This window comes from Moschus berezovskii, chromosome 4, assembly GCF_049115385.1.
Source record: "Moschus berezovskii isolate FMDL1 chromosome 4, NW_MosBer_1.0, whole genome shotgun sequence".
NCBI classification, from domain to species: Eukaryota; Metazoa; Chordata; class Mammalia; order Artiodactyla; family Moschidae; genus Moschus; species Moschus berezovskii.
The window spans coordinates 105,206,384-105,328,279 of NC_142463.1; the positions used below are offsets into that span (position 1 = coordinate 105,206,384).

The 121,896-nt window shown below is 44.9% G+C and overlaps 2 protein-coding genes and 1 non-coding gene across 5 annotated transcripts; all 3 read left to right on the forward strand.

The window, feature by feature from the left end:
- The first annotated feature begins 37,477 nt into the window (after nucleotides 1–37,477).
- CGN (cingulin) lies at nucleotides 37,478–62,467 on the forward strand. Its single transcript, XM_055402876.2, has 21 exons — nucleotides 37,478–37,507; nucleotides 44,121–44,995; nucleotides 45,730–45,830; nucleotides 45,977–46,046; nucleotides 46,149–46,238; nucleotides 47,865–47,992; nucleotides 48,627–48,759; nucleotides 49,319–49,531; nucleotides 49,966–50,114; nucleotides 50,360–50,492; nucleotides 53,285–53,485; nucleotides 53,817–54,023; nucleotides 55,029–55,286; nucleotides 56,289–56,459; nucleotides 57,323–57,484; nucleotides 58,843–58,932; nucleotides 59,406–59,489; nucleotides 59,603–59,721; nucleotides 60,032–60,140; nucleotides 60,524–60,687; nucleotides 60,966–62,467. Exons 2-21 carry the CDS (start codon nucleotides 44,135–44,137, stop codon nucleotides 61,105–61,107), a joined length of 3,585 nt encoding a protein of 1,194 aa, XP_055258851.2. The 5' UTR covers nucleotides 37,478–37,507; nucleotides 44,121–44,134; the 3' UTR covers nucleotides 61,108–62,467.
- A 3,436-nt stretch (nucleotides 62,468–65,903) lies between these two features.
- On the forward strand, nucleotides 65,904–113,362 carry TUFT1 (tuftelin 1). 3 transcript variants are annotated; one of them, XM_055402600.2, is made up of 13 exons: nucleotides 65,904–66,053; nucleotides 90,838–90,912; nucleotides 91,322–91,423; nucleotides 95,324–95,410; nucleotides 95,963–96,052; nucleotides 98,665–98,730; nucleotides 101,815–101,928; nucleotides 105,921–106,049; nucleotides 106,810–106,904; nucleotides 108,973–109,078; nucleotides 109,920–110,003; nucleotides 110,918–111,018; nucleotides 111,832–113,362. In XM_055402600.2, the coding sequence occupies exons 1-13, from the start codon at nucleotides 65,994–65,996 to the stop codon at nucleotides 111,893–111,895; spliced, it is 1,173 nt and encodes a 390-aa protein (XP_055258575.1). In that variant the 5' UTR covers nucleotides 65,904–65,993; the 3' UTR covers nucleotides 111,896–113,362. The 3 variants fall into 3 exon arrangements, with proteins under 3 accessions (XP_055258575.1, XP_055258577.1, XP_055258576.1); XM_055402602.2 differs by lacking the exon at nucleotides 95,963–96,052; XM_055402601.2 differs by lacking the exon at nucleotides 90,838–90,912.
- LOC129541901 (small nucleolar RNA SNORA11) lies at nucleotides 68,248–68,377 on the forward strand. Its single transcript, XR_008682954.2, has one exon. It is a non-coding gene; the product is annotated as a small nucleolar RNA SNORA11 (small nucleolar RNA).
- Nucleotides 113,363–121,896: the final 8,534 nt, after the last annotated feature.

Genomic DNA, 121,896 nt, shown 5'->3' on the forward strand with positions numbered 1-121,896 from the left:
AACGGCAGCCCACTCCAATATTCTTGCCTGGAGAATTCCATGGACAGAGGAGTCTGGCAGGCTACAGTCCATGGGGTCTCAAAGAGTTGGATAGGACTAAGCAACTAACACACACACACACACACACACACACACACACTCTTTAAATGAAACACTGTCTAAGTACAGAGGAATGAAGTAGATGACTTTTCAAACCTTTCTAGGCCTCTTAAAATAATTCCATTGTCTATTGCAGTGGTTTTTCAGACATTTTTTTGACCACAACATACAGAAATATATTCTACTTCTTGGCCCATACATTCAAACATGGTACTGGTTTCATGAAAGAATACTGACTCTTAGTATGTAATATTTTTCTATTCTTTTATTCCAGCTCCTTCCTTTCTTTCCCTTTCTTTCTCCCTCCCTTCCTCTCTAAAACTCCTTGCCAAACTGATTTTTGCCACTTATAATCTGAAAAATTACAGGCCTAGTGGGTTTTTCTAATCACTATATATTTCTGCAGGTGAGTTTACCCATCCAGAATATGGAATGGAATTCAGCCAACTTCCCAGGACAGCAGTTTCTAGGTTTGACTTTTGTCTCTAGGATTTAAGAAGTCATTCGGAGATCTTGTTTTCTCTATAGCTGAAGGTAAAGATTTAGGAGCCTGGGGGGAGAAGGGGTTCAGATGAGAATCAGCAGAAAGAACTGCAAGGTCTGAAGACAAGAACCATTTATCTGGTGTAATACATTTTATGTTAATTTAAGAAAAACTCTATCTTAAATATTTAGCATCATCAAGCACCTTTTACAGTTGACCCAGCAAACAAAGCTCTGCCTTGGAGGTCCAATGATGTATTTTCACAGAAAAGAGACCTCTTTTTTAAAAGTCAGCTCCCATCTCCCGCCCCCAGAGCCCCGACCCCTCCCAGGCCTCGGGTAACTTTTCCCTCCAGTTTGGTGGAAGGTTACATTAGAAGAAAATAGTCCCTACCGTCTAGAAACTTTTCAGGGGAAAAGAGGGCGTTTGACGTGTGGGTGGGTGTGCGGAAAGCGTCGGCAGGAGCAGCAGGAGCGGCGAACGCCCGGGGCTGGGCTGCAGACGGGTGCGGAGGCGCCAGCGGCGGGGGCGGGACGGGGCGGGGGTAGTGAGGCGGGGCGCAGGGGAGAAGCTAGCCCCCAAGTCTCCCAAAGGGCAGTGGCTGCCGGCTCTCCTCTGTTGAGCAGCCGCTGCCCGCGAGGGGGCGCTAACGGCCGGGGAGTTGAGGATGGGGCCTTGGTCTCCCGAACCCCGTGAGTGGCTTGGGTTGTCAAGACTCGTCTGTTTTTTGATCATTTCTTTTTGTCATGATGCTTTTTTGGCCTCCGACTCTGTGAAGGGAGCCATATTAAGAGTGCAGAAGAGGTGACCTGGAGGAAAAATTAAAAGGCGACTTTTAAACATAGAGTTTTTCTTTCTTTTCTCTCAAATTAATTTAGATATAAATTACATTTGGAAAGATCAGGCTCCAAGGCTCTCATTTGCCCTCACCAGATACTTAGAATAAGATTTCGGTGTGACAGTAATTTTGCCACTGGAGGCCGACTCCCCAAAACATCACCCTGGTAAGTAATGAACATTTCCATGGGTTATGACTTTGAGGTTTTGTTTTACTTCATTTTAATACATGGCCCTTCTATAAGTGGTAAGATCATAACTCAGCCCAGGTTTAATAAAGATTATTTTTGAAAAATCTCGATTGGTAGGTAATTTACCTAGGAAATTTTGCTTTATTGCTGCATGCATTTCTAATTATCTTTTGCCATGCTGTAATTAGTGTGGATGGAACACAACCTCTCTCTTTCCTGGTTGGTATAAACAAACATTTGAGGAGTGTTTAGTTCAGAATACTGTTGGGTATTATGGATTAAATAATCTGACATACCTGTCAATTTCATCAGAAACAGCATTTATGTATACATATAGTCTATATCGGGCTTTCCAGGTGCCATAGTGGTAAAGAATCCGCCTGCCAGTCCAGGAGATGCAAGAGATGCAGGTTTGATACCTGGGTCGGGAAGATCCCTGGAGGAGGAAATGGTAACTCACTCCAGTATTCTTGCCTGGAAAATTATGTGCACAAAGGAGCCTGGAAGACTACAGTCCATGAGGTCAAAAGGAGTCAGATGCAACTGAGTACACACACACGCACACTCACACATCTGTACCACACTATACACCAGAACACACACACACACACACGTCTATACCACGCTATACACCAGAAATCTTTGTGAAATATAAACTCAAATTAGAGACCTTGTTTTATTTTGCAGCAAAACGGAGTTAATCTCCTTGCAATGTTGTGTATTTTAAGATACCTAGGATATAATAGGGACTTATTAACTGATAACTATTTATTATTTATCTAGATATGCTCCAAAGTGCTTTGCTCATGGCAAACAGTACATACTGGTTGAATGAATGAACATGTCATGTTCCTTACTATATAGGTGGGGAAAACACCAGGATGGGGAGCCAGTAGCTCCTTGACGTCATCAATGAAGCTTAGCGTGAAGGTGTCTGCCCTAAAGCCCTTTCACCAGATGCAGGCTCTCTTGACCTTGGAATGTGAATTACTTAAAATTTTAGGGGGAAAAAAATGTGTACCTACTTGACTAGTAGGTCCTCGCCTCTTATTAGTATGGAGCTTGAGAAGTTTACTTAATGTGGAAAAGCTAAGCTCACTTGACACAAATCAGGGGGAAAAAAAGGTTTCTACAAGTTATTCATGTCAAAAGTGATTAGTGGGCCCCAGCTTCCATTACATCATTCACTGGGAGAGTGTAGGCTGGGAGCTCTGCAAGTCACATGATTCCATGGAGGAATTAAGGCTGAATTTTCTTTTGTGTTTCTGCCCTTAGCTATATTCAGTAGTAAGCATGTTTGGAAAAGGTTAAAACAGAACATGGAGCTCTAGTTTATTTTAATGCTGTCAGACTGTTAAGCAGTGGAAACTTGCTGAAGAGATTTACCAAGCTGTTTCCTTAAAGACTTTAGTGAATTAATTAAAAGGGTTCTGAGAGATACAACATGCCAGACCCCTACTGGCTCCTAAAATTGTTCTTTTGATTGATGTGACTTGACAGCTAAGCACAGCGCATGTAAAGCTGCAGGGGAATAAAACAAGAGTAGTGCTGATGTGTTCAAAGGACATGTAAGTGTTCCACTTGAATTGGCTGTGACCACAGAGTCAGCTGGACACTGTGCTCATTTCCTCTGGCTCAAGTACTCGAGCTCCACAGAAGCACAGATTTGGCAAGGTGCTGAACTACTGAGTGAAAATGAAGTCACCGCTTCAGAAAAGATCCACGGATTGCGATGTGTAGGTATTCTGTCTCACGCTTTAGTCATTGCTTTTAGAATGCCTGCTTTAAGATGGTCCTCAATTATGGAACCATGCCTGTGCCACACGGTTTCCAGAGAGACTGAGCCAAAAGTGAACTATGTTCTTTAGTAGACAGATATCTAAGACAAGTAGATGGATTGCAGAAGTATTCTAAAATTTTTAGCCAAATCCTGGGCAGTGTTGGGTCTAACTGATTTAGAAAACACATTCTTTTTCAGCCAACAGTGAAGCCAACATTGTTAACAATATGAACCAACACTGAGCACCTTCATCATTAATACATACCTGCAGTCAGAATTTGAATGTGACCTGGCCAAATATATTTACTCATTCGATGCTTATTTAAATAAGTGGTAGGCCTTGGAGATACCTCAGTGCTTCTATTCTCTCATAGTGCTATTCAGTAGGAACATAATGTGAGCCACATACGTAATTTAAAATTTTCTGGTAGCCACATAAAGACATTTAAAAGAAACCAATAACATTAATTTTAATAACATATTTTATGTCCACCAAATATATATATATCATTTTAATATGTAGCAATATAGAAATTATTAATATTTGCATTCTTTATTTTGAATTGTTGTTCTGATTCAGTGTGTATTTTACACTTCCAGTGCACATCTCACATTGCACTACTCAGATTCCACGTGTGACTAGTGATGTTGGGCAGCCCAGGTCTAGAGGGAAACACAGATGAGTAAAAAGGTAGTTTCAGTAAGACGTAATAAAGGCAACGATAAGACAAGTGTAAGGTACAATGAGAACATATAGAAGGGGCTTAGTGCCTTTAGTCTTCCACCTAAAATTTCCCTACTTCTCTCTGCTCCTCTGTATTCTTCCTGCCACCACGCTAATCCAAGCTGGCATCATCTCTTTCCTTGATTTCCACAACAGCCTCCAAAATTGTCTGCCTGCATTCACCCATGGCCCTCTCTGCAGCTACAGTGGTCTTTTAAAAATGACCATGTGGGACTTTCCTGGTGGTCCAGGGGCTAAGAATCTGACTGCCAATGCAGGAGACATGGGTTCGATCCCTGGTCCAGGAAGATACCCCATGCTGCAGAGCAACTAAGCCCACACACTGCAACTGTTGAAGCCTGCTCGCCTAGAGCCTGTGCTCTGCAATGAAGAGTAGCTCCTGCTCATAACTAGAGAAAGCCTATGCACAGCAGGAAAGACCCAGCGTAGCCAAAAATAAATAAGTAAAAACTTTACAAAAATGTCCATCTGATAATATCATTCCCCTGCTTCAAACCTTAACTGTGTGATGAATGCACATTGAACAAATGTGAAATGATGGATATGAAACACCTGGCAAAGGCTTCTGCTCACTGTTTGGTTCTCCGCACGTCTCCCTTTTGCTCTCTTCCCTCTCTGGCTCTGGAAGACCCATCTGCCTCTCACTTCCTTCTTCCTCTCATCACTTCTTAGTCTCTTATCATCTGAATTTTTTTTTTCTTTCTTGCTTTCCTCTTTGCTTTTCTCTCTCTCTCATGCTTTAGTTTATTACAATATAGAATTTAAACAGGCTTAAATTTTAGTGCTGTAGTGAGTTCCCTGGTGACCTAGTGGTTAGCATTCGGGTCGCAATTCTGGACTTTCATTACGGTGGCCTGGGATCAGTCCCTGGTCAGAGAACTGAGATCCCTTCCCACAAGCCTCACAGCACAACTCACAAAAACAAACAAAAAAATGTGTGCTGTAGTTATGTACTTCAAGTTCTTCATTTTATTTATTTGCCACGCGGCATGTGAGATCTTGGGCTTCCCGGGTGGCACTAGTGGTAAAGAACCCGCCTGCCAGTGCAGGAGACATAAGAGACACAGGTTCAATCCCTGGGTCGGGAAGATCCCTTGGAGGAGGGCATGGCCACCTACTCCTATATTCTTACCTGAAGAATCCCATGGACAGAGGAGCCTTGCAGGGTACAGTCCATAGGGTTGCAAAAAGCTGGACATGACTGAAGTGACTTAGCACAAACTCACTCATTTGAGGTCTTAGTTCCCTGACCAGGGAATGAACCTATGCCCCTGCACTGGAAGCAAAGTTTAACCACCAGACCATCAAGGAAGTCCCAAGTTCTTCATTTTAAAAGAAGAGATTGACCTTGTATCAGGATTAAATTAATATGCTTTTTATTTCAGCATGGCCTTCAGTTAACTCTTCTTATAGAGAACTTCTATAGAAGTTGGGAGGGAAGCAGTCCCCTTTCACGTTTTGTCAAGGAGAAAATGAGGCAGCTATATACACAGTACCCTCCTCCAGTGATGTGAGACAGGTCAGAGGGAGGACCCAGGTTCCTTCCCTAGCCGTGCCTTTCTTAGGTGGATCGCTGCTGCCTACTGGCCGTAGGGCAGTGAGGCAAGTTAATTATTCAGTGTCAGTGGAGGTAAATAAATAAATGAATTGCCTAATTAAATAAACCTTCAGGGTGCTAAAAGCTGGCAATTTCCTTAACCACACACTTTTTTTTTGAGGACGAGTTCTCTTGTATGAAGCAACAGCCAACCCAGGCATATGGGCTCTTCCCTTTCACCTCTGAGAAAGTGGATTTATGACCGTCTGTGTACCCATCTCTCTGTTTATGTCTCTGACATAGACCACTCTGCCAGTTGCCAGCACTCTTTCTACCTCCACTGAGAACATGGAGAGATTCTGCAACTGCAGAAGGGAGAAAGAAAATTAAAATTCAAGAAGGACTTCCTGGGCTTCCCTGGTGGTCCAATGGTTAAGAATTCGCCTAGCAATGCAGGGGACAAGGGCTCAATCGCTGGTCCGGGAGGACCTCACATGGCGCAGCAGCTGAAGCCCAGATGCCCTAGAGCCTGTGCTCCGCAAGAGAAGCCACAGCAACGAGAAGTTCACGCACCGCAACCGGAGAGTAGCCCTCACTTGCTACAACTAGTGAAAGCCCACATGGAGCAACAGAAACTCAGTTCAGTTCAGTTCAGTTCAGTCGCTCAGTCGTGTCCGACTCTCCGCGACCCCATGACTCACAGCACGCCAGGCCTCCCTGTCCATCACCAACTCCCGGAGTTCACTCAAACTCATGTCCACAGAGTCGGTGATGCCATCCAGCCATCTCATTCTCCGTCGTCCCCTTCTCCTCCCGCCCCCAACCTTTCCCAGCATCAGAGTCTTTTCCAGTGAGTCAACTTGTCGCATGAGGTGGCCAGAGTATTGCAGTTTCAGCTTTAGCATCAGTCCCTCCAATGAACACCCAGGATTGATCTCCTTTAGAATGGACTGGTTGGATCTCCTTGCAGTCCAAGGGACTCTCAAGAGTCTTCTCCAGCACCACAGTTCAAAAGCATCGATTCTTCGGCGATCAGCCTTCTTCACAGTCCAACTCTCACATCCATACATGACCACGGGAAAAACCATTGCCTTGACTAGACGGACCTTGGTTGGCAAAGTAATGTCTCTGCTTTTTAATATACTATCAAGGTTGGTCATAACTTTCCTTCCAAGGAGCAAGCGTCTTTTAATTTCATGGCTGCAATCAGCATCTGCAGTGATTTTGGAGCCCCAAAAAATAAAGTCTGACACTGTTTCCACTGTTTTTCCATCTATTTCCCATGAAGTGATGGGACCAGATGCCATGATCTTTGTTTTCTGAATGTTGAGCTTCAAGCCAAGCCTTTGACTGTGTCGATCACAATAAACTGTGGAACATTCTGAAAGAGATGGGAATCCCAGACCACCTGATCTGCCTCTTGAGAAACCTGTATGCAGGTCAGGAAGCAACAGTTAGAACTGGACATGGAACAACAGACTGGTTCCAAATAGGAAAAGGTGTACGTCAAGGTTGTATATTGTCACCCTGCTTATTTAACTTCTATGCAGAGTACATCATGAGGGACGCTGGGCTGGAAGAAGCACAAGCTGGAATCAAGATTGCTGGGAGAAATATCAATAACCTCAGATATGCAGATGATACTACCCTTATGGCAGAAAGTGAAGAGGAACTCAAGAGCCTCTTGATGAAAGTGAAACAGAAACTCAGAGCAGGCATAAATAAATAAATAGATAATAAAATTTTAAAAAAAGGACTTCCTGCTGTCAAGGCATAACAAACACCAACACAAAACAAATGAGGGAGAATCTTAGCTGAGAAAAGATGTTTATGTTACAGAAAATACCCCACCTCACCCCCCCCACCGCCATCCCAAGCCTAGCTTGAGGGAGGCCCTACTCCCGGAAAGGCTTGGGCGTTCAGAGTCAGAATCAGCAAGCTTTTGTTGAATAGATATTTACTGCATACAAGGCAGCTCCATGTACTTCTTTCTACTACACCCTTTTAATATTTGAACTTAAGAGAAACCCTCCAACTTTTTCCTAAATGGAATTTTATTTTGAAAATGAGATCCTGCAGCATGAGGACCAACTGCAGAAATACTGTAGTGTTAAGGGACCTCCACAGCCTGAAACATTTTTCCTAACTTGGACCACTGTTCTATGCGCATCCAGAGGCTATACCACATCCTACACTAACAGCTTGTTCTTAACCTCCCACTCCAAAGATTTACTGAGAATTTCTTTGTGAGCAGAACTACTCTCGTGAAAGAAATAGTAGAAGCATGTTGTGTTAGTGAGGATAATTGCTATAATAGAAAGATCCAAGTAAAGAACATAGCTCACATACAGTAGTTTATTTCTTGCTTCTAGGGTTGTATAACTTTTGAACTGTGGTGTTGGAGAGAACTCTTGAGAGTCCCTTGGACTACAAGGAGATCAAATCAGTACATCCTTAAGGAAATCAGTCCTGAATATTCATTGGAAGGACTGATGCTGAAGCTGAAACTCTAATACTTCGGCCACCTGATGCGAAGAACTGGCTCATTGGAAAAGACCCTGATGCTGGGAGAGATTGAAGGCAGGAGAAGGGGATAACAGAGGATGAGATGGTTGGATGGCATCACTGACTTGATGGACATGAGTCTGAGCAAGCTCTGGGAGTTGGTGATGGAAAGGGAAGCCTGGCATGCTGCAGTCCATGGGGTCTCAGTCAGACACGACTGAGCGACTGAACTGAGGGTTGCAGAGCAGCACTCCTCCAAGTAGCCATTTAGGAATCCAGGTTAATGAAAGCTTGCAAAAGGCATGGAGGAAACACCTAGGAGGTTTTTATGAATCTAGAAGTGGGTCTGTTGTCGTTTTTTTTTTTGCTAAGTCATGTCCGACTTGGCGACCCCATGGACTGTAGCCCACCAGGCTTTTCTTGTCCACAGGATTTCCGAGGCAAGGATACTTGAGTGGGTTGCCAAAGAAAATTTTCATAGAAAGGACTGAGCCCCCAGGATGAGGGTGAGTGATGTGGAGCACATCCATCCTACTTTCATCAGCCTGGAGACCACTGACGGCCATTGGCATTAGTTACCATCCAGAAGGATTTGACGGCTAAGACCTGAAGGAAAAATGTTGTGTTTATTGACTGTGTTCATATCTCACACTCAAACTTTTCTTCCCATTCTCCCAACTATGCCTTAATTCATCATTTCCTTTTTTTAAAAAAATATTTATGATTTGGGGGCACTTGGTCCCAACCACCGCTCACAGGATCTCTGATCTTTGTTGCAGGATTTTGGGATCTTCAGCTGCAGTATGCTCAATCTTTTAGTTGTGGCATGCAAACTCTTAGTTGCGACTTGTGGAATTTAGTTCCTTGACCAGGAATAGAACCCAGGCTCCCTGCATTAAGAGCTTGGAGTCTTAGCCACTGGACCACCAGAGAAGTCCCCAGTTCATCATTTCTTAAACTATGTAAATAGGCTCCTAACAGAGGCCCCTACCTCTGTCCTCACACACCCTCAACACCATCTAATATGTGATTCTCACCGTGTTATGCTTCAGTAGTTCCTCGTCACTCACAGGCTTGAGTCAACTTTTGTGATAAAAATCCCATCGGGACATTCACATTCCAGTCCCTTCCTACCTCTTAGACCTCATCTCCTGGCGTTGCACCCTGGCATTCTGTGTCCAGCTTTGTCTTCCTGGCATACTCTATGTACTGACGTGCCTCCTTGCCTGGGATGTGCCATCCTTCCTGGGATGTGCATCCTTCCTGAGCCCACTCCCACCTGTCCATCAGTTCTCTCTTTAATGTCGCTCCATTGGTGAAACCTTTCTGATTTTCCTCAGCTTGGTGATGCACCCCTTCTTCAGGAGAATCATAATTGATTGCTAAAGAATAGTTATCTCTCTAAAAAATGTGTTTTTCTCCCTGAGACTATAAGCTAAATGAGGCCCTAGAACATGTGTTTTCATTGTGTATCTCAAGTGCTTCATATGGTTTCTGACAAAGAGTTGGTATCCAGTGAAGTTTTGTCAAGTGAATGAATGAATGGTTTTTAACCTTTGGATCATTTAAGGATGAAGATGCTCTTTCTTGTCTGTCACCCACCTAAGAATAAAGGGTTTGGAACTTCCCTGATGATTCAGTAACTAAGACTTCTTGCTCTCAATGCAGGGGACTCTGGTTCAATCCCTGGTCAGGGACATCCCATATGCCACAACTGAAAATCACACATGCCACAACAAAGACCTGGCACAGCCAAAAAAAAGAAGAAAAAAAAAAAAAAGAATAAAGGGTTTGAGGAAGATAGGACGGGAAGTTGACAGAAAAACGGAAGAAATGAAAGTTGGATCTCAGAAGACTGTCGATTGAAGGATTCTGACATGTCAGTGTGTCAGGTTGGATGGGACATCTCAGTGCTGTGAGAGAGGAGACTGCTCATCAGTACCCAATCTTTCATGCCTCCTTACTGACCAAGAGCCCTTATATTATTCAAAGTGTCAATAAGCCTAGCTTATTGGAGGGGGTTTCTTGGAACAACCTTTAAAGATGGCTGACTTCGCTGGGAGGCCTCCCCTTTGCCTCAGCCTCATCTCTGCTGCTTAGAATGGATGTGGTATCTGCAGCTGCAAATCTTGTTACCAGGAGACAACCCTGAGGATGGAAGCCATGGGCCAAGGAGAGCAGAATAGAGATGTAGAAGGAGCCTGAGTCCATAATGGGATGGAGTCACCCTACAGGGCCTGCCATGCCTATTTTGAACTTCTTCCCCATAAGAGAGAACTAAAGTTTCAGTTTGTTTAAATCACTCTTACTCACATTTTCTGTTTTATGTGAAAGTGAAGTGAAAGTGTTACTTGCTCAGTTGTGGCTGACTCTTTGTGACCCTATGGATTGTAGCCTGCCAGGCTCCTCTGTCCACAGATTTTCCAGGCAAGAATACTGGAGTGGGTTGCCATTCCCTTCTCCAGGGGATTTTCCCAACCCAGGGGTCAAACCTGAGTCTCCTGCATTGCAGGCAGATTCTTTACCATCTGAGCCACCAGGGAAGCCCAAACTAATCCCAGCTGATACAGAGGAGATATTTACAGAGTCCTCATACATCAGATATTTCATGCATGTTACCTCTTCATAGCTTCACAATAGTGCTATAGAGGTTGGCCATCTTGCTCCTTGTCCAGCTATGTGTTATTGGGAAAGTTACTTCACCTCTCTGCGCCTCAGTTTCCTCATCTGTAAGATGAAGACAATACAATAATAGCGCCTCCTCATAGAGTTATGAAGACTGGATGGTTCCTGTATGTAAAATACTTAGAACCGTGCGTGGCGTGTAGTCAGTGCCTACTCTTGCATGCATGCTCAATCGCATCCGACTCTGTGGCCCTATGGACTGTAGCCCACCAGGCTTCTCTGTCCCTGGGATTTTCCAGGTAAGAATACTGAATTGGGTTGCCATTTCCTTCTCCAGGGGATCTTCCTGACCTGCGTCTCCTGTGTTGGTAGGCGGATTCTTTACCACTGAGCCACCAGGGAAGCTGGTGCCTACTCTTAGCAATTGCCATATTAGCAATAACATAATTGCATTCAGATGCCTGACTGTAGCTTAGAAAACTTCAGTAACTTGTCTAAGGTGACACAGTAAGTGGTAGAGGCAAGCTGCAAACACAGGCCTACATGAATCTTAAAACTATGCATTTCTCCATGCACTTTGAAAGGACCCAATGTGGGTAGGCTGCAAGGTGGAGGGCAGGAGACTGGATGGATGAATGAAATCCTGCCTTTTGCTCTGTGTGACCTTGAGTCTTTCCCGTGGAGCCAACATCCATCTCACCATCTTGTGGCCACAGGTTTCACTGAGGTCTTGACAAGAAGTGATGAGGAGTCCAGTGGGGAGAGCTAAAGCCAGCCAAGGGCTTAGCTCAGCCCACCGTGGGAGGAAGATGGGGAATTTAAGGAGAAGGAAGGCAGCAAGCAAGTTCAAGGGAAGCATGCCTAGCCCGACTTCCCAGTCCCAAGTTCCCATCCTTAGATCTAAGAGTGTCAGCCTCCCATAAAAGTGAGGCTCAGGAAACTCTAGGCAGTTGATAAGACCTTCTTAAGCATGATATGGGGCTCTCAAGAGAAGAAATGGAAGATATAATCCCTTCCCTCAAGGAACTCGTCATACAATTATCCATTTGAGCAATTAATCAGCAGACAAAACTGTATATGGTTAAGGGCATCACTCTTTAACAGAAAACAGAATTGTATGTGGTTAAGAGTATTAGTCTGAAAGTGAAAGTCACTCAGTCATGTCTGACTCTTTGTGACCCCATGGACTATACAGTCCATGGAATTCTCCAGGCCAGAATACTGGAGTGAGTCACTGTTCTCTTCTCCATGGGATCTTCCCAACCTAGGGATTGAACCCAGGTCTCCTGCATTGCAAGTGGATTCTTTACCAGCTAAGCCACCAGGGAAATCTGACTGTCTGGGTGTGAATTCTGTCTCTACAATTTGCTGTGTGACCTTGAGCAACTTATTAACTTCTTCGTGCTCCAGGTTCCACGTTTAAAAGAAGGGTGATAATACCATCTGCTCACTGAGTTCTCATGGCAAGAATACTGGAGTGGTCATGATCATGGCATCCAGTCCCATCACTTCATGGCAAACAGATGGGGAAAAAGTGGAAGCAGTGACAGATTTTATTTTCTTGGGCTCCAAAATCACTGCAAACAGTGACTGCAACCATGAAATTAAAAGACGCTTTCTCCTTGGAACGAAAACTATGACAAACCTAGACAGTGTATTAAAAAGCAGAGATACCACTTTGCCAACAAAAATCCATATAGTCATGGCTTTTCCAGTGGTCATGTATGGATGTAAAAGTTGGACTATAAAGAAGGGCTGAGCACTGAACTGATGCCTTCGAATTGTGGTGTTGGAGAAGACTCTCGAGAGTCCCTTTGACAGCAAGGAGATCAAGCCAGTCAATCCTAAAGGAAATCAACCCTGAATATTTATTGGAAAGACTATGCTGAAGCTGAAGCTCCAATACTTAGGCCGCATGATGCAAAGAGCCAACTCAGTGGAAAAGACTGTGATGTTGGGAAAGATTGAAGGCAAAAGGAGAAGAGGGCAGCAGAGGATGAGATGGTTAGTACCGCCACCTCAGTGGACATAAATCTGAGCAAACTCCAGGAGATAGAGAAGGACAGGGAAGCTTGGTGTGCTGCAGTACATGGCGTTGCAGAATCAGACACAACTTAGCAACTGAACAATGATACTGCCAGGGCTTCCTAGGTGGCGCTAGTGGTAAAGAATCCTGCAATGCAGTTGGCCAGGTTGGATCCCTAGGTCGGGAAGATCCCCGGAGGAGGAAATGCAACCCACTCCAGTATTCTTGCCTGAAAAATTCTAGAAACAGAGGAGCCTGGTGGGCTACAGTCCAGGTGGCCACAGGGAACACACATGCATAATACCACCTACTTTATAAGATCATCATGAAGATTAAATGATGTAATATATGTAAAAGAATAGTGTCTGACATATAGTATTAATGCATAGTGTGAAAGTCACTCAGTTATGTCCGACTCTTTATAACCCCATGGACTACACAGTCCATGGAATTCTCCAGGCCAGCATACTGAAGTGGGAAGCCGTTCCGTTCTCCAGGAGATCTTCCCAACCCAGGGATCAAACCCAGGTCTCTCACATTGCGGGAGGATTCTTTACCAGCTGAGCCACCAGAGAAGTCCATAAACACATGTGTTGTTTAAATAAATATATACAATTCAAGAGTTATAGATGACATATAAATGAAACACTCCTTTTGTAGTTTAGCGCCATAAAAATTCAAAAACAGGAAAAATCATAGGAGAAAAGAAATGTCACTCTTTTAGTGGAACAAAATAATGGACAGAGATGTGGCCTGGATCCAGGCAAAAGTATGGGGGCAGAAACTGGCATGTCAATACTACAGGTGAGGTGGGGGTGAGAAGGGATGGTTAGACAGTAGAACTGGGGCGTAGGGAGAGATAAGGTTGAGGTCTGATTACCTAAGACTCTGAAAGCTAGATTTGCTTAATGGGCAATGACGAATGGTTGGAACATTTCATGATGAATGTGGCGTATTTGGAAGATTCATCTGGCAGATGAAGATTGGAGAAGAGAAAATTAGAAGGAAGGACAATTAGGAGGCAGTTACAAAAATTCTGGCTTGAGGCCGTGAGAACCTAATTTAATATTGCATTAGACATGGAGGAGATGAGGGGAAATTTTGAGATCTATGATTTTATTTATTCTTTTTATTTTATATTGAAGCATAGTTGATTAACAATGTTGTGTTAGTTTCAGGTGTATGTCAAAGTGATTCAGTTATACATATACATGTATCTATTCCTTTTCAATTTTTTTCTCATTTAGGTTATTATAGAATATTCAGTGGAGTTCCTGTGCTATACAGTCAGTCCTTGTTGGTTGAGATATATGGTTTTTAATTTATTTTCAAAAAAATAAAGGTAAGATATACTTAAAGTTGAGCTTCCCTGGTAGCTCAGCTGGTAAAGAATCTGCCTGCAATGCAGGAGACCCCGGTTCAATTCCTGGGTAGGCAGGTTCCCTTGGAGAAGGGATAGGCTACCCATTCCAGTATTCTTGGGCTTCCCTGGTTGCTCAGATGGTAAAGAATCTGCCTGCAATGCAGGAGACCTGGGTTTGATCCCTGGATTGGGAAGGTTTCCTGGAAGGAGGCATGGCAACCCGCTCCAGTATTCTTGCCTGGGTGAATCCCCATGGGGAGAGGAGCCTGGCAGGCTACAGTCCGTGGGTCACAAAGATTCACACATGACTGAGCGACTAAGCACAGCACAGGACAGCATACTTAGAGTTTAAAAAAATCGAATAGTACATAAAGGCATAAAATGAAAAACAAAATCTCCCTTCTCTTCCTCACCTCCAGTCTAGCTTCACAAAGGCAACCACTCTTAACAGTTTCTTGTATATCTCAGATGAATGTTAAGCACATAGCTATCAATAAAGAGTTGACTCTGTTTTTTCAAGGAGGTTATGTTCTATAATGTTGCCTCCAACATTGAATTAGCAAATACCATTGCTCCTGGGAGGAAATACAGGGTAGGTTCTTGCAAGCCTCTGATCAGAAAATTTTCAACTAATAAATTCATAACCTTGTTTTGTGTGTGTTTCTGTTGAAAGACACCTTATTTAATAACTATTGTTTCCTTAACATTGAACTTGTGACTAACAGCCTTCTAAATCCTGCCTGAAGGAAGCTTATTTAACACCTGTTTTCTCTGTAGGGCGCAGCTCAGCCTTCTTGCACCTGGAAGCACTTAAGCACTTCCATTGGGGGCCACTGAAAACAGTGAAATCACCAAAAACAAACCTGAAAAACACAGCACTAAATAGACCGTGAATAGACACTTGGCAGGATGAGAGCTGCGGAGAAGGCAATGACAAGTCACTCCAGTACTCTTGCCTAGAAAATCCCATGGATGGAGGAGCCTGGTAGGCTGCAGTCCGTGGGGTCGCTAAGGGTCGGACACGACTGAGCGACTTCACTTTCACTTTTCACTTTCACACATTGGAGAAGGAAATGGCAACCCACTCCAGTGTTCTTGCCTGGAGAATCCCGGGGACGGGGGACCCTGGTGGGCTTCTGTCTATGGGGTCACGCAGAGTCGGACACGACTGAAGTGACGCAGCAGCAGCAGCAGGATGAGAGCTGAAACGAGAGGCAGAGTGTTGCCCTGTTGGACCTCAGCTGGGAACGTCACTGTCCCATGGCTCAGATTTGTTGTTGCTCTGGACTTGTCTGGGAATGACCATGAAAACCTTATGACTACTGATTGGGGAATTACAGATAAATTTTAGTAAGCAGACAAACTGACAAATACAGAACTTGCAAGTCATGAGTATGAACCAAATGTGGAGAGAGGACCGGTTTCTCAACCGTGTGGCTTATCCAGTCACATAGAGTGCATTTGGAAGGGCCTTGAGCTTGGTTTAATGCTCTGCTGTTGTTACTGTCCTGAAATTCCTAACTTAAAAAAAAAATTATAGTTGATTTACAATATTGCGTTAGTTTAAAATGTACAGCAAATTGATTTGGTTTTATATATATACTATACATAATTTTATATAAAAATTAATAAAATATTTATTTTATATAAAAATACAGATTATTTTCCATTATAGTTTATTCTAAGATATAAAATATAGTTCCCTGTGCTATACAGCAAACCCTTGTTGCTTGTTTTTATCTATTTTATATATAGTAATGTGTATCTGTTAAGCCCATACTCCTAATTTATCCCTTCCCCCCACCTTGAAATTCTTAACTTTTGAACAAGAGGCCTCATGTCATTTTCACTTTGCACTAGGTTACAAATTATGTGGGCTTCCCTGGTGGCTCAGAGGTTAAAGCGTCTGCCTCCAATGTGGGAGACCCGGGTTCGATCCCTGGGTCGGGAAGATCCCCTGGAGAAGGAAATGGTAACCCACTCCAGTATTCTTGCCTGGAGAATCCCATGGATGGAGAAGCCTGGTAGGCTACAGTCCACGGGGCCACAAAGAGTTGGACACGACTGAGCGGCTGAACGGAACGGAACAAATTATGTAGCTGGTCTTGTCTTTATGTTTGTGTATGTATATTTAATTGCATAAATGAGATCATATTATAAATACCCTTCCTTTTTTCCTTCTTATAGTTTCCTTTTTAAAAAACTCAATCTTTGGTGGTATTTTTATATAGACATATATAAATCTACTTTCATCCTTTCAACATCTGTGGTATAATGTATCGTGATTTATTTTTCAAGTCTCCAATTACTTTGGACAATACTTTGTTTATGAATTTTTGCTTTTAGGAATTATGCCAAAAGAACTACCCATGTTAAACACACACACACACTTTGGCTTATCATCCAGTTATATTCATACACTAAACTAGCAATAGAATTGCTGCTACACTGAAGTATATTTGTATTTCAAATAATGATCATTATTGCCTTGTTGCTCTCTAAAAAGTTTTTACCTGTTCTCACTCATACCAAGAAAATTTGAGAATTTATGTTCTTAAATACAGCTTGCCAACTTCACAAATTTCCAAACTTAAAAAAATTTGTCAATCTGGGCTTTCCTGGTGGCTCAGTGGTAAAGAACGGAAGATCCCCTGGAGAAGGAAATGGCAACCCACTCCAGTATTCTTGCCTGGGAAATCCCATGGACAGAGAAGCCTAGTGGGTTACAGTCCATGGAGTCGCGAAAGAGTTGGATACAACTTATTGACCAAACAACAACAATACCATTCTAAAAAAGAAAAATAGTGGAAAAAAAACTTGCCAGTCTGATCAGATGAAGAGGTATTTTGAGCTTCCCTGGTGGTTCTGTGGTAAAGAATTTGCCTGCAATGCAGGAGACCTGGGTTCAATCCCTGGGTTGAGAAGATCCCCTGGAGAAGGAAATGGCAACCCACTCCAGTATTCTTGCCTGGAGAATTCCATGAACAGAGGAGCCTGGTGGGCTACAGTCCATGGGGTTGCAAAGAGACATGACCGAGCAGCTAACATACAAAAGAGGTGTTTTGTAGTTATTTTAATTTGCATGTATTTAATCATGTTGGGCTGGAAGAAGCACAAGCTAGAATCAAGATTGCCGGGAGAAATATCAATAACCTCAGATATGCGGATGACACTGCCCTATGGCAGAAAGTGAAGAGGAACTAAAAAGCCTTTTGATGAAAGTGAAAGAGGAGAGCGAAAAAGTTGGCTTAAAGCTCAACATTCAGAAAACTAAGATCATGGAATCCGGTCCCATCAATTCATGGGACATAGATGGGGAAACAGTGGAAACAGTGTCAGACTTTATTTTTTTGGGCTCCGAAATCACTGCAGATGGTGATTGCAGCCATGAAATTAAAAGACGCTTACTCCTTGGAAGAAAAGCTATGACCAACTTAGATAGCGTATTAAAAAGCAGAGTCATTACTTTGCCAACTAAGGTCCGTCTAGTCAAGGCTATGGTTTTTCCTGTGGTCATGTATGGATGTGAGAGTTGGACTGTGAAGAAAGCTGAGCCCTGAAGAATTGGTGCTTTTGAACTGTGGTGCTGGAGAAGACTCTTGAGAGTCCCTTGGACTGCAAGGAGAGCCAACCAGTCCATTCTAGAGGAGAGCAGTCCTGGGTGTTCATTGGAAGGCCTGATGCTAAAGCTGAAGCTCCAATACTTTGGCCACCTCATGCGAAGAGTTGACTCATTGGAAAAGACCCTGATGCTGGGAGGCATTGAGGGCAGGAGGAGACGGGGACGACAGAGAATGAGATGGCTGGATGGCATCACCGACTCGATGGACATGAGTTTGAGTAAACTCCGGGAGTTGGAGATGGACAGGGAGGCCTGGTGTACTGTGATTCATGGGGTTGCAGTCAGACACGACTGAGCGACTGAACTGAACTGAATCGTGTGAAGCTGAACATTTTTTCTGCATGTTTATTTATTAATCATTTTTTCTCTGTTTTTGCATTTCCTGTTGCTATTCTTTGTTCATTTTCCTATTAGGTTGTCTTTGTACTTTATATAAAGAAATTAACCCTTTGCTTGTTATATGAATTATAAATAATCCTGACTTATGAGTCTTTTATTTGCAGCACTATTTTTTCCAAAACAGAAATGAAGATTTTTGTGTTATACACTGAAACTTCTAGATGAGAGATATTTTAAATTTCAAACAGGGATTTCCCTGGTGGTCCACTGATTAGGACTCTTTGCTTTCACTGCTGGGGTCTGGGGGCAGCTAAGATCCTGCAAGCTGAGTGGTATAACAAAAAAAAACCTTTCTTAATCAATATTAGTTGATGATAGCTCAGATGTAAAGGGCCTGGGAGAGGAAGACATCAAAGACAAAATCAGTGTCTAAATTTGGGGAATAATAATAGTCTTTACCAGGCTTCTCCAACAGGGATTCTCTCAGTAATAGGTCCTTCCCCATGAGCTTAGGGAGCTGAAGTTTCAAAATCAAGAGTTCATTAGAGTTTACTGCTTTTATTTTTTAATAAATGATTTAGGAATAGTTTTGAGATTTACAGAAAAGTTGCAAAGATAGTAAGTAAGAGATGGTTCTCATACCCTATGCCCAGTTTTCCCTATTATTAACAGTCCATTCTGGAGGAGATCAATCCTGGGTGTTCATTGGAAGGACTGATGCTAAAGCTGAAACTCCAATACTTTGGCCACCTCATGCGTCGAGTTGACTCACTGGAAAAGACTCTGATGCTGGGAGGGATTAGGGGCAGGAGGAGAAGGGGACGGCAGAGAATGAGATGGCTGGATGGCATCACTGACTCGATGGACATGAGTTTAAGTGAACTCTGGGAGTTGGAGATGGACAGGGAGGCCTGGCGTGCTGTGATTCATGGGGTCGCAAAGAGTCGGACACGACTGAGCGACTGAACTGAACTGAACTGAACATATTACATTAACGTGTATTTATAGCAATTAATGAGCTAATATTGACACATTGCTATTGACTGAAGTTCGTACTTTCTTCAGATTTCCTTGGTTTTTAGTCTCATATCCTTTTTCTATTCCAGGATACCATTGGTAATGTCTTTTTTAGCTTCTTGTTGGCTGTGACAATTGAGTTTCCTGATTTTTGTCACTGTCGTTCCACATCAGTTCACTAATGGGAGCAAAATCCTATCTGAACTAGCCATCCCAGGATAGAGGATCAGCAAATAACTGACTCTAGATTCCTATCTTCCCTCTCTTCCTGCTTCAAATCCCCCTTTGCTGAGGCTCTCAGCCACCCTCCACTTCCTCTACATTCACTCCAGTACCCTGCACATTCCTTCTTTGTCCTCTGACTTCAACCTAGTTAAGTCTTCCTTTGAAATCAAAGACTGAAAAAAAAAAAAAAAATGAAATCAAAGACTGTTTTCTAGACTCCTTTGCCTAAGATTAGGATTAACCCCCACATCTTCCCATAAATTTGCTTTATTTATTTATATAATTGTTTGTTTGCTTATCCCCTGAATCAGAGTAGTTGGCTAGTTTTCTTAGCAGCTAGTCTCTAGTACAATTCTAAGCCTGGAGTTGCTCCTGATACTGGAGAGGAGGACGACTGTAATTAGCAGAGGCAGGGAAGTTGGGAAGGAGAACCGGTTACTGGGGAATTTAGCGCACCTGATTTGTGTGTGTCCTAAGTAAAGGTGAGAGGCACAAGTGCAGAAATCCTGGAGCGAGTTAGAAATACAGATTCCGAACACGGATGAGAGGTCAGTGTTTAAAACAGAGCTTGGAGAGATGTCTACTTTTGGAGGTCAGCAGGAAGCATGAGAGTGAGAGAGAAGAGTAGGGGGCAGAGGAAAAAACCTTGTCCACAGTCAGGGGACGGGGAAGACACTCCCATGTAGGAGGCAGGGGAGGAGCTGGAGTAGTAGAGCATGGACAGAGCATTGGTGTAGGAACCAAAGGAGAAAGGAATATGGAACACGAGGAAGCCATTCAGTATAGGGAGGACTAAGAAAAGCCTTCAGTTTCTGAACTCACCTGCAGAGGAGGGACGAGAGGACTTGGAACCCTCACATAAAATAAAGTGCTTGACTCAGACATAGTAAACAGAAAGGAGAGAAATAAGACAGCAGCTTCAATCTGCAAAAGAATGGGGTTAAATTTCTCCTATATGTCTTCAGGTCATAAGGAAGTCATTGCAGGGAAGAATTATTGAAGATGATAGAGAAGAAAGGGAGATTAGTGGAAATAAGATTCTAGCTTTTAGTTGTCTTACTTCACTTAGGATGTCAACGCATGAAGGCAGGGGTTTCTGTCTGTTTTGACTTCTTTAGTATTCCAGGAGCCTAAAACAGTGTCTGGTACCTGGTGGGTTTTCAATAAATATTGCTGAGTGGTGGAAAGGAACAGAAATTATTAAGTCTAGACACTAAGAGGAGAGGCTGGTTTTAGAATGAACGATAAATAAATATCTCTTCCTCTGAGACCATGAGGAAAACTGAGGAGCCAGAGGGAAAGAAGGAACTTATACCTGAGGCCCTAAACTGAATAATAAGGTACCTGATGATGATGGACTGCAGGAAAGCAGATCTGGCAGGGAACTGAGGGCAAAAATCCCTTCCTGCTTCCATGCAGGGAAGCCAAGAACTGGCCTGGGACACCAGCTGGGCACTCTTCCCAGCCCTTGCATTCCAGCCGAATACCCTACACAATGAAGAAAGGGGACTGACAGTGCAGTGACATGATTTAGGTTAATGAACTACTGATCATCTGCCAAGTGGGTGGGAAGTTGTTTTTGTCTGGCTGCTTCTATGGAAAAAAATTTTTATGAATGATTCATCTTGTCTCATTACTCAAGAGCATGAATTGATAACAAGAGTTTAAAACATAGGGAGAACATAGCTATCCCCACCCTATCCCACAGCCCAGTTTTTGGTGGATGGGTACATTCACCCTCTCACCTTCTTCTTGATTATAAGGATTTCACAGACGTGTGTGTGTGTATGTATGTGTATATATAATATATATATATATAGTCAAATTGTATATTTATATGTGCGCAGTTCACTGTGTGTCAATTATACCTCAATCACACTGTTTAGAAAAAGGAAAACAGAATCTTACATGTAAAATTATTTCAATCACAGAATTTGGATTATATATAATATATATACACACATACATACACAGGGCTTCCCTGGTGGCTCAGATGGTAAAGAATCTGCCTGCAGTGTAGGAGACCCAGGTTTGATCCCTGGGTCAGGAAGATCCCCTGGAGAAGGGAATGGCGACCCACTCCCATATTCTTGCCTGGAAAATCTGTGGACTGAGGAGCCTGGCAGGCTACAATTCATGGGGTCTCAAATGGTCGGACAGGACTGAGCAACTAACACACACACACATATACATATATATACATACATATATATATATATATATATATTTACTTGCATATATAAATTCATCTAATTTATCTTTACAATCCAAGAGAAAGTCATTTTGAAATAAATTATTTGAGGGGAATATAAAGGTCAATCTAGGGAGACAAGATACAAAAAGAATCACTGTAAGATTTCCAGCCACATCCCAGGATAAACTAAGGAATTACTTCTCTCAGGGGGAAAACTGAAGAGAAAGTTTTTGGTTAGCTGGGGGTGAGAGTGTTGTGTTCTTTTTGTAAACTTTTTGTAATTCTTCTTGAGGTCATGCTCTCCTTGTAATCTTCAATCTATGGAAGACCCTCTCTTTCACAGCCTGGAGAGAAAGATGGCTTTTTCCTAGGAAGGCCAGTTGCTCTGCCATTCTGTTGCTGCCAAGGGTCACATTTCTTCATCCTCCTGATACACTACAGAACCCAAGAGACACCGGTACAACTCACCACGTAGATGGATCTGGGGCCTCAGTGGTGAACCAAATCCTGGCTGAGGCCAGTTTACTTTAAACTTTTCTGAAGAGGTTTTGTAAATCATTTCCAAAGGAATTAAATTTAATCGAGTAAGGACTGCAACTACTCCCACCGTGGTCTCTGCCATCACCTGGTAGTCTTAGGGTTTTTATGCCAGACAACATGCATGAAACAGTGCTGGGTGCTGTTCTTTACTCTAAAGAGGCAGGGTTAGTTCTTGATCTCGACTTGAAATTCAGAAAGCCTAGAGAATAAAAACCCCTGGGGTGGGGGTAACAAATCAATATTTACTTTGTGAGTTGGAATTGGTCTGCTTAATAAAGCTCATTCATAAGTGACGAGGGTAAATATCAGCTCACTTCCTGAACTAACAGGCCCCCCAATTCATCAAAAATCTCCGGAGTACTCTAGAGGGAAAAGAGCCAAGTGTGCTAGTATTTGCTTTCTAATCCTTCAGGCTGCGGCTCCAAAGCCAGTTCCTACTTTTGGTCAGATTACTCCCCAAAACTTGTCACCATCATGATGCCCTTTTAAAATTGTCTTCATGGCACTTATCAGTGTTTCATCAATTAATTTATCTGTTTATTTTCTGTCTCTCCTACACTGGAAGAGAATCTCCATGGGAGCAGGGATCTTACCTCCTGTTTTCAACACTGTATTGCCACAGTAATGTAGTATAATGGCTTCCCCAAAGCAGGCTTCCCTTGTGGCTCAGTGGTGAAGAACTTGCCTGCCAATGCAGGAGACGCAGGTTTGATCCCTGGTTGTGAATGTTAAGTAGTTAGAATAGGAAAAAAGGAGTCCAAAATGCTGGTGGCTAAACCATAAAAAGAGGAAAAAGTCCTTGAAAAGGGAGCAAAGGAAAAATTTGTGGACCCAGAATGGGAACCTCAGATGAAACAAACACTCGCCCTTCCTGATCATTGATAGGTGTTACGCTAGTCTTAATTTGCAAAGGGCAGGCTCAGGGGGAGGAGACAAAAGGTATAAAAAGAGGAAGCCAAGACAGGCTGGGGCCTCTCCTTCCAGGGTTGGCCTGCCCTCATGCCTGCGGGTTGTATTATCCTTTGTTTACCAAATAAAACTCTGAGCTGTAACTCTGGTCCTTGTTTCAAATCTTTGTTGTGGCAAGACTGAACAAAGGAAATTATGCACTCTCCTGACAGGAAGAATCCTAGAAAAGGAAATGGCAACCCACTCCAGTATTCTTACCTGGAAAATCCCATGGACAGAGGAACCTGGTGGGCTACAGTCCATGGGGTTGAAAAGTGTCAAACATGACTGAGCGCACACGTGCGCACACACACGTAAATCTCAGGGGGAGTGGTGGGCAGGGTTCTTTCCTTGCCTGTCTTTTTCAATACTGTATATCTGCAGTCCGAGGGTCGCAAAAGAGTTTGATGCAAACTTAGTGACTAAACAACAAACAAAAGATGGCCACGTCCTAATTCTCCGAAGTCCTGAGTATGCTACCTCAGGTCATTAAAGGGACTTTGCAGATTTAAATTAAGGATGGGGATTTAAAAGTAGGGAGAATATCCTGCATTTTCCAAGTGGGTCCAATGTAATCACGAGGGTCTTTTTAAGAGGGAAAGAGGATCAGTGTCAGAGGAGATATGATAACAGAAGGAGCTATCAGAAAGTGGGAGAGGAACCGGCAGGTGCTGTGCTGCTGGCTTTGAAGATGGAGGGAGGGGCCGTGAGCCAAAGAGTGTAGGCAGCTCCTACAAGCTGGAAAAGACAGGGAAATAGATTCTCCACTAGCCTTTAGAAGGAATACAGCCCTGTGACAACATGATTTTAGGATTTCTAATCTCTAGAACTGTAAGATGATAAATCTGTGTTGTTTCAAGCTGTTAAATTTGTGCTAATCTGTTACAGCACCCACGGAAAATGAACAGAAATGACACCTGATGCATAACAGACTCTTAACAAACATTTGTCCGTTGACCAACTTCCTCCTATATGAGGCCCCAGACAACAATACAAACAACACTTTGCAAACTTCATGGTGGTGTATAATAGCCAAGTGTCTTCATAATCCTACATTCATTTTATTTTCACAGGTATTATTCTTATATTACAGACAGGGAAATTAAAACTCAGTTGTCCAAATTCCCATAGGTTTTAAGAGGCAGAAAATAGATTCAGAACCAATATTCTTATTTTCTCCTTATTTTTGTGTAATCTATAAACAATATTAACAGTAAAGGATAGGTTTTAAAAATTCATTTGCAATCCTATTACTCTAATAGATCAACCAGTTTTATTTTTTTATGTTTTCTTCCAGGTTTCATCTATGTAAATGTAAAAAATCTTTGTAATTATAGTATGTGATATATACATATGTAGTTTTAATTTTTCTTGTTAATATATTTTACTGCCTGGGTGTATTGGTTTGGGTCTTTTTGGGAAACAGATGCTAAGACAAAGTTAACCATAGAAGAAGTTTATTGGGGGTAATACCTGTGAAAGACCAGAGCGAGGAAGCAGGAATGGGCGAGGAGAATCCCAAATCATGGTGCAGCTCTGACAATCTCAGCAGGCGCAGCAGGGAGATCTGGGACAAAGATGGCCAGTGAGAGGAGTCTCATGGAGCAGAAGCTCCATGAAGCTGAAGCTCTCACACTTTGGCCAACTGATGTGAAGAGCCGACTCATTGGAAAAGACCCTGATGCTGGGAAAGATTGAAGGCAGGAGAAGAAGGGGACGACAGAGGATGAGATGGTTGGATGGCATCACTGACTCAATGGACACGAGTTTGAGCAAGCTCCAGGAGATGGTGAAGGACAGGGGAGCCTGGCGTGCTGGAGTCCATGGGGTCGCAAAGATGCGGACACACTGAGCAACTGAACAACATGGTGCAGAAATGGCCAGTCCTAGTACCCACATCAGGCTCAGTCATTCCTGGGGGCTGTCTGGGAAGAATCTGGTCTCAACTTGAATATAATAATGAATCCTGAAGGTGCTGCAACTGGAAGCTGTGAGGTCATCGCATTCTGGCAGGTGAACACAAGTACTTTCCTGAAGGGAATCCAAGTGGGGCACCTCCAGGGCTACTATAGTCCACCCCTTATGTCATGAGGATTCACTTCTCCCTATGTATTGAGTAAGTGTTCCCTGGACCTCTCTTCCTCAGGAGAAACTTAGACAAGGGAGGTTAGTGCCATAACGTGCAGTCCCATTGCTGCAGCTGGTCTCAGGGCTGTAGCTTGTGCTCACTGTTTTCTTCCTGCACTCCAGACCCGCTTTGCTCTCAGCCATTACCTCTACTGGCCTCAGTGGCTTACCCAGTGGCGCAGCCCAAACCCTAGCCCCTGTGGGGTGTGAGGTACCTTCTCAGGTCAAAATTGCTACATTTGTCTATTCAAGGTCAAAACTAGGCAAGGGAGAACCAAGATGTGCCCAGGTGGGTCAATGCACATATTCTTCCCTGCCCAAACTGGGCAGCAGCAGTCTTCAGTTCAGTTCAGTCGCTCAGTCGTGTCTGACTCTTTGCGACCCTATGAATCACAGCATGCCAGGCCTCCCTGTCCATCACCAACTCCCGGAGTTCACTCAAACTCATGTCCACAGAGTCGGTGATGCCATCCAGACATCTCATTCTCTGTCGTCCCCGTCTCCTCCTGCCCTCAATCCCTCCCAGCATCATAGTCTTTTTCAGTGAGTCAACTCTTTGCATAAGGTGGCCAAAATATTGGAGTTTCAGCTTTAGCATCAGTCCTTCCAATGAACACCCAGGACTGATCTCCTTTAGAATGGACTAGTTGGATCTCCTTTCAGTCCAAGGGACTCTCAAGAGTCTTCTCCAGCACCACAGTTCAAAAGCATCAATTCTTTGGCAATCAGCTTTCGTCACAGTCCAACTCTCACATCCATGCATGACCATGGGAAAAACCATAGCCTTGACTACCTCTTCCCTAATCAGGGCCAGTGACCCCCGACAACATGGTCATTTCTCTTCTTGCCTGCTGTTCCCCGTGTATAAGGAATCCAAAGTGACCAGGTGGCAGCCATAGCATGAAATTCAATGTTACCCTTCTGGGACGAATATAACCCTCTGGGGATTGGAACTTCAAACTCTGCAGAGCCCAGAGTTGCAGAAACAGTCGGTGCAAAGTCCCCAGTGAGTCACTGAGAGTGGCAGTGAGTGGGTGCTATTGTCTGGATGTTTTCGTCTCTCCAAAATTCATGCGTTGAAATCCTCATACCCAGTGTGATGGTATTAGGAGGTGGGGTCTTTGGGAGGGATTAGGTCAAGAGGGTAGAGCCCTCATGAATGGTATTAAGTGTGATTACTAAAGAAGTCCAAGAAAGACACCTCCCTGCTTCTGCCATGTGAGGACACAGTGAAAAGACAGACATCTAAGAATCAGGAAGCCCTTACCAAATACTGAGATCCTGGATTTCCCAGACCTCTGAACCATGAGAAATAAATGTTTGTTGTTTATTAGCTACCTGATATGTGGCATTTTGTTATAACAGTGTGAGCTGACTAAGATTTTGGGGCTACTCCCTTCCTGTTCTGGGCCCCATTCAGAGCTGGCAGTTTTTTGTCACCTACTATGTGGGCCAGAGCACTATTCCTAGTGTGGAAAGTATTGTCTTCACAAGCTGAAGAGGCCTCCCAGGTCTGTGATCCCTTCTTTGCGATAAGGCATGGAAGATGAAGTAGTATGTATTTTCCTTTGGAAGGGATGTCCTGGCATGTCTCTTTAACACTGGACTCTTAAGAACTTGACTGATGTGGTAGGCCTCTGAATTTCTGCAGGGATTATCTTCCATGCTCTGGAGTGCATGTGTCTTCCCAAGGCTTTCAGTGTGCCAGCTCTTCTTGCTTATCCTGACTGATCAGCATGATGTCATCAATGCAGTAGACCAAAGGGTGCTCTGCAGGATGTCCACACAGTCCACACTGCTTCTGACTAGACAGAGTGGATCCACAGGACCCTGGACTTTGACTGGGACTCTACTTACCACCTGACTCACACAGGGTCCCACCCCACAGTGGGGTAAGGATGATGCTTTGGGTCTCCAGGTGTCAATGTCAACTGAGATTCTGTGTCCCACAGTCCTCAATATACCTGGGGGTTCTTTCCTATATTTACAGTCACCTGAGTAAATAGTCATAAGTTCCTTTCTGGAAAGACTGGGGAATCACTGCAATATATACTTACTGTGGTGTTGTCAGTCTTGGAGACATGGACATCTCTTTAATCAGTGAATTCTGGGTCTGGAAACTGATTGAAGCTAGGGAACTAGATGAGAGATCATGATTTCCTTTTTTTTACTGGGACCTCCATCTTGAGTTTCTGCTCATCTATGTTTGCTTTCTTTTGATTACACATATTCAGTAATACCCTTGTTTTGACTGCCCCTAGGGATGCCATCGGAGAAGGCAATGGCAAGCCACTCCAGTACTCTTGCCTAGAAAATCGCATGGATGGAGGAGCCTGGCAGGCTGCAGTCCGTGGGGTCGCTAAGGGTCGGACACGACTGAGCGACTTCACTTTCACACATTGGAGAAGGAAATGGCAGCCCACTCCGGTGTTCTTGCCTGGAGAATCCCAGGGATGGGGGAGCCTGGTGGGCTTCCATCTATGGGGTCACACAGAGTCTGACATGACTGAAGTGACTTAGCAGCAGCAGCAGCAGGGATGCCATGTTCTATTACCCATCTATACAACCCCTTGTGTCAAGCTCCTGGGCTGTCACTATGACCTTGCTGGTCATTAGGATCATTATAAGCCCCATCCTACTGGCAGTTAAATGTTGCCACTTGGCCTCTACTGCTTTGGGACCCCATTATCCCTGTTGCTGTTGGAAAGCCAGGCTGGGACAGCATCTTCTCTTGCTAGCTCTGGTTTGCAGAAAACCAACAGTGAGCTTCTTAGTAACGAGTTACTCCTCTCCCCAGCACATTCCTGATGGCGCTGGTAAATGGACTGTTCTAGCCCACTCCAGTATTCCTGCCTGGAGAATCCCATGGACAGAGGAACCTGGTGGGCTCTAGTCCACGGGGTCACAAAGAGTCTGACAGGACTGAAGTGAATTAGCATCCATGTAGACCTTCCATGGAACATCCTTTGGTAGGGTTTCTGGCCGCTTATCATTGACTCTGGCATGATCATTTCACTGAGGCATTTAATCCTTTCTTCCCCCAAGTGCTGTGGCAATCCAGGCAACTGAACTTCACTCAGCAAAGGTTATCACATCCTCCATGTTCATAGAAGCCACTGAGGCAGGTCCTTAAGAGGAAGTTAAATTCTATCCCAGGAGACGGGGGTCCCAGTCAATAAACTCTTCCCTACCCAGTCTTGTATTTCAGCCCCTTGATTAAGCACCATCAAAAATCCAATTCTACAGATATTCCCCAGCTCTTACAGTTCATATTGGTCAGTTGTCAAAGCTATTTTGGGGTATGTCCTTTTCTTCCCTCACCAGGACCAGTATGTTCTCACTGGACTATGCTGTTACTTAACCATAATAAGATCCTGGCAGTCAGGAGAGGAGGTGGAGACAAATTCTGAGGGGGTAGGGGTAGGGGTGGCCGGAGGCCTCTGCAGTATCTTTCCACATGGAGGGAATGCTAGGTCCTAATAGGAAAGGGTGGGCCCCCTCTTAAGGCGCTGAGGAGTTCAGAAGATTGTAGGTAGTCAAAAATCTTTGAGGGAACCCCCTAGATACCTCCATTCAGTGTGTCAGTGTCCTGGGTTTTCCTAACTAGGATCCTGACCTTGAGTACAGATCTGCCTCCCAGAATTCTCAAGTCCAGAGTTTGGTCTTCAGCATTTTTTCTTCTTTCTTTCCTCCCCCACTGCAATAGATAAGGGCCTCTTTGTAACTCATCAAAGAGGCTCTCTGGCCTTCACAGTCAATTTTCAATGTTTGGTAACTGCTCTCAGCTTTTCATTATCTCTTGGCAGGGATCAACGCTACTTAATAACAGTCAGCCCATTCCATTGTCCCTGGACTCACTGCTATTCCTCCGCCTACCACATCTGTCTGAATTGTTGCACCATAGGAATATTTTCCTGTTTCACCATCAGTGAAAGTTTTAGCAATTCGATAGCCCTCTTGTCTCAGAGACTATCAATCTGTACCCCCACAAACTATGCAGGAGGGGTTCTTTTTTTAAGGTTCAGTGAGGCAAAAATGGCAATATGGTTGTCTGAGGAGGCCTTAAAAATAGCTGAGAAAAGAAGAGAAGCAAAAGGCAAAGGAGAAATATACCCATCTGAATGGAGAGTTCCAAAGAACAGCAAGGAGAGATAAGAAAGTCTTCCTCAGTGATTAGGGCAAAGAAATAGAGGGAAACAATAGACCTGGAAAGACTAGAGATCTCTTCAAGAAAATTAGACATATCAAGGGAACATTTCATGCAACGATGGGCACAATAAAGGAAAGAAATTCTATGAACCTAACAGAAGCAGAAGATATTAAGAAGAGGTGGCAAGAATACACAGAAGAACTATATAAAAAAGATCTCCACAACCCATATAATCACGATGGTATGATCACTCACCTAGAGCCAGACATCCTGGAATGTGAAGTCAAGTGGGCCTTAGGAAGCATCACTACAAGCAAAGCTAGTGGAGGTGATGGAATTCCAGTTGAGCTATTTCAAATCCTGAAAGATGATACTGTGAAAGTGCTGCACTCAATATGCCAGGAAATTTGGAAAACTCAGCAGTGGCCATAGGACTGGAAAAAAGTCAGTTTTCATTCCAATCCCAAAGAATGCTCAAACTACCACACAACTGCACTCATCTCACATGCTAGTAAAGTAATGCTCAAAATTCTCCAAGCCAGGCTTCAACAGTACGTGAACCGTGAACTTCCAGATATTCAAGCTGGATTGAGAAAAGTCAGAGGAACCAGAGATCAAATTTCCAACATCCATTGGATCATCAAAAAAGCAACAGACTTCCAGAAAAACATCTATTTCTGCCTTATTGTCTATGCTAGAGCCTTTGACTGTGTGGATCTCAACAAACTGTGGAAATTTATTCAAGAGACAGGAATACCAGACCACCTGACCTGCCTGTTGAGAAATCTGTACGCAGGTCAGGAGGCAACAGTTAGAACTGGACTTGGAACAACAGACTGGTTCAAAATAGGGAAAGGAGTATGTCAAGGCTGTCTATTGTTACCCTGTTTATTTATCTTATGTGCAGAGTACATCATGAGGAACGCTGGACTGGATGAAGCACAAGCTGGAATCAAGATTGCCAGGAGAAATATCAATAACCTCAGATATGCAAATGACACCACCCTTATGGCAGAAAACAAAGAACTAAAGAGCCTCTTGATGAAAGTGAAAGGGGAGAGTGAAAAAGATGGCTTGAAGCTCAACATTCAGAAAACTAAGATCATGGCATCTGGTCCCATCACTTCATGGGAAATAGATGGGGAAACAGTGGAAACAGTGACAGACTTTATTTTTGGGGGCTCCAAAATCAATGGATGGTGAAGACGCTTACTCCTTGGAAGAAAAGTTATGACCAGCCTAGACAGCATATTAAAAAGCGGAGACATTACTTTGCCAACAAAGATCCATTTAGTCAAAGCTGTTTTTCCAATAGCCATGTATGGATGTGAGAGTTGGATTATAAAGAAAGCTGTGTGCCAAACAATTGATGCTTTTGAACTGTGGTGTTGGAGAAGACTCTTGAAAGTCCCTTGGACTGCAAGGAGATCCAACCAGTCCATCCTAAAGGAAATCAGTCCTGAATACTCATTGGAAGGATTGATGCTGAAGCTGAAATTACAGTACTTTGGCCACCTGATGAGAAGAAATGACTCACTTGAAAAGACCCTGATGCTGGGAAAGACTGAGGGCAGGAGGAGAAGGGGATGACAGAGGATGAGATGGTTGGATAGGCTCACCGACTTGATGGACATGAGTTTGAGTAAGCTCCGGGAGTTGGTGATGGACAGGGAGGCCTGGCGTGCAGCAGTCCATGGGGTCTCAAAGAGTTGGACATGACTGAGCGACTGAACAGAACTGAACTGGGAAGTCATTTCATCGTGTCCAACTGTTTGCAAGCCTCTGGACTGTAGTCCGCCAGGCTCCTCTGTCCATGGGATTCTCCAGGCAGGAACACTGGAGTGGGTTGCTGTGCCCTCCTCCAGGCGATCTTCCCGACCCAGGGATTGAACCCATGACTCTTACATCTCCTGCATTAGCAGGAGGGTTCTTTACCACTAGTGCCACCTGGGATACTACCCAATAAATCTTGTGCACTCCTAAATTTGTCTCAGCATCTGCTTACCAGACCTCCTGAACTGACTCACTTGGTTCCAGGACAGGTCTGAAAAAGCAGACAATAAGATGGAGTTTGGGAACTGCATTATTCACCACCTGGCTGGCAAAAAGAACCCCTCCTGGGCACTTCCTTGCTAGTCCAAGGGTTAAGACTCTTCATTTCTAATGCAAGGGGTACAAGTTTGATCCCTGGTCAGGGAACTAGATTCCACATGCTGTGGGTGGCCAAATAAATAAATAAGTCCTTGCCTCACAGTTCAGTCGCTCAGTGGTGTCTGACTCTTTGCGACCTCATGGGCTGTAGCCCACCACTCTCCTCTGTCCATGTAATTTTCCAGGCAAGAATACTGGAGTGGGTTGCCATTTCATTCTCCAGGGGTTCTTTCCGACCCAGGGATTGAACCCAGGTCTCCTGCATTGCAGGCGGATTCTTTACTGTCTAAGCCACCTGGAAAGGTGATAGATCCTAAGATTATGTCACTGAAGGCTGAGAGCTAACAGCACTCTGGCAGTTGAATGGCACGTTTTCTCTTAAAGGGAGATCTGAGTTACAGTTCTCTGTGGCTGCTGTATCAGGTGCTTTGTTTTCGAGTCCCGTACTCTGTCTGTGTACCATCTCACCTCTGTATTTGAGACATATACTTTGAAAATCATTCAGATAAAGAGCCTAAGTAAATCAATGTGAGACTCTGCTGAAACCCTTTGCCACAACGGACTGTGAGAGCAAGTGGGGCTTCAGGAAAGCGTGTATAGGTTTAAGCTGTCTAGCTTCTGCCTCCTTCACTGATGAGGAAAGGAAAGTAGGGTGGGAGGTGGAATCAGCTGTTGTTTGGGTGTGTGGAGGAAAGCTGGTTCTCTCCTCAGAATGGCGATTTACCAGCTCAGGAAAAAAAAAGTATGCAGAAGGAATCTGTTCCACTTAATTTCCATTGGAATGGAAAGTATGTAGCCTTCTTGCGCTTTTAAATGATACTCATATTTTGAATGTATGCTGGAGACTGAACATACTGGAATTTCGTTGCTCAGAGCATTGGAAGCTGGGACTGATGAAAGGGTTTGAGGTTAAGGGTTCACCTCAGGAGCTGGGAGAGAAATGTTTCCCTTATCAGGAAGTGACTCTGCTTAGACCCAAAATGTTGCTTGGAATTCTTTATCCCAAACAGTTACCTTGTTATATATCGGATATTGTTACACATATTCATGTTTCCAGCTTATAATAAAAGGAGGAGCTGCAAGACCAACATGACTTTTTCCTCCCAAGGAGCGCAAAGGAAACAATATAATTAAGGAATCTGGAATTATCTTAATTTCTCAGAAGAAACTGAGCTCCAGATTTAGGAAACTTGGCTAGGATTATAGCTTTAAATTAAGACTTAAAATTAGAATACAGGTCTCTTGACTCCTGACTCATGCTCTACTCATAAAATCTCTGGACAGAGTGGAAGATGTGGGTCAGAAGTGAAATATCTTTGGGGGACTCTTGGCAATCCTGAACCCCAAGATTGGAAGAGTGTATCAAGTGAGTATATAAAGTGACCATTTCTTATCTTCCCGAATAACACCCATAATCGAAATTTTACTCAACCAGGAAAAGCCCTAAGCATGAGTGCCATTACATGTTGTTACTGCTGTTGAAGAGCAAAATATTTGTAATGAAATTTGTAAAGAAATGATGAGCAATGTGCTAAAAGGACACTCCTCCCTTGGTCATTACTCTAGCACAGGGCTTACCACCTCAATCAAGACTTGCCACTGCATTCATCATCCCAACCTAGGTTCACCTTCTGAAGTACACCTTCACTTTCTTGTTCAAAAATCTACAGTAGCTCTCTGTGATCTATCAATAAAGCCCAAATTCCTTACCTTGATATTCATAAAGGAAGTGTAAGTCAAAGTTGCTCAGCTGTGTCCGGCTCTTTGCGACCCCCATGGACTAATTCTCCAGGCCAGAATACTGGAGTGGGTAACCTTTCCCTTCTCCAGGGGATCTTCCCAACCCAGGGATCAAACCCAGGTCTCCCGCATTGCAGGTGGATTCTTTACCAGCTGAGCCACCAGGGAAACCCAAGAACACTGGAGTGGGTAGCCTTTCCCTTCTCCAGCAGATCTTCCTGACCCAGGAATCAAACTGGGGTCTCCTGCATTGCAGGCAGATTCTTTACCAGCTGAGCTATGAGGGAAGCAAGGCCTTGAATAATTTACCCTACAATTTACCTTTCCAGTCTGTTTCTCAATACTTGCCTGTCGCTCTGCTCAGCCTGGAGGATCTCCTTCCAGTGTCCACAATAAACATTGTGCCTTCCTGCTCCAGGGGCCTCCCCCTACCCTTTCACCTACCTTTTTTTTTTTTAAGGTCCACATTAGATACCTTCCCATTCTAGTTGAAAGGAAGATTTTTCAGTAGTATTTCACTTGTGCCGTTCATTTGGCACTTTTCATACTCTTCCTTAGGCTTATGGGTAATTCCAACAGCTTCAAAACTTATTTACAAAGTCTCCAGCCCTCAGAATCACTCTCCTTGGGACTTCCCTGGTGGTCCAGTGGTTAGGACTCTGTGCTCCCAGTGTAGAAGAGCAGGTTCGGTCCCTGATGGGGGAACTATATCCCACATGCCACAACTGGCAGTTCATGTTCCTCAGCTAATAGATCCTGCGTGCCTCAACTAAGACTCAGCACAGCGAATAAATAAACAAATAAATACAAAAATAATAGTAATAATAAATAATTTAATTTCTCCATCAATCTGCTGAGCTAAAGTTATCTGACTCAACTTTTGCAGCTCCTCACTCCTTCCTATCTGGCCTTCCAATTTAAGTTCCAGAACACAAAATTTACCTTTTCTTCTATGTCCAGGCTTTCACTGCTCTCTATTTCTTAAATCTTGCTCATTCTTCTGGCTTATTCTTAAAATACAACCAAGTCTCTCTTTCCTGAAAACAAAATCAACATAAAACTTCTCCTTTCTTTCACCCTGTTTTTCTTTAAGTCAAGGTACATTTTCCTCTTTTCTTGATATACTTCTGCTATTGCAGTTTGCCCTAAGGGTCTGCCTCTCTGCTGAAACCAACATCTAGAAGATCAACCATAATTTCTAAATGCCAAATTTCAGTCTCTTCTACTTAAACCCTCTCCTATGGACTTTTTCATCTACCTCTCTGCCTACTCCATCACTGGTTTTTATTTTTGCTTTTATCCACCTACTCCATACTTCTCAAGGTTTGCTATTTGGTCCTGTTTAGAAACTTTCACATCTATGAGGATGATTCTTAGATCCGGTCTCTACGGCTCACTTTAACTTCATTTCTAGTTGTTTGCTAGACTGTGTTTGTGTGAAGGAGTCTTTGGGCCTAGAAAAGAAAACAACAGTCTCAAAGGCCCTTGTTGAACCAAACTTCAGGTCCCCCTCTGATGCTCCACGCCAGTTGTATCTACCTGGGACTTATCACTCCCTGTCCAGAAACCTTCTACCCACTACATCTGCCAGGGACTTATCACCCCCTGCCCAACTACAAATGCCATCTCAACTAAAGAATACCCAAAACATCCTGCCTGACTAATGTTTCCCTTATTGCTTCCACAAAGCTCCCTTTAAATATGAAGCCTCCCTGATCCCTCTTGCGCTCAGTCTGGTCCTTAGGCCAACTGTCGCCCCTCCTTGCTAAATAAAGGTAACCTACCTCCGTTGAGGTTGTCTCCCCTTCTTTTCTGTCTCGGCCCGAACTATACCTTACAGTGTGTGTGTCCCAACTCCCAAGATGGAATTTCCAAAGCTAATTTATTTTATTCTTCCTCTTTTAGGTTATCCCCAAATCCCTTCTGTCTCCTGTCCTTTCAAGCTCAGCCAGTGGCATCACTCCTTTTCAGTTATTTACTTATCTTTAATTACTCTTCCTGTGTAGCCTTTCTGCTGCTCCATTCAGGAACTGGGCACAGAATAACAGGTGACCCCTGAGACAACGATTTCAGTAGAGTTGTTAGTGGTAGTGGTGACAGTCTTGGATAACTCAAGAAGAACTGAGGAAAGAATTATAGGATAAGAATTTGGCTCCAAATTCACTTTTCTTTCAAGAAGCCTTCTCCAGTTTACCTATATCATTCTCTTCTATTCCATTTCACAAAAGTAAAATAACCCTCTTGAATACATACCGATGTAATTCATTTCTTCTTCCTGGATTCTATGTTTTGCTCTAATTTTCTGCCTTTGCTGTATTTATAAACTGGTCAGTTCTGCCAAAGTGTAACATTTCTTGAAGAGAGAGAACATAAACTTTGAAAAAGGCCTTAATGTCACCTTTGCCCTGTGTGTCTGGTAAGTGTCTCTCTGAGATTGTGTGCTTCCTTGAGGAACAGGTGACTATCACTGTGACTCAGAGGCCTCCCGGTTTTTCCTTGTAATCTGTATTCATAGGATGGGGTGGGTGTCTCCTTTGTCACTCCAACTTTACAAGCATACTAAGTAGCCTAACGACCAAGGCGTTACCTTAGGAAAGTTTAAGCATTTCCATTTTCCAATATTTACGTCAGTTAAACAATCTTATATTAAAAAAAGAATCTCTTAAAAAACCACCCCAGGGGTTTGGAGGTACTTGGTCCCGAAGAGGCACTTCAACCCCCTTGCTTTTCTTTTCTGTCCCACCCTGGGGCATGGGCCAGTTTGATGACTCTAATCCCTACCTAACGCTTCCCTTGGAATGCAGATTTGCTTCCCATTTTAGGAACCGGGAGATGGACTTTACTCTCCAGGACCTACACCTAGCCTTCGAAGCTTGTGGGGAGGGGAGGGAAATGAGCTCCTTCGAAAGCACTAGACTGTCAGCAGCATAGAGGATTCCTCTTCAACGCCAAATAGGTACACCATCAATATTTGTTGAATAAATGCGAATATCGGAACCTAGCAACGCAAACTAAATCTATTTCTTTTTCACATACCTTAACCATTAAAATCTCGGAAGTCAGCTTTCCCGCTGTTTAACTACAGCTAGTTGATTAGCCGGAGTGTCTGCAGTTTGCGGAGCACCCCGACTTTATTCTTCAGGGTTCTGGGATCAATGTCCCCACTTCTTGAAACGCTAAAGTCTAAAGTGGATTTACAATCTGGTGTTGAGATCCCCTTTAGAATGAGAGTCATTCGTATTCCATGTAAATTCACCCCGCCCCTTCCCATTCATTCACTCGACAAATATTTACTAAGCGCCTAAGAGATGCCTGTCCCTGTTGTAGGCATTTGGGATAAACCAGAGAACAAAACAAGAGATTTTTGCTCTGGTGGAACTTAGAGTAGGGCGAGAGACAAACTACGAATACGAATTTTAGATCAAATTATATAATCTGGAAGGTGACACATACTATGAAGAAAAAGGTGCCAGGCTGAATGGTTTGTGGAGGCCAGGAGATAAGGGAGGAGAATCCAAGATTGGGATCCGGCTCAGGTTGGGAAAAAGGGAGACGGAGCTGAAGTGGAGGGGCTGCTGATTCTGGGGACCGGGAAGGTATCTTCCGCAGGATGCGACGGAAGAGTATTCTGGTTTATGCGGAGGAATCCCAGGGACGGGGGAGCCTGGTGGGCTGCCGTCTGTGGGGTCGCACAGAGTCGGACACGACTGAAGTGACTTAGCAGCAGCAGCAGCAGGGGAAGGGCAGAAAGGAGTCTGGACAGAGGTTCCGGCCAAAAGCCAGGCAGGCGGGGCACTGCTCCGCAGCTGAGGCGAGAAGATGCTCTGGCTGGCTGCTCCCAGTCCAGGGCCCGGGCGGGGGCCGGTCAAGGGCGGCCAGCCACTACGCCCCCAAAATGGCCTCCCGATGCCCCTCGCCGCCCCACCCCGCCCCCGCGCTCCCCCGCCCGCCGGCCCACGTGACCGCCGGCCCCTCCCGCGCACCCCGGCTGGCGACCCCGGGTCCCGGTCCCTGCGGCGGCGGCCCCGCCCCTCGCGGGAAACGGACCAACCGGAGGACGGGTAGGGCGGGGCGGGCAGTGACGGCCAATGAAGGTGGAGCTCCGGAGGGGAGTAACAGGTTGGTGGGAGGGGGAGAAAGAAGGAGGGAGCGCCGAGGGACAGAGGGGGAGGGCCCGGGAGCCGAGCGTGCTGCTCTCCCCGAGCCCGAGCCCGAGTCCGAGCCCGGGAGCGCCGAGCCCGGGAGCGCCGAGCCCGGCTAGGGTGAGTGAACCGGGCGGTAGCGAGGGCACCCGAGAGGCAGGCGAGCCCTCAGGTGTACCCTTGAGGGGCGGGAGTCAAGGCGATCAGAGATACCCAGGGCACAGGTGCTGTGTTGGCGAGAGGAGGAGGGGAGGTCAAGGTAGGGTCGGAGTACTACTGATAAAGAGCTGGCTTCTGCTCTAAGATGCTAGACGCAGGTGCTTGGGAAGGTGCCAGGTGAGGGGCACCTGAGGCTAAGGCTATTCCCAGGGCATGAAAGCGTTTCAGGGTCAAGGTATCTCTGGAGGTCAGGCGCCAGTCCCTGGGGCAGAATTTCTCCTGGAGACCGAAATGGTAGGGGGAAGGAGTCAGCCTCGGTAGGGCAAAGGGGTCTTGCTGTCTATGGTTCAGAGACGGAAGGGAGAGGGCGTGGAAAGGTGCTGTTTCTCTGAGGTTCTTTCCCCGACTGCCAGTCTGAGCCGGCCCTGATACCTCTCTTCTGGCTTTGAGATGGCTCTGAGGTGTGGAGTCTTTAACCTTTCACCTATGAAAGGAGACAGGTGCAATTAATAGACACTGAGAGGTAAAAGGAGAGGATACTCCCCTCTCTTTGCTAAGTGTGAAACTAAGGCTTTGGACACTTATCCTCCTTTGCTTTCTTGCCAGAGAGGATTTTTCCTTCTTCCTCTTGAGAGAGTGCTCTATGAGAGAGGGATTTGAGTAAGCACTGATCCCTAGGCCTACAAAATATGTAGAAATACTTCTTTCTAATGAGACCTCTTTCTGGGGGCTAGTGTCAAACCCTCCCTCCAAGCACACATACTTCCGGGGTTCTAGATGGAGCCGTTGGGTGAGCTTTGGGAGCCTAACCAATTTTCTTGATGCCTCTTGGAAATTCTCCATTATTCCCTGAGACCCCACCAGGCATCCCTGACAGCTGGACCGTGGTGGCTGTCAGACTGGCGGGAGACACTGGTGCAGGAAATAAGCAGGGCTCCTCAGGAGACCCCAGGACTAGGAGATTCAGCACCTCTAAGTCTTCAGGCTGGATGAGAGGTGCACATGAGGGCCTAGACTAAACTTCTGAGGCAGATTTCCTTGCCTTAGGCGGGTGAGGGAACCAGAGCCAGTCGTAACTTGGCCCCTTTGATGCCCTGCCTGAGGAGAGTTGTTGTAATTGGGAAATAATTAGCAACCGCTATGTAGTCGACAGGCTGCCTACACATGCCTCCATACCTCTTTTTTCATCCTGGGTATTTGGGAATGGGGGGCTGGCTCTAGGGGACTGCTAATCCAGAGATTTGCCTGACCCTAAGAGGATTCTGGCTTCCTAGAACCCTTCCTGCTTTCCCCAGGCTGACCTGCTTGCTACCACCCCTGTGGGGAGTGAGGAGAAGGGTAGGGCCGCTGCTTTTCTTCAGGCTAGGTAAGGGGAGAACTAAGGGCCAGGGAGGCGGCCCAGGTTATGTGGGATCTGGAATGCAACCTTGGGAACTCTCAAGAGGGAAGGGTAGAGAGAGACAGTCTTCCTGTCACACACTGGGCTGTCTCTCACTCACCAGGCTCATTGTGTATCTGTTCGTGTCTCTGTTCCTCCTGCCTGTTCCCTTCCCACCTTCTGCCTTAGCATCTGAGCTGGACAGAGTTCCTGCCCCTGGTTTTGCCCCTCTGCCTCCTCTGTGGTGTGGAATTTCTCTGATCTGCTTCGCAAACTGCCAGTGGAGTCTCCCTGGCCCTCCCCTTCCTCTTGCCTCTCAAACCTGTCCAGCCAGTTTGCAGGGGCCCAGTTCCTCATTGTGTTTTTTACCCCCACTGGCCCAGCAGCTCTAGCCTGGCGCTCAGGTTTGTCTGTTTCAGTGGACTGAGCCAGGAGTACACTTGGGGGGTTCTTTTTGGATCCTCAGTCAACCTTATCTCATTACCTGTATGAGAAAATAGGAGCCAAAAGATCAAGGTCACTGAGTGGTCCTTTTCTATTTTGTTTTCCTTGTCACCTCCAAGGGGAGTCTAATCAGTGTACCTCCAGTTTACCCATTTTCTGCATCTGCCAGTTATATAGCATCTAGTGTATTGCCAGGCCCTCTGTATACCAGTTCTTCCTGGGCACACCCGAAACCACCCCACCCCCACTTCTACCAGGAGTCCAGAGACCCTGTCACTCCTAGTTGGAAGTCAGACGCTTATGGCTGGGCCAGAGATGATGGAATTGGGGCAGGGCAGGCTAATGAGTAACTCAGGGAGAAGTGGCTGCCTGATACAGGTGCTGTGTCCGCCCCCTCCTCGCAGGCAGGAATGACAGGCAGACAGATGAAGCTGAATTAACTTGTGGTCTAGTCTTCTTTCCGAGTCGAAAAGCGCCATGGGCACATGCCAGCGGTGGGAAAAGCAGGGTCAGGCATCTGGTGAGAGCAGAGGCTCTGGGCTCCCTGTTGCCTGGCACTCGATCACTGTTTACCTGCCTCTGGCGCTTACGCAAGACCTTGGAGCTGCCCTGCTCCCTGGACCCCGCCCCGCTGTCCTCTGTAACTGAAGGCGGATAGGTTTCGGGTTTTCCATGTTGAATCATTTAGAGCCCTGCTTTGTGACCCACCTCAAAGATCCCTTCAGCCTTCCTGGCCCTGGATTCACATGTTCTGGGGCTGAAGAAGATTGAGATTTGGGAGTCCCTGATACCTAGGGGTAGGCTTGGTTCCACCTCTGAGCAACTTGATGCTCTTGGGTGGGCAAGGGGCTATGTATTCTCTGGGACTAGGCTGAGAACTCCTTGACCTGAATCTGGAAGATCAGTTGATACACTATCATGGTAGAGCCACATCATGACTTCTGAGAGCTGTCAGTCTAGGTACATTTGGTTCTGAAATTATGACTGAAGAGGGCATGGAGTCCGGGTGAGAAAGAGGCTGTGTTACTAGGGCAAACAAGAAATGCTGTGTGGGATCCTTGGGAAATCTCCCCACTGCTGTGAGTTCTCCTTGGTTCAGGATACAATTTTTAATAGATATATGTTGATGTCTACTATCTGCTAGGCCCTGGGGACACAGGAGTCAGCTGAGAGCAACGTTTTTTCCCCTCCAGGAACTTATAATCGAGTAGAGAAAACAGGAAACAAATTGTCACTCTGATAAATATGTAACTGTGGTACATGTATACAATGGAATATTACTCAGCCATGAAAAGGAATGAATTTGAATCAGTTCTAGTGAAGTGGATAAACGTAGAGCCAGTTATACACAGTGAAGTAAGTCAGAAAGGGAAAAATAGATATTGTATATTAATGCACACATATGGAATCTAGAAAAATGGTACTGAGGGACCTATTTGTAGGGCAGGAACAGACATGTGGATGTAGAGAACAGACTTGGGGACATAGCTGGGGAAGAAGAGAGTGGGATGAATTGAGAGAGTAGCATTGAAACATACGTGTTACCATATGTAAAACATCACTAACGGGAAGTTGCTGTATAACACAGGGAGCTCAACCTGGTCCTCTGACAACCTAGTGGGGTGGGATGGGGTAGGGCATGGGAGGTAGGTTCAAGAGGGAGGGGACATATATATACTTATGACTGGTTCATGTTGTTGTATGGCAGAAAGCAACACAGCGTTGTAAAGCAATTATTCTCCAATTAAAAATAAATTTAAAAAATAAACTGAGGCAAACTCATGAGGCCATCTGTGGAGCATATAATGTGCATCTGATCTAGTTTGTGGGAGGGAAGGGTCAGGAAAGGCTTCTCTGAGGAAGTGACACCCTTCTGTAAACCAAGTGAAGCCAGGAAGTTCCCCTTGGAAGGAGCAGCATGTTTGCAGGATAACACTTGTTGACAACTTTGTGACAGGCTTTTGCTGCTAGGTGTGTTCATGTTTCCTAGCTCATCATTTTCCCTCTTTTTATTAAAGTAGAATCTGAGTAAATAAAGGGCAAAAATCTTAAGTGTATAACTTAGTAGATTTTTATTGTTGTGTACACCCATATAATTGTTATTGTCTGATTCTCATGGGCAGTTACCTTGTGAGGCAGTATCATTATGTCCATCTGACGTATGAGGAAACAGGCTTAGAAAAGTTGTGATTTGTCCACCGACTCTGTGGACATGAGTTTGAGTGAACTCCGGGAGTTGGTGATGGACAAGGGGGCCTGGCGTGCTGTGATTCATGGGGTCGCAGAGAGTCGGACACGACTGAGCGACTGAACTGAACTGAACTGAATATACATTAAGTGAAGAGCAGAAACAAGGATTCCAGGTCAGATCTGGAGTCTAGTCCAGAGCCTTTTCTATAATGAGTGGCTTGGAGAACTTATACTTTTGTCTTGTAGCTTCTTTTCTGGTCCCATTTCTTTTCTTTTTAAAAAAGAATTATTTATTTATTTTTGGGCGTGCTGTGTCTTCATTGCTTCTTGAGCTTTTCTCTAGTTATGGTGCATGGGCTTCTCATTGTGGTGACTTCCCTTGTTTTGGAGGATGGGCTCCAGGGCGCCTGGGCTTTAGTAATTGTGGCTCCCAGGCTCGAAGGCTAAGTAGTTGTAGCACATGGGCTTAGTTGCTCCATAGCATGTGGGATCTTCCCAGATCCCCGAATCTGTGTCTCTTGCCTTGGCAGGTGGATTGTTTATCATTGAGTCACCAGGGAATCCCTCTGGTCCTATTTCTTACTTGAATTCCAGCATAGGGTTCTACAACTACGTTTCTTGCTTTCCGGGGTATCTGAGTGAGAGGTTGGTTGGTCCAGAGAGGTTGGTCTTCCCCATTGTCTGCATAGTGGAAGGATGGGGTCCTTGGGTTCATGGGTGGGCTTTGAGGACCTTTTGAGATTCTGTGCTAAAAGTTTGGGTGAGCTGTCACCTGGGGGAAGGGTGCATTGCTTTCATGTTTTCTCAAATACCAAAAAGGTGAAGAACATTGCTGATAAGGGGTTCCTCCCCGCTGTATCTTCCTCTGGAGGGGAGGGACTGGGAATGTTAGGAATGCCCTTCCTCCAAGCCCCGTCTCACCTAGAGCTCTGCCCCTCCTTTCCGTGCTCCCTCTGGTTCCTGGGCTTCTTAGCCCTTCTACAGTCCCTGCCTGAAAGGGACCTTGCCAAGTTTCCTTGGCCCAGAGCTCTTCTTGGGGGTTGAGTTGGGTATATTTGTGTCTCTGGCACTTCAGAGGCTCCTCCTCCAGTTTGGTGCTAGGCCCTGGTGGAAGTTAGCAGAAGGGGCGGGGGAAGCTGGATTTTTATTTGCTTAGAGGAGAAACTCTTCTCCCCAAGTTCCTGGAGCCAGCGCATACCTGGACTACATTCCATCTGCTGACTCTGGGCTTAGGCAGTGTGGACCCAGGGAGGCAACCTGCGGGTGGTGGGTGGTCTTGGCTCTGGCCCTCAGATGGACAAGTCTGCCTGCATACCCTGGGGCCTCTTGGACTCATCCCACATGGCCTGTAGGATCTCAGTTCCCCAACCAGGGACTGAACCCTGGCCCCGACAGTGAAAGCACGAACTTCTAGCTACTGGACCGCCAGGGAACTCCCTGGACTGGTACTCTTAAATGTTATTTAAATCTTTTCTTGAGTGGGCTTCCCTGGTGCCTCAGATGGTAAAGAATCCTCCTGCAGTGTGGGAGACCTGAGTTCCATCCCTGGGTCAGGAAGATCCCCTTGAGAAGGAAATGACAACCCACTCCAGTATTCTTGCCTGGAGAATCCCATGGACAGAGGAGCCTGGTGGTCTACAGTCCATGGGGTTGCAAAGAGTTGGACTTGACTGGGTGACTAACACTTTTACTTTTTTCTTGAGTAGGCAGTACTCAAAAGGGACCAGATTCAAAAGGGACCAAAAGGTACTTCCTGGTGGTCCAGTGGCTAAGACTATGCTCCCAATGTAGGGGGCCTGGGTTTGATTTCTGGTCAGGGAACTAGATCTCATGTGCCACAGTTAAGATCCTGCATGCCACAACTAGACCTGGCACAGCCCAATAAATGAATAAATAATATAAAAAAACCCCGAAGGGACATAAAGATATCTAGAAGAGAGCCAGTCATTCTCCCAGCCCTGTATCCTATCCTCAGTTCCCCCAACCCTGATGCCATCACTGCTATCGGTTTCTTTGAGTATCCTCCCAGAAGTGGGATGACATACCTCGGGGTCTGCTGTATTTGAAATGAGCTTTGGGAATGGAAGCCCCCTGTTCTCCACTGGGCTGGAGGCCTCTGCATGTGGGGCTTGTGCCTTCCTTGGGGTTGGGGAAGCATATGGTAGTGCTATATTTGTCTGTGTGAAGATGAAGAAAAATCTTTAAACTCTTGGCAAAGCCAAGATCTTCAGGACTGTATTAGAGGAAAGGAGTTCTTCTGGGTCAGTGGGTCTAAAAGTGTGGAATCTGGATGTGGCATCAGCATCACCTGGGAACTTGTTAGAAATATAAATCCGTGCTTGGGGACTACCTCCTGAGGCTGATACTCTGTAGGGGCGGGCAGGGGGTGGAGTCTGTGTTTTAACAGGTCCTTCAGATGATGCTGCTCTGATGAAGTATGAGAACCACTGTTTTGTATAGAGAGACTTGTCGGGCAGTCAGCCTCGTAGAAACTGGGCAAGTGGGGTTTTCTGGGTTTCTGTTTCTAATCTCTCAGCTTAAGCTCTTTCCTTCATCTTCCAGGACCCCTCCAATCCATGGAGCAGGCGTCCACCATGGCTGAGCTCCGGGGCCCCGTTGACCATGGAGTCCAGATTCGCTTCATCACAGAGCCAGTGGGTGAGGCAGAGATAGGCACCCTACGTCGTGGTGGGCGACGGCCAGCTAAGGATGCAAGAGCCAATACTTACGGGGTTGCTGTGCGCGTGCAGGGCATTGCCGGGCAGCCCTTTGTGGTGCTTAATAGTGGAGAGAAAGGCGGTGACTCCTTTGGGGTCCAGATCAAGGGGGCCAACAACCGAGGGGCGCCAGGAGCTCTGAGCTCTGACTCGGAACTCGCTGAGAGCCCCTACTCTCAGGCCAGGGAGTTGCCTGCTCCATCTCAGGGCAGCACCTCGGATGAGGAGCCCGGGGCCCACTGGAATGGAAGGCTACTCCGCTCCCAGTCCCAGGCCTCCCTGGCAGGCCCTTCTCTGATGGATCCGGGCAATAGGAGCACCAGCCTGCTGGAGCTGGCCCCCCAGGGGACTTCCCCAGGCATCACCATTGACACTGCCCCCCTGTCTTCGGTGGACTCACTCATCAACAAGTTTGACAGTCACCATGGGGGCCAGACCCGGGGCCGGACTGGCCGCCGCATGCGGACGCTGCCCCCTGAACAGCGCAAGCGGAGCCAGAGCCTGGACAACCGGCTGCCACGGGCCACCCTCCAGGAACAGGAGCGCCGGTCCCCCGATCACTGGATCCCTGGCACAAAGCATGACCAGCGCACGGGCAGCTCAAAACCGTCAGCCCAGAGCTCTCTAGGCGGCTTTAGCCGTGCCCGTCAGACCCAGGACTGGGTCCTTCAGAGTTTTGAGGAGCCACGGGGCAGGGTACAGGACCCTGCAGTGCTGCAGGTCAGACCCCACCCTTCTGTGGCTTCCAACCCCTGGCCCCTTCTCGTCAGTCCTGACCCACCAGCCCTGGGCCCCCAAGTGGATTCAGATGATCTATGGCAGAGTCTACATTTGTCTTCCAGTTTGTCCATCTGCTTAACAGATGATATTCACGTGTACAAGATACTTCCACGGGCAGAATTCTAAAGGAAGTAGAAGTAACTGTGAAATCACCATTCACAAGCCTGGAGAGTTAACTCGTCCTTGCCAGACCACTGTGTGTGCCTCAGCCACTAGCATTTGCTAGGGCTGCCAGACGTGAGGCGGGCTTGGAGGATATGAGTGGCTCTCTGCTGCTCTGGCCAAAACGCCCACCTTTGTCTCCCACTCAGGAATGTGAGTGAGGAGGGGAGTGACGTTGCTCTGAGACAGAGTTAAGTCTATTCTAAAAGTAAATTATTTACACATTCTAGTACATTAACATTAGTGACAAATAGCCTGTGACACAGCTCACAACTGGTTGAGAGCTGCCCGTCGAGCAAAATCTGGTTTGCAGCAATAGTGAGAGTTGGATCCCTCCTGACCTGTTGCTCTGGCCTCAGAAGTATTGCCCCTGTACCCCCTTTTCAGGCTTGTTCTTCATGCTTGAAGGGCCTCATCTCCCAACTACCACTTCTCTTCTACCTGAACCCCATACACGCTTCTGGCTTAATCTTCTCAACCTCCCAATTTCTTTGGGTTTACTTTTTTTGTAGTTCAAATCAACTCCAGACCTTCTCCGAGACCAGCAGGAGGCCGCCCCACCAGGCAGTGTGGATCACGTGAAGGCCACCATCTATGGCATCCTGAGAGAGGGGTGAGTGGGGACCCCTCCCAGCAGCAGAGTCACTTTCTTGTTCTTCTAGCTTTGTTCCCCATCTTCCCTGCTCATAACCCTCCGTTCCCTCATCTCTTCTATCCCTTGCCTCCCCTTACTTTTGTATCTGTCCTTTCATCCTCCAGAAGCTCAGAAAGTGAAACCTCTGTGAGGAGGAAGGTCAGTTTGGTGCTGGAGCAGATGCAGCCTCTGGTGGTGAGCGGCCTTCTCATGGTGGAGTGAGGGGGCAGGCTTTGGCCTCGTGCGCCTCAGGGTCTGGATGTGGACTCACTTCTCTCCCCACTGTGTCTCTGGCAGATGGCTTCTCCTGGTTCTGCTAAGGCAGGGCAGGCTGAACTCACCCAAAAAGTGGAGGAGCTACAGAAAAAGCTGGATGAAGAGGTGAAGGTGAGGAGAGGATCAGAGGAGCAGGAGGGATGAAGGACCACATGGGAGAAGAAACCTGGCCTGGATGGGCCCTTCCAAGCAGTGGAAAGAGCGCTTGAGTGTCCTGTGAGATGAGACGAGAGTGTGTGCTAGTCCCAGGAAGGACTTCGGGGGTTCTCCAGAGCTTGGAGTGGAAGAACACATTCATCAGGGGTCCAACTGCTTTTCATTCTGTTCCTCTGGAAGGTCCTGTCCTAGATCTGCCCCTTGTGCTGTGCTTAGTCGCTCAGTTGTGTCCGATTCTTCGCAACCCCATGGACTGTAGCCTGCCAGGCTCCTCTGTCCATGGGATTCTCCGGACAAGAATACTGGAGTGGGTTGCCGTGCCCTCCTCCAGGGGATCTTCCCAACCCAAGGACTGAACCCAGGTCTCCCGAATTGCAGGTAGATTCTTTACCATCTGAGGCACCAGGCAAGCCCAGCTCTACCACTTACTGACTGTGTAAATCTTGAGCAAATTGTTTACCTCAGTTCTTTTCATCATTATCATAATGATGGCAGTAAAAGTAGTTGTCATTTATTGAGTTGAATTATTGTAGTAGGTACTATCCCGAGTAATATGTAATGATTATAGTGACCCTGTAAAGTAGGTATCATGGACCCTTGTATGATAAGAAAGTTGAAGTTCAGAAAGATGAAGTGAACTGCCTAAGGTGGTAAGTTGTAGAGGAATTTAAAAATTCAGGTTGGTCTTATGCTCAAGACTTTCTTCTCCTCTTTTGTTTTCTTTAATACTGCTTCTACCTTGGCGCAGTGGTAAAGAATCCGCCTGCCAACACAGGTGATGCAGGAGATGTGGGTTTGATCCCTGGGTTGGGAAGATCCCTTGGAGTAGGAAATGGCAACCCACTCGAGTATTCTTGTCTGGAAAATTCCATAGACAGAGGAGCCTGGTAGTCTACAGTCCATGGGTCACAAAGAGTCGGACACAACTGAGCACACACACACAGTTATTACTGTGTAAAAAATTACCTCAAAACAAACATCACCCAGTATCAGAGTGTCCAAGATCTGGGAGCCACTTAACTGGGTAGTTGTGGCTCAGGCAGGGCCTGTAATGAGCTTCCAGCCAAGATATTAGCTGGGGGTCTAGTCATTAGGATACTTGACCGGAGTTGGAGGATTTACTTTTAGCATGGCTTACTCAATGGTGGTTAGCTGGAGGCCTCAGTTCCCACAGTATGGTAACTACCTTCCCTCAGAGTGATTCAAGAGAGAAGGTAAGAAGGAAGCTGCAGTGCCTTTTTATGACCTAGTCTTAGAAGTGACACATCACTTCCTCTTTTTTCTGTTCGTTAGAAGAAACAAACTGTACTCAAGTACAGTCTATACTGAGTCCAGCCTCTGCTCAAGGGGAGAGGTTTCACCTTTTGAAAGGAATGACAAAGAATCTGTGGACATATTTTAAACCATTAGAGGTACCAAGGTTTCATATGAGGATTAAATGCAGATAATACACGTAAGGTTCCTAGTTCAGCGCCTGTCACATAGTGAATATCAATAGGTATTAGACATTTCCATTATTCCTGGTCTTTCTGAGAGGCTTGACCTACCCTTCACCTGTTTTATTCTCCTTTCCTTTTCCAGAAACGGCAGAAGCTAGAGCCATCCCAGTTGGGGCTGGAACGGCAGCTGGAGGAGAAGGCAGAAGAGTGCAGCCGATTGCAGGAGCTGCTGGAAAGGAGGAAGGGGGAGGCCCAGCAGAGCACCAAGGAGTGAGTGCAGTTGCTGATGCACCCAGGGCTATGTGGGGACCTCAGCCAGATTCAGAGACTCCCCCAGGGCTGGGGGAGACAGGGAAATCTCTAGAAGCTGAAAGGAGAAGACAGAGATGGTTAAAGATGGGACATTTCTCTTTACCTTTTCTATCGGATAAGCTAGTAATACTTGAGTTAGGCTGCCTGGGTTTGGCTCTGTGCATCAAGTTCTTAGTCTGTAAAATGGGGTTAATAATACCTGCCTCACCGGATTGTTGTGAGGATTCAATCATTCATGTAGGAGAAGTTTTGCGATGAGTATTATATAGTAGGTACCGACTGAGGTTCCTGTGGTTCATCAGTGAACCATAAAGATGAAGCAAAGTTTCTAGTGAGGAAAAACAGTAAACAATAAGCATATTATATAAGTAAATGTGTAACATGTGAGAAGGTGGTGAGTAGAGTAGGTTAAAGAACCTTAGGCGGGCTGGGTTGTAGGGGAGCAGGTTACAGTATTAAATCAAACAGGGGAGACATCGTTAAGATTTGAACAAATGCTTGAAGGAAGTTTAAAGGAACTACTTTAAGTAAAGTGTTTAGAAAATGGACTGACACTTAATGCTCAATAATGTTGTCTGTGATTGATTATTAGGCTCCAGAACATGAAGCTTCTCCTGGACCAGGGTGAAAGGGTACGACATGGGCTGGAGACCCAGGTGATGGAGCTGCAGGACAAGCTGAAACAGGCCCAGGGTCCTGAAGCTGCTAAGGAGGTGCTAATGAAGGTAGGGAGGAGGGTGTGTGTATTAATTGCTTCAGTCATGTCCGACTCTGCGGCCCCATGGACTGTAGCCTGCCAGGCTCCTCTGTCCATGGAATTCTCCAGTCAATACTGGAGTGGGTTGCCATGCCCTTCTCCAGGGGAATCTTCCCAACCCAGGGATCAAACCCAGGTCCCCTGCTTTGTAGATTCTTTATTGTCTGACACCAGGGAAAGCCCAGGGAGTAGGATGCGGTACCCTCATCTCTGCTCCCTTTCAGCAAGAGCATCCTTAAGTCTACTCATCTATAGTTTCCCCAAAGTATGGGGAGGAGGTAGTTGACTGTCTCTTTAGGGTGCTTTCAGGCAGTCTCAGTGGTGAGGTGATACCAGAGACCAGAATGGTGGATTTCCTTTAGCCTAACTAGGCATTGTAGAGGGCAGAGAGCATCTGTTCACATGCCTAGCAGATCAGAGGTGCTCAATACATATTTTTTGATTGACTGGATTAATGAATGAATGAGTTAACAGACAGGTGGATTCTAATATGGTCACCTCTGTACTTCCACTTTCACTTTCCCCAGGACCTGGTAGAGACCCGGGAGCTTCTGGAGGAGGTCTTGGAGGGGAAACAGCGGGTGGAGGAGCAGCTGAGGCTGCGGGAGCGGGAGCTGACAGCCCTGAAGGGCGCCCTGAAGGAGGAGGTGGCCTCCCGGGACCAGGAGGTGGAGCACGTAAGGCAGCAGTACCAGCGGGACACCGAGCAGCTTCGCCGGAGCATGCAGGACGCGACCCAGGCATGTGACAAGAGCAGGGCTGGAGAAAGAGGGCATCCCGGGAAGGGGGCTGCCTTGAGGTCTTGGTATCTGGGGATTTTTTTTCCTGGTCACCACTGGAACTCCTGCTAAAAGACACATGTGAGATGTAATGAAAACCTTCATCAGGAAATCTGTAAGGGTGGAGAAAAGGAGTGCAGGCCAGAAGTCCCATGAGGGTGTGCGATTGAAGTCCCATGGGGAATTAATGGAGGAGACTCCCTCTAGATGACAGAGACACACTGTGTCTTGGGAAGAGAGCCTTGTCTAGTCCTGCGCCAGGTTCCCTGGGCGTCAGGGTGTGCAGCTGGCACAGTGCCTCTGGATCTGAGCCTTACCATCTGCACTCTCACACTTTGCTCTGGAGTTTGCTCTTGCCTCTGAACCTCCTGGCCCCTGACGCTCCTCTTCCCTAGGACCACGCAGCGTTAGAAGCCGAGAAGCAGAAGATGTCTGCCCTGGTGCGGGGGCTGCAGAAGGAGCTGGAGGAGACCTCAGAGGAGACAGGGCATTGGCAGAACCTGTTTCAGAAGAACAAGGAGGAGCTTAGAGCCACCAAGCAGCAGTAAGGATAGTCCCCCCCAGGAAGCTCGTCCGGTGTTCTATCCCTGCCCTTCTCAGTCAGTGCTGTGCTCTTTCCTCTCCCGCTTCTCAAACTGCCCTTCTCCGTATCCACCTTCCTCCCTCGTGAGGGTGGGTGCCCAGTGTATTAACCTCCAGGGCGGTGGTTTTCATTGTTCTGCTAGCCTCTCCCCAGCAGGTGGCCTCACTCTCTTCCCTTTCCCTTTTATCTCACCTTGCTGGGCTCAGACTCCTGCAGCTGCGTATGGAGAAGGAGGAGATGGAGGAGGAACTTGGGGAGAAGATAGAGGCCTTGCAGAGGGAACTAGCGCAGGCCCGAACTGGTGCTGGAGATGCTCGCCAGGTGGAGGAGCTCAAGAAGGTACTTGGAGGCTAGGGGGCAGAAGGGCAGGTCGGGGTGATGGACACGTGCCTCACCCATCCACGAGGGCCTTCATACTGTCTCCCATTGCTTTGTTTTCAGACTTCCTCCTGCCTGCTCAGCCTTATCTCTTCGCAGCACACACTGCGGCAGGACTGGTCTCCTCATTCATTGTAGACATTTCTAATGGAAAAAACTCTTCGTGGCCAGCTTGGGTTATAGCCAGAGGCTGCTGGCTGCCTCCCAAGAGACCTCATGGGTAGCAACATTGAGGTGAATTTGTGAAACTCCAGGCTCATTTTTGCAAGCTTGGAAACCTCATTTGGTCAGCATAGCAAGGGTTACTTCATCTTTTAGAGGGGACTCAATTAACTACACTTATGAAACCAACATTTACAGTTAGAACACTGGTTTATTAACTTACAGTGAGCAGTGTTGTCACCTGGATTGGAACATTTGCACTGCGTGGCCAGCTGACCTACATGGGAAGCCAAATTGTAATTTGAAGGCTACTGCAGAATCTAAACCCAGGGAACTAAATGTTTTTATTATGTGTGGGTATTTTATAAACAATCTCATAAAATTGAAATGAGCACAGAAATAATTTCTTCATATTCCTGGTATTAGTTTATGAAGGACAAGAAAGCAGTGCATTATTTCAAATGATTTGAAAGTTAGAAAATATTTTCATTAATTATAAATATGGAGCATTGGCATTTATGGCCTCTTGAGAATCCTTCTGGGCCTACATTTCTTTGATTGTCTATGCTTGGCATGTAGTAGCTGCTCAGTTAACAAGTATTAATTAATCAATGCTTGTTTATCATGCATTTACTATAAGACTACCTAATTATAATCAGTAAGCATTATATTTTTAGATAAGTAAAGAAATATAGCTCTGAATGATGATTTCCCAGATAAATAAAAGCTTGAGCTTGCAAAAAATTTTTGGTGGAGAAAAAGATAATAAATGTTAACCAAATATACTTTGGTGGTTGTCAAATCAGAAGTACTCCTAGTTTTTACTGTATTGTTATTAAGTTAACAAATACAGATAGTCTGAAGTCTCTGTTCATTATGTTAGCTGACATAGTGAACTTGGACCTTCCTCTGGACAATCTCAATTGATTTATTATGCTAGGTAAAGCTAAAAAGCTAAAAAGTAATAACTACTGTTTCGTTTATCTCATGTTAAGTATGTTTTATTAAATATTTAATCAGCCTATGACATATACATTAGGAAAGTAGACTAACCCAGTCCACTGTAAACCATACACGGTGGTAGTTTCTTTTTCTTTGTAGTTAGTATGTTAGTGTCTTATATAGAAGACTCACTATATACATATAACCTTTCAGCCTAATTATGATACTTTCTGAATTTCAGAAGTAGCTACTAAATAATTAGAAACCGAAATCATATTTTAATATTTTAAAAAGGAAATCAGATCAGCAAATCACACTAATATTTATTGTGTCACATACTTTGGTTTTCAGCATTTGAAAAAAAAATAGCTATTTTTATTTTATCCATACAGTCATCTGTTCTTATTCCAAATAGTTTTTTTAAAGTAGAGATTTAGTTCATGTACCATAAAAGTCACCCTTTTAAAGAATACAGTTTAGTGGGGCTTTGTACACTCACAGAGTTTTACAATCATCACCACTATCTAATTATAGGATATTCTAATTACTCCAAAAAAGAACCCTGTATCCATTAGCAGTCACTCTTCTCATTCCCAGGAGCCACTAATCTACTTTCTGTCTCTATGGATTTGCCTATTCTGGACATTTCATATAATTTGACTCATATAATATCTAGCCTTTTGTGTCTGGCTTCTTTAATCTAGTATGTTTCTCAAGGTTTATCTGTGTTGTACCAAGTAACAGTATTTCATTACTTTGTATCGCTGAATAATATTCCACTGTATGGATATACCACATTTGTTTATCTTCATCGGTTTTTAAACATTTTTTAATTTATTTATGGCTGTGCTGGATCTTCATTGCTTTCCTTGGTCTTTCTCTAGCTATGGCAAGTGTGGGCTACTCTTTCTTGTGGTGCATAGGTATCTCATTGTGGTGGCTTCTCTTATTGTGGAACATAGGCTCTAGGCAAGTGGGCTTCAGTAGTTTCAGCACACGAGCTTAGCACTTGTGGTTCATGGGCTTAATTACTCTGTGGCATGTGGAATCTTCCTGGTCTAGGAGTCTAACCTGTGTCCCCTGCATTGGCAGGTGCATTCTCATCCACTGTGCCACCAGGGAAGTCTTATCTGTTCATCAGCTGATGGACACTTGGGTCACTTCTATATTTAGCTATAATGAATAATGCCACTATGATCTTTTACGTACAGGTGTTTTGTGAACATATGTTTATATATTTCTCTTGGGTATATACCTAGGAGTGGAATTGCTGGGTCATATGGTCACTTTATGGTTAACTCTTTGAAAGTGGAAGTCGTTCATTTGTGTCTGACTCTTTGTGACTCCATGGACTATACAGTCCATGGAATTCTCCAGGCCAGAATACTGGAGTGGGTAGCCATTCCCTTCTCCAGGGAATCTGCCAAACCCAGGGATCGAACCCAGGTCTCCCACATTGCAGGCAGATTCTTTACCTGCTGAGTCACAAGGGAAGCCCAAGAACTCTTTGAGACATTGCCAAATTATTTTCCAAAGTGGCCATACCATTTCACATTGTCACCAGCAACGTATGAGAGTTTCAGTTTCTCCACTCTCTGGTATCCCAAGCTGGCTCTCTCTGCTCTGTCACCATTTCCCTTCCCTTCTAGGAGCTGCGCCGGACACAGGAGGAACTTAAGGAGCTGCAGGAAGAGCAGCAGAGCCAGGAGGTGGCAGGGCGACACCGGGAGCGGGAGCTGGAGAAGCAGCTGAGGGTCGAGGCTGAACGAAGCCAGGGGCTGGAAGAGCAGAACCTCCAGCTACAAAAGACCCTCCAGCAACTGAGACAAGACTGTGAAGAGGCTTCCAAGGCAAGGGGAGTGGGCATAGGGCTTAGGAGGTGGAGGCTGAGGGGTCTGGAGGGCTGAGGAGCCAGAGGGCATGGAAAATTACCTATCATGGGTATGTATAGACCAAATACCACGGTCCTAGGTGTGTGCTTAAACGTAGCCAGGATGTGGCTGGGGAGGTCGGGCTGTACCTTGTGACACCCACTGCTTCTCTGTAGGGTGGGGTTCTCAGGGAAGCCTCTGGCTGGCGGTACCACCCCTCTTTCAGTCACTCTCTGTGGGGTGGTTTTCCTGGGAGTCGTCGATGACCTTGAGCCCCGGGGTCTGAGCCACCTCTCTGAACCGGCCTCAGGCTCAGATGGCAGCAGAGACAGAAGCGGCAGTGCTGGGGCAGCGTAGAACAGCAGTGGAGACGACGCTTCGGGAGACCCAGGACGAAAACGACGAATTCCGACGGCGCATCCTGGGTCTGGAGCAGCAACTGAAGGAGGCACGAGGCTTGGCGGAGGGTGGGGAAGTGGCGGAGGCTCGGCTTCGGGACAAGGTGCAGCGGCTAGAGGTTAGTGCTTTCGCTAACATCTTTGGCTTCCTCCCTGTCCTCTGTCCTCTCATCCCTGGCTAAATACTGGTGGCTTAGATGGTAAAGAAACTTCCTGCAATGCAGGAGACCTGAGTTCAATCCCTGTGTCAGGAAGGTCCCCTGAAGAAGGAAATGCACCCACTCCAGTATTCTTGCCTGGAAAATCCCATGGACAGAGGAGCCTGGTGGGCTACAGTCCATGGGGTCGCTAAGAGTTGGACACGACTGAGCGACTTCACTTTCATGCATTGGAGAAGGAAATGGCACCCCACTCCAGTGTTCTTGCCTGGAGAATCCCAGGGACGGCGGAGCCTGGTGGGCTGCCATCTTTGGGGTCGCACAGAGTCAGACACGACTGAAGCGACTTAGCAGCAGCAGCCAGTATTCTTGCCTGGAAAATTCCAGGGATAGAGGTACAGTCCGTGGGTCGCTACGAGTCAGACACGACTGAGAGACTTAATACTTTCACTCTCATGGCTCAGATGGTTAAGAATCTGCCTGTAATGCAGGAGACCTGGTTTTGATCCCTGGGTCAGGAAGGTCCTCTGGAGAAGGGAATGGCAGCCCACTCCAGTAGTCTTGCCTGGAGAATCCCATGGACAGAGGAGCCTGGTGGGCTCCAGTCCATGGGGTCACAGAGAGTCAGGCATGACTGAGTGACTAACATGAATGTGGAAATCCTCAGCCATCGCTTTTATTTTGCCTGTAATGAGTTTTGGTTTGCCTCCCTAGCCCTCTGTTAACCTTGGGTTTGTTTCTGGAGTGTGCTTTGGTGTGAATGCTTCAGCCTTTGCACTAGTGTTTCTGTCCATCTCCCACTCTGCATGGTCTCTGATCTTGGTTGGTTCCTTTGAGCCTGTTTTCATTGTCCACCTTTTTCAGAAATATCTCTTCCTCCTCTCTCCCATCTGCTCACCTCCAAATGACTTGAGCCTGGGCTTTGCATCCTCTTGATCCAACATCCCTCACCTTCCCCTCTCCCAGGCAGAGAAACAGCGGCTAGAGGAGGCCTTGAATGCAGCTCAGGAAGAGGAGGGGAGCCTGGCAGCAGCCAAGCGGGCACTGGAGGCACGGCTGGAGGAGGCCCAGCGGGGGCTGACCCGCCTGGGGCAGGAGCAGCAGGCACTGAACCGGGCACTGGAGGAGGAGGGGAAGCAGCGGGAGGTGCTGAGGCGCAGCAAGGCCGAGCTGGAGGAGCAGAAGCGCTTGCTGGACAGGACTGTGGACCGGCTGAACAAGGAGGTGGGTCATGGGCTGGCTCAGCCTCAGGAAGAGGTCAGCTCATACAGAAGCTTGCCTGGAGCAATGGACATGGGAGGGAATGGGGTCACAGTGTGTGGTATTTGCTTTCCTCAAGTTCATCGTTGGGGAAGCCAAGGCCAAAGAGGCAGAGTGGCATCCTTCTTGCGTCTCCTGAGTGTTCGTGCCCTCCCCCACCATCCCATTCCTTCACGGTCTAATCCTTCAAGACTGTCTGTCTCCTGGAGTTCCTTTTAGAAGTCTGTAAGACCTAAACATAAGAATCTTCATTGGTAGAGTTTTATATTTAGGGGAAGGGGAAAAAAAGGCCTATGGTCCCTCCTTAGACATCTGTAAGACCTAAAAATAGGAGTTTTCATTGGTAGAATTTTATATTCGGGGCAGGGAAGGAGAAAGGAAGACAAGGAAATAAATTGCTTTTTTTTCGGGTAAGGTCATCCACCTAGTCTCTTATGTATAAAACTGGAGCAAACACCTATTTCATCAGTTCTAAAATGTACATTGTATCATCTCTGGAATTGATTTGTCTTGTAATTGATGGTATGTTATAGTTCAGTTGGCAACTTTTTCTTTCAGTGGTGTATCATAATAATCATTGGTATCATGGATTACTAAAATATGGTCATTTCAGGCTTACTTTGTTATCAGGCACTGCTGTAAGTACGTATATAATTAACATAAATCTCACAACAACCTTGTGATGTTCTATTATTATCCCATTTTACAGATAGGGAACTGAGACTGAGAGAGCATAAGTAACTTGCCTGTGGTCGCACGGGTAAGCGGTAGAGCAGGATTTGAACCCAGGAGATCTATATATTACTCCCAGCCATACTAGGGACCTAGGTCCAGGAGAGAGCAAGAGAGGGCTGCTTGGGCAGGAAGGAGGCTCTGGGAGAACCTTGGGAGCCTGGGCCCAGAGAAGAGACAGAGGATCTGTCAAAGAGTTGCAGGGTTGAAAAAGCTCTTCTCTCTGTGTCTCAGCTGGAACAGATTGGGGACGACTCAAAGCAAGCCCTGCAGCAGCTCCAGGCCCAGCTGGAGGATTATAAGGAAAAGGCTCGGCGGGAGGTGGCAGATGCCCAGCGCCAGGCCAAGGAGTGGGCCAGTGAAGCTGAGAAGACCTCCGGGGGGCTAAGCCGGCTTCAGGATGAGGTAGGAGCCTAAATGGCAGGATACTGGGAATCCTCCCAGTGTTCTTATATTGAAGGTCATTCATTGCCTCTTAATTAAGTGTGTCTTTGTGACCCCACGGACTACACAGTCCATGGAATTCTCCAGGCTAGAATACTGGAGTGGGTAGCCATTCCCTTCTCCAGGGGATCTTCCCAATCCAGAGATCGAACCCAGGTCTCCCACGTTGTAGGTGGATTCTTTACCAGCTGAGCCATAAGAGAAGCCTGCCTCTTAATTAAAGCTGTTGCCAAATCCTAGGATCTGGGTTTAGGTCTAATCACTTAGGCGGGGGAGGGTGAAGGGAGTTGTCCACCCTAGATGCAGACAGAGGATGCGTTCCCCAGTGGCTCAGCAGTAAAGAATCCGCCTACAATGCTGGAGACATAGGAGATGCAGGTTCAATCCCTGGATTGGGACGATCCCCTGGAGGAGGAAATGGCCACTCACTCCAGTGTTCTTGCCTGGAGAATCGGATGGACTGAGGAGCCTGGCAGGCTGTGGTCCATAGGGTCATAAAGAGTCAGACATGAATGAATCAACTGAGCGTGCATGCACTTAGGTATGGCTGTACACTGTAGTGATGCACTTACATCACTCCTCTACTGATGCGTTTGCAAACCCTGCTGCACATTAGGGGCACCTGGGGAGATTTTTAAAAATCCCAATACCTAGGATGCATCCTGTCCACTTAAATCATAAACCCTGAGGCTTGGTTTCAGGATCAGTTGTCTGAAAACTCAGGTGATTGAAAGTGTTGAAGAATTTTCCCCGCAGGATGGACTGCTCCCACCCCACCTCCACCTCAATTTATCTGAGCTGTTGCATTTTTCTCTTCTGACCAGACTCAGAGGCTGCGGCAGGCCCTGCAGGCATCCCAGGCTGATCGGGACACAGCCCGGTTGGACAAAGAGCTACTGGTCCAGCGACTGCAGGGGCTGGAACAAGAGGCAGAGAACAAAAAACGCTCTCAGGATGACAAGAGTCGGCAACTCAAGAGCCTTGAGGTGAGGGGTTGACGTGTGCAGGCAGGCTGGGGGAAGAAGGGGGGCAGTCTGGATCCTGGTGTGGGTGGGACTTCTGCGGGGAAAAAAAGCCAGGACGCTCCCAGCCTCTTTCTGTATTAGGGATGGAAAACTGGCAGCCCATAGCTGATGGGTTTTGTTTGATTGCAGTGCTTTAAGCAACTTTGAATTAATTGCCACTGTTTAGAAATTTAAAGATGTCAAATAAAATTTTGGATTTCAGGCCTCTTGTTTACATTTGAAAAATATAACAGCGAGGGGCTTTGAGTCCCGAGTTGCTTCATGGTAATAGTTGGCTGGAGCAGAGCCACGGCCTCTCCCCTTTAGAGTCAACAGTGGTCTTCAGTTTGCTCTATTTGGCAATAACAACAACAGTAATAAGAGCAGCAGCAGCAAACACTTGTGCTGTGTGCCAAGTACTTAAGAATCGTTTAATCCTGAGCAATGCAGGAGACCCGGGTTTGATCCCTGGGCCTGGAAGATCCACTGGAGAAGTGAATGGCAACCCACTCCAGTATTCTTGCCTGGAGAATCCCATGGACAGAGGAACCTGGTGGGCTATGGTCCGTGGGGTTCCCAAAGAATCAGACATGATTGAGCAGCTATCATTCATTCACTCACTCAGTTCTGAGAATAGCCCTTTGGAACGGGCAGTTTTGTTTTATCCATTTCACAGATGTGGAATACAGACACAGAGAGGCTAAGCCACTTGTCCATGGCGCCTCTGCTAGGAAGTGGTGAAGTGAAATGAAGCGAAAGTCGCTCACTCATGTCTGACTCTTTGCAACCCTGTGGACTATACAGTTCATGGAATTCTCCAGGCCAGAATACTGGAGTGGGTAGTCTTTCCCTTCTCCAAGGGATCTTCTCACCTGAAGGATCAAACCGGGCTCTCCTGAATTGCAGGTGGATTCTTTACCCGCTGAACTACCAGGGAAGGAAGTGGCAGATCTGATTTTTAAACCCAGGCAGTCTGGCTCTGGTGCCCACGCTCTTAGTCTGTATATGGTACTGCCTGGCTTGAGTTTAGAAGCTTGGGTTTCTATTTTCCCATTAGGGAAATAGGGCTTCCCCAGTGAGAAACAGATCCTGGGGTTTGTTCTCCTGCCAGGGGGCCAGGATCAAAGTCGGCCCACTCCTTTCTCTTGATGCCTCACTTGGGCAGCAGAGGGCGCTAGCTCCATGGTGGCTCTGGGCAGGGGGAGGGACCAATGGACTGTGGGATGGGGAGAGACAAGAATCTTTGGAGGCTGGGGTCTGAGAGGGTCCAGGTCAGAGCGGCATTGTGGTGTCCAGCCTTTGGGGCAGAATTAACCCAAATTGTTGTCCCTCTGCCACAGGAAAAAGTCTCACGGCTTGAGGCAGAGTTAGATGAGGAGAAGAGCACGGTAGAGCTGCTGACCGACCGGATGAATCGAGGCCGAGATCAGGTAACCCCTTCCTGATTCCTCATCTATGTTTATGCCTGACGACAGAGCCTCTCAGCCCTTTCAAAAACAACCCAACCTTCCCATCTTTCATGTCTGGAGAGCTCTGGCTGCAGAATTGGTGCGTGACTACTTCTACTGCAGAGTCTCATCTGCTTTCGGGAGGGATTGGCAGGTTTCCTCAAGTGGAAAGAAGCCAGGAATTTGAATGGAGGAAGGAATCCTGGTGGCCTGGGCTACTGACCTGAGTCTGGACCATTTCCATTCAGAAGGGATTCTGGTTCCTGGTGAGACTGAGGAGGCCTTGTTTCAATCCTTATGGCTCCTCCCATTTGAGTAGGCTGTGATGTCTTAGTTGCCTGGGAATTAGGGGGATTCAGAGAGCACCCCCCATTTACTCTGCCCAGCTTGGTTTCAGCTTGCTGGTTCATCATCAGTCCTCCCCAAGTCTAGTTCCTCTGGCCTGTCCTTGCTAGGTGGACCAGCTGAGGACAGAGCTCATGCAGGAGAGGTCAGCCCGGCAGGACCTGGAGTGTGACAAAATCTCTTTGGAGAGACAGGTGAGGGGATGGGGTGGGCAGTCTCAGGGAGAGACCTTGGGAGGTGGGTAGAATGACCATGGAAGCAACTGGAAGTAGAGTGCAAACTGAGGAGGCTTCCTGTCCCCTCTCAGAACAAGGACTTGAAGAGCCGGTTGGCCAGCTCAGAAGGCTTCCAGAAGCCCAGCGCCAGCCTCTCGCAGCTTGAGTCCCAGAATCGGGAGTTGCAGGAGCGGCTGCAGGCAGAAGAAAGGTGACATGAGCCATCCTTTCTCTCTCCCCAGGGGCTGTTCTCCTCTGGGGCCCCCTTCGTCTTCTGCCTCAGTCATGGCAATCTGGCTTGATCTTTCGGGAGCCCTCTTCTCTTGATAGGGAGAAGAGAGATTTATGGAAATTCTGAAATGTGAATAGCCTCTGTCTACCCAGTTCTTTAGATCTGCCCTGGATCCTCCCCAGCCTAATGGTGGGGCTTGTGGCCGAGTCCTTGGAGGCAGTACGGGGCCAAGTAGCAGCTTCTTTAGAAATGACAACAGCCTAGACATCCCCCTAACCCGCCCTTTTAGGGAGAAGACAGTTCTGCAGTCTACCAACCGAAAACTGGAGCGGAGAGTTAAAGAACTGTCCATCCAGATTGATGATGAAAGGCAGCATGTGAATGACCAGAAAGACCAGGTAAAGATGGCAGCCAGGGCCAGGCAACCATAGGGCAAGTATATACTATGCATTTTCTTGAAGGCCAGGGGAGGGCCTACCTCATATGTGTTCTGTCTTAGACTTTTTCTCTATCTTTATAGAGAAAAAGTCTAAGATAGAACTTAGACTATATAGTAAGCATATGTGCTGAGTACTTACGATGCACTGGGTCCCTTTTCTAAGTGATGTATTAACTCATTTAATCCCCAAGACAAACCTATGAGGTTAGGGAACTTGCCTATGGTCACAACATTTTTCTAGGGGCACCTACATATACCTTGTCAAGATTGCTACAGGGGAGGGTTTCAGGCCATAGTAGCAGCAGCTGCTTTTCTAATGGGAGGACTTGGTATCCTGCCTAGCTAAGCCTGAGGGTGAAGGCTTTGAAGCGGCAGGTGGATGAAGCCGAAGAGGAAATTGAGCGACTGGACAGCCTGAGGAAGAAAGCCCAGCGTGAGCTGGAGGAACAGCATGAGGTCAATGAACAGCTCCAGGCCCGGATCAAAGCCCTGGAGAAGGACTCCTGGTATGGGCTGCTCTTCTGCCCCCTGGTCCATTGGGAATGAGCTCTCCTGAGCTGGGTGGGGAAGAAGGGACTTCGCAGGCACTCATTTGTGGATGAAAGCCAGGATGGTTGTCTTTTAGTACCTCAGTATCCATCCTGTACCCCATCTCCCTACTTCTTAGGGGAATCGTATGGGTAGTTTTAGGCTTTAGGAGAACTGAGTTTCCTTCGCATGAGAAGGGAGGCTGTTTAAATCTTTCTGTCATCTTCCCTGATTGGTATTCCTCTCTTTGACTCAGGCGCAAAGCTTCCCGCTCAGCTGCTGAGTCAACCCTCCAGCATGAAGGACTGAGCTCAGACGAGGAATTTGACAGTGTCTACGATCCTTCCTCCATCGCCTCACTGCTTACAGAGAGCAACCTGCAGACCAGCTCTTGTTAGCTTGTGGTTCACAAGGGCCCATAAACCACACTGGAGGCCTGGCCAGTTCTGCTCTGCTCTGCCCAGCTTCAGATTCCTCATCTCTGGCAGGGATCCAGTTATTAAAGACCTAAGATGGGGAGGGGTTTGAGTGATGGTGATAAAAAATACATCTGCGCTAAACCAGTAGAGGGACATTCCCCTTCCTCTGGGTGGAGTGGGCTCTTTAGGCCAACTGAGCCCCCTCCTTAAGTGCCGATAACCCCCTCCTCTGCTCGCTCATAACAGCAGGCTGGTCAGGGGGATTGAGTGGGATAGGAAGGGTAGAAATTGCCATGTATATAAAGCTTTCTTTCTTTAGCCCTTAACCCTAGGCTCAGGGAAATAACCTATGTGATTCTGCCCCCCTGACTCCTGCAATTCATTTCCTTCCTATTCTGGAGTGGGGTCAGGGGAGCATTATGGGTAATGGACATGCTGGCGTGACTCTGCCCACTTCTCACATGCTCTTCTTTGCACAGTCATGGGGCCCATGCAGTAGTCCCCACCTGTCTCCATTACTATATTTTTTGTCTTCCCTAGGCTAGGATCCAAGGGACCCTTTCTCCTTCCCTTCCCATCTTTACCATTTCTACGTTCCTTCTTCTCAGTGCCTTAGCCAGGGTGAGGAGATATGGATGCTCTTCTTGCCTTTTATTACCTGCACACTCATACCTCTCCAAAGATCACCTTTTCCCCATCTGGGGCCCTCTGCCTTCCCTGCTGCCCCAATGACTGGTCGAGAGATCTACTGGTTTCTCTGCCTATGAGCCCCTGTGAGAGGGGCTCTGGTAGGGCTGTAATGAAGTGGTGGAGCCTGCTTCTGCTCAGGGTTTCCATCCTTCCTCCTCTCCCTCTGGACTATGATGTGTTTATAAGATGGTTGGACCTGGGAACCCTGACGACTGTCTACACAAGTTTGAAAAGCAAACGTTTTGGTCTCTATGGCCATACTTGTGGTTTCTCTTATCAGAGGTGACCAAGCCCAGTAGGGAACTGAGGGACCCTCATTATCTCAGGAGCCTGGACCTGATACAGAGGGGCTAGAAGCTGACTCTTGGTAGAAATGGGAAGAGGCAATGGAGGATTTGTTCCTCTTTTGGGATTTGGGGAGAGCCAAGTTCTGGTGGGGAGGAGGTGAGGAAGATGATTCACCTCTCTTATTTCCTAAGCAGGCTCTGTAATGAGCCTAGAGGAGGGAGAAGCCTGTTCTCATCAATGACTTGTAATTTCATAATTTAGAAAAATTCCTCTATTCTGCAAATCATATATTCTCTCCCGATCCAATCAAGCATTGAATTTTTATTTTAAATTAAATAAAAATTATATATCTATACTGAAATCCTTGTCTTCTCAGTCATTTTCCTGATTTATTTGGAGGTCTGAATTATGTGAAGAAGCCATCTTACTGTGCAACTTAGAGGCTGAAACTGGAGTTTTCTTACCTCACTTTTAGAGGCCTTTTACAACAGATCAGAAGGGATCGAGGGAGACTAGAAGTTAATAGCAGCTCCATTCTTTCCTGAGAATAGCAAAACCAGTAAATGCCATCTTTGAGAATTAAAGAAGACAGGTTAGAACTGAGTTTTATTCCTAGGGGGCATAGTTCAGTTCAGTTCAGTCGCTCAGTCCAACTCTCCGCGACCCCATGGACCACAGCACGCCAGGCCTCCCTGTCCATCACCAACTCCCGGAGTTCACTCAAACTCATGTCCATCGAGTCGGTGATGCCATCCAGCCATCTCATTCTCTGCTGTCCCCGTCTCCTCCTACCCCCAATCCCACCTAGCATCAGACTCTTTTCCAGTGAGTCAATTGTCGCATGAGGTGGCCAAAGTATTGCAGTTTCAGCTTTAGCATAAGTCCTTCCAATGAACACCCAGGATTGATCTCTTTTAGAATGGACTGGTTGGATCTCCTTGCAGTCCAAGGGACTCTCAAGAGTCTTCTCCAGCACCTCAGTTCAAAAGCATCAATTCTTCGGTGATCAGCTTTCTTCACAGTCCAACTCTCACATCCATACATGACCACGGGAAAAACCATAGCCTTGACTAGACGGACCTTTGTTGGCAAAGTAATGTCTCTGCTTTTTAATATGCTATCTAGGCTGGTCATAACTTTCCTTCCAAGGAGCAAGCGTCTTTTAATTTCATGGCTGCAATCAGCATCCGGAGTGATTTTGGAGCCAAAAAAAATAAAGCCTGACACTGTTTCCACTGTTTCCCCATCTATTTCCCATGAAGTGATGGGACCAGATGCCATGATCTTTGTTTTCTGAATGTTGAGCTTCAAGCCAACCTTTTCACTCTCCTCTTTCACTTTCATCAAGAGGCTTTTTAGTTCCTCTTCACTTTCTGCCATAAGGGTGGTGCCATCTGCATATCTGAGGTTATTGATATTTCTCCCAGCAATCTTGATTCCAGCTTGTGCTTCTTCCAGCCCAGCGTTCCTCATGATGTACTCTGCATATAAGTTAAATAAGCAGGGTGACAATATACAATCTTGACGTACTCCTTTTCCTATTTGGAACCAGTCTGTTGTTCCATGTCCAGTTCTAACTGTTGCTTCCTGACCTGCATATAGGTTTCTCAAGAGGCAGGTCAGGTGGTCTGGTATTCCCATCTCTTTCAGAATGTTCCACAGTTTATTGTGATCCACACAGTCAAAGGCTTTGGCATAGTCAATGAAGCAGACATAGATGTTTTTCTGGAACTCTCTTGCTTTCTCCATGATCCAGTGGATGTTGGCAATTTGATCTCTGGTGCCTCTGCCTTTTCTAAAACCTGCTTGAACATCTGGGAGTTCACGGTTTACATATTGCTGAAGCCTGGCTTGGAGAATTTTGAGCATGACTTTACTAGCGTGCGAGATGAGTGCAATTGTGCGGTAGTTTGAGCATTCTTTGGCATGGCCTTTCTTTGGGATTGGAATGAAGACTGACCTTTTCCAGTCCTGTGGCCATTGCTGAATTTTCCAAATTTGCTGGCATATTGAGTGCAGCTCTTTCACAGCATCATCTTTCATGATTTGAAATAGCTCAACTGGAATTCCATCACCTCCACTAGCTTTGTTCGTAGTGATGCTCTCTAAGGCCCACTTGAATTCACATTCCAAGATGTCTGGCTCCAGGTGAGTGATCACACTATCGTGATTATCTTCGTCTTGAACATCTTTTTTGTACAGTTCTTCTGTGTATTCTTGCCACCTCTTCTTAATAGCTTCTGCTTCTGTTAGGTCCATACCATTTCTGTCCTTTATCGAGCCCATCTTTGCATGAAATGTTCCCTTGATATCTTTAATTTTCTTGAAAAGATCTCTTGTTTTTCCCATTCTGTTGTTTTCCTCTATTTCTTTGCATTGATCACTGAGGAAGACTTTCTTATCTCTCCTTGCTATTCTTTGGAACTCTGCATTCAGATGCTTATATCTTTCCTTTTCTCCTTTGCTTTTCGCTTCTCTTCTTTTCACAGCTATTTGTAAGGCCTCCTCAGAGAGCCATTTTGCTTTTTTGCATTTCTTTTCCGTGGGGATGGTCTTGGTCCCTGTCTCCTGTACAATGTCACGAACCTCCGTCCAGAGTTCATCAGGCACTCTATCTATCAGATCTAGACCCTTAAATCTATTTCTTACTTCCACTGTATAATCATAAGCGATTTGATTTAGGTCGTATCTGAATGGTCTAATGGTTTTCCCTCCTTTCTTCAATAAGATACCCTAAATATTTGGCTTCCAGTGCAAAGATACCATCCATTCCTACATTGCATGTGACCCAGTTCCTACCTGGGAAGTTTCTGTAATCCCTGCCCCTGTGTTCCCTTGAAGAGGGGGTGAGGTGTTCACCAAAGTCTATTGCCAGATTCAGAAGTTCTGCCCACTCAAGAATGGGTCAGACCTCCTCCTTTCTGATGTCCATGAAGATATTAGCCCCATTGAGAAGCCACCTGCCAAGAGTGATTGGGCTGGAAGAGGCTCCAACGTTCTGCTTGACCAACCTCTCTTATGGGCTCCTAAGATGCTAACCTGGGCTTAGGGAGCATATGCCACTGGAGAAGTTGAGATTTATCTCTTCTCAAGAATACAAATTCCTTTTAAGGCAATGTGTCCCGCCTCTTCCTTCTACATAAGGGCAACGTCGACATAATAGCTTCTGCCAAACAAGCCCCACCCATAGCCAAGCTGGCATTGACTTTGGCCTGGGCTTCCTGCCAGGGAAGGGCACTTGCCAGACTGGCTTAGGCCAGTCTGAGTGAGCTGGTCCTGGAAGTCTGTAAGGTTTGCTCAGCTCCACAAACCCTACAGGCTGGCCCATATGTAGGAACAGGAGAATGGAAGATTTTTCCAACTCCTCATCTGCTAGGGGCTGGCAGGGTGATTCTATCTTACAAACACCGGTCTCGGAATTGAAAGGTGAAGGCAAGACTAATGTTTGGGGTACAGCCATACACGCATATGTGCTTAGTCGCTCAGTCGTGTCTTAGTCTTTGTGACGCTCTGTACTGCAATCCGTCAGGCTCCTCTGTCCATGGGATTTTTCAGGCAAGAATACTCAGTGGGTTGCCATTTCTTCATATAGGCATAAAACGCTATACAAAACTTCAGTTAAGCAAATAAGTTGCTCCCAAGCCATAAGCCCCACCTCTAGGTAAATCAGAGCGAGCTCAGATGGGCGTGTCCTGATACATCTAGACCACGCCTATTGCACCCTTTCGCCCACTCGTTGGCCAATGGCGCCTTAGGGGCGTGTCCTGTCTTGCCCCCGCCCCTGACGCGACTCTACAAGGTGGGGCGGTTTGGCGCGCGCCCGCCTAGAAAGAGCCGGACTGCAGGGCGTAGGGTTGGGCTTTGTGCTGCGACCCCCGCAGGAGAAGATGAACGGGACGCGTAACTGGTGTACACTGGTGGACGTGCACCCGGAGGGGCAGACCTCGGTAAGAAAAAGCGTTCGCGCCCCCTACCTATCTTGGTATTCTCATTTTAGAATTCTTCTTTTCCAGTGCCCCGCGAGGAGTTCGCTGGCATCACCTGATGCCGCGCTTGGTGTGGTCAGCTCCTCGCGGCGCTTCTCTTTTTCTACCACTTTGCAGCGGATCGTGGGGTCAGTAGGATAAAGACTCTTCTGAGGCTCGAGGACACGGGGCTTCCCTGCCCTTTGGGAGGACACTGCGGCTCTTGCCCGGGACTCGGCGCGGGTCGCCGGTGCGCGCTGCTCAGGCTGTTAGGTTGTGTCGTAGGAGAATGAGCTCCAGGGATGGGGTTCCTGTGCTCTTTTGGACTTTGGTTCCCATCGAGGGGGATTAGGCTTTTCTGTGGGTTCTGGTGACTTCAGGGGCTCTTCAAAGAACTTCGTAGTGCTTTGGGCGAGCAGCAGCAAGACAAAGGATACAAAGTGAAATTCTAGGGCTTGGACTGGAGGGTGGGGGTGGTAGAACTCCAAGTACGCCGAGATTGGCCAAGGACTCTTACCCATCGCTAGGAGGCTGTCTGCTTGGGGTCACCTCTCTGCTATGATTTCTGCTCTTTCCCCCACGCCGGTTTTCCTGCTCCCCTCCTCCCATCGGTCAGCCGATAGCTTCCTGGGACTTGTGGTTGGTTTTGCTTCCGTCTTCAAGCACGGAGCAAGTGGATGGAAGGGATGCCAGAACCTGGGCTGGAGAAGGGGAGGGAAGTGACCTGCACGAGCTTCGAGAAGGAGCCCTTGCCTACTGCTCCAGTGCTAAGCGATCTGCCCAGCTCCCCTCACTCCCTGGGCCTCCTCCCCGCCACAGCAGACCGTATGATTTTTCCTAATGCCCTCGGAGGAGGGTAGCTTGTGGCTCTGCTGGGAAACCTGACCCAGAATGAATGTGTACTATTTCATCAGTTTCCAAGCTATTCTGGGGGAGAATGAAACGGGAGCCAAGGTGATAGGGAGTTTGTATCCCTCCCTTTCCCCCACTGCACTCTGATTCCATTCAGTCTTCCTGTCTCAGCATGCCCTTGAGATAGAGCTAATCCATCTGCACCTGGATTATGGCTTTTCAAAGTATATTTGTAGAATAGTTGGTCATTTCAAGTTTAGGGTATAGATGATCACTTAATTCGGCTCACAGTCCCCTCTCCATTTCTGTCCAGGCTGTGAGTGTCTATCACATTACAATTCAAGTATTGCTACTGTCCAACTCCAATACCCCCATCCCTGTCTTCTGTTTTTTGCCACGTCCCCAACTCTGGGACACGAAGAGATGGGAAAAAAAAAAATCCATATTCTATTGTGTTAGACCCAAGTCCTATTCCACATGCTTGCTCACTGTTTTGGAATGGCTGAGGCAAGGAACAGAATATGAAGGAAATAGAGGAGAGGGATGACTGGACTTCTTTTTGCTTGTTGTAGAAAAGAGATTCAGAGAAGTTTTAAATCTAAGGCATTGGCAGTGTTGAGAATGAATTGACACTCTCTTCTATCCCTTGATGCTTGTCTGGTGGAGCAGAAAGAGTGGATTGGAAAATAGCAAGAAATTCAGACAGTCTCCAGCTGTAGATTAGTTTGAAGCTAATCAGAGGCCTCTAGAACAAGAGAGAGACAAATTCTCTTTTATTCCTTCTTACCAGGCTGAACTTGAAAGTTATTTGACTTCAAAGGTGGGAATGAAATCACTATTGCCCATATCTGGTGTTGGAGACATTCCTGAGCTCTTACGGAAGAGGAGATGGTAAACAATCAATCAGTCAGGAGACAGGCTTTGTCCTGGATTCCTTTCCTCTGAGCCATCTCGAAGACAGAATTTATGGCTCTGGACAGTCCCCAGGAACCTCTCATATATTCATACTGTTGAATGAGTGCTCAGTGGATGTGCAAAGTGAGTGAGTGAATAAATGAACGAAGAAGTTGTTTCTTTTGGTGTCAGCAGTGCGGACAATTTAACTGACTAGTGTGTCCTGCTGAGTGTCAGGACCCTGGGACTGTGTTGGTGTTTCTCCAACAACCAGGCCATGTGCCTCAGTGCACCACACATGGTCACTGGAAATATGGCTGCTGCATTCTTTGGGTTATTGTACAAGGAGCCAGTGCTTTCCAGCTGCTGATCATAATCATATAGTCACTAAAATCAACTTAGTGGGTCAGGACCAGCCTTAAAAAAGAAATAGATGTGCTCAGAGCAGGAGGCCTGAAGAAATGGCCTCTCTATTTGTAACGCACCTAACAGGGATCTGGGTTCATTGTAACAAGAGGCACAAAACTTGTGGCCTTCCTGTGAATAAATATCCTACACATGTCTGCCTGCACTTCCACTGGGCAGGGACAGTGGGACAGGGCTCAGTATTGGAAGAAAAGTTGCAGTATTTTGTGGAAGAGTTTGCCACCTACAGCCTGTCTAACCCGTGCATGGGTGAGCCATGAATGGTCTTATAGTCATAAAAGCTTTGAACCTCTCTTTTCAGGAAAAAGAAAGAGATTCCAACTGTATGCTATTCTGGAAATGGTAAAACCATAGAGACAATAAAAAGATCAGTGGATGCCAGGAATTTGGGGGGAGAGTGCAGATGAATACACAGAGTACAGAAGTTTTATAGGGCAGTGAAAATACTTTGATAGTATAATGATGGATATATGTCATTATACATTTGTTCAAATCCATAGAAGGTGTAACATACTCACTTGACTTAGAGTGAATCTGAGGATGATCTGTGGATCCTGGGTGGTTATGATGTATCAGTATATGTTCATCTTTGATTAAAAAGTACCATTATGGTGAATGATACTGATAATGGCTATGCGTGTGGGAAATTTCTATATCTTCCTGTCAATTTTGTTACAAACCTAAAACTGCTCTAAAAAGCAACAAAGTTCTTATTTCTTAAAATAAGAAATAAGAGTTAACAGGCTCAGAGTGTTAGGATAGACATTTTTGGTGAAACTTTTGTTTCAGTTATATCTTTGTTTACATATTATATATTTGTATGTGTATTTATTTGATTGTGATGTAAAATGTGTTTTTTAAGGCCAAAAAACTTTGCAAGCCACTGTAGAAAATTGTACTGGCAAATAAAACCACAGATTAACCTCATACTCATTTTTTTAAAAGACATTTCCATTAAGTTCCCTTATTATAAACAAGAGAGTGGCTTCAACTAACTTAAGCAAAAGAGGAATTTATTAGAAGGAAATGGGCAGCTCACAGAATTTAAGCTTAAAAAGCCCAAACCAAGGGAGTCCTGGGGCCTGGGTAAATGGAAGGAGAGAATGGAGGGTTTCTAGTTCTGTGTGCACTGTTTCCAGCTATGTTAGGTCTTTTTGCCATTCTGTTCAAGATTCCAGGGAGAAAGTGTCATTGGCCCCTTCCCCACTTGGCTAGGGCTTGGGGTTCCTTGATTAACAGGCCCACCAGGTTACCCAGTAAAGGAAGGAGATTCTCCAAAACAAAACCCAAGGGCTGTTATCAGTGGAGGAGGATGGAAATTGGTAAAAAAGCAGCAATAGACTTAATTTAAATGATCTCTGATTGTCTTTCTTTTCCTTTTTTAATCATTTTTAATCATAGGAATGTATGTGTATGATTTTAAAAAGATCTAGTAATATCAAAGGCCTTTAAAAGAAAATAGTAAGCAATTCCCTACGTAAGGCCGGCTGAGCAGTAAAGAATCTGCCTGCTGAGGCAGGAGATGCAGATTCTATCCCTGGGTAGAGAAGATCTCCTGGAGAAGGAAATGACAGCCCACTCCACTATTCTTGCCTGGGAAATCCCATGGACAGAGGAGCCTGGCAGGCTACAGTTCATGGGGTCGTAAAGAGTCAGACACGACTTACACTTAGTGACTAAAACAACAGCCACCCCAAACCACCCAAAGTGGAAGTTACCACTCTTAACTCTTAGTTCTGTCTAGTGTTTATGGCCATGTTTCTAAATAGTTTGCTTATGATTTATCAGTTTTAGACATTGTTGACTTCCTGTTGTAGGAATTATAGGAAGGTTTATATTGGCACCCCTTATGTTCTTCCTTTTCCTTCTCCCTTCTTCCCAAAGAAATTATGTCACAGTTTTTGACTGAATTGTGGTTCTATTCATGACATTGCAGTTAAGAGCCTGGTTCTGGGAGTCTGACCCACTGGACTATAGTCAGAGCTTCAGTGTTTGCTTTGCCCAAGATCACTTTGATAAACTGCTTTATCTCTTTAGTCTCAGTTTCCTCATTTGTAAAATGGGGATAATAATTACATCCTTTTCATAAAGTTGTTGTGAAGAATGCATATGAAATATTAAGTACAATGCCTGGCACATGGTAAGTGCTCAGATGTTAGTCATTATTTTCTCTTTGTCACTTACGGCTAGACTGTTTTAACTCCCCCTGGTCAAGGGATGGAGAAAGAACACTCTGGTCAAGTTTTGCTCCTTCTCATTATGTTGATGTCTGCTCTTACCCGTTCCTTTCCCCTTTCCTCTGCCAGTGGAGGGTCTTGAGGGTCAAAAGGGACATCTCTATAGACCCAGAGTGAAGACCTGAATAACCTTGGCTAGTCTCAACTCAGCTGGGACTGTCTTAGAGTGATAGTCAGGGTTCATGTTTTAGCATCCTGTTCTGGGCTCTTTTCCTCCTTCTCCTTTTTCCGAAATCATGGCCAAGGCAGCTGGTGTGCCATGATGCTCTGGACTCTGATAAGGTCCCTTTAAGCATCTTATCCGTGTTACCCTTCCTTAGAATATTTTCTCCCCACCTCCACCCCAGGACTTTCCTGGTGGTTCAAATGGTAAAGAATCTGCCGGCAATATGGGAAACCCAAGTTCAGTCCCTGGGTTGGGAAGATCCCCTGGAGAAGGGAATGGCTACCCACTCCACAGTTATTGCCTAGAGAATTCCATGGACAGAGGCTACAGTCTGTGGGGTTGCAAAAAGTTGGACAGGATTGAGCAACTAACCCTCCCGTCTGCCACCACCCAGTCCTCTCTACATTTTTTATATTGGTCAGTCTAGCTAGAGAGGTTTTCTCAATATCTAAGTGGATTTGGAATTTTACATCAGCTGCAGTCTGAACCTTTGAGTTTACCCTGAAATAGGTGTCATTCCTTTAGGACCTCAGAAGCTGCATGAGTTTAATGCCAAGTCTTTCCTAACTTAGAAAGACTTTTTTTTTTTTTTACTAAAGTTCTGATTTACTGAAGGCTCACTATAGGCCTTATTTTCATTTTCTTTTTATAATAGCTTTATTGAGATATAATTCACATGACATATATATCACCCATTCCATATACAATTCAATGGGTTTTAGTATGTTCATAGAGTTGTAGTCATCAACACAGCTGGAACGTATTTCATCACCCCATAAAGAAATCCTGACCCATTAGCAAGCACTCCCCATTTTCCTCCAGTCGTCCCTCACCCCAACCCTTGTAGTCTACTTTCTTTCTCTATGGTTTGCCTATTCTGGATATTTTATCTAAATGTAATCATATAACATGTGATCCTTTGTGACTGGCTTCCTCTAGTTAGCATGTTTTTAAGGTTGACCCATGTTGTAACGTAAATCAGTATTTCATTCCTTTTTATGACTGAATAATAAATATTACATTGTATGAAAATATTTTGACATGTTCATCATGGATAAATGTCAGTGGGCTTTTGGGTTGTTTCTTTAAAAAACAACGTTTTGAAATTGGAGTGTAGTTGATTTACAGTGTTGTGTTTGTTTCAGGTGTATGGCAAAACAAATCACTCATACATATATCCACTCTTTTTTAGGATCTTTTCCTATACAGGCCATAAAAGAGTACTGAGTGGAGTTCCCTGTACTATACAGTAGCTTCTTATTAGTTGGTTTTTTCTTCTTTTATGAATAATGCTGTTATGAACATTTGTTGACAAGTTTTCATGTGGACTTATGTTTTAATTTCTCTTGGCAAGAAATACCTAGGTTTGGAATTGCTGGGTCAGAATATTTGCATTTTAAAAGAGGATTCTTCTGGAGCCATTGACGCTTACTGCAAAGGAATGAATGAATTCTAAGCCGGTGGCAGCCCTGGCTCTGTGACACCTGGGTGGGGAAAGAAACTCCTGGGCAGAGGAACCGTTCAGGTTCACTGACTGCCTGTCCCTTTCACTCATGAGCTCTGCCACACGCTCAGCCCGTAAATTCCTCCTCACACCTTTCTGTCTCCCCCATTCGTTGCCAGGTTCTTACCTTTAGGAGCACTACAGCTGATGATGTCTCCAAGCAGGCCAGGAATTTGGGGAATGCTGGGCTCAGTGGGAGGGTCTGAGAGGGGAGGCTTATAGAGTCACCAGGCATTTGGCGCCAATTTTGCCCATGTTTCCCGCAGGTGGGAGTGGTGGGGTGGAGTGTGCACCCAGATGGTTTCGGTTCCATACGCATGCACTCAGAGCGGGTGGGACAAGCTTCCTTGCCTGATGATAATTATGGTATGTGTCTCTTTGGGTCACGATTCAGTCTTGTGAAATACCTTTGTCTCCTAGGGGTGGGGAGGTTTAGTTGAGGGAACAGGTATGTGCCAGGGAGACTCTTGGCCTAGATTGCAGCCTGGCCAACAGGGGCAGGAAGAGGAAAAGAAAATAGAGAGGAAGGAAAAGGAAATGGTCTTGTAGGGCTTGGGGGCAAAAAAAGCAAAAATCACAAAGCAAGGTAATCAGAGACTGGAGAACGGGAGGGGGTGCCAGGGAACTGGGGATTCCAGGCTGGCTGGGCACGAGGTGGGTTTCCTAAAGGAAGATTGGCTGAGCAAAAGGGTGTCTTTCTCAGAGTTGAGAGTTCAGGAGCCCACCTACCTCTCACTGCTGGCCCCTGTGTTTTGCTGTGCCAGTGGTCCAGAGAATGAGAACAGCTGCCCCAATTTAGGGTGCCACCCTAAATCCCTTTTTCTCATTTCACCTCCCAGTCACCTTGGTCAGCTCTCTGCATAGAGCTTGTCCAGCCCATGCTTTTGGGCAGGGAACCAGACAAAAAGCAAACACCTGTTTTGTTGGTTACTCTGTGGGGAGGAGCAGGAATGCAACAAAGGGCCAGCTCTGACCTAGAGAGCCCTGCAAGAGGCAGGACCAAGAGTATCCTCTGAGACCTGTGAGCCAAGTGGGTTGGGAGTCTAGCCAAGAGAGAGTGGTCCCCCAGTCACTGCACCTAGCCTCTTTGACTTTACTGGGGCTTTCCTCAACCTCACCTCTTGGGAACCGTTGTTTCAAGAGGCTGGCTTATTTCCATTTCTCAGAAGGGAAAAACTCAGGTGGCTACTTGAGAGACTGCGGACATTCCAAGTGGAAACAGGGAACAGGATCAAGGGACAAGATGGTGGAGGAGTGGATTATCGCGTACGGATAAATTAAGGATGCTGGTTTCCAGCGGAAGGTCAGTCGTACTCAGAGGCCCTTGACTCTCACCTGCCATTCAGTCCTCATGGCCCTCGTAGCAGCCTGGGGAGTGGGAGCTGGGAGACATATTTTCCCATGGGTCTTTCCACTATTCACGTGAGCCTGAGGTGTGAGAACCTCTGGGGCCTCCCTGTTTATCTCCCTATCACTGTTCCTTAGCGTCTTGATCTCTAAGCCCTTAGCTATGTGTTTACCCCCTCCCTGCTCTGAGGAGTGAGTCACAGCTGGAGATTTGTTTGAACAGAGTGGAGAGGCTGCCTATAATTTATAGGTGGCTGGGCTTCTCCCCAAGAATGTTTATGAGGTTAGAGGCTGCTTACCTTGTGATTAGCTCTGTTCCTTTTTCCCTAGAGAAGCTGGCTCCCCTTCCTATCTTGCCGTTCAGAGAGTCCCCAGAGAGGATCCCCCTGCTAGAAATATATTTTGGGGTATTCCTAAAGCTCCCTGAAGCCCGCTCACAGCCCTGGGGTCCCTCCAGCCTCAGAAACCAGTGGCACCAAACATAGAGGGGCCTGGGTTTTCCTCCTTGGCTATGGTTTGGGGTTGTGGGGTGAAGTCTGTGGCCTTACGGACTGGATCCTCTGGTTCTGGAGGATGAAGTGCCAGAAAGAACCCTAGATTTATTCATAGGCTCCTTTTATTTTTTTATTTATTGAAGGCACATGGGCTTAGTTGCTCCATGGCATGCGGGATCTCCCTGGATCAGGGATAGAACCCGAGTCTCCTGCATTGGCAGGTGGATTCTTTACCATTGAACCACTAGGGAAGCCCTCACAGGCTCCTTTTAGACAGTTGGTTTCACCTACTCCCCTCCCTTGAAGTTTTCCTAGAGCTCCTTGGAAAAGTCAATGCTGCCTCACTTTTGGGAAGTGATTTATGGTTTGCAAAGTACTTTCACACTGTTCCTAAACATCTACTACCTACTTGCTAAAGTACAGGCAAGGTAGGTATTATTAACCCCCATTTTGCAGATGGGAAATTGCCCAGAGAGATAAACCCCACCTCTGTCTCGAAGTTTAGTACTTTTTCTTTCCTTCTCTTTTAAATATTTTATATAGGAATGTTACACAAATACATTTTTGTTGCAGACTTCTAAAACACTGTAGAAGTATTGATATATGAACTGAAAGTCCCTTTACTTCCTCTGACATTTTCTGTGTGTTCAGTCGTGTCCAACTCTTTGTGACCCCACGGACTGTGGCCTGCTAGGTTCCTCTGTCCATGGGAGTTTTCACACAAGAATATTGGAGTGGCTTGCTGTTTCCTCCTCCAGGGGATCTTCCCAACCCAGGGATCAAACCGGAATCTCCTGTGTTGCAGGCAGATTCTTTACCACTGAGTAGACTTTTTCTAGCTTAGTGTGTATGAGTTCAGTGCTTTTCTATTGTGGTTACTTTCAAGAAATGCCAGTGTGGCATGGTGGTTAGGAGTACAGACTCTGGAATCACAGGGCCTGGGTTTGAATCCTGACTCTTCTCCTTACTAATTATGTGACCTTGGGCAAGATACTTATGTGCCTCAGTTTTCTCATCTGTAAAATGGGGATTTATACCTAACATATTGTTGTCTAGTGAGGATTAAATGAGTTAATACACTTAGAACAGGATCCAGTAGGGCTCAGCATGTAGCATTCGCTTTATTTAGGAGTTGACAATTACTAATACTCTGAACATTTCTCCTGCATTGTGTCTCAGAGGTTAAATCGTCTGCCTCCAATGTGGGAGACTTGGGTTCGATCCCTGGGTTGGAAAGATCCCCTGGAGAAGGAAATGGCAACCCACTCTAGTACTCTTGTCTGGAGAATCCCATGGACGGAGGAGCCTGGTAGGCTACAGTCCACGGGGTCACAGAGTTGGACGTGACTTCACTTTCACTTTCAATACTCTGAACATATATATGTACTTAAATAAGAGGTCATATTTTATGAATTAAATTGTGACTTGCTTTTTTCACTTAATATATCTTTTTAGTATTTATTTGGCTGCATCTGGGCTTAGTTGTAGCACAGGATCTTTGCTGCATCACGTGGGATCTTTGTTGCGGGGCACAGACTCCCTGGTTGCGGTGCATGAGTCTCTATTTGTGGCATGCAGCCTTTCTAGTTGTGGCACTTGGGCTCCAGAGCACATGGCCTTCAGTAGTTGCAGTGTGAAGACTTAGTTGCTTCACGGCATGGGATCTTAGTTCCCCAACCAGAAATCTAACCTGCATCCTCTGCATTGCAAAGTGGATTCTTAACTACTGGACCACCAGGTAAGTCCCTCACTTAATATATCTTGGAGGTCTTTTCCTGTCAACTTGCAGAGGTTTACTTAGCAGTGTAGTATTTCATAGCATGGATATTGCTGCTGCTGCTGCTAAGTCACTTCAGTCGTGTCCGACTCTGTGTGACCCCATAGACGGAAGCCCACCAGGCTCCCCCGTCCCTGGGATTCTCCAGGCAAGAACACTGGAGTGGGTTGCCATTTCCTTCTCCAATGTGTGAAAGTGGAAAGTGAAAAGTGAAAGTGAAGTCGCTCAGTCGTGTCCGACCCTTAGCGACCCCACGGACTGCAGCCTACCAGGATATTACCATACTTAATTCACTCACTCGAGGCTATTTATGCTGTTTCCAGGTCTTTAACTATTGTAAAGAGGATTGCAGTTAACATTTTTACACACATATCTTTGGGTAAATGTGCATGGATTTTCATAGGGCATATTCCTAAAAGTGGAATTATTCAAAGGGTTTAAAAAAGTATGCACTCTTAATATTGGCCAAATTGATTTCTAAAAATACTATTATAATCTCTGATGATAATATGTGAAATTAGTCTTTTTTCCCGCATCCTCACCAATCCTAGGTATTATCAATATCTTTAAATTTTGGCATTCACTTGATCTAAAAATGATATTTCTGCAGGATTTACATGAAGTAACTCACTCACTTTACTGAAAAGCAAGAAAGGATACCTTTGATATGGGAAGTTTTTTTTTTTCTGTCACACCATGTAGCATACGGGATTTTAATTCCCTGATGTCCAGGGATTGAACCCATGCCCATGCCCCTGCAGTGGAAGCACAGAGTCTTCATCACTAGGCCACCAGAAAAGTCCCTATACGGGAAGTTTTAAAACATAACAAATAAAATGGTCACCTGTGTACTGAACACACCTTAAGAAACAGAACATTACCAATACTTTGAAGCTCCCTGGGGTCCCTTATGGATCATAACCCTTCTTCTTCCTCCACAGAATTTGGGAATTTTGTATTTGTATATTTTGCTTTTTATTATACTTTTACTCCATACTCAAGTAATGTATTGCTTAGTTTGACGTGTTTTGAACTTTGTATACATGGTATCATCTGTATTCAACTGCTTACTTTTTGGCATAACATTAATTTTGAGATTCTTTCATGTCGATGCATGTAGCTGTAGTTCATTTATTTTCACAGCTGAATATACTGGTTCTTTGTATTACTGTGACAGAGTTTATTCATCCATTTCCTTGTCAGCACACCATTTGGGTTGTTCCCAGTGTTTTCCACTGCAAGCAGTGCTGCTGTGAGCGTACTTCTATGTGTCTTATCTTACACTTTTCAAATAAAAATTTAATGAAATGCCCCCCAAATGATAACTCATTATTATTTTAATTTTTGCATTTCCTTTATTACTGGTAATGTTGAGCATCTTTTATATATATATTTTTAGCCATTTGTATTTCTGTTTTAAATTTATTTATTCATTCATTTATTAATTTATTGGCTGTGCTGGGTCTTCATTGCTGCCCGTGGGCGTTCTCTAGTTGTGGCAAGCAGGGGCTACTCTTTAGTTGTGTGCATGGGCTTCTCATTGCAGTGGCTTCTCCTGTTGCAGAGCGCAGGCTCTTGGGTGCCTGGACTCAGTAGTTGCCGCACACAGGCTTCAGTAGTTGTGACGTACGGGCTCAGTAGTTGTGGTTCATGGGCTAAGTTGCTCTGCAACATGTGGAATCTTCCCGGACTAGGGATTGAACCCATGTCTTCTGCATTGGCAGGCTGATTCTTAACCACTAGACCACAAGAGCAGTCCCTGTAGTTTTTCTTAGTGTTGCCTTTCTTGGTCTTTGCTCATTTTTTTCTTGTTTCCCCACTTTTCATGTCTGCTTTTTTTCAGTGTTCCGTACCGCTTCTGTAAACTGAGGAGTCTAATGTTCTCAAAAGAAAAGGAATTGGGACGATCCCAGACCACATGAATTACCTGGAATTCACGTGACACATATTCTTTGATGTGCCTACTCTAAGCAAGGCACTGTGCTAAATAAGCCATCAAGGTCTTCAGGAGCTTATGATTTTATCGGGGAGAAGAGTGAATAAGTAGTTATGGAGGAATGGGGCCTGCGTTACAGTGTAGGGTTTGTAGGATGCAGTGGGTGCAGGAGCAGGTTCTGACAGAAGGGTGCTAGGGTAGGACTGTTAGAGCGAAGCCTCAAGGTTGAGTGCAGTTCTCCAAGGAGGCAAGGGATGGGAAGGTAATCTCAGAGAAGAAAACAATGTGCACACCTTTGGGGAGGTGGAAACGTGTATTGCACTGGAAGGCTCATCAACAGAAATTTGGATTTGGGTGCTTTGCTACAGCAGGATCAGGAAAGTTTGGAATAGCTCGTGTCGGGTACAGGTGAGGTCCTGGTGGGAGTCAAGACATTATGTGATGCAGACAGTGATAATAGGTCTGATCATAAGGGAATTTTAATGCTATGATAAGCAGTTTTTAATTTTTTTGTTTGCTTTTAAAAAAGGCATACATTTATGTATGTATGCAATAACATGCATACATAAATGTACAACCAAGTAATTTTCACAAACTGGACACTAACCATCACCCAGATGAAGAAACAGATCATTGCCAGTATCAGGGGGTCCCCTTCGAGTTGTCACCTACCCTCTATCCTCACGGGTAACCATAGTCTTGAGTTCTGAAAGCATTCTTAATTTTGCTTGTTTTTATCCTTTTTGTGCAAATGGAATCATATGGCATACTTTATTGTCTGACTTCTTTGGCTTAACCTATCTAAAAACATAGCCATGTTGCATGTCCGTTAGTTCATTCTTTTCCATTGTTGTGCAGTGTTCTGTTGTATGGATGGCTATATCACAATTAATCCATTCTACTCCAAAACATTGCTCATTTTGGCTATCGTGAAAAATGCTACTGTGAACATTCTAGTATGTGTTTTTTATGGGGAAACTATATGTGCTTTTCTATTGAGTAGATAACCAGAGGTAAAATTGCTGTGTTATAGGTCGGGAAGATCCCCTGGAGAAAGAAATGGCACCCCATTCCAGTATTCATGCCTGGAAAATCCCATGGACCGAGGAGCCTTGTGGGCTACAGTCCATGGGGTTGCAAAGAGTCGGACACGACTGAGTGACCTCACTTCACTTCACTTCAGAATGCTTATAAGATTGAAGGCAGGAAGAGAAGGGGACAACAGAGGATGAGATGGTTGGATGGCATCACCGACTCGATGGACATGAGTTTGAGCAAGCTCCGGGAGTTGGTGATGGACTGGGAGGCCTGGCATGCTGCAGTCCATAGGGTCGTAAGGAGTCGGACACGACTGAGCGACTGGACTAAGGGTGTCATTCATGTGTTCATCTGTGGTGAAAGTGAAAGTGAAGTCGCTCAGTTGTGTCTGACTCTCTGCAACCCCATGGACTGTAGCCCACTAGGCTCCTCTGTCCATGGGATTGTCCAGGCAAGAATACTGGAGTGGGTTGCCATTTCCTTCTCCAGGGGATCTTCCTGGCCCAGGGATCGAATCCAGGTCTCCCGCATTGCAGGCAGACACTTTAACCTCTGAGCCACCAGGGAAGCAGATACTTTCAAAGTGATTGTGATTGATTGTGATAATGAGCAAACCCTCCATCAGTGTATGAGAGTTCTGATTGTTTTACAGCCCCTAACACTTGGTTATTTTTTTTTAAACCCGTCATTCTGATGGGTATTTTGTGGTATTGCCTTGTGATTTTAGTTCCTAGTTCTTTGATAACGTGGCTAATGAGATAGAACCCTTTTCATATGTTTTATTGACTATGTGAATATCCTCTTATGATTCTATTGAAGTGTTTTGCTCATTTTTCTGTTGGGCACCACTCTCTCTCCCTCTCATGTCCCCTCCCTCCCCTTCTTTCTTCCTTTAAATATACTCTTTATTTTGAAATAATTTTAGGTTTATAGAAAAGTTGCAAAGATAATACTCATATACTCTTCACCCAATTTTGACTGAAGTGACTTAGCAGCAGCATCTTACATAACCATGGCACATTTGTCATAACTAAGAAATTTTTAATTGATATAATACTGGTTAACTAAATTGTAGACTTTAATTGGATTTCACCAGATTTTTCACTAATGTCCTTTTTCTGATCCAGGGTTCAGTCCAGGATGTCATGTTGTTTTTTGTCTTACAGGAATTCTTAATGTATTCTGGATATCCTTTGTCGGATAGTCATAGAATGAATATCTTCTATCTGTGGGTTGTCATGCACTCTCTTAATGGTGTCTTCTGATGAATGAAAGTTCAAAATTTTAATATAGTCCAATTTATCAATTTTTTACGGGAAGGATTTTTTTTATGCTACATTTAAGAAAAATTTTGCCTTTGTCAAGGCTATAAAAATGTTCTGAAAGAAAGAAAGTGAAGTTGCTCAGTCATGTCCAACTCTTTGTGACCCCATAGACTATAGCCTGCCAGGCTCCTCTGTCCATGGGATTTTCCAGGCAAGAATACCAGAGTGGGTTGCCATTTCCTTCTCCAGGAGATCTTCCTGACCCAGGGATCCAACCCAGGTCTCCCACATTGTAGGCACACTCTTTATCGTCTGAGCCACTAGGGAATCCTAAAAATAATATTCTGTAAAAACCTTTATTTTTCTGGGAATTCCCTGGTGGTTCAGGGGCTAAGACTGCTCTCCCAGTACAGGGGGCCTGGGTTTGATCCCTGGTCAGGAAACTGGATCCCATGTGTCACAGCTAAGACCCAATGCAGCCAAATAAATAAAAATTTAAAAAAAAATTTTAAAACCTTTATTTTTCTGCTTTTCACATTTATATCTGCAATCTACTCAGAATTGATGTTTGTATATAGTATGAAGCAGGAATTAATATACATTTTTCCCCATAACAAGGCTTATTTACTTTAACCTATATGCTTATGGAAAATATTTTAAGGAGGAGCATTGTGAAATTTTGAGGAACTGGCATTTTTGTATGTCTATGTGTATTAGTCACTGTGTTCTCACTTAAGTGTTGTACTGTCCATCTTACCAACTAGTAAAGTAAGGCTGAGGGAGAATAAAATTGGTGCACACAACAAATGAAAGTCAGAGCTAATGTTTGGGCCAAGGTCTAACTGTTCTAAATGCTATTCTTTTTCTGCAAAGAAGGTAGAAAATCAGTTTGCGCTTGAGGGATAACGGACCAAGCAACAGACCTGGTGGTGATTTGGGTACTATTTGTTATGTATCATTTCATTCTATGAAAATAAAATATATTTTCTAAAATAAAAAATAAATATATGAAAAATAAAATGAAAGATGTTGATCATATCCTACACTGAAGTTGGGGGTCAGTTAGGCTGAATAAATTAGTCTGATCTATTCATGGAGTATTAATACTAATGGTCATTAAAAGCCAATTTTGAAGAATGCTTAATGTGATGGAAATTAATGATGAAATATTAAAGGGGGGAAAAGCAAGTATATAACTGTATACAGTAGTATGCTTTTCAAAAATGTGCATAGAAAAATTGTAAGGAAATAATTTTAGTACTATCTATTTTAGAGTAGTAGGATAATAATTACTTATTTCCTTCATTATTTCTTTAATTTTTATCTCTGTTGGTATTTTTAAAACACAGTTGTAGATTCACATGGAGTTATAAGAACTGATAGAGATCTTTTGCATTTACTTAGCATTCCTCAGTGGTAACATCTTACAAAACCATAATGCACTGTCACAACCAAGTAGTGACATCAATACAGTCAATATACAGACTATTTCCATCGCTACAAAGATACTTCCGGTTGCCATTTTAGAGTCGCACCCACTTCCTTTCCACCTCCTTCTTCTCCCTGACTCTTGAACCCTTTGCCTGTTCTCTATTGCTGTAATTTTGTCATTTCAAGACTATTAGATAAATGGAATCATATAGTCTGTAACCTTTTGTGATTGGCTTCTTTCATTTAGCTTAATTCTTGGGAAATTGGTGTTGCATGAGTCAGTAATTAGTTCCTTTTTATTGCTGAATAGGAAGTGTTCCATGATAGGGCCTCACCATAGTTTGTTTAATCATTCACTTACTGAAGGGCATCTGGGTTGTTTCTGTTTTGGGGGTATTACAAGTAAAGCTGCTACAAGCATTAGCCTGCAAGTTTTAAAAAAATATTTATTTATTCTTAATTGGAGGATAATTGCTTTACAATGCTGTGTTGGTTTCTGCCATACATCAACATGAATCAGCCATTGGTATACATATGTCCCCTCTCTCTTAAACCTTCCTCCCACCTCCCGCCTCAAGTGTGAAATTTTTTGTGTGAATGTAAGTCTACATTTCTTTGTGATAAATGCCCAGGAGTATAATTCCTGGGTCATATGGTGATTGTATGTTTAGTTTTTAAAGAAATTCCAAACTGTTTTTCAGAGTGGCTGTGTCACTTATATTCCTGCCAGCAATGTGTGAGTGATCCAGTTTCTCTGGATCCTTGCCTGCATTTGGTGCTATAGTCTTTGTTTTAGCCATTCTAGTAGATGGGTAAAGATATCTCACTGTGGCTTTAATTTGCCTTTCCCTAATGACTAATGATGTTGAACATCTTTTTATATGCTTATTTGCCACGTGTATATTTTCTTCAGTGAAATATCTTTTCATGTCTTTTACCCATGTCCTAACAAAATGTTAGGAAATAAAATCTTTGTATTTATGAGCGATATTGGTTTGTAGTTTTTTTTGTTTGTTTGTTTTCTTTTTAAAATTGTCTTTGGTCTTGGGGCCACAATAAGAATAGCTTCGTAAAATGAATTTGAAAGTGTCCCTCCTCTTATTTTCTGGATGAGATTATGTAGAGACAGTATTGGTGCTAATTTTTAAAATATTTCATAGAATTCTCCAGTGGAGTCATCTGGGCCTGGATATTTCTTCTTAGAGAATTTTTTTTTTTGGCTGTGCCATGTGGCTTGTGGGATGTCAATTCCTCAACCAGGGATTGAACCCAGGTCATGGCAGTGAAAGCCTGGAATCCTAACAACTAGGTCACTAGGGAACTCCTCTGAGAATTTTTAGATTATGATTTTAATTTCCTTAATAGTTATAAGGCTATTCATGTTCAGTTCAGTTCAATCGCTCAGTCGTGTCCGACTCTTTGCGACCCCATGAACCGCAGCACACCAGGCCTCCCTGTCCATCACCAACTCCCAGAGTTCACTCAAACTCATGTCCATCAAGTCGGTGATTCCATCCAACCATCTCATCCTCTGTCGTCCCCTTCTCCTCCTGCCCCCAGTCCCTCCCAGAATCAGGGTCTTTTCCAATGAGTCAACTCTTCGCATGAGGTGGCCAAAGTATTGGAGTTTCAGCTTTAGCATCAGGCCTTCCGATGAACACCCAGGACTGATCTCCTTTAGGATGGATTGGTTGAACCTCCTTGCAGTCCAAGGGACTCTCAAGAGTCTTCTCCAACACCACAGTTCAAAAGCATCAATTCTTCGGTGCTCAGCTTTCTTCACAGTCCAACTCTCACATCCATACATGACCACTGGAAAAACCATAGCCTTGACTATTGCCTATGTCATATTAGATGAAGAACTTCGATAGTTCATATTTTTTTTAAGAATTGATTCACTTTTCTTAATTGTCAAATTTATGCGCATAGAGTTGTTCATAGTATTATCTTATACTTTTAATACCTTCAAGTTCTGTAGAAATATTGTGTTTCATTCCTGATATTGGTATTTATGTCTCTCTCTTTTATTCTTTGTCAGCCTTATTTGAAGTTATAACTTTCATTGATCCTTTCAAAGAATAGCTCTTTGTTTCATTGGTTTTTCTCTATTGTTGTTCTTTGTTAAATATTATTTATCCATGCTCTTATTTTTATTAAGTCCTTTTCCCTGCTTGCTTTGAGTTTTAATTAATTTATTTTTTCCTAAATTCTTGTAATGGAATCTTAAATTATTGATTTGAGACTTTCTTTTCATCTAATACATACATTTAGTGCTATGAATTTCCCGCTCTTTAGAGGGAGTTCAGAGAATTTCCGGCTCTTTCCCTCTCTAAAGAACTACTTCAGCTATATCCCACAAAGTTTGATGTTTTGGTTTTTCATTTTCATTCAGTTCAGTGATTTTTAAAAATTTCCTTTGAGAGTGTCTTTTTGACCCAAAGATTATTTAGCAGTATATTGTTTATTTCCTAGTGTTTGGAAAATTTCCCATTATCCTTCTGTTATTTGTTTCTAGTTTGAATCCATTGTGGTCATATAACGATCTCTGTATGACTTCAGTTTTTTCAAATTTGTTGAGCTTTTTCATAGTCCAGATTATGATCTGTCTTAGTATATGTTACATAGATCCATGAAAAGAATGTGTATTCTGCTGCTGTTGGGTGGAGTATTTTATAAATGTTGATTAGATCTTGTTGGTTAATGGTATTGTTGAGTTCTTACATATTCTTGCTAACTTCTCCCACCCCAATTGTTTTATCAGTTGTTGAGAGATAGGTATTGAAGTCTCTAACTATAATTGTGTATTTGTTCTATCAGTTTTTGTTTCACGTATTTTGCAGCTTGCTGTTCAGTGAATATACATTTATGATTACTCTGTCTTCTTTGTGGATTACATTACATAATGTCCTTTTCTATTTATGGTAGTTCTCTTTGCTCTGAAGTCTACTTTATCTGATATTAACATAGCACTCCTACTTTCCTTTGATTAATATTTGCATGATATATCTTTTCCCATTCTTTTACTTCAACCAGTCTATATTTTTATATTTAAAGTATTGAATATGTTTCTTACAGACAGCTTGCAATGAGTCATTTTTTAAAATCCATTCTGCCAATCTGCTTTATGTTTTTTGGCTGTGGTTGTACAGCTTACTGGATCTTAGTTTCCCAATCAGGGATCTAACCTGGGGGAAAGTATGGAGTCCTAACCATTGGACCAGCAGGGAATTCCTGCCAATCTGTATTTAAGTGATGTATTTAGACTGTGTACATTTAGTGTAATTATTGGTATGGTAAGCCTGCTGTTTTATTTTTGTTGTTTGTTTTCTCTTTCAGCCATTATTTCTTTCAGCAAGTTGAGTACTTCTTCAACTTTCTTTCTTGTCTCCAACTGAGATTCTGATGAAATAATTAGAGGAGATGACCTCTCAAGGCACAAATCCAGACTAGTTGTCTGTGCTCTTCAGTTAAAATGCCATGGCTGAACCCGGGACATGGCAGTGAAAGCATCAAATCCTAACCATTGGACCATCAGGGAACTTCCGAGACTATGCTATAATCAAAGTGCATCCTGTGTACTGGGGAAAAGAGTTAGCAGCCACTTTGGCTATTTTGGGCTTCCCTGGTGGTTCAGTTGGTAAAGAATCCGCCTGCAATGCAGGATACCTGGGTTAGATCCCTGGGCTGGGAAGATCCCCTGGAGAAGGGAATGGCTACCCACTCCAGTATTCTGGCCTGGAGAATTCCATGGACTGTATACTCCTTGGGGGTCACAAAGTCGGACACAGTTGAGTGACTTTCACTTTCATTTGGCTATTTTGAAATCATTTCTTCTTTCTTTTGTAATGTTCTCTTGACCTAGATGTCATGGAACACTCACTATGCATTCAGAAAAGGCTTACCTTTGTTAGGGGCTGTGGCAGACAGCTGCCCACAAGGAGTTAACAGTTAGAAGATCACATGGCTCACAAATAAGTGAGAGGCACTTGCCACCAGAGGGCTTGGGAAGCAGAGGGAGCACAGGGAAGGGAGTATGTGTTTCCCACAGGAAGTAGGGAAGTGTCATGGAAGATGTGACAATTGAATGCAAACTCTTGAGGGACTCGCAGGTGCTCCCGGTGAAAATGAGAAGAAAGAACATTTAGGCGAAGGAAATTAAGAAATCACTAAAGTAGGAAAGTGTGGGACATATTGGACCAGGGGCAATGAAGACCAGTGACAGCAGAGGCGAGTTGACTCAGATAGTAGAGAGCCTTGAAGGCCACACTAAGGGTCTGGCTTTTATTTAGTAGAAATTAAATATTTTTGTAAAAGCTAGCTACATTGCCAGGTTTGGTCAGTCTTTCTGATGCTGGGAAAGGTTGGGGGCGGGAGGAGAAGGGGACGACGGAGAATGAGATGGCTGGATGGCATCACCGACTCTGTGGACATGAGTTTGAGTGTACTCCGGGAGTTGGTGATGGACAGGGAGGCCTGGCGTGCTGTGATTCATGGGGTCGCGGAGAGTCGGACACGACTGAGCGACTGAACTGAACTGAACTGAACTGAAGGGCCATGTGGGAGTGTCTTCAATCTTTCTTATATTTGGCCTTGTTCCAAGAAGTGGGAAGGGGCTAATATTTGAATACTTCCCTCTTATGTGGCTTCCCCAATGGCTCTGCTGGTAAAGAATCCACCTGCAGTGCAGCAGGCACAAGAGACTTGGGTTTGATCTCTGGGTTAGTAAGATCCCTGGAGAAGGAAATAGCAACCCACTCCAGTACTCTTGCCTGGAGAATCCCATGGACAGAGGAGCCTAGCGGGCTATAGTCCATGAGGTCTCAAAGAGTCAGACATGACTGAGCGACTAAGCATACACTCTTATGTGGCAGAGAACAACCTCCATATATTTTCAGTTAATCTTAAATAAAAAAGCTCTCAGTTTGATGGTAGTATTTCCATTTTACAGGGAGAACACGGAGTATCTGATTACAGAGACTGATTACTTTTCTACCCATTTGTTCTTTCTTATATTGGAAGATCTGGTGCCTCCCAGAGAAGCTTCTCCCAGCTTTCTGGGCAGAGACCATTCTTTCTTCCTCCAGTCACTCCATCAGATGTTTGGAAGGTTAGGAGGATTCCTCAAAACTGTTAAGAGTTCATTTCAGTTTAGTTCAGTCACTCAGTCGTGTTTGACTCTTTGCCACCCCATGAACTGCAGCATGCCAGGCCTCCCTGTCCATCACCAACTCCCGGAGTTTACCCAAACTTAGGTCCACTGAGTCGGTGATGTCATCTAACCATCTCATCCTCTGTCATCCCTTTCTCCTCCTGCCTTCAATATTTCCCAACATCAGGGTCTTTTCAAATGAGTCAGCTCTTCACATCAGGTGGCCAAAATATTGGAGTTTCAGCTTCAACATCAGTCTTTCCAATGAACACCCAGGACTGATCTCCTTTAGGATGGACTGGTTGGACCTCCTTGCAGTCCAAGGGACTCTCAAGAGTCTTCTCCAACACCGCAGTTCAAAAGCATCAGTTCTTCTGCACTCAGCTTTCTTTATAGTCCAACTCTCACATCCATACATGACTAGTGGAAAAACCATAGCCTTGACCTTTGTTGACAAAGTAATGTCTTTGCTTTTTAATATGCTGTCTAGGTTGGTCATAACTTTCCTTCCAAGAAGTAAGTGTCTTTTAACTTCATGGCTGCAATCACCGTCTGCAGTGATTTTGGAACCCCAAAAAATAAAGTCAGCCACTGTTTCCCCATCTATTTGCCATGAAGTGATGGGACCAGATGCCATAATCTTAGTTTTCTGAATGTTGAGCTTTAAGCCAACTTTTTCACTCTCCTCTTTCACTTTCTCAGGAGGCTCTTTAGTTCTTCTTCACTTTCTGCCATAGGGTAGTGTCATCTGCATATCTGAGGTTGTTGATATTTCTCCCGGCAATCTTGATTCCAGCTTGTGCTTCCTCCAGTCCAGCGTTTCTCATGATGTATTCTGCATATAAGTTAAATAAGCAGGGTGACAATATACAGCCTTGACATACTCCTTTTCGTATTTGGAGCCAGTCTGTTGTTCCATGTCCAGTTCTAACTGTTGCTTCCTGACCTGCGTACAGGTTTCTCAACAGGGAGGTCAGGTGGTCTGGTATGCCCATCTCTTGAATAATTTTCCACAGTTTATTGTGATCCACACAGTCAAAGGCTTTGGCATAGTCAATAAAGCAGAAATAGATGTTTTTCTGGAACTCTCTTGCTTAATCGATGATCCAGAGAATGTTGGCAATTTGATCTCTGGTTCCTCTGCCTTTTCTAAAACCTGCTTGAACATCTGGAAGTTCACGGTTCATGTATTGCTAAAGCTTGACTTGGAGAATTTTGAGCATTACTTTACTAGCATGTGAGATGAGTGCAATTGTGTGGTAGTTTGAGCATTCTTTGGCATTGCCTTTCTTTGGAATTGGAATGAAAACTGACCTTTTCCAGTCCTTTGGTCACTGCTGAGTTTTCCAAATTTGCTGACATATTGAGTGGAGCACTTTCACAGCGTCATCTTTTAGGATTTGAACTAGCTCACCTGGCATTCCATCACCTCCACTAGCTTTGTTCGTAGTGATACTTCCTAAGGCCCACTTACTTCACATTCCAGGATGTCTGACTCTAGGTGAGTGATCACACCATTGTGATTATCTGGGTCATGAAGATCTTTTTTGTAGAGTTCTTCTGTATGGTTTTGCCACCTCTTCTTAATATCTTCTGCTTCTGTTAGATCCATACCATTTCTGTCCTTTATTGTGCCCATCTTTCCATGAAATGTTCCCTTGGTATCTCTAATTTTCTTGAAGAGATCTCTAGTCTTTCCTAGTCTATTGTTTTCCTCTATTTCTTTGCATTGATCAATGAGGAAGGCTTTCTTATCTCTCCTTGCTATTCTTTGGAACTCTGCATTCAGATGCTTATATCTTTCCTTTTCTCCTTTGAGTTTTCGCTTCTCTTCTTTTCACAGCTATTTGTAAGGCCTCCTCAAACAGCCATTTTGCTTTTTTGCATTTCTTTTTCTTGCGGATGGTCTTGATTCCTGTCTCCTGTACAATGTCACGAACCTCCGTCCATAGTTCGTCAGCCACTCTATCAGATCTAGTCCCTTAAATCTATTTCTCACTTCCACTGTATAATCATAAGGGGTTTGATTTAGATCATATCTGAATGGTCTAGTGGTTTTCCCCACTTTCTTCAATTTAAGTCTGAATTTGGCAATAAGGAGTTCATGATCTGAGCCACAGTCAGCTCCTGGTCTTTTTTTTTGCTGACTGTATAGAGCCTCTCCATCTTTGGCTGCAAAGAATCTAATCAATCTGATTTCGGTGTTGACCATCTGGTGTTGTCCATGTGTAGAGTCTTCTCTTGTGTCGTTGGAAGAGGGTGTTTGCTATGACCAGTGCATTCTCTTGGCAAAACTCTGTTAGCCTTTGCCCTGCTTCATTCTGTACTCTGAGGCCAAATTTACCTGTTACTCGAGGTAGTTCTTGACTTCCTTCTTTTGCATTCCAGTTCCCTATAATGAAAAGGACATCTTTTTTGGGTGTTAGTTCTACAAGGTCTTATAGGTCTTCATAGAACCGTTCAACTTCAGCTTCTTCAGCATTGCTGATCGGGGCATAGACTTGGATTACCGTGTTATTGAATGGTTTGCCTTGGAAACGAACAGAGATCGTTCTGTTGTTTTTGAGACTGCATCCAAGTACTGCATTTTGGACTGTTTTGTTGACTGTGATGGCTACTCCATTTCTTCTAAGGGATTCCTGCCCACAGTAGTAGATATAATGGTCATCTGAGTTAAATTCACCCATTCTGGTCCAGCTTAGTTCGCTGATACCTAGAATGTCGACATTCACTTTTGCCATCTCCTGTTTGACTACTTCCAATTTGCTTTGATTCATGGACCTAACATTCCAGGTTCCTATGCAATAGTGCTCTTTACAGCATCGGACCTTGCTTCTATCACCAGTCACATCCACAACTGGGTGTTGTTTTTGCTTTGGCTCCATCCCTTCATTCTTTCTGCAGTTATTTCTCCAGTGATCTCCAGTAGCCTCCAGGCACCTACCGACTTGGGGAGTTCATCTTTCAGTGTCCTATCTTTTTGCCTTTTCATACTATTCATGGGGTTCTCAAGGCAAGAATACTGAAGTGGTTTGCCATTCCCTTCTCCAGTGGACCACATTCTGTCAGACCTCTCCACCGTGACCCCTCCATTTCGGGTGGCCCCACATGGCATGGCTTAGTTTCCTTGAATTAGACAAGCTGTGGTCCATGTGATCAGATTGGCTAGTTGTCTGTGATTGTGGTTTCAGTCTGTCTGCCCTCTGATGCCCTCTCTCAGCGCCCACTGTCTTACTGGGGTTTCTCTTACCTTGGATGTGGGTTATCTCTTCACTGCTGCTCCATTCTTTCTTTCTCCCATCGCTCCATCAGATATTTGGAAGGTTAGGAGGATTCCTCAAAACTGTTAAGAGTAAGATGGTGTTTATCCTTCTGGACCTCATGGCAGGGTATGACCAGATGACCTGAAAGGCACTTTTGTCTTGGCTAGTTCAGCACCCATCTTCCCATCATCAGCTGCAAGAGGCATGTACTCCTCTTTTATGCTGTTATAATATCAAATATGGAAGGAGCCTTAGAGATACTTAGTTCAACCCTTATTTTTCTAGTGAGATCCACAGATCCAGAGTCGCTAAGCCTCTTGTCTACCTGTACATGTTACATGGGTTACTGGCAGGGTTTGGTGCATTCTGCCTTGCTGATCCTCTCTCAATATCGTTATCTCCCCAGATCTCCAGCCCCCCACTTTTCCCTCTTCTTGAATGTTTTCCCCCTCAGGTTTTCTATTTTCCTCACAATGAAAAGAAGGTTTTTAAACCTTCTTTAAGTTATGAAAGAACACCTGCTTCTTCCTTTGAAATTAGGCTGATCTATTGTATTGCCTGCTTTCTTCTGGGTAATTCCTGTGTGGCTCATAGAAATGGGGGTTTGGATTCAGGTACCTTCCTATGATTTGGTTCAGGAAAGATATCCTAGTCTTGGAAAGGGAATCAGTAACTTCCTGGGTGGATGTCAGGTGCAGAAATTCTGAACTGGGGATGATCAATCCAGGGATGTCTTCTAAACAGTGGGGAAAGGAGAGCACACATGATGTGCTGTGTAAAGAACACTGTCAGAGTCCCTGGAGACATCCTTATCACCCAAGAGTGAACTGACCTTGGGCAAGCTGATGCACCTCTTCAGACCTCAGCTTTTCTTGTCTATGAAATGGCAATAATAAAACTCACTCTATAGGACTGGCAGAAGCGCATGTGTACTGGTAGTAGACTGTAAAGGTGAGAGATTATTGTTGCTGTGATTGTCATTATTAGGGCAGCGTGGACGTGCTCAGGCTGACTCTGCAGAGTGAACTGACAGGAGATGAACTTGAACGCATAGCCCAGAAGGTATCGAGGTTGCTGGTGGAGCAGGGCCTCCTTGTCTCCGCCAGTTCTCCTTCCTTGCTGCTGACCCCTCGGCCCAGTGCTGGCTGGAACCATCTCCTCTGCTGCCTGGGAGCGTCTCCTTTCAGACACAGCCAGCTGACTTCAGCATCGTACCTTGCTTTGGGGATGTAGAGGCCCCCATTACAATGAAAACTAACCTGCAATATCAACTAATTCTCCCCGTCCTGTGTTCTTGCTGCTGCTGCATTCATCCTGTGGCTTCGGGTTGAGGTTCTGAAATGAGTGTTTGGAGGGAAACATTGACTAACCCTTAAGTCTTTTGAGGAGCAGTGCTGCATTGATTGAGGGGCAGAAGTTCAGTGTTGGTCGTATGGTTTCTGATCCACTTTTCTTTCTCTCTCTCTGGCAGGCGGGCAGGAAGACTTATGCCATGGTGTCCAGCCGCTCAACTAGTCATTCTCTGGCCTCAGAACTGGTGGAGTCCAATGATGGACACGAAGAGATCATTAAGGTAGGCTTAGTTCACCTCCACTGTTTCTCCCTCCTCTCTTTCTCCCTACAAACACAGGAGAGGAAACGGCTGACTTCGTCAAAGGACCCTTGTGGTTTGACTGGGAAGAACCATATCTGTGATGCTAGTTCTTGGCTGTCTCCTGGAAAGATCTTAATTAATTAACACCAGGAGACCACAGTCAGGCTATAGTGGCCTAGTGTCACCTGGTACTCGGTGAGGGAATGGATGAGATGACCTTTCAAGGTGCTTATCTACTGTCTGTATTCATTTCAGCTGTTGAAAGCTGTGGAGACAGGTAGAAAGTGTGTTTACGGAACTTATTTTTTTTAATTAAAATAATTTTTGCTTAATTAAGGCAATTAAAACAATTTTAAAAAATTAAAAGTTTCTTTTCTAAAGGCAACTTTTTGAGATGTAATTCACATACCATACAATTAACTCAGTTAAATTGTACAGTTCAGTAGTTTTTAATATATTCACAGAGTTGTGCAGCCATCACCACTACTAATTTCAAAACTTTTTCAGTCACTCCTTCTAGCCTCTGGTGATCGCCAAAGTCTATCAATACCTTCTGTCTCCATAGATTTGCCCTTTCTAGACATTTTATATAAACAAAATCACAGCACAACATGTGGCCCTTTGTGTCTGGCTTCTTTCACTTAGCAAAGTATTTTCAGGGATCAGCCATATTGTAACATACATCAGTACTCATTGCTTTTAATGGCTGAATCACATTCCCTTGAATGAATAGATTATATTTTGTTACCCATTCATCAATTGATGGGCATTTGGGTTGTTTCCCCTCTCTTGCTTTTATGAATAATGCTGCTTTGAATATTCATGTGTAAGTTTTTAGGTGAACATGTGTTTTCAGTTCTCTTGGTATATACCTAGCAATAGTGAAATTGCTAGGTCATATGGTAATTCTATATTTATATTTAATCTTTTGAGAAACTACCAGACATTTTTCCAAAGCATCTGCTCTATTTTGTGTTCCCACCAATTATATATGTGGGTTTCAATTTCTGTATATCCTCATTAACACTTGTTATTATCCATTTTTTGATTATTGCCATCCTAGTGGATATGAAATGGTATCCTGTGGTGGTTTTAATTTGCATTTCTCTAATGACATCTTTTCATATGCTTATTACCTGTTTGTATATCTTCTTTGGAAAAATATTTTTTCAAATCCTTTGCTCTTTAAAAATCCAGTTGTGCTTTAATTGTCACAGTATAAGGGTTCTTTTATATATTCTGGATAGTAAGTGCTTATCAGATAAATGTTTTGGAAAAAATTTTTAATTTTTTCCCATTCTTTGGGGTTTTTTTTTTCTTTTTTTTTCTTTCTTGATGATGTCCTTTGAAACCAAATTTTTTAATTTGTTGAAATCCAATTTATATATTTTTTTCTTTTGTTACTGTGCTTTTGGTATTGTATCTAAGAAGACTTTGCCTAACCAAAGGTCACAAAGATTTATCCCTGTACTTTCTTCAGGGAGTTATAGTTTTAGCTATTATGCATAGGTCTATGATCCATTTGGGTCAATTTTTGTGTATGATGTGACTTCATTCTTTTGCACATGATGTCCATTTTTACCAGCATCGGTTACTGAAAAGACTGTTACTTGGCACACTTGTCAAAAATCAGTTGACAAAAATCAGATGACAATAATCAGAGTATGTAATTATTATTTCTGGACGCTTTATATCCCATTTATCTACATGTCTATCCACGCTGTCTTGACTTCTGTAGCTTTGTAGTAATTTTGTTCTTTTTCAAGAATATTTTAGCTTTTTAGGGTCCTTGGCATTTCCATATGAATTTTAGGATTAGTTTGTCAGTTTCTGCAAAGAAACTAGCTTGGATGTTGATAAGAATTGTGTTGAATTTGTAGTTCAATTTGGGGAGTATTGCCATCTTAGCAATATTAAATTTTCTAATCCATGAAAATAGGATGTTTGTTCACTTTTTAAGGTCTTCTTTATTTCCTGTTCTGTAATTTGTTTCTGTTATATTCTATAATTTTCAGAATGCAGGTTTTGAACTTTGTTAAATTTATTTCTAGTTTTTTTTCTCTTTTGTATTGTTCATTGCTATTAATAGTGTATAGAAATACAACTTTTTTTCATATATTGTACTTGTATCCTACAACCTTGCTGAATTCATTTATTTGTTCTTATAGTTTTTTATTGAATTCCTTAGGTTATTCTGTATACATGATCTTGTTGTCTATGAATAGTTTTACCCTATCCAACCTGTATACTTTCAATTAATTTTTTTATTCAATGCCATTACATGGCCTTTACCTGGCCATTACATTACGACCCCATAATTCTATTAATATAATCATTGTTAACATTTTATTGTGTATCCTCTCAGACATTTTCCTATACGTTTGTATTTTTAAAAAATTGTATTGTATATTTATACTACAATTTGCTTTCCTCCCTTTAATGGCAGTTTATAGTATCTTCTGTATCCATAAATGACTTCATAATATTCTATTATACACATACCCTATAGTTTCTTTAATCCCCTATTGTTGAACATTTTGTCTATTTCTACTTTTTGCAGCCATAAATGATATTTTGTCAAGTATATATATTACTAACTTGTGTATGTGTTTTATAGTATAACTAATAAAGAAATATTTTCTCAATTGTAAAAAATCCAAGCATGGTATACAGAGAAAAATGTGTAAATCCCCTTTACAATCCCCTTTTCATGAATTTACATGTATGTATGTAAGTATTTATACTAGTTTTTAGCTAAATTTATTTCATTAGGATAAATTTCCAGAAATAGCTTTGATAGATCAAAGAGTAAATATAGTTTTAAGTCTTCTGATCAGAACCACCAAATTACCACCCAGAAAAGTGGTGACAATTTACCCTCCCACCAGCAGTGTAAGAGTCGGACATGACTGAGCCACTGAACTCAACAGCAGTGTATGAGGCTACCTGTGTGGAGTTAATTTAACTGGAGGTTTCTTTTCTTTTTCTGAAATTTTTATTGAAGTATAGCTGATTTACAGTGATGTGTTAGTTTCAGCAAAGTGATTCAGTTATGGATATCTTTTCCAGATTCTTTTCCCTTATAGATTATTCCAAAATATTGAGTATAGCTCCCTGTGCTTATAGGTCCTTGTTGCTTATCTATTTTATATATACTAGTGTGTATATGTTAATCCCAACCTCCTAGTTTATCCTTCCCTCCTTCTCCTTTGCTAACCATAAGTTTGTTTTCTGTCTGCAAGTCGATTTCTATATTGTATATAAATTCATTTGTATCATTTTATTTTTCTAATTTTCACATGTAAGTGATCTCATGTGATATTTTTCTGGCTTACTCCACTTAGTATGATAATCTCTAGGTGCATCCATGTTGCTGCAAATGGCATTATTTCATTCTTTTTTATGACTGAGTCATATTTTAGTGTGTGTGTGTGTGTACCTACCACCTCTTTTTTCCCCCAGTTTTTATGTATTGGTTTAGTTTTGGCTGTGCTGGGTCTTTGTTGCTGCTTGGGCCTTTCTCTGGTTGTGGCAGGCAGGGGCTACCCTCTAGCTGTGGTGCGTGGGATTCTCGTTGCGGTGTCTCCTCTCGTCGTGGAGTGCAGGCTCTGGGATGTGAGGGCTTCAGTAGTTGTGGCATGTGGGCTCTAGGGCACAGGCTCAGTCGCTGTGGCACAGGAGCTTAGTTGCTCCATGGCATGTGGGATCTTCCTGGATCAGGAATTAAACCTGTGTCTCCTGCATCAGCAGCAGATTCTTCACCACTGAGCCACCAGCGAAGCCCCTGTACCACATCCTCCGCATCTGTTCATCTGTCAGTGGGCATTTCGCTTACTTCCGCTGGAGATTCCTTAATTAGCATTGTTTTCCTTATTTCAGGTGTACCTGAAGGGGAGGTCTGGAGACAAGATGATCCATGAGAAGAATATTAACCAGCTGAAGAGCGAGGTCCAGTATATTCAGGAGGTGGGCACCCCTTCCCTGTGTGGAAATGACCAAAGTCGTTTCTCTAAACCTCACATTTTTTGACTCCCTTCTTTCTTAGGTTCTGATTTTCTCCCTTCTGCTTCTTTCATATCTCCAAAGTGCTGCCATCCCCCTCATGTGTAAATATCATTTCTGATCCTTCCATTAATCAGCAAATACTTATTAAGCACCATACACCTAGCGCTGTCCCCCAGTCATCCTATCTAAAGTGCCAGCCTTGCTGCCTCACTTTTCTTAAGCCTTAAGCTGTCTTGTATTTCTTCTTGGTACTTGTGGCCATTACATAGCACATTGGGTTGTGTGTCTCCCCACCTGGAAAGTTAAATACACCAAGGCAGGATTTTTTATTATTTTGTTGCTTCTGTGGGAGAGACTGGACTACAGCCCCACTTGAGTAGAGCCTTTCCTTTCCCAGCCAGTACTTAGAACAGTACTTGACTCATAGGAGTATAGGTTGGGAAAGGGCACAGAGGTGGGTGAGTTGGTGTGCTCTCTTTTCCGAAGCTAAAGCCTCTTGCCCTCTCCTCCCAGGCCAGGAACTGCTTGCAGAAGCTCCGGGAGGATATAAGTAGCAAGCTTGACAGAGATCCAGGAGATTTTGTCCATAAACAGGAGATACAGGTAATAAGAAATGGTCCACAGTTGGGTCCAAACTGAGGAGGTGGAGTTGTGCCATTTACCAGTCACCCACTGGTTGCCAAATCTAATGCCAGTGCCAGGAAAGTTGAGAATACAGGTGATGCTGGCTTCTCTGAGCATTCACAGCTTGTTAGGGCTCTCCAGATGGACACTTGTATTTACACATGTCAGCCTATATACAACCACACCTGTCCCTAAAATATGTACAAAAGAAATTGAATTTATATCAATAAAATTATCATTCAATTAATGGCAAGCCATCTTGTCTGTAGGGAGTCTGTGACCAATCTTCTTGTAATACAAAGTCTTTTTGTGTGTGTGTGTAATAAAGGTTTATTAAAGTATAAAAGAGATAGAGAAAGCTTCTGACACAGACATCAGAAGGGGGCAGAAAGAGTGCCCCCCTGCTAGTCTTTAGCAGGATGTTATATAGCTACTAGCAGTCTGCTAATTAGAGAAAGGAGATGTCTCAAAACTCAGAGAATGGCACCAGGCCCCTCACCCACAACACGCATTTTGAGATAACATTGGCACCAGGTGTGTCATCTCAGGTCATAAAACCGTGGACATGAATCTTGAAGAAAGGCAAATTTCCAAGCAAATATATAGTTTCATTAACATATATTAGGGGAACAATGTATGAGTAAAACATACTCGTTTGTCAAGTCGGTTCTGAGCCTTTGATGCTGCTGCTAAGTCGTTCAGTCGTGTTCGACTCTGTGTGACCCCATAGACGGCAGCCCACCAGGCTCCCCCGTCCCTGGGATTCTCCAGGCAAGAACACTGGAGTGGGTTGCCATTTCCTCCTCCAATGTGTGAAAGTGGAAAGTGAAAGTGAAGTCGCTCAGTCGTGTCCGGCTCTTAGCGACCTCATGGACTGCAGCCCACCAGGCTCCTCCGTCCATGGGATTTTCCAGGCAAGAGTACTGGAGTGGGGTGCCATTGCCTTCTCCTACAAGGTCTTACAAAGCAGACAGTCGCCTATAAATCCAAACTTCTCATAAGTTGATCTTGCTTAATTTGGTGATGCTTGTGGTGTAAATTGGAAGTCTTGGTCCTTGTCTGTCACTGTGTGTGTCTAGAGCTATCTCTACCCTAGCACAGGAAGCTTCTCCAGGTGAGAGTTCATCCTCCCACTCTCATCTCTGTGCCCTCACACCCCAGCCCAGGGTCTGGGATGTACAAAGTGAAAGTCACTCAGTTGTGTCGGACTCTTTGCAACCACATGGACTAAACAGTCCATGGAATTCTCCAGGCCAGAATACTGGAGAGGGTAGCTGTTCCCTTCTCGAGGGTATCTTCCCAACCCAGGGATCAAACCCAGGTCTCCCACATAGCAGGCAGATTCTTTGCCAGCTGAGCCTCCAGGGATACACAAGGTCATCAGTAAATGTTGGACCAAACTGATTGGAGAATCCTTCTTGGCATGGATGGTCCTGGGATCCTGCTTGTTAGTCCTTCAAAAATTTGAGGAGAGAAATGTCCCCAGGAGAGCAGAACGGTCTCTTCCATGACTTTACCCTCATCTTCCCTTAGATTCCAGGCAGTGTCTCCTTCGTCTGCTTTCAGTTTGGGTGGGGTGGTCCTTTCCAGTAGCCCCTGCCTTCGTTCTCCTAAGGGGAACAGTGACCTTGCAGCTAGAGCCAGCACAATTACCCTTCACCTTGGGCATGTGCCAGGCTCTTGTGGTGGACACCCCCTAATTCATTTTGCTTTGGCTCAAGGTAAGACTTTCACTGCCTGAGCTCACATCTAGCTGGTGGGAGGTGCTTTGTTTTGTGATTGAAGAGCTTGATGTGCTCAGAGCCCAGAAGTCCAGGGCCCTTGTTTATATAAACCAGCAGTCATATGATGACTAATTAGGCTTTGGGTTGGAAAGAATGGCAGCAAATGCGGCTTCCCCTTTTGATTTATGTTTTGTCAAACCTTGTCAGGATCCCCGAGGGGCAAGGGAAACTTTGTTTATGGCAGGCAGCTGCTTGTGTTTCCTGGGCTTCGGGGAATGGGCCGGCACCTTTTCCAGTCTGCTGAAAGGTTTTAGCCTGGGGTTTCCTTCCTCCTCCTGATGAGGCTCAGGTATTTTCTCTCAAGGCTGTGCGTGTTTCTCCACTCCCTCTTTTCTCCATTTTCCTGCAGAACACTAGACGTCTTTTCTTCTTTTCTTTCCTCCCTTCTTTTTCCTCTTCCTACCCCCCATTCCTCATTTTCCCTTTTATTCTAAGACTTGAACTCTTAGAAAAATAATGTTTCAAGATATCATGTGATATGGTTTATATGGAATCTTAAAAAAGTGATATAAATAAACTTATATACAAAACAGAAATAGACCCTCAGACATATAGAACAAACTTACAGTTACAAAAGAGGAAAGGAGAGGAGGGATAAATTAGAAGTTTGGGATTAACACATACACACTACTCTGTATCCCTGGAGGGGAGGGCATGGCAACCCACTCCAGTATTCTTGCCTGGAGAATCCCATGGACAGAGGAGCCTGCTGGGCTGCAGTCCATGGGGTCGCAAAGAGTTGGACGTAACTGAGCGACTAAACAACAACAGCAATTTTCACTACCAATTTGATTTTTCTTTGAACAGGTGGTGTTAGAAAAGCCAAATGGCCTTAATGAAGGTCCCCTGACCATGTATAGCAGCCCACCCGAGGTAGGTAACAGGGAAAGTAGTGTCAACTACTGGTTAGCCAAGAGGCAGGAAATACACCTTCCTTATCTTTTTGTTTATTGCTTCCTCTCTCTGTCTCACTAAATATGAAAGTAATGCTTACTGGCTGTAAAAATGCAAACAAAGGAGAAATATATAAAGTGGAAATTCTGCTTCCCCAGTTCCACTCCTTGTAAATATCCATGGTTAACAGAAGTGGGTAGGTCCTTTTATTTATTTATTTTTTTGGCTACACTGCATGGCTTATGGGATCTTAGTTCTCTGACCAGGTATCAAACCTGTTCCCTCCTCAGTGAAAGTGCAGAGTCCTAACTAGACTGTCAGGGAATTCCCATGGGTGGGTCCTTTTAGAACAGTGCCCACCGTTTGTTATTATGATGGCCTTGGGAGCTTTAAAGGATGCAATACCTGTGTGCGTCCCTAGAGACTGTAATTTAACAGATCTGAGATGTGGCCTATGCATCAGGACTTAAAAAAAGTTTTTTTGACCATGCATGCCACGCAGCATGCAGGATCTGAGTTCCTGACCAGGGATCAAAACTTCACCCTCTGCAGTGGAAGCAGGGAATTTTAACCATTGGACCACCAGGGAAGTTCTGCATTAGGACTTTTAAAAGCTCTTCACTTGATTCTAATATTTAGCCTGTTCTATTAGTTCTAATATTCTAGTTTAAAGTTCTAGAGTGTTTTTCTGTACATAGGCATCCATATTTAAAAGCCATATGTGTGTGTGTACACTAATACATAGACATGTGTCATATGTATAAATATATGTATATAATATGCACATGCTTTTTACAAATACAAGGTTGTGATAAATAATACATTATTTCTTCTTGTTTTTTTATTTTTTTAAACTGAAGAGTATAGCCTTCTTTCCATGTTAGTACATGTAAATCTAGGTCTTCCCTGATGACTCAGAGGTAAAGAATCTGCCTGCAATGCAGAAGACACAGGTTCGATCCTTGGGTCGGGAAGATTCCCTGGAAAAGGAAAAGGCAATCCACTCTAGTACTCTGGCCTGGGAAATCCCATGGACAGTGGAGCCTGGCAGGCTACCGTCCATGGGGTAGTAAAGAGCTGGACACGACTGAGCAACCTAACAACAACGATATATAAATCTGTCTCATTCTTGAATAACAACATAGTATTTTTAATCCCCCCCCAGCTTTATTAAAGTATAATCGACAAACACATGGCTATACTTTTTAAAAAATGACTTTTGTTGTTATATTTTTTTGTGATTATGTAATAATACAAGACATGCATACTGTAGAAAATTAGGGAGATTCAGAAACATAGAAAAGTTGAAAAAAGAAAAAGATATCAATTGTAATCTACCCAGAGAAAAATCAATTTGGTGAACTTTCCTTTGTTTTCCCTTCAGTGCAAATATATATTTAACGATATTGAGATTAGACTGTCTGTAGCAGTTCTTTGTACTTGTTATTTTTTGTATTGGGTGTGTTTGGCCCTCAAGTGCAGAGCTGACTCAGACCTTCCCTTCAGTTCAGGGCTCATTATCATCACTGGGCCCACAAAGGCCTCTCACTCCTTCAGCTTTTTTTTTTTTTTTTTGGTCTCCCTGACCGAAAGGTGCTCACTCTAACATATTTAATATATAATTTAAATATGCCTATTAAGTATGTTTTTAATTTTCATAATAGACTTGCACTCTGTTTGTTTTTTCCTTTTTCATCCAAGACCATATGTCTTAGGGCTCTGTTTACATTGCTGTGTTAAAATCAGTTTTCTTGTCTTTAGCTCCTACATGTAAAATTTTATAACTCCCTTTTATTCTCTTCATACTGTATCATGAAATTTTTCCATGTCATCAAAAAGTCTTACAAGAATGACCTTTGGATGAATTTTTTTTAATTGTTTTGGCTGCCCCAGGTCTGGATCTTTATTTGCAGCATGCAGACTCTTACTTGTGCCATGTCAGATCTAGTTCCCCGACCAGGGATTAAACCTGGGCCCCTGCATTGGGAGCACAGAGTCTTAGCTACTGGACCACCAGGGAAGTCCCTAATGGCTGGATTGGGAATGTTGTGATTCTAGCCACTCACTTTAGATGTGCAGTTTGGATTTTTCCCTTCCCCTGAGTCACCATATTTGGTATATGTGCTGTTAGCAACAGTTAGAACAACACCTGGCACTATCTGTTCAGCCTTTCTTCTTCCAAGCTCCAAGATATTATCTTCCTTAGTTTTGAGGCAGCCTTGAAGGCAGGGTGTGGTACAGAGCCTTCTCCAGTTAGAGAAGCAAGGCCCCCAGTGCTCAGTGATAACGCACCACCCCGACACTGCCCTCTCCTCCCCGCTGAGCTCTGTGCTCTGGTTTGAAGGCGCTGCTGCCTCCCACTGTGCAAGGCAGGGAGAGACTCTTCTGTCAGACTCGAGGGAGCTGGTAACTGAAGTGTGGCAGAAATGGGGGCGAGACCCTACACGCCAACTCAGCCATAACTACCCCCAGTTTGGGTGTGTCTGGGGGAGACACTCACAGTCACCTCAATGAGACACCTTTTCCTACATCACATCTGATTCCTGGATTCACCAGGTATTTTGCCCTAATCTGTCAGTAACCCTTTATCTGCTGATCTCTGTGCTCGGTGCAGAGAACCACGAAAGACGTGCCTCTGGGCTGTGCCCCTCTTGACCAGCACGGCACAGCCCTTGCTCTTGGGGACTGAAGTCTAAAGAGGATCATGGCCCCTGCTCTCAGAGGGCTCTAGTCTGGTGGAAAAGCAGGACACACGCGTGAAGATGGCATGAACATGCCTGGTCATCAGTCCGTTGACAAGTATATGAAAACTACTGTAGTGTGTCCTAAAATAATGAGGTGATTGGAAGCTAGTTGAGTTCTTTAGGGTATGAGTGTGTTTTCATATGAATAACTTAGGATGCCTGGGTGCCTAAGACTGACTAACTTTACTCTCTTATGCGATGTAAATTCCTTCATGAGGGTGGTCTGGGCCAGTCAGTCTAACAGCTGTTTATTATGGGGCGACCTTGTCTTACCAAGTCACATAGTGGCTTTACCTTCTCTTCCCTCTCCTGGCTATAGGTGGACACCTATATAAATGAAGATGTTGAGAACTTGAGGAAGACGGTTCAGGACTTGCTTGTCAAGCTGCAGGAAGCTGAGCGGCAGCACCAGTCAGACTGTTCGTCTTTTAAGGTGAGATTTGGGATTTGAAGAGAAAGTGGCCCAAGGGCAGGGCCACTGGATACAGGTGCAGATGAATTTCTTCCTGGCTGGGATGCCATCAATCAACTGGAAAGGCTAGGTTTGGTGGCCCGGGGCACTTCCTGTCAGCTTTGCGCTTTCTTAGATATTTATAGTTTTTGCTGTCCAAGGCTAGCCCATAGTTTGAAGGTCAGCTTATGAGTCTCTGCTCTACTGGAGTGGAGAAGAGGCGCTGATTTAGGAGAGTGCTGATTCAGAAGTCCTTTCTGTCAGTCTGTGGTAAGAACTGCTGGGCTGTATGTGCCATGAAGGCAGAGACTGTTGCTGTAAAGTTCACCACTGCGTCCCCAGTGTCTGGGACAATTCTAGGGGCATCGGGTGGGTGCCTCTTAAGTGTGGATGGGATGAGTGGATGGATTGGTGTGGTCTTAAGAAGAAATGTGCCTGTGGAATCAGGAAACTTTAGATCAAGTCTTGGCTTTACTACGCAGAGCTCTGTAATTTTTTTTTAATTGAAGTATAATTTATTAACAGTGTTTTAACTGAAAGCGAAGTCACTCCTCGTGTTTGACTCTTTGTGACCCCATGGATAGTAGCCTATGAGGTTCCTCCATCCATGGAATTTTCCAGGCAAGAGTACTGGAGTGCATTGCCATTTCCTTCTCCAGGGGATCTTCCCAACCCAGGGGTTGAACCCAGGTCTCCTGCATTGCAAGCAGACGATTTTGCCGTCTGAGTCACCAGGGAAGCTCCCCAACAGTGTTTTAAGTGTACAGCAAAGTGATTCAGTCTCACACACACACACATATTCTTTTTCAGCTTCTTTTCTATTATAGGTTATTATAAGATATTGAATGTTCTTGTGCTATATAGTAGGCCCTGTTGTTTATCTGTTTTACATATAGTTAGTGTGTATCTGTTAATCCTTAACTCCCAATTTATCCTCCCCACCCAGAGCTCAGTAATCATGAGTATCTCAATTATTGTTATAAAGGTTATTATAGAAGATTTTAAAAATACGGAAGTCTGTATATATAAAGCCCCTTTCCCAACTATTAAAAGTTTGTGAGGTGTTCGTGCTTTCCAGAAAATTCATGGGGTAGAAGATGAGGTACACAGGATGAACACAGGGCAGTTCTCCTACTGCTCTGTGTGAGAGGAACCATCTGGTATCTGCACTGTTCACTCAGTCATAAATAATGATAGGATTCTGCCCTGCCCAGGCTTGCCTGGGGCTGGTGGAAGGAGAACTCCTAGCCTGAACTCTTCTCTTTCATGGACTAAACAGAGAGAATTTTTGAGAGATTGAGGGTGTGGACCAAAGGTAGTGAGAGTGATTAACTGCCTCAAGAGTAGTTAAAGTCTTATCTGGGTAATTTAACCTCCCTAACCATTAGTTAAAAAGGGGTCATGAGTCGTGATTATTTCGGAATATAGTGTATGATGGAGGTGTCCTTTTAAACCAACAGAGATAGATGAGAATTTTCAATAAATGGAGATGGAATTAATTAACTAGTATTACAAATAAACTACATAGATCCTTAATATGTCACTGTTTACAAAAATAGAATCCAACTGGATTAAAGAATAAATGCGGAAAAAAAAGATTATGAAGATATTAAAATATATATATAAGGACATATTTTTTTTTAAAGGGTCATGAAATATACCTCGCAAGTTCGGTGCATTGATTGAGTGAGGTAATATTTGTAAGTATATTTATTACTTGAAAGACTTTTAGAAATAATATTCTACATTAAGTCATCAGTTTAACAGGTGGATTTTCCTGTCCTAAATAAATTAGACTTAGGGTCCCCAGTGGCTCAGTGATAAAGAATCCATCTGCCAATCCAAGAGAAGGGGGTTCAGCCCCTGGGTTGGAAAGATCCTCTGGAAATGGAAATAGCAACCCACTCCAGTATTCCTGACTAGGAAATCCCATGGACAGAGGAGCTGAGGGCCACAGTCCATGGGGTCGCAGAGAGTTGAACACGACTTAGTGACTAAATAACGACGACAACAACAGGGTAATTCTGAGATTAACTTGGTCTCCGAACAAAGTAGCTGCGTGGTAAAGGAGTCTATTGAATCTATTTCAGATTCCACAGTTTGGATAATTCAGTCGATCGTGAATCAGTTCAGTGACCCTTTCTTACCTTCCTGGAATAGAACAGGAGGAAGGGGAGGTTGAGGCTGTAGCACTGACCAGACTGTGAATGTTGGAAAGAAATATCTACATTGAGAAACACTGTGAAGTACTAGTTGGTTTTGACAGCAAATAGGGGAGCTCTGCTAACCCTGGGTTTCAAAACTTGAGCAAAAGTATCCTCAGTAAAAGCCCAAGGCTGTACGGCCTCCGATTGCTGTTAACCACACACTCGTGGCTTCTTGCAAGGGGCTGCCCTTTGACCCATGACATGTGGCACAGATCTACAATAGGAGATGCTCCTTGGGTTGCTCCCACTACTGGGGTAGGTCCCCACACCCTCTCATGATTAAGGGGTTCGCACAGGGCAGGGCTGGCTGGAACTGTGGGGCTGATGCAGCAGAGTGTGGCTTTTTTCCTCTGTGAGTTTACAGCCCGTTAGTGCTGTGCTCCGAGCACACAGCAGCCTGGCTGCAGTGTTTGTGTACAGAAGTGAGAGGCCTTCTTTTTGCACTTCTGCCCAAGGGACTGGCCTGTTTCAGTCTAATATGGGACATTGGAAGGCTTTTCTCAATCTCTCCAGGTGGATTAGACTCTCTGGTCTGCTTTTCTGAAGCTGGGGGGCAAGAAGGGCAGGATTGTCTATTACCATGAAGACAACCTGTCATTAAGCGTGGGTTTCCCGTTCTACTGGCTCCTGGCTGTCAGGAAGGATTTACTCTGGATGGGGCTGTGTACAACATGGACAAGTCCCATCACACATCATCCTTTGCTTTGCTTTCTTCGCCTTGATTCTGACTTCGGGAGGAGCCAGACAAACTGGTTGCTGGTGTTTCGTTTTACCAGGCCTGGTTAGGCTTTCCAGAGGTTACCCGGATTCTTTTTTAGTCTCTGACCGGGGAGTCAGAGTGGGGTCCCTGGGAAGCATTGAAATCGATGATGAAGCAGCTGAGTTTACTGTCATTTACTGGCTGTGTAATCTTGACTCGATCATTTGACCTTTAGTTGTGAAAGGAGAGGGTTGGACTAGATGATCAGCCAGTCCGTTCATGATGTTGCAGAGCATTGGCTGTGTGCTCAGTGCTGTGCTAAGCTCTGGAAAGGTAATGGTGCCCAGGGTCTCTGCCGTCATGAAGCTGATGGTCTCCTGGAGGGTGCATGCAAGTGACCAGGCAAAATCCGCTCAGTGCATAAGAGGGAAAGGTTATGTGTCCTCTGTAGACACACAAAGGACACACACCTCATCTGAGCTCCAGCTCCCTGGAAGAAGGGGTGTCTAAGCTGAGACCTGAAAGATGATCAGGAGTTGGGAAAATGCACACAGGAGGAAAGGAGGCAAGTTCCTATTTTACTTTTTCACTCTAAATTCTACTTCTATCCTTTCCATATTGGAAAATTCTTCCTGGTGCTCGTAACGCTTCTGGGTGCTGTTTTGGCCTTTCCAGGATTGCTGGAAGTGAGGATGAGGAAGAGTGGGAGACAGAAGGAGGGACACAGAGATTCTTCCGTTGGATTCTTTGTATTAGGAAGAAAGCCATAACACTGGTTTAAGCTTGGGTGACCCTGGAGGGCTGGTGGGGATGCTGAAGACGTCAACCATCTGGAAAGTGGAGCTTGTGGGTTCCAGGTGTCACTCTGATTATGTGATAATTATCCCTGGGAGTGGAGTTAACCTGCTGGTCTCCTGAGCGGTGCTGGAACAGTGATGGGGAGACGGCGGTGTGCCCATCAGGGTTGCTTCCTCCTCCCATCCCTGCACCCTCATTCCTGGGTTTTTTCCCCTTGATCCATGTTTGTCCTTCCACACAGCTCACACAGTCCCCATCCTGTGTCCCAGGTCACACTCAGCCAGTACCAGAGAGAAGCCAAACAGAGTCAGGCGGCCCTTCAGAGAGCGGAGGACAGAGCGCAGCAGAAGGAGGCAGAAGTCGGGGAGCTGCAGAGGCGCTTGCTGGGAATGGAGACGGTAACTGCTGGGGTCTTGCTCATCAGCACCCAGACTCCTGGGCTGGAAGGTGCGGGCGGACTGACTGAGATAGTTGCAGGGACCTTCCTTTTCTGAGCAGTTCCAGAAAAGCGCATTTCACAGCTTCGTTTGAAGTACTTTTTAGCCCTTAAGGAATGGGAAGGGTTTTGTGGTTGTTTTTTTTAAATCTTTTATTTATGTATTTGGCTGTGCTGGGTCTTAGTTGCAGCATGTGGGATTTTTAGTTGTGGGATGCGGGATCTAGTTCCCCAACCAGGTATTGAACCTGGGTCCCCTACATTGGGAGCACAGAGTCTTTGCCACTGGGCCACCAGGGAAGTCCCGGGGAAGGTCTTTCTTTATCTAACTTAGCCCTTGGTAACTCGACTTGAACCCATTTCCATTTTAGGTGGGTTCTGGTAGAGCTGCCCATTGGCCTTTGAAGGCAGTTCTTCAGGAGCCACTCAGCCTAGTTTCCCGGGGATTGGTAACCAGAGCTGGCAGGTGGACCCAGCTGATGCAGGCTAGATCCTCCCTTCGGGCAGCTGGGCGAGGCTGAAAAGTTTCTATGTGCTGAGGGTGGGAAGGGTTATCCCTGACAGGGGAGATCACCCCATCAAACCAGCTTGACCTGCTGCTCCCTGGCAGCTGTCCCAGGCCCCGCCGGGGCTGAGCCCCAGCCCTTGGTGCCCACTGTACCCCGAACACAGACACCATCACCGTCTCCTCATTGCAGATTTTCTTTCCTTTGGCCCACCAGGAGTATCAGGCCTTACTGGCGAAGGTCAGGGAAGGGGAGACAGCCCTGGAGGAACTTCGGAGTAAGAACGTTGACTGCCGAGCAGAACAAGAAAAGTAAGGGCCCTGGCTCACCGTGAGGTTGGGGTGCGGGGAGGAGAGGGTGCCGACCTGGGGAGGAAGCTGGTGCTGATGTCAGGTCTTCCAGCTCTGACTCACTGTGTGCCTGTTCGGGGTGGGGCCCTGCCCAGGGAGATGCTGTGGGGAGCCTGCCATGTCTGAGGAGCTCATTTTCCAATACCCTGAAGAAAAGGCTTCTGTGGTTGTAGGATCAGGGGCAGGTGGGAGCTGATGAAGCATCTACTATTGCAGCACGTCATTCTGAGATTCTGAGGTTGTTACACTGGATGTGTTACTAGATTGCACCACAGCCTACTCCCCCCTAAACAAAGTGCTAGTCGCTCAGTCGTGTCTGACTCTTTGTGACCCCATGGACTGTAGCCCACCAGGCTCCTCTGTCCATGGGGTTCTCCAGGCAAGAATACTGGAGTGGGTTGCCATGCCCCCCTCCAGGGAATCTTCCTGAGGCAGGGTTCGAACCCACATCTCTTACATCTCCTGCATTGGCAGGTGGGTTCTTTACCACTTGCGCCGCCTAGGAAGATCACAAATGGCAAATCAAATTTAATATTAGCACATTGGGGGGATTTCCCTGGTGGTCTAGTGGCTAAGACTCCACGCTCCCAATGCAGGGGGCCCAGGTTCAATCCCTGATCGGGGAACTAGATCGCACATTCTGTAATTGAGATTTCACATGCCACAACTAAAGATCCGGCATGCTTCAGTGAAGACTGAAGATCCCGAGTGCCGCAACTGAGACTTGACGCAGTCCAATGAATAATTAAAAGCTTGGACCTTTCTAAGCTCAACGGACATTACCTGAAGGGCCTTGTAAGGAATTCCAAGATGAACAGACACAATCCTTACCTTCTTGGACCCCTTGGTCTGCTAGGGTCATCTTCTCTCCTTTGGGATAACCTGGCATGGTAAATACAGACATCTTATTGTAACCTTCTTTCAGACTTCTTAGCAGAATTGCTTTAAATTACTCAGCACTCCCTCACCACTCCTGTGGGTGGAGGTGCTCACAGGCAGGAGGCTGAGTGGAAGGAACAGGAGAGACAAAGAAGACCAGATAACCGAGATTTGGGGATGGCAAGTGACAGTTGCACATCATAAACACTGATTTTCTAAATAAAAGGAGACTGAGAAATAGAGCACTGGAGGGCTGAGGGTGGGAACTTAGAATGTTTGAACTTAGGAAGAGGGAGTTGGGCTGAGATTGCATTGTCCCCCACTCCTAGAGATGCCCGTCTTCTAGCAATGGGCTCTTGTCTGCTTCCTCAGGCAGACCCAGAGAATAATGGGTATCAGCAATTCTTAAATGCCCTGAACTCCTGGGCACTCTCCCCAGCTGCCTGACCTTTGGAGATCTTGACCCAGTTTGCTTAGAAGATGCAAAGGAATCAGCAGTGTCTGGGAATCAAGAGAGTTAGACTTGGGACGTCCCCCTGTGGTCCAGTGGTTATGATTTCTCGCTCCCAGTGCTCTGCACTGGTCATGGGTTTGATCCCTGGTCAGGGGACTAAGATCCCACATACTGCCCGGCACAGCCAAAAAACAAAACCAAACCAAACTTGTGTGAAGAGGCGTTAAGGGTCCTCAAATCTTATCTCCCTCTTGGTATAAAATCCCTGCTAACAGCTTGATGGTCTTGGGTATCATAATCCCAGCTCGTACATGAATCTTTCCAGGAATAAGGAGCTCATTAGACATGAGGCAGTCCACTTTCTGACAACTTTAATACTGAGAATGTCTTTCCTATGTTATTAAATAACATAAGAACTGCAACCTTGGTACATCTACCTATTGGCCCTAGTTTTACTGGTGGAACTATCCAGAATGATTTATCCTTTCTAACTTTTCTGAGCCTCAGCTCCCTTGTTTGGACTGGATGATCTCTAGTGATGCTTCTGATGTGTGTTCCCACCGCCTCCTCCTCGCATCAACCTGGGGTGGAAGGAAACACAGCTGATCGGAAACCCCTGAGCTCAAGGTCCTTCCTGTGACCAGGTGGAGAAAGCATCTTTCCCTCTTACCTCAGCCTTTTGGTCTTAATTCCCAGGGCTGCTAACCTGGAAAAGGAAGTGGCTGGGTTGCGGGAGAAGATCCACCACTTGGATGACATGCTTAAGAGCCAGCAACGGAAAGTCCGGCAAATGATAGAGCAGGTACGTGGTAACCCCTGCTCTGGGGGGCCCACTCTGGGAGTCTCCACGTTGTGTCTAGCCCTGTTTTCCTGTCAAGCCTACACCTTTATTTATTTCTTCTCCTGGGTATCTTGTCTTATATTCTTGAGTGTCCCATAAAACACTTAAGTCTGCCTATTAAATCAGGATGGTTGGGATTTGATTTTCTTCCATCTTTCCCCTACTTTTTTGGTCGTTTGCCTTTCCATGGGAGAAGAAGGAAAAGGTTAGTCTTCCTTGCACGTTCAAAAGTGCTGGTAAATAAGTAATTAAGTCCCAGTAAACTCACTTATCTGTGTGTAGATTTTCAACCTTTGTACCTCATGATGTATTTTCTGCTTTTCCTTGCCTGAGCGTTAGGCGGTCAGAATGTGCTGTTTTGTAGAACTGTTTTGGGAATTTCAGACCCCCTAATTGGGAGGGCGTAGTCATGGCGTGTCAGCTCCATGTGCGCTAGGGTGTCTTCCATCTTGTTCACTGATGTTTCCCATTGTCTAAGATAGGGACTGTCGTATAGTCTGGTATTCAGTATCCCTTTCTTGAATCGATACATCATTTGTATTTCCCAAAGGCAAATGAAATGGTTTTTGAGCCATCCATTATTTTGGATTATGAGGGTGAGGGTGGTGTTCTCCCTCACCCCCCTCACGCAAATCTGGGATAATCAAGAGTTTAATGTTTACTGAAAAGCTAAGGAAGTCACGTGAGAGGTGCAGTACTCTGCCCTTTGTCTCTGCTGGCTCCCCCAGCAGCTGGGCAAAGTTGGATGAGTGTATCATGAGTCATTTCAGAGCGAGCCCTAGTGTCTCCTGCATCTTTGCAGCTCCAGAACTCAAAAGCTGTGATCCAGTCCAAGGATACCACCATCCAGGAGCTCAAGGAGAAGATTGCCTACCTGGAAGCCGAGGTGTGTGTTCCGGGCAACCCTGGGAAGGGAGCAGACTCCTGAAGGAGAAATTGGACATGGAGAGGGGGGGTCTTGGTTGTGTCTTGCTGCTGTGCAGAAGTGAGCATCTGAGGTGGTTGGTTGATCTCCAGCTTTTCTGCTGAGTGAACGTTTTCTGAGACTCTTCAGGGATTGCGGGCAGTGGTAAGACCTGTCCCCACTCTGAAGGGATAGTCCTTGTGGTGCCACCCTGTGCCACAGCAGCATGAGGGCTGGCCCTTCATTCTGATTCTGTGGGCTTAGCAGAGGAGCTGACAGTGGAGCTGAGCCTTGAAGGAGAACACATCCTATAGATGGAGTCTTCTCCATGGCTGAGGTGATGGGCTCAATTGGCTAAGGAGTTCTTCTTGGTCTGATGTCCACTGTACTTCAGAGGCCTTCCTGTCCATTGACTGACTCCCTGAGATTGCTCTGCAGCCATTGTGTGACGGTATCTCAGATAGAGGGGGAGATCAAAAGAAATAGGAGACAGAGTTGTTTATCTCCAGGAAGTCTGCATTCTAGATTTAGAGAGAAAATCTATTAAAAATATACCTAAGGATACTTTATAGAAAAGCATATCAGCAAATGCAAGTAAATTTCTCAGCAGACTCTAGGAGATTATATGCAGGAAATGTACAGAGGGGGAGTACAGGAGATGATCAGTGTTTAACAGTTGTGGAGAGAACGCCGCCTCAGGGGAGGAGGCTGGAGCGAGGCCTGGAAGGAGAGTGCAGCCTGGAGTCGTGAAGATGAGGGCTTCCTGGTGGTGGCAGGCACAGTGGGGTGGGGGTCGGCAGCAGCACCTGCAGGTGGAGACCAGGGTGAGCTGGTCAGATGTGACCCATGGCAAGCCCGAAGAAACCCAATGCTAATCTCATAAACTTGTGTTACAGAATTTAGAGATGCACGACCGGATGGAACACCTGATAGAAAAACAAATCAGTCATGGCAACTTCAGCACCCAGAACCGGGCCAAGACCGAGAACCCGGGCAGGTGAGTGAGTGCACGCGGAGCGGGGCCCAGGGAGGAAGTAAAGGAAGGAGAGGCAGGAAAGAAAGAAACCTTTAGTACCAAGGCCAGGACAAGGCTCTTCAAAGTCCAGTTTCATTCTCTCCGTCTTTCCTCTGACCCATTCTCCACCTGAACCACTTTCTAACCAGGTTAGAGTGGAGTAGATTCCACAACCCCAGGGAGGCCCATGAACTACACTGGAGGCATATGAACCCCTGAAATTGGATGCAAAAATTGTGACTGTGTAGCAAGGGCATGTGGAGCTTCCCAGGTGGTACAGGGATAAAGAACCCGCTTACTAATGCAGGAGGTGCAAAGAGACGCAGGTTCGATCCCTGGGTTAGGAAGATCCTCTGGAGTAGGAAATGGCAACCCACTCTAGTATTCTTGCCTGGAAAATTCCATGGACAAAGGAGCCTGGTGGGGGACAGTCCTTGGGGTCGCAAAGTCGGACGTGATTGAGCACACACATAACATAGCAAGTGAATATATCTAGGGAGAGGGCTTTTTGTTTCCAAGAGATTCACAGAAAGGTCCAAAACTTTGAAAAAAACATCAGGAATCACAGTTGTCCCGCTCCTTGGGTGTTCAGCTGCACCCTCTGTGTTCCCCACCCCTGTCATGAGATAAAAGCACCAGTCCCCTGGCCTCTTAGCACTGACAGTGATGGTTTCAAGACATTAGAACCAAGAGATCAGTGGGCCCTGCAGGGTGGGACCTGGAGCAAGCCAGAGGGGTGGCTCTGGGAAGGCTGGGCCATGACAGGGCACTCAGCATTTCCAACTTTCTTTTCAGCATCAGGATATCCAAGCCCCCCAGCCCAAAGCCCATGCCTCTCATCCGAGTGGTGGAAACATGAGCCCAAGTTGCTGGACGTCGCTGCCGCCTCTGACCTGTGGAGGAGCCCACCACCCCTGGAGGCTGCCGGCCCTGACTTTGACTTCCCAACTGCTCCCTGGCTGTGCTCAGGCTTGGGCTTCACGGTTCTGTACGCTGGGCAGACGGAGGACTAGCGCCCCTCCGGACACTGTGGCCTCTGGAGGCTGGTGCCTTGCCTGCAGGAGCCAGGGCGGTAGCCTTGTTCCCGTAGTTACTCTTTCTCTCTGTAGCAGAGCCTCCCTTCTGTTATAGACTGGAGTTCAGCTGCCCCAGAAGCAGGCCTTCCGCAGGTCAGGTCGAGAGAGGTGATGCGATCTGCCCTAGAAGCTGGAGTCCTGGGGGAACAGAGTTCCTTCCGTAAACATAGCTCAGTTCTTAGCAACAAACTGTTTGCTTTTCTACTTGCTCCACCCTCAGCCCATGCTGAGCAGGGCCTCCTGCAGACAGACTATGGGGCTACCTGTCATGGCCTGGTCAGAGTTGGTGAACCTCAACTTTGACTGGGTGGTCTCATCTTTGGGGAAGGGGAAATGTCCTTCAAGGCGCAGCTGTGAGCAGAAAGGTTCTGTGAGGCCACGGACAGTTAAGGGCAACTTCTCTGCTGTGAAGGCTCCCAGAACCTCTTAGGGTTTCCCCCTAAGTGGAGGTGCAAGATACACCTCATTCTTCTTGACTCAGAGCCTAAAAACTGTTTTCACTGGGTTACATCAATCTCAGCGAAGAAACTCTTGTGGTATTTATTTTTGCTAAGTTATTGGTGTTTTTCCTTCCATCTCACAACTGATTTAATCCCTGAGTTCTGCAGTCTTCTCTTGCGGTGTTTGGATTTACTTGACAGAGGGAAAAGAGCATTTCCAATGGACTCATCGATTTCAGAATGATGTTATAAGTCTTTTCCTCTCTTTCCTCTACCTGCTGCCTTTCCCTTCCTCCTCCAAACCTCAGGAAGGCAAGTATATTTACCCTGAGGCATCAGGGTCTGAATGTCTGTTGTTTGGGGGAAGACAGCAATCAGGAGGGACTGAATTCCTCTCTTAACCCTGCTGTGCCCTGGTGCTCCACCATCAGTTTGGTATCCTGACTCTGAATGAACCTGCCACTCGTCTGTGTTTTCTTTAGGGCTCTTCCTGCGGCCTTAAGAAGGAGGTAAGCATCAGAATGTTGTACTCTAGGACACAGCAAAATGAAAAATAAACATTAAGTCTCTTTAGGTTCTACTTGACGCAAAACCAGAAGCCTTAAGTCTGTGGTTTCTGTGTATTGGGGCTGAGCTCCCATGCCAGCTTTGTCCATTGTGGTTTTCTGGTGTTCTTCACACCATTTCCATTCGTACAACGAGGGGGTTGCACCAGATAATTTCCATGGGTCCTTCCAGTTCTGATACTCTTTCCCATGGCATATTCTTTGTATGGTGAGTTTAATAAATTATGTTAATTTGTCTCTTTGAGCTCCTGGTGTAGATTCTTTTCACTTTTCGGGGAGGATGAAAGAACATAATTCTAGTGCTTCTTGCAGGTGGGCACCCTGCTGTCCGTATCTGGAAGGTGTGGAGACATCCCCAGTATTACAATGTGGGGACTTTGAGGCATTTTCAGAGGAGTTAGAGTGTCTCTGTTAAGCAGCTCAGCTCCATGGTCTGAGTCCTTGTTGTAGGAGGTAGCTCCTAACTTTGCTCTGACCCGTCTGGGGTGGTAGCCTTGTGGGATCCCTAAGCTTGGCCAGTTGGAAAAGAGCTGCTTGCAGACAGAGGTCTTGTGATTATTCAGAGATTTACCAATTTCAAAACTTAGAGATTTATTTGCAGACAGAGGTCCTGTGATTACTTAGAGTTTTACCAATCTCAAAACAGAGATTTACTGATCAACACTGGAGGGAGGTGACTAACGCCACATCCTTTGCAAAAATGAAAAGCTGACTGCAGCTATTTGAGGCTTTAGGTTTTGACATCTCTAGGTATTGCATTCAATTAATCCAATGATCATCTTTTTCTTTCTGCCAAAAAATGTAGTTGACTGCAGGGCCCAATGGGGACATAGCTAAATTTACAGGAATCTTCCTTGGGCCAAAGGCATTAGAAACCCCCTTCACGTCTGGCCCCAATTCCTCTCTCGTCCCCTTTCCCCTTCAATCAGAAAAGTGTGATATTTTTCTCTTGTGACTTTTCTTCCCCTTTCTGCTTCTCAGCTAATTCACATTCAGGCTTCAGAATGCACTGGAAACCTCCTTCCATTCCAGACCTGGGTTTGTCTTTGAGAAGCCCGAGTTCTCTTCTTTCTCTGGCAGTCTTGCCTGGCATGGGTGTATCTAGACTGTGCTTGTTTTCAGAATATTAAGAGGGTGGAAGCAGGGTGGGGTTGCCTAAGGTGCCAAGACGACTTGCAGAGCTGGAAGAAGATGCAGTGAGGAGGAAGATGCAGGGAGTGAGCCCGCCATACAGGAAAGAGAAGCTCTGCACTGAGCCTCAAGGACTTGGTGAGACAAGCAGAGATTGGACTTGGAGATAATGAAATGGCCTGGAAATGTTCTGGGGAATAGAACTAGAGTTCTAACGGGAGTTCCTTGGTGGTTTGGTGCTTAGGACTCTGTGTTTTCACTGCCATGGGCCTGGGTTCAATCCCTGGTTGGGGAATTAAGATCCCACAAGCCATACAGCATGATTGAAAAAAAAAAAAAAAAGAAGAACTAGAGCTCCGAGAGATTCCTGGGACCAAAAAGTACCTCTGGTGTACATTTCCCAAGTTTAGGTGTACCACTGCCAAAAGGAACAGGGGCTAAGGAGGTTCCATGGGAAGAGAAATAGTCAAGGGAAAGATAGATTATGTCCTGGCAACCTTTTCAGTTAGAGATGGAGAATGGGGAGGAGAACGGGTAGAGGCCCAGGCCTGAGAAAGGGCGTGGTGAGAAGCTGCTCCTGACCTCAGCAGCCTGTTTGTTGCCTGTGTTATGTCATGTGTAAGCCACTCCTCTGTGCTCCCTGAATGTGTTGCAGAGAGAAGACTGAGTCTGACTCTCTGGGACCTTTGCCATGATGGCTTGTTTCTTTGAGCTGTGTGCTGAGAGCTGCCCAGACACGCAGCCGTCATCAGCAGAACCCTGTAAACTGGAGCATCACCCCAACGTGGGAAAAGCTTGGAAGAGTGCTCCCTGCCTCCTGAATAACTGCCCCTGTCCTCCCACCTCTTTATTTGTCCCCTCGCTGGGTAGAAAAAAACCTGATTGGGACCTGGTATTTCAACCAAGTGGTGTATTGGGCCTTTTTTTTTTTTTAAACTAAATACCTAAAACCAAAAATTGATTGACTTATTTTCATCTCTGTTTTAAAAAACTTTGCATTATGAAATGTTCCACGATGTCCTCTGGAAAGATGCTTTGACATGAGGTGGCTTAAAGCGACTTAACTTGACTGAGGAGGGTAATACTCTGTCTCTAATCAGCGCTTCAATGTGTGTTGCTGGTTTTTGTGGGGCCTCTGCTAATCCCCTGGGCTCCCTCGTTCCTCAGAGCCAAGCATTGCAGAGCACGGGCCTGAGTTTGTTTAGGCTCTGACCCAACAGCAGATGTTCGCCTAGGGCCCTTGGCCTCTTTTCCATGCTTCGATTTAGGACTCTAGCTTTGCAAAGAAAAATCATTTCCTATCTTCCCTGTCCCAGTTCTAAGCACCATGGCCTTGAAACTCAAAGTTGGAGACCTAAATATTCTCTTTCTCCTCTTTCTCCAAGGAAAATCCTTATCCAGGCTGAGGCTAAAGAAGATCTTTTTTTTTTTTTCCCAAAAGGTGATAAATGTCTAGCTCTGTGTGCTCTTGTGAGACCTACACTTTGAACTCTCAAATGTGTGGGTCTTTTCTCCTGGAATCTCTCTTCCTCTGGAGCCCTCTGGGACATGGGATTGAGGATAGATGATGGCAGGATAATTAATTTCCTGACTGGGTGTTGGTCTCCAAGTCTTAGACCTCAGGACCTCACAAGCCGAGGGGAAGGAAGTCAGCTGTCCTCATGACTTTATCTATCAATTCAGTGCTGATTACGCATCTCACCTTTCCTCCCCCTCGCTAGTATTCCAGGCCAGACTCATGCATGTCTGCAGGAGTTGGGGCACCCTTATGTCTGGTTTATATCTATTTCTATGTGTTCGAACTGGCCTGCTATGTAAAATATATAATTATGGAGGAAAATCAGGAAAATACTAATATTTAGAGAAAATATTAGTTGTTATAATTTATCAGTTATAATTATAAAATAATATAATACTATTATCAGTTTTTACAGTACTTGTCTGGCTGTGCTGAGTCTTAGTGGTGGCACGCATGATCTTTGTTACACTTTCTTTCATTGTGGTGCATGGACTTTCTGGTTGCGTGCTTGGGCTTACTTGCTTCTCAGCATGTGGGATCTTAGTTCCCTGACCAGGAATGAACCCGCGTCCCCTGCACTGCAAGGTGGATTCTGGACCACTGAACCACCAGGAAAAACTCAGTTTTCCACCTGTATGTCTTCTTTACAACATACACAGACCACTTCACTTGTCACCAAGTGTGTGGGGTTTTCTGCCCCCCACAACAGGCAATTCTTAGCAACCACCAGCTGGGTTTAGCTCAATTCTGATACCATCTACCTGGAGATAAGGTTAAGGGCTAAATTGCAAGAGGCTGCCCCTCCCTAACATCAGATGCCAAAGGTAAGTAGCAGGTCCCTAGCTGGATTTTTGCCTGACTTAACTGCGAAAAGAGTCAGACACGACTGAAGTGACTTAGCAGCAGCAGCAGCAGCGACTGCGAACCAGAGATTCCCACAACCCTCTCCTTGCTGCTGCTGCTGCTAAGTCACTTCAGTCGTGTCCGACTCTGTGCGACCCCATAGATGGAAGCCCACCAGGCTCCCCCGTCCCTGGGATTCTCCAGGCAAGAACACTGGAGTGGGTTGCCATTTCCTTCTCCAATGTGTGAAAGTGAAAGTGAAGTCGCTCAGTCGTGTCTGGCTCCCAGCCACCCCATGGACTGCAGCCTCCCAGGCTTCCCTGTCCATGGGATTTTCCAGGCGAGAGTACTGGAGAGGGTTGCCATTTCCTTCTCCTTCCGTTCCGTTGCTCAGTCGTGTCCGACTCTTTGCGACCCCGTGGACTGTAGCCTACCAGGCTTCTCCGTCCATGCGATTCTCCTGGCAAGAATACTGGAGTGGGTTACTGTTTCCTTCTCCAGGGGATCTTCCCGACCCAGGGATCGAACCCGGGTCTCCCGCATTGGAGGCAGACGCTTTAACCTCTGAGCCACCAGGGAAGCCCTTCCTTCTCCTTAGATCCTTCTCCTTAGGTTCAGTCAATTTGCTAGACAGACTCACAGAACTCAGGGAAACACCTACCTACCTTTACCAGTTTATAAAAAGATATAATAAAGGATTCAGGTTAATAGCCAGGTGAAGAGATCCATAGGGTGAAGTCTGGGAGGGTCCCGAGTGCAGGCGCTTTTGTTTTTGTGAAGTTGAGGTACATCACCTCCCTAGTATAAGGATGTGTTCACATACCTGGAAGCTCTCCGAATCCCATACTGTTGGGATTTTATGGACTCTTCCTCACATAGGCATGATTAATCATGAAGTCCATTTCTAGCTCCTCTCCCCTCTCTGCATAAGTGGGGAATGGAGCTGAGAATTCCAAAGTTTCTAATCATGGCTCACGCTCTCTATTGACCAGCCCCCAACGAGAAATCCATCCAGAGTCTCCTCATTAGAGCAAAAGATGATCCCAGTGTTTTTATCACTCAGGAATTTATAAAGGTGTTAGAAACTCTGTGCCAGGAACACTAGGTCACAGACCAATATATATGTTTTCTATTATTGGACAACTAGTCTATCGAACTGTCTCCTAGGATACATTGTACTTTGTTTGGACCACTCCATGTGGCGTATGCGATCTTAGTTCCCTGACCAAGGATCGAACCCATGCCCCCGCATTGGGAGCGTGGCGTCCTAACCACTGGACCATCAGGGAAGTCCCTGGGTATATTGTAATTTCAGGGTCAAGAGAAATTAAAACCGACTTCCTTTGAAACAGACTTCCCTTTTTAACTCTCATACTTCCTCTTAGTAGAGAGAATCACTGTCTTCAGTGATTCAAACTAGAAATTTAAAGCCAAACTTTTGACTCCTATTTCCATTCCTTTGTCCCTTTCATCTAGTCTGTCAACACGTCCTAATGTTTCCTCTGTTGAGAAATCTCCCGGACGTCCCCTTTCTCGCGCTCACAGTCTCATTGCAGCCCCTCTCTCTCCCTCTTTTTCGGTCATGCTGCATGCCATGCAGGATCTTATTGACACTGTATTTCCCTGACCAGGGATCAAACCTGTGCCCCCCGCATTGGAAACTCAGAGCCTTACCCACTGGACTGCCAGGGAAGTCCCTGTAGCCCATCTCTGTAAGCCTGGATTACCACAGAAACCAGTCCTTACTGGCCCCCCACCTCTAGCCCAGCCTACCCCAAATCTACTCTCCTCACCACTGTCATTTGAATTTTTTCCTGATACTATTTTCATCCTACCAGATGGGTTTATTTAGTCAGGACAAAAGAAGGCTGATGGAAATATGATAGTGGTCTCCAAAGAGATGAAAATCTGTCCCATAGAAGAAGGTGCAGTTTTGCTCCATCTAGCTTCACAGGGCAGAACTCAGACATGTGGGTGGTGCCTGCAGGGAGATGGCTAAGAAACAAAAGGATGAGTTGACAATTTGAGTGTCAATTGGACTGTCTTGATGAGTTAGCGAGTTTCCCTACATGCACAAGTATTTTCCCAATTAGAAAGCAATCTAAACTAACAAATATTCAATGCAATATACCAAGAAATGAACTTTATTTGAAATGTCAGTGATCTATGTGAGAAAAATGACCATATTTTGTTGAGAAATATGGGAAACTTAATGAAGAAAAACCTTCCCAGATGGCAAAGCTAAAATTGTCAAGATGTCATTTCTTCCTTAATTTACTTTTAGGCTTTGTGTAATTATAATGAAAATTCCAATAGAGTCCTTTTTAGAATTGGATATAATTATTTTAAAAATTCATCAGGAAAAATAAACAGGGGAGATGGCAAAGGAAATTTTGAAGACAGAGTTTAATTAGGGGATGATTAGCCTTGGGGATACTGAAACATCACATAGCTTACACATCAGTTTAACACGCTTGCAAGGCAGAAGTAGACCCACTTTTGTAGAAGCATTAATAAAGGATAAAAGAAGCATTGCAACTCAATGGGGAAAAGGTATTTGAACAATTGGTTAAGAATTTGGAAAACAAAAAAAGAATTCTAACCTTAAACAGTACACCTGAGTAAATTCTAGGTAAATTAAAGAAATTAAATATTATACCTTAACTGTAGGAAAACTAGAAGGAAATACAACTGCATATCTACTCTGAGAGATCTATTTAGCATTTTAGTATTAAAGGTCAAGGAGGTATATATCAGTTGCGTCTCAGTTAAAAAAACAGAAATAAAGGCCATGAAGGAAAATATTTCAGTTCATAAAAACGTAAGAGTTCTAAATTAAAAAACTAAAGAAGGCCAAAATATGAGGAATTATTAGTGGCAAATGTGATGAAGAGGTAATGTTTTTGTTGATAAGCTCAAACTGATATAAATACCAAGATCCTTAGAGATCAACAGTGAGGATTAGAATGGATAATTCATGCACGAGTTCATATTCTTTCTTCTGCACATGTTTATGAGGCTCCTACTCCATGTCTTGGACTGAGGATTGAGGTGGGGTTGCGACAGTGAGCCGGACAAGCTCTGTCCTGCCCTTGGAATCCTTGTGTTAGGTGGGCTGCAAATCAGAGAAAATGCAGCTCAGTTGGGTTAAACAATAAAGGATCAGTTTGATTGGCTCAGGTGACTAGAAAGTCCAGAGACTCTTTTGGCTCAAGTGAGCCTTCACAGAACAGTTTGAGGTCTCACCAAGGAACCCATCTCCTTCCATTTCTTCTCTCTGCACAAGAGATTTGTGCTTCTTACATTAATAATAGCATAAAATGGGAACAATGTGTCCAATAAAAAAGAAATGGATAAGTACCTGCGGATGCAGCCACTCTGGAATATTATGCATTTACAAATGGCCTTCATGTCACATCAGGGAACTTTATGTCACATCAGGGAACTGTGCTTAGAATGTTAAGTGAAAAAAAGTAGGACACAAAATTTTATGGACACTTATTTCAGCTTTGCAAAAAAATAAAGTTTCTCCAAAAGGCTAGAAATAAACACACCTAACTATTAATCATGTTAGTGTTCAGGCAGGATTTATTCTTCTGTTTGTTTTTTGTTATCCTTATTCTTCATTTTCCAAATTTTCTATAGGGTTCAGCCTTCCCTTTCCAGCAAGGCTGTGTTCCCACACTGCCTTCCATTCATGCCAGGATCATTACTCCCTTGTTCATTTTCTGGTGTTATTTCCTTCACCAGAAATGCCTTCCTCTTTTGACCTCTTAATCCATTAAATATTTATGGATAATTGATACAAGGGCATTGTGCAGTTTATGGAGTATAATGTGCATGAGAGCACTATGTGAAGCGTTTTACAGATGTTAATTGTTATTGTTAGGAGAAAAAAGAGAGAAGGAAGAGAAAAAACTATTATTTATACAATATTGTGCTGGGTGCTAGGGGAGGGCAGGATGGAAAAACATAGAACATTCTGCAGTCCTCCAGAAGCTTAGGATCTTATCAGATGGGAAGAGGGAAAAAAAATACCATGTTGTGGAACAGAAATGGATAGAAATGAAATGAACAGAAATAGATAATGGAACACGTGAGAAGCAAATATGAGAGAGGCAGTCAGTACTATGAGAGGAAAGCAGAGAAGAAGGGTTGGAGGAGGCAGAGCTAGAACCAGACCCTGGGGGTTTGGGGACAGGAAGGTTCGAAGAGAAAGGACACAAAGGAAGCTTAATGAGTCATGTGGGAGGGTGGTGAGCCTGGCTAAAGATCCTGCTGGGAAGTGGTAGGAGGTTAGGGGGAGGTAAGCCATATTGCTGGAATTTTTATTTTATTTAATTAATTTACTTATTTTGGTTGCACTATGTGGCATGCAGAATCTTAGTTCCTCTACCTGGGGTCAAACTCATGCTCCTTGCATTGGGAGTGTGGAATCTTAACCACTGGACCATCAGGGAAGCCCGGTCCTTTGGAGTTTAAAAAAACTAATATGTACATTCCAGGGTGGGCAGAGATCTTCCTTGCCTGTCTTATTCAATACTGAATACCTTAGTACATAGAAGAGGGGTGCCTAGAACCCAGTAGATGCTCAGTAATAAATATTAGTTGAATGGAAGTTGGGATGAATGAATCGTCGGAGTGACATCATAAAATACAAAGGTTAATCCAAAAAAGGTGGATGACACAGACTGAAAAGGTAGAGGCTGGCAGCAAAGAGAGAAGTTGATAGATTATTAGTGTACTTCCAGGCATGAAATAATGAGGGACTGACCTAGAATTATGGCCACTGGACCTGAAAGTAAAGGACTGGTGTGAGAATCATTTGGAAAGAAACAATAGGCCTTGGTGACTGACCAACCAGATCTACAGAGATGGAGAGAAAAGAATCAAAGACAATATCAGAAAACCTTAATCATGGCTTGAGACTTAGCCTGAGTTCCTCTTCTAGGAAGCCTTCCCAGAATTCTCAAGCCCGTGCTGTGTGTTCTGTTTCTGTAATCAATTAACACAAATAACCTATATCATCCTGTATTAGGATGTAATAATTATAATATTATAATCCAGATTTTGCATATGTTTGTTTCACCAACTAGATTGCAAGCTTTGAAAGGTCAAGGAAATATTTAATCCCTACGGTGCCTGGCCCTGGTACTGCCACAAAGTATATGCTCTGTAAATCCTCACTGATTAGAAGAAATCTGTATTCTCTTCTGTCCTAAAGAGGGCACTTACCTCTGTTTTTTGTTTTGAGTTGTTTTCATCTTGTCTCTTAATTGGTCCCA

Bases quoted from the DNA above. Each gene is read 5' to 3' on its own strand.
- CGN (XM_055402876.2), top strand. From the start codon at position 44,135: ATGGAGCAGGCGTCCACCATGGCTGAGCTCCGGGGCCCCGTTGACCAT. The intron at 46,239-47,864 runs GTGAGGAGAGGA...TTCCTTTTCCAG, and splicing joins AGCTGGATGAAGAGGTGAAG to AAACGGCAGAAGCTAGAGCC. The intron at 53,486-53,816 runs GCAAGGGGAGTG...AACCGGCCTCAG, and splicing joins ACTGTGAAGAGGCTTCCAAG to GCTCAGATGGCAGCAGAGAC.
- TUFT1 (XM_055402600.2), top strand. From the start codon at position 65,994: ATGAACGGGACGCGTAACTGGTGTACACTGGTGGACGTGCACCCGGAG. The intron at 66,054-90,837 runs GTAAGAAAAAGC...TGTCATTATTAG, and splicing joins ACCCGGAGGGGCAGACCTCG to GGCAGCGTGGACGTGCTCAG. The intron at 91,424-95,323 runs GTAGGCTTAGTT...TCCTTATTTCAG, and splicing joins GACACGAAGAGATCATTAAG to GTGTACCTGAAGGGGAGGTC.